Genomic DNA, 121,534 nt, shown 5'->3' with positions numbered 1-121,534 from the left:
AATGCACTACTTGGAAGGGGGAAGGAGAAATTGCACAAGGTGAGTTTGATAACATTTTACATTTTAAGATAATTTAATCTGCTAATTGTTTTACTCAGTCATCTACTGGTGTAGATTGAGATCTATTACATCAGAGGTACATTACTTGGGGTTTGTAACTACGGTGACGTGATACCAAGATCCCGTCAAATCTCGCTCTCGCATAAGCGTTCCAACTCAGAAAAAAATGTGAATGCACATGCCCGAGGTAACTAGGATACTGGGATGTCCAGGTTGATCAAAATAGCTGCCCACGATAGGACGGATTACGAGAACTATATTTTCTGTACATTTTCGATGTATTTCATTTTTCACTACGATAGTGACAAGAAAAGTTTATTTTTTCATTACAAACCTTGAACATTGATATGTGTCAGGTCAGAAGGTCGTCGCCTCAGTCTCGCTATCTACGAGAAGAGACTTGAATGGGATCTTGACATGATGTCACCATACAGTACTATGCGAGTTGCAAACCCCAAGTAATGTACCTCTGATTACATTTATTTCTGAAAACATTTGCTTCAATAGAGGTATGAATAAATTATCTCACTGGTAATTGTCAAGATACACATATTTTTAAAAAAAATTTTACCACTAGAAACAGAAATATCTAATTACACTATTTTGACATTATTTAGGAAAACAGAATATAATATTCATATTTTACTTTAAGTGCCTGGAACGCTGTCTAGGGTCTATGCTGAAATGAACTGAGAAAAATACTGCAATCAATATGTCAACCATATACTAGTATATCATCTGAGTCTCCAAGGAAAATAAAGTGACAACTTATAATAAGCAAACACATTGCAAGTTAATGTCATACAACATTAGATTTACTGGCAAAGTAGAGACTGTTTTGAAATGCATGAAAACAGCATGATATCAAGTGCTTGAGTACGTTCCAATACTTGTACCTGTGATGACATCATATATTTATAAGTATAATCAATCATGCACACGTCTGTTTCAATACCAATTTGTTTAAATGTGTTTTGTTATTTTTAACAGGATTCATTCAATATACTGTATTAGTTCTATCAGAAGTGCATCTCCAATACAGATGCAAATTTACCAAAAATTGCATTTATTGTAGGATCAAACATTCAATTTATAAAACTTATAAATATAAATAGTCTTATACCAATATCAAGGTTTAGTGTTCTTCCAAGAATAGTGTGGAAGTACCACCACAGTGTTTTGTTTTACGGTCGCACTGTTCATCAGCCTTCAGTTATTATTCTGACTGCCACTGTGGTTAATTTCCTGTAGTGCCATTCAAATTAATAAATTGCTGAAAACTGAAAAACTTGTGTAGTTGTATCACTCTTGATGCAAGGTATTAATTATATGTATTGTGTAACTGAGTGTTTTAATGTTAATCATCACAATTTCATTAATTTTATATGCAAATAATATGCAAATTTATGTATATTTTTACTACACAGTGGTTTAAATTCTTAGGGAGAACACTAAGGTACCACCATAGACAGTCTAACAAAGGGTTAGAGGGTCTATGGTTTCACATACAACTATTGAATAACTTTGTATACACACATGGACTTACGTTATCTACATACAGTGTATGCAAATAATATGCAAATTTATGTATATTTTTACTGCATCGTAGTTTAAATTCCTAGGGAGGGCACTAAGGTTTCACATAAAACTATTGAATAATTTTGTATGCACACATGCACTTATGTTATCTACATATGCAAATAATATGCAAATTTTATGTATATTTTTACTGCACAGTGGTTTAAATTCCTAGGAAGAACACTAAGGTTGAATCTCAGAATCTTATAGCTGCGACAAATTTACTAGGGTTCTTAAAACAATCATAGAGTCACCGTGAATGACAGTAATTGAGTCCAATGCATTTTAATGTTGGAGTGCATTAGTGTGTATTTTTCATAGAAAGGAAAGTTTAATTACAATACCAGTACAAGACCTAAAATAGCCCTATTCTTCAAGATTTTTGACATGATAATACGGTGATTGTAGTAAATAGAAAATATTTTTTCAGATTTACTATATATCCCAAGCTTTGAAAATTACATTCTGATGTACAATGTATATGTGAAATGTTTCCCATTTCTGTTCTTAATTGTCACACTTGTACTGACAGTACCATATATGGGGGAATTTAACTATAGTATGAGACATGTAGAAAGCAGGTCCTGAAATCAGAAAATTTATTTTATAATTTTATGTGTGTGTATCATTGGATTTCAAATCAATGTTAATTCATTGATGTGCAAAGAACCCACTTAAAGTTAACTGAATGATGTACAAAGGAATATTTTTTTTTTCAAACAACCTATTTTTAAATTACTGACTTGTATTACCTTATATTAAACTGGGAATTAAACAACTTATTTTTAATCATAACTGTTAGAAACTGATAATCCAGTGATCTTATGTATATGCAATCATAGTGTAATACACTAATCAATATACCGGTAAGCCCTGGCCCTGACCATCCCTAACCTTCCCCACCTTATATGGAGACAAAAAAATAAAATAATTGCTATTAAATATTATGCCCCACAAAAATGCTGTGTCACCTTGTTATTGCCATCCTACCCTATTCCTACACTATTCTCCCCAGGTTTTTTACCCACCCCCTTCTCTGAACATTGTTATCCTGAGAGTAGCTCCATAGTTGCCTTACATACACAGAGGTGGGGGTGTCAGTGTTTCCATTGACTTGTGCATAACGATACAGTCTGAGACACACAATGTACATGTTACCGTACATGTACTGGATACAACCAATTTGGCACAACAAAGTTATTGCTCTTTTCATGTACAAAACACCCTGAGGGTTCAGTATATTCAGACTATCGGGTAACATGTAAATTGAATGTTTTCCTAGCCTTATCACAGGTATCATTGAACAGCTGTAACTCAACTACTTACGTTGAGCTGTTCTCTTGTTGATGCCTTTGATAAAATTGCCACAAAGCATCATCTTGCTGGTGAGAACAGTGTTCTTCCCAGGATACTTAAACTATTTGACAGTATCACCCAGGGTTTGCGCTAGTGTCTCGGCAAGACGAGTCCCATTTAAAAAATTTTAAGAAATTGAAATTTGACCCTGGATCAATTTATTAGACATTGGACCCCAGCTTGCCTGAAAAACTGGGTCCCTCTTCAATAATTGGAGTCCGGGAAGCAAAATATGGGGTTAATGCAATCCCTGATATTCACCACAGTGCTCTGACCATAGTCATTATCTTGCCTGCCACGTGTCATTTCCACTGTACCACTGACTTTTTAAATCAAATAGCTGAGTTGCTGAAAACTTAAAACATGAGTCTATTTGTGATGCTCTATAACAGTTTTGTAAGTCAATAATTTTGTGCATTGTGTTACTGAGTGGGTTACTGTAAAGTGACTAATTTTCACTGGGTTTAAATTTCACTGATTTATCATTTCAGGCATATTCAGTGGGTTTTGAATTCACGGTTTTATAATTTAGATAATGTGTTCTATACTAAATATTACATATTCACTGGGTTTTAATTTAGCGCATTTTCCAGTCAGCGAAATAAGCAAATTTAAAACCCAGTGAATAATTAACCCCTTTACAGTATTCATCACAATCCCAGTTTGAAACAAGTCATTGTCAATGACACGTCCCCGTTCCGTTCATATTTGAGTGACATATACATTCAAAGCAGATCATGACCGAAATGCACCTGCAGATGTACAACACATTGTGCTAAATCTGAACAAAATCCATCAATGCATGACTGAGATCCGGTTCTGGAATTGTGAAAATACGTGATTTTGATGCATTTTCGGCCTTAAAATGGCCATCATTCCACTATTGTTAAGCAGATCATGAAACAAATGCACATATCTATTTGTGACATGATGTACCATGTGTGTGTGAAGTTTGAACTTGAACAATCCAGACATGTCTTGGATACGGATCCAGAACTGAATTCTTTAACAAAATGGCCGCCAGTCGGCCATTTCGAACTTGATCCGAAAAAAAAAAGACGTGCATCAAGGTCCTATTATGTTTAATGTATGTACCAAATTTGAACAAAATCCATCCATGCATAACTGAGATACGGGTCCGGAATGGTGAAAATGTGCGATTTCAATGCATTTTCGGCCTTAAAGCGGCCCCCATTTGGCTATCGTTAATGAGATCATGAAACAAATGCACATACATATTTGTGACATGATGTACCTTGTGTGTGTGAAGTTTGAACTTGATCAATCCAGACATGTCTCGGATACGGATCCAGAACTGAATTCTTTAAAACAAAATGGCCGCCAGTCGGCCATTTCGAACTTGATCCGAAAAAAAAAAATGACGTGCATCAAGGTCCTATTATGTTTAATGTATGTACCAAATTTGAATAAAATCCGTCCATGCATAACTGAGATCCGGGTCTGGAATGGTGAAAATGTGCGATTTCAATGCATTTTCGGCCTTAAAGCGGCCGCCATTTGGCTATCGTTAATGAGATCATGAAACAAATGCACATACATATTTGTGACATGATGTACCTTGTGTGTGTGAAGTTTGAACTCGATCAATCCAAACATGTCTCAGATACGGATCCAGAACTGAATTCTTTAAAACAAAATGGCCGCCAGTCGGCCATTTCGAACCCGATCCAAAAAAAAAATGACGTGCATCAAGGTCCTATTATGTTTAATGTATGTACCAAATTTGAACGAAATCCGTCCATGCATAACTGAGATCCGGATCCGGAATGGTGAAAATGTGCGATTTTGATGCATTTTCGGCCTTAAAATGGCCGCTATTCGGCTATCGTTAATCAGATCATGAAAAAAATGCATGTGCATATGTCCCATATAATGTGTGATGTATGAGTGAAGTTTGAACTTAATCGGTCCATGCATGTTCGAGATACAGGTGATCACGGACGCACGGATGCACGGACGCACGGAAGCACACAGGGCAAAACATAAGTCCCCGTTTTCGGACTGCGTCCGAACGGGGACTAATAATTATGTAAATAATATGCAAATTAGTACGTACATTTTTACTGCCACAGTGGTGTCAATTTCTGGGGAGAACACTGTAAGACTGCTACTTTCTCTTTAAATGTCTCATACAATGAACCGTTTTCTTTGCTAAATATTTTTGTGATTTGATGACTTCTCAAGCATAAAATTTGTTTATCTAGGATCACCAGGTATGAGTATGAGAACGAGTACAACACCTACTGTACTTTATAAGTCTGAAGAAACTTTTTGAACTTGTAATTTTGTTTTCTCCTCAAACACATGAAGTAATTAAAACAATAGGGAATCTTGATGATTTCTTGAAATTGTTTTGTTTATAGTTGCTTGTATCACAAGAGAACGTAGAAGCATTATACATGTATGTGAGAACAGGTTCGGTCTTGCATGTATAATTTTCAGAAAACGTCATAATATACTACGTTTTATACTTTTTACCTTTTTTTGATGTGTATAGAAACCATACAATTTCTTAAAAATTCAGTTTATGACCACAATTACAGGAGAGAAGTATTTTATATAATAATTCAAAAAATGTCCACTGTGCATACAAATTTAAAATGCATGGGACAGTCCCCGTATATAGTTATCAAATTTAAGATATATAGTTTTGTTTATAGTAATATAGCTGGAACCCGTTATGTCTAATGTATGTACCAAGTTTGAACGAAATCCATCCATAAATGCCAGAAATGCTTGATATTTGATGATTTTTTAGCACAAAAATTACCACTATTCGGCCATCTTGAATCAGATCGTAAAACAAAATGATGTGCATCAAGGTCCTATAATGTCCAACGAATACAAGGTTTGAACAAAATCTATCTGTAAACTGCCGGGAAATGCTTGATTATGATGATTTTTTAGCAGAAAATGGCCGCCATTCGGCTATCTTAATTCAGATCGTGAAACAAATTAACGTGCATATCATGTATGATGTATGTGTGAAGTTTGATTGTGATTGGTCCAGGCATTTCTAAGATACAGGTTCGGACGTACGTATGCACGCATGGACACACGGAGGTCAAAACATAAGTCCTGTTTTCAGACTGCGTCCGAACAGGGACTAACAATGTTTTGGTGAAATCTGTATACCAGTACATCTTAAAGAACTAGATTTACTCTATTAAAAGCACATCTCTAATAGAAGTATGTCTAAATTATAATATGAGGTTATTACAAGGATACCTCAAAGTATAAACGAAGACAGTACAGATGGAGTATCGACTGACGCGCAAGGATACACCATGGAAATGCCGAAATCCAAAACGTTTAGAATAGAATCAGCAAACTTCTATGTGTTGGGTCCGGTCAAACTCTGGTGGCAGCCATGTTTGTTTTTATTATTAAAGGACGTTTACGTGCTCAATAATTCCATATTTGGAATTCGCATTTCCTAATACGATAGGATGAAAATACCCTGTAAAATACCGCAAAATTACGGCACGCTGTAACTTATGGCGTTACGATGACAGATGTATAATAATATGAATTATATGGACTATAGATACACCTCTAATATGTACATTTTCAACATATGTGCTTTTGAGCAAATACAGTAGAAAGATGTGATAAAAATGGCTTAATTCCTATTCACATACAATGTATTTCTATCTACTACATGTATGTGCGAGCTGCTGTGGAATGCCCGTCCAGGAGCCGGTGAAAACAGCTGAGGTAATCCTGAACAACCAATTTTATAAATCTTGCACATGTAGGGATAGCTATCATACGCTGTTCAGGAATGTCCTGACAACTAGCCCAAAGTACCATTTCCTGAAAGTTTTTGGCTGGATTCCCTCTCCGAGAATAACTGTAATGTACATTTTGTAAGTCATGTCCAAACTACTGGGGAAGACCTTGAAAAGACTCGGGGAAGATCCGGGAAGGACCCAAAGTTGGTTGCATTAATAAAAGCTGTAGAAACCAGGATGTTAGATTCAAAACTTAATAACATAGTTAAGTTTCTATAGACATCAGTCTGTTTTACTTGACTGTCATATTATTGATACAAAGCAGACAAAGGTCATTTAGTTGGATACTAATCTCAGATGTGTTGCTATACACCATATGTTACTAATAAAAACAACTTCTCACATATATTAAAATACAAACAATAGGCCCTACTGTCTTCAAATATAAGTGATTCTCTAATGGTATTTTTTAATTTCATGAAGTGAGCCAAATTATAATGAACCCTGCAAGCCAGTAAAAAATTTGACAATTTCAATGGAGACAATGACTTACTTGAAATTTAGACCTGGTGAAAACCTAATATAATTAAGTCATTATTTAACATGAACAATGAACACTCAATAAGATGGGATGGGAACGGACTAGATTAGCAGTCACTTGACGGCTATTTTCCGATCCTATTCTCACTTTTGTTCTTGCATTGTATTTAGTTTGTTTTTTTTGATTCTATTATTGTATTGGTTATAATAAGGAGAATAAACTTAAACCTTGATAATACCGGTAATTTCATATCAGTAGAAAGTACCAGAATACATGTTTGGCCCAGTGATGTAGATTGTCTTTATGAGCAAAAAATGGAAATGATCCCAATAAAACTGAAAAGCACTAAAAAACAAGCCATGCATGGCACAGTCCCCATTAGTTATCAAATTTAAGATATATAGTTTTGTTTACAGTAACATAGTTGGAACATAAAGACGTCAGACAGGGTTTGCCCTAGTGTCTCCGCAAGACGAGTCCCACTTACAAAATTTTAAGAAATAGAAATTTATCCTGGATAACCTTATTAGACATTGGACCCCAGCTTGCCTGAAAAACTGGGTCCCTCTTCAATAATATGAGTCAGGGAAGCAAAATATGGGGTTAACGCAATCCCTGTCAGAGATATGAATACAGAAGCTGATGCTTGATTATAATGATTTTTTTTTACATTAAAATAACTGACATTCATGCAGACATCTTGTATCTGACCATCAAACACGTACTCTAGAACAGCATTAAGCACCCAAATCACCCTGCTAAAAGTACACCTTACCTGACTAGCACCCTAAACACCCTGCTAAAAGTACACCTTACCTGACTAGCACCCTAAACACCCTGCTATGAGTACACCTTACCTGACTAGCACCCGTATCACCCTGCTAAAAGTACACCTTACCGGACTAGCACCCAAATCACCCTGCTAAAAGTGCACCTTACCTGACACCCTAAACACCCTGCTAAGAGTACACCTTACCTGACTAACACCCAAATCACCCTGCTAAGAGTACACCTTACCTGACTAGCACCCTTATCACTCTGCTAAAAGTACACCTTACCTGACACCCTAAACACCCTGCTAAGAGTACACCTTACCTGACTAGCACCCTGATCACCCTGCTAAAAGTACACCTTACCTGACTAGCACCCAAATCACCCTGCTAAAAGTACACCTTACCTGACTAGCACCCTAAACACCCTGCTAAGAGTACACCTTACCTGACTAGCACCCTTATCACTCTACTAAAGTACACCTTACCTGACTAGCACCCTGATCACCCTGCTAATACACCTTACCTGACTAGCACCCATATCACCCTGCTAAAAGTACACCTTACCTGACTAGCACCCAAATCACCCTGCTAAAAGTACACCTTACCTGACTAGCACCCTAAACACCCTGCTAAGAGTACATCTTACCTGACTAGCACCCAAATCACCCTGCTAAAAGTACACCTTACCTGATTAGCACCCTGATCACCCTGCTAAGAGTACACCTTACCTGACTAGCACCCTAAACACCCTGCTAAGAGTACACTTTACCTGACTAGCACCCTTATCACTCTACTAAAGTACACCTTACCTGACTAGCACCCAAATCACCCTGCTGAAAGTACACCTTACCTGACTAGCACCCTGATCACCCTGCTAAAGTACACCTTACCTGACTAGCACTCTTATCACCCTACTAAAGTACACCTTACCTGACTAGCACTCTTATCACCCTACTAAAGTACACCTTACCTGACTAGCACCCTAAACACCCTGCTAAGAATACACCTTACCTGACTAGCACCCTAAACACCCTGCTAAGAGTACACCTTACCTGACTAGCACCCTGATCACCCTGCTAAGAGTACACCTTACCTGACTAACACCCAAATCACCCTGCTAAGAGTACACCTTACCTGATTAGCACCCTGATCACCCTGCTAAGAGTACACCTTACCTGACTAACACCCAAATCACCCTGCTAAGAGTACACCTTACCTGACTAGCACCCGTATCACCCTGCTAAGAGTATACTGTAAAACATGTCTTTTTCGCGAGTTTAGCAAGAGAACTAATTTGCTAATTTAAGATGTCGCTAATGACTTAATTATAAATTCAAAATGGCGGCCAAATAACGTTTTTTTTTTCCAGACACACACTTTGTAAACAACACAGAAAATGTAATAATCTGGAGCGCTTCCTTATTACACTTGACAGTTTTTCTTTGTTTTTATGGCGGTGTTAATTGCGCATTTGTTTTGGCAGGCGACAGGAAATCAACAATGACAAGAGAGATTCGCTAAATCAACATTACACTATTACGTCATTTTACCATAATTCGCTAAAATAGTATGTCGCTCCTTCAACATCCCTAATCACTCTGCTAAGAGTGCACCTTACCTGACTAGCACCCCAATCACCCTGCTAAGAGTGCACCTTACCTGACTAGCACCCCAATCACCCTGCTAAGAGTACACCCTGTCAACTTAACAGACTAGGCCAACCCTTTTTTTATGTGAATAGCAGTCTGACAATAAACTACACATAACAATAGGCTTTGTAAAACATAGTGGGTCCTTCAGAGTAGAGGACAAGATTCTCAAATAAACAAATAGTTAATTTTAATGTCACTCCGTATTTGGTTAACATCTCAGTTAACAAGGAACAAATATTACATATTATATCAGATCTGTAAATTTCATTAGAAAAAGTGAAAAGTGAATGAATGGACACCAATAGTCAAATAAAATAAGGCTATACATATACCTACAATTGAATTAGAACCATTAAACAAACATATGTATCGATCATGAAAGACTGAAAATCACTCAGAGTTTGCTGCACACAGCCACGGAATAAGTGTAGCCTGGCAAAGAACATGCCAAGGAATGCGGAGAAAGTATAGAATATATGTTCAAATTAATGGAATGTGTGTATGTATGCTGAGGCAATCACTGTACAAGGCTTAAATAAATACAGGTATCAATACTATCAAGTATAACATTATTTACCTTGTTCACAGCTACAACGACTTCTTTTGATGTATCTAGATATTATTAAATATCTATACGCTAATTGTATTCATAATTGCGGAATATAACAGTAAAGATTGTAAACTGTCAATTAATGCATAACGTAATAATGATAATCCACAGGCATGTGCAGAGTCCTCTTGAAATCCTTGGAAATCCGCTACTTTACGTCAGTTATATTCCAAGGTGATAGCGCGTTGATCAATACCACGAAGATTCAATTTATGCTACACAGTTATAGCTATATATATATATAGGTCATTAGGAATTTCTTTTTAAAATTCATCTAGCGACAAGGTGAAAGCATGCACAGCACTGTGCCATGCAGTACGTTCTGTTGTAGAAGCCTTGAACCGAATGAATTACAGGGGAATCACTGGCATTGACAGTTATGCTATAGAAAATAAGCAACCGACCTGAATATACAGATTACAACCTAAGCAACAACAGCTGGCCTGATGCCAATTAAGGTAGAAAGACACCTAACGGGGCAACACAGAAATGGTTGCTTGGATTCCCAGATTGCTAGTATCTTGCAAACCTTGATCACATAGACATGGCTTGGTGTGTGGACTATAAGATACTGGTTATGCATGGTAATGAATGTACAAGGTTTGATTGACAGTCTGTATTACAATTAGATGGGTTCACTATGGTGAATCTGTGAATGTACGGATAATGTGTCACCTTATACAGCTGTGCACTGCACTGGCTGACATATAGTCAACCAATTTCGTGCAGACGTGTTCACAACTATTTGATATTTTGTCATTATAGTTAAGTTTTCAAAGAATAAATAATACATAAAATTTAGATATAAAACTGATTTAAAGCTGGAGACACATTTATTATTTTATAACACACTAGTAATAAACAAAGGAAAAAGAATATTTTTATAATACAGCAACAACCAGATGAAAATATGCATCGTGAGCAAAAGATACGAATGGTTGACCCTTTTACTTTTTTGCCTGCCAACACTTTGGCACAACATTTTCTTACTTTTGTTAATTTTTTTGCTAATTTTGGAGCAAATGGGCATAATTTCTTTCAGTCTACAGGTCTTCGTCAAAATTTTAATTTGGGAAAAGCTGACAAAGGCGCTCAGAGGGTTGAGAAAGACGGAGCAAAGTAGGACTTATTTCATGAACTTGTTAGCGCTGAGTGCTACATTATTATATTTACTTGTATGAATAATCACTATGGAAACAGGAGATAAACAATTTGTTGAGGTAGCTAACCTTGGGAAGTATAACAGTATATCAGAGGAAATTTATTTTTATTACGTTTAATGAGTTTGCCTCAGGATAAGCAGATACATGGTGTAGTCAACTACTTTCTAATTATAGTACATCCCTTTGCACAGTAGAATATACTTGAATAGACCTTTACACCCCTCCCTATCTACTATAACTTCAAAATGGAATATTCCCATTTAACTAAATGCAAAGGACAGCATCTGTGCTGGTTGAACTATATTCAAGCGGGGAAGGGGGTTACAAATGCTTGAATCAAATTTTACACATACCTCCCTACCCATATTTTCTAAATGGAATATTCCAATATAGATACACACAAAGGGCAACATCTGTGTTGGCTGAACTATACACTTAGGGAGAGGGGGGTTACAAATTCAAGTACTGCTATTGTGTGATTATCAAGGGTAAATGTATTTATTGTGTTCAGTCACTAGCGAGTAATTACAGACAATTTGTCCACACCTCCGCTATTGAAAACCAGTCTAATAAAACATAAAGACCATAAAACTATACATAGTCATTGTTCAACTGCATGTCCAACCTCAGCAGCAAGGCCAATAATATATTAATAAAATATCACGTCATTTTTAATTCATAAAAGAGTACAAGGGTGTTGACAAAGCAATTTATTAGAATGTGCAGACTATAAAAACAGATTTGTGTTTATTCTAAACAGAATGTGGTGCTTAGATACACCAGGTTGTGAACTCCTGACCTGCGTGCGGTGAGCGAGGTAAGCATCACACCATGCTAAGAATTTCAAATGCATGTGTATTTCATTCACTTGTGCAGTCAACCTGAAAAACAATTACCAAACCTCATATTGATTGTAAAGCTCATCGATGACATTTATATAAAAGATGAAGTGATAAAGGTAAGCATTACCATGACAACCTATGCAAATAAATATCATAAGTACACAGGCAGGTACAATCTACCATTATCTTTGTTTCAGAGCTCACTTTATAACATTTATGCATTTTGGCAATTTTTTAGTCCATACATGTATAACATAAAATACTGACAAAATGAGTAAACACAAGGTAATATAAGTCAGGTTAATACTTATTCCACAGCGCATAGACAGGTTTAAATTACATTCCAATAAATCTTCTATCTATCTATCTACATTCAATAATATATCCTAACAACATTCACTTGGTGTGTGTTCATTTTGTATTACAAAGGTTAGTTTGGCTCACAATTACAGGGAATGCAAAATGGCAAAATGCAGCTTATTGAATCCAAATTAAATTTCAGGATTAATTGAAAAAACATGCACAAATAGTGGCAGTTACTGTAAACCGTTTAATATATCGCTGGCAGGAATTTATGACATTTGTATTAACAAAATGCTGCAAAAGTCATTGACCTGCAAATGTATTTTTGAATCCTAATTTTTTTTTATTTAATTTGCTCTGTGTTTTACCTTTCACAAGTCATTTTTTGTTTTCTTGTTTGTTTTTTGTGCATTGTAGCCATTTTTATCCAAACCAATGCATGTTAAGTGATTAAATAAATAAATAAATAAATGTGGGACAGCAAAGAAATATTCCCAATTTTCATCAAGATTAAAGCGATTTACTGCATACAACCTGGATTGGGCGATTCTATTATCGGCATAGGGGACGTCAAGTGCATCTGTCATCGTAGCAAATTTATAAAACTGTATATTTTCTTTTGTGTTTTGTACTGTCTCCACTTAAGAACCCTCCCAGTCAAAATTGAGAGTGTGCTGGTCAAGCACATAACAAAACAGTCTTTTTGATTAATGACGAAGAAAAACCTTTCAAAGTTAGGTGTGGCTGATTTGGTGAACGGTACATTGGGTGTTCCCTTTCAATCTACCCATAGAGATATTATAAATGATCTGTTTAGCTAGGAGCAATGAAGGGAGGAAACCATCGAGTGGAATAACAAGAAAATGTTTTACGAAACGTAAAACCTACTTCCTTTTTACTACCCATATTAAAACAGTTCTTTTTTTTTTATTGAAATTTGCAGCAGACTTGTTCACAATATAAAATCTTACTATGCTTGGACGAGCCCAGCCCTTATTAAATCAACAATAAACACCTCTATGGTATGGTTCTCTAGCGAAGGGAAGGTTTATTCTTATCATTGTCAACAGCGTGGAATAGATTTTCACAATAAATCAGAAAAAAAATTACATTGTGAAAATATTTTCTATATGTACATGTGTATATATATATATATAATTAAATTACCCCGAGACTGAGACAAAGAGTGCAAGTAGGTATAGTCATATTATGTATTCCCTGGGGTATATAAGACTATATTACAATGACAGCAAAAGAGCGAACTGTAGTTGCTACTATAACCCTCAGAGCAGCACATGTTTTGACATTCAAAGTATTAGCTCTACCCCAGCTGACAACTACATCACTACCATATAAGGAAGTGGTCCCTCAACATGAATAAGGTATCTCTTCTTCTCATCCTTCTCCATGAAGATCTGTTCTATTCATCATTGTTGTTTCGCTAGCTGCTAAGACAGACATCGTTTATTGACAGCATGAAGCAAGTTCAGAAAATTGCATGCGTATACTCCAGGTAAAATCCATAGTTTATTTGTTCTTGGGTACTAGGAAGATGAAAATGGATTATTTGTTCCAAGAATAGAACTGACATTCATAGTTTTACTTACTTTTAATGTTTCTATACTGGGAGGTTCTTTCCTTAATGATCAAGTATGCGTAATTATAAACTTAAAATTTTTTTTCTGTCTGACAAGCACAATAAATAACATACTAAGTAATGTACAGCGTAGATTGGACACCTAATTTATTATTTCAATCCTTTGAAAAACATATTCTTTCTCGCCAAAATTTTAGAGCCACATTTAGCACATTTTTATAGATTCTATAGATTATATTTAGCACAAGTGAACACAATTTACTGTTGGCTACAGGTAACATTTTGTGAAAGGAGACAAAAGTTGGCTTCAGCCTTCAAAGGTTAAAAAACTGACAGCAATAATGGATTGGAAATATCTGTATGTTAATGTGACAGACACAATGTACAGTATAACACAAACTCATTGATGTCATGTACAGTACCGGTACATGGATTCACAGAGTATGAATATGGATATATATATATATATTGTACATTACACATAAATCTAGTTTTGAGGGACAGAGAGGTGTGTGGGGAAAGGAGGGTTCTGCCAAAACTGTGTTTTTAAAATGTGCCTTTAATAATAACCAAAAGATTCCATCTACTATACAATTGTGAAATTAATTTAAATCAGCAAATGCTAAACAGCTTTGATGTTGAAAAGAAAAAAAAAGAATTATAAAAAATGTCGTGACTCAAACAAATCTGAGTATGTTACAGCAGTTGAACATTTTACTGGGGTAAATAGTGAATGCTTTTGGATTTAAAGAATTCAACAAGAAAAATTTGTTGGAATGGCATACATAGCTGAACAAACGTAGCCATAAAATTAACAATTGAACTGTCCATGAGTTCTGCCTCAAGGACTGGAGAGATATGTTACAAAGCACAATAGAACTGTAGTTTAAACCATACTTGCCGATAAGCCTCCTCAACAGGGTCAACATTTGATATTAGGAGGTCATCATAAAATGGAATAAATTAAATTTGCACCAGCTTGTAAAAGTTTCATATATACATATATATTTGATAGACATAGAAAATGCATAAACTAAAGACATTACTATTTACACCAATAATGGTAAGTTTTCAGAATGTGTATAGACTAATAATTTTTTTCACTGAGACAAACGATGAAATCTACTGTAGAACATGATAAAATACGACCAATTCTCATTGCACTATCAGAAAAATGTATAAACTAAAGACATTACTATTTACGCCAATAAGATTTCAGAATGTGTATAGACTTCTGTTTTTATATGCTAATCCTTTTTTCCATTGAGACAAATGATGAAATATACTATAGACCATGTTAAATTATTACCAATTCTCATTACACTATTGGCAGTACCAGGACATAGGTCAAGTAAAAGACTTTGCTTAATAAGCTCCATCTCATGAGGTAATGAAAATGTAGAGCAGATACTGTAAACGAATTAATTAATCACTGGGTTTTAATTTTGCTTATTTCGCTGACTGGAAAATGTACTAAATTTAAACCCAGTGAATACGTAAAATTTAGCATAGAACACATTATCTAAATGACAAAATCGTGAATTCAAAACCCACTGAATATGCCTGAATGGGTAAATCAGTGAAAATTAGTCATTTTACAGTAAATTAACCAAAAATACATACCAGGTAAAAACTAATATTCCACACCACAACAGCCAAACAATGCATATTTTGAAGACAACTGTTCATATTTTTGATTATATATCGGATTGTGAATATAATCAATTATACATTACATATACTGTACATGATAGCAATATTGATATTATTCATCATAAATATATACTGTGGAATACTTTATTTTTGCTTGGAATTAATTTTTCGCTATGATTCAGTGAAAATATAAAATCCATTGAATATACCTTTTCTTCCTATATTTTACATTCAACTCGACAAAAATCGGTGAAAATAAATTCCATACAAAACACTCAAAAAGTATATTCAGCGAAAATTAATTTCAGATAAAATAAAGTATTTTACAGTACTGTATTACTGATAAAGCTGAAACCGTCAATTCTGCATTATCGTTGTAAGCGTGCCAATTTAATTCAAACCTACAAAGTTATCCATGAACATGATCATATTAACCAGAATACCATTGTTTCGTTTCTCTAGATAAGGTAACATTTGTTCTGTCATGTCATAAAACTACACAAGGTGACAGTCTGAAACTGCAGATAGATAAAGCTATCATTCAAAGAGCTACATTCCTTACAGTCAGAGTTGTTAATGATTGGAAACACTTGAGTCAGGAAACTGTATCTGCTATTAGCATTAATAAGGTTCAAAGTTTGTCTCAAACGCGACTGGGCTGCAGACACAAACAATAACATGTATTATTATGACTTTTCCTATTAACTGTTACAAATAGCACCTTCTTGTACCACTATTTGCAAAAAACAAATTATTACTTGAGCAGCTTTTCATGTGACGTACTGGATAATCTGTGCCTGTCACAACACTCAACATTATTGTCTGGATATTATTATTATTACCTATGATATTTTAGACCGGGTTAAAATCATTTTTTAGTTCTCATCTCTGCTTGTTTGGTCTACAAATGTTTTTTCAATTAGGTAACAATTAAAACAAAATTACATTTGGCCACATCATATCTTCAGCAAAAATAGCCAAAATTAATTCCAAGCGAAAATAAAGTATTGTTCAGTATCTTGAAAAAACCTGTCAACAAATAAGCTGCTCTCTGATTGGTGTGACTGTTAGGTGTTAGAGTTAGGTAGCAATCAGGCAGTCTTTTAAATATAGCTTTGCATTACATTTTGCTTATTTCTATTGAATCAAACGTCTGTATCATATCGGTCATCACCAATTGCAATAATCCACATTGCAAATATTCTCTCATTTCATAAACAAATTCAGCACTTGTTTGTGTTGATTGCATTCACTGCATCTCCCAAATAAGCCCACATACTGTAAAACATGTCTTTTTAGCTATTTTAGCTAATTTTGCTAATTTAACAGAAAGTATATTCTCACAGTGAGATAGTCGACACTTTACTTAAATTAAGATTCTGTTAATTCGTGCCAGGAATCAAGTCCGCTAAAATTGCATGTAGCTATTTCAACGTGTTTTACAGTATGCATTATGTTAATCTATAAATTACCTGTTGCTTAGTTAACTGCTATGCTTGAAATTTTTTATCTCTAATGATATGCTAATTTAGTTAAAATGCTATGTGAATCTAATTATAATTATATGCTGATTTATTTACAATTCAGACACCCTGTCATAACACTGCCAGGCATCATGTCAATTATTAAACTAAGTTCTCATAATACATGATATTAATACAGATCAAACAGTGAAATAAATAAATCTGATGACTTTCATCAACGTGACAATCTAGAATCATGAATGCAAATAATATTTCATGGTTTCAATGTTTTTTAATGTAGAAAGATTCCTCAAACAAATTGAAATCCTCAGTAATGGAGACTTACGCCCTCTACAGTTCATTTGTACCATGCTATTGTTTAGCAAAATACATGCTAAAATAACTTCTCTGGGTTTTTATAAATTTTTTATTCTAGATGTATTTAATGTCCAATAACTTTATTATTATACATTTTTACTGTAAATTTATAAAACTGTTATCTTGTAAGAACGTTACACTTCATTTAAAAGAAGATCCATTGGCTACCAAAGCCATTTGGTAATACCTATTATCCTTGAATCTTTGTGAGTTTCCTTAAGTCATTGACCAATTTACTTCCATGCATTTCTAAACACATTTTGGTCTAGCTATTTTCAACCATCATTTGACATTTATAAAACATCTATAAATATTTCATATGAAACAATTCACATGGCTTTTCACATTTTTTTTGCAAAATATAGTTTTTAGCATGAACAGGAATGTAGAACGATTTCAACTAATGTAATTTGTTGCTGTCTCTAATCCTGAAATGTTAATGCTGTGGTGTGTTCTTTTCCTTATTTTACATTTTTGAGATGAAATTGTTTCTTTTCAACCATATTTAGGTGAAAAAAAAAGAAATATACACCATTCAATCTTCCCTGCACCACAAACAACTCCTTTTTTTTTTTAAATAACAATACAAAAAGCAGCCACTGAACAAGTTATGCAAGTTTCTCTATTCACCATGTCTACAAATCCAACTCCTGGCACAACTTATTTTCTGTCATTGACACCAATCAATGATAAATCCCTGATAATCAATGACAAACATTATGTTGTGTAGTATCCATTCACACCATGACTGATTTGTTGATCAGCATGCACCAACAGATAAAGTTTATTCTCAATTGTATACCTTTGTAACTAATATTGTAATATTGTAAGTGAAAATCTTGCTTTAACAGTCATGTTACTACATGACAGACTGTAATATGAGAATAACAAATACAACTCTGATTTTAAAAGCTAATATACAACCAGCTTGGTTAAATTGAATGAGTTTTTCATACATGTATATACAGTTGTATATATACATATCTAAGATCACAAATAAAAAAAAAACTTTGTGATCTGACACACAATGTAATTGCTGAGAAAGCTGTGTAATATGTCACTGTTCCTAAGACAACCATCATTTTTTCCCCTAAATTACTCAACAGAGACACACAGAATGGAAAACACTGTGGGATTCAACTATTTTTTGGCTATTTCCATGCAGTGTTCTCTCCAAAGCGTTTTAGCGTAGCGGGGCCGCTACTCCATTGTTTATGCCGCTACTCTGAGAGATTGCCCGCTACTCTGTGGCATTTCCTGTTACTCTTTGTTTTAGCTTGTAAATACACGTGCGAATCTGTGAGTCAGCGTCATCAGCGTCCGGTACTGTGAGCCAAATCAGGTGTGAATGGAAACATGTCAGTAATTACGCAAAGACAATGGACTAATACAGCTTCGTACTTCGACAATAAACACTTTCGCCCTATTTAATTGTGGTAATAGCGAGTATTTTCTCAGTAGCATATTCGGCTGGAAGAAGCAACGATGTCAAACAGCAGAAATATTACGTCGTGGTTCCGCGTAGAACGCCCTGCTGGGCCCCTGGTCGCGAGCGATAAACCCACCAGCAACGCGGTCACCAGTACCCCTGTCGGCAGTGGTACAAGATGATGTTACAACGAAAGGTGCAAAAAAATAAACTCTGGATTTGATGCACAATGGACAACAAAATATACGTGGCTGAAAGAAACATCCGATGGCAAAGGTAAAAAAAGTATTTATTTGTAGCGTTTTACTTGGAAGCGTATTTTGACCTAGTTTAGTAAACTTTTGTATGGCTTCATTTTTTGCCGATCGTCGAAACATTTTTTGGAAACGACTTTCTTTCTGGAAGTTCAAAAATTGTTGGCTACGATTTATCAAAATAACTAATACTAGTATTGTGTTTTGAAATAGTTGGGTAAATTTTATCGTGGCAATTTTTTAGTTTAGCGACTTTTCAAAATGGTGGCAATTTGTTTATTTTCGTGTTGATCGTGACGATATTTTTTAAATACAAGTATTGATTCGCTCCCATTTCTTATCTTTTAGGAATGCTGTGTCACATATGTGGAAAATTCAACTTAAAAACATTCAGAAATAGTTCTTTGGTATGGAATTCTATGCCATGTATAAATATTACGAAATATGCTATCGATAAACACGCACACTCGGAGATGCACAAGAAGGCCATGTCATTAGAAGTGGGAAGCAAAGAAAATCACGGCATTCTCAAAAGCTGCAGATCACTGGGCTTCCATGAAAGTCCGAAGAATCAACATTACATAGAAATCACACAGCAGCAGATTCATTTAATCTTGTACATAAATTTGTTAAAAAATAAAGACACAATTTCATCCATGCAAGCCTGTCATTATTGTTTTCTTTATCTCCAGACATATGCTAATGATATGTAAATTATATGCAAATTAGCCGCCACTCTGATACATTTTTCTGGGGAGAACACTGCCATGCTTAATAAAATGATATACACATTTGATGTAAAAGTAAGATTCTAACAGCAGCGAATAATATTAATAACATACATATAGTTTATTTATATAAAACTATATGGCAGAGTGTGATCAGAGCACAATAAAGAAACAACTACGGATAAAAAGAAACAGCACTGAAAATGAATGCGGGAAGCCATAGAGGGCGCATTAACATTCCGGGTAACATTTCCGCTCAACCACCGATAGTTGAAATTATTTTGTCATATTCACTTTTAATCCACTATTATCAGTATTTAAAGTTTCCATTTACGTTGAATTAAACGCGTGATACATTTCTACTTGTATCACAAATCGCGATGCAAAAATACGTTTGTACACGCAAATGTATAATTATTCAGGAATGTCAGTCCCGTTACTGAGTCATTTAACGGTTCGTTGCAGATGATAACGAATTACGTAAACAAAAAAAATTGTTATACCGTACACAGCATCAGTTAGCTTTTAATACATATTTAGTAAAATATCTCAAAGCTTACTTTTAGTATTAGTTGCAAACGTAGCTATATCCTAGTGACTTTAAATACCGCAACGATCACCTCTCGAAGCGACTCTCTCCACCGAGCGTCCCCTCACGACCAATGTAAACAATGAACAGAAAAGCCGTTCAGACATTACTTACTGGTTCGTTAATGCCTTCTATAGCCTGCAAACTTAGGGAATAACCGACAGATTGTGCATCTTGCGTTTCCTCATTTCTTTCCCCAGGTAAAGGTAGTGAACTATTTCGGTTTAGGAACTGCACCCACTGCTTGGAACTGTCAGCCATCTTGATTTGTTGCCACCTCGGTGAACTACGAAAAATACCGAAAATATCCGATGTACTTTAGACCTGTTGCCCGCTAGAAGTTTGCACTTCGTCACCAAACTACCATGTATATTTTTTGATTCCTCTTCATCAACCGAAAGGTTTCGTCCAAAGCTATTCGGATTGATTACGTAATAGATAACCGTTGAGCTGTTTTTATTGTAGGAGGAAAGCTATAACAAACGAACATCTTCGGGACTTACTACGGCTGCTTTTATTGGTATCGTGTTTTGAAGTTGGATGACTAAAATGACAAGATGAGTAACCCTTCGCCAACCCCAGAACGGGCGATATATGGATTTGTCCTGTATTTGGGATCTATATTAGGATTTGGTAAGTTTTTCTAGCAGTTGGGTGTAGGTGCAAATCTTCGTTCTTATGGGTCGACCATTTGCAATCATGGGGGGTAAGATATTTCAAACAAATTTGCAAGCTGGACACAAACTTGCTGGAGAAATAGAAAAAAAATGCATACAAAGTGCTGCAAAGAAAAAATGTTGGCACACTCTAGAAAAATATAAATGTACAGGTGAGGCAGAAAAACAAACAATTGTATCTAGCTGTCACACATTTCCAGCCACCAGCCCCCATGATTTCAAATGGTTAATTACATGAAAAAAGGAGAGAATAGATCAGGAAAAAATGGTGCGATGTGATAAAGGAACAGAATTATCTGAAACAAAGTGTACTTATTACCAAAGTCTGGGCTGAGCGATATGTATCATTTTGGTGGTCGCAGAAGGAGTTTACATAAGAAACTATGACAAAAAAAAATAGTTCTGTATTACCATTACATTGCAATTTCCATTTATTCTATTGGACCATGCTGCTAATGTGGTACTGAATAATACTAAAAAGAAATAAAAATTGTGCGAGCTAGGTCTCTTCAGACATTTTGGATTGCAATTATTAATTCCTGATTCCTGAACAGAAAATCTAGTCTCACTCAGGGCACATATATGAGTATTTATAATACATCGAGTACAGAAAACAATATAATTTGCGATTTTGTCAAAAGCAAATCGTATCAGCGCTTGATAGAACGTTCAAATTTTCTCTTATATATCATATTCAAATACATGTAAATAGCGTTTGCACTGCACTATTATATAACATTTGTACTGCGCAACACATTTGTGTTGCCACTTCGGGCTTTAATCTCTCATTAAATTATTATTACTAGCAAGAAAATCATGTATATAGTAATAAGGTTATTACAAGAATACCAAAAAATTTGCACTTAGGCAGTACGGAATCACATTGACATCCACAAAGTACTTTGCAGTATACTTGTGATAATCTCATAATGTCATCTACTGCAAAGGGGTTAATCATTCACTGGGTTTTATTAATTTAGGTTATTTTCGCTGACTGGAAAATGCGCTAAATTAAAACCCAGTGAATATGTAAAATTTAGCATAGAACACATTATCTAAATGATAAAACTATGAATTTAAAACCCACTGAATATGCCTGAAATGGTAAATCAGCAAAATTTAAACCCAGTGAATATTTGTCATTTTACAGTATTCATACAACACTGGTTTCAGGCTTTGTACAGGCAGGATAGTACAATTGTATTTATACAGGTTCTCTTGTGGCAATTGCTCAACAATGTAACTAAGGCCAGACTTTTATTATCCCTTATTTCGCGAACCCGCGGAATGAACAGGAGATATGAAATAAAAATAAAATTTTATTTCAGCGTAATTTCTCGCGCCTGCCGACTTGCAAAAAAATGCTAAAAAAATATTATTTTTATCTTCATTTTTTTACCGCCCGCCGCATAACAAATCTAAATTGCATTTTCGTGGGAGTATTATGATCAAAGTACCGAAGTCTCACACAGATGAGAAACAAGGTTATACATGGAATAAAATTTTATTTCATTTCTTCTCTCCGATCAATGATCTCACCTACAATTCTTTGAGAATCACACAAATATATTGGAAAAAAAGAATTAATTTTATTTTTTTCCGCCCTCCTCAAAAAAATTGCCTTATAAAAACTCAAGAAACAAGGAATAAAAAAAGACTGGCCTAATATGCATATGAAAAAATTGTTATTTGATATATTAATCTAAGCATTGTGGCAACTGAGAACACACCGTGATCATCATGGCTAAATTCTGATTATAGTCGTATAGTTCTAAGTTAGTAGTGTTTTTTTTTTTTCACTCATCTCTCGTTTCTCATCAGTTCTGTTTGTTATCTGGGCTTACATTCCAAGTACATGGCTACATTCTTTAGGACTGACTTATTTACCACAGAAGTGAGTATTACTTATATATTGTATGCAGTTGATGAAAAATTCATTTTCAAGCTATTTGTGTATTACTGGTATGAGTGTTTGGAGTCAATGCAAAACTACTTACAAGGTTGTGTGTGATTGGCTATTCAACTTTAACCAATCAGAGAGCAGCTTGTTTGTTGACAGGTTTTCTCAATGTATCAAATTGTGCCTTGTATTGGTGTGTTTACTTATTTGGTACCCCAAAATTGAAGCTAATGAATGCTTGTAAACCTTCAATAAAGATTGACTGTTTTAAAGTAAAAAAAAAAAATGGTAAATTTCAAGCAATATATTGGCATGGTCAGATGTGCAAGTTCTTCCCAAAATGATCGTGACGATTCAGGCACAGACACAGTTTGAACATCATGACCGAAAATCTTAACGTTGTTATTTTTATTTAACTCCACCTGAACAATGTATCGGTAATGTTAGAAAATCTGCACTCTAAAATGTAAATTTTTGTGCGTCCAATAGATCGCGTGTTATATTTCCGGTAGGACGAATACCTACAACTGCAAGATCGAAACAAATGAAATTGTACTGATAAATGATTCGGGCGTAAAATGGGCACTGCAGATAACGTTATAAGGAGAAGGTCCATCCCAATATTTCCTGGTGTTCTTGATGGCTTTAGTCCACTGATGTCGTAAATTTGAATTATTTGGGAAGGCATAAAGAATTGCGTTATTGTTGTGTGTGTTGCTACACCCCCAACAACGCAGCGTTTCCCCATGATAACGATCATTGTAGCTCGTTGTATATGCTGGTTTACTAAACGCGTGCGTATGAAAAATGGTAAACAATTCTGTCTGCTAGCTATCTCCTGCTTTATGGTCTCGTTGGTGGCGCCATTTCGGCAACACTCGTAATGCCGAAAAAACTTGAAGGTGACGGGAGAGGGGGGCATGGCCCGATTTTGGAATATCACTGAATGTTTACCCAATTTATATACCCTTGATTTTTTTTTCATAATGTTGTTTATAAATAAATTTTGCACACAAAAAAAGTCAATTGGCCCAATTCAGTTACATTTTAAGCAGTGTTTGAAAGAAATATGCTGCAAACCATTAAATTTTCGCAATTTTTGGATTTTATTGTATTTGTGAAGACAAATTTGACACACTTTGTATCTTAGGACACCAGAAAAATTCTAAACAAAATTTCACTGACTCATGAACATGTTTTTCATGAAATTAAAATGATTTACAGTACCAGTATATATATTAGGAAATATAAAACTTTTGTTTTGTTACCTATATCATCAATTTTGTTTTCATAATATGATTCAACTTATATTGCAGATATTGGGCATTGGCAGCCCCTACGTATTTATGCATGTCAATTGTGTTCTTTTATATAATTTATGTTGGCTATACCTTCACTATTACACTACCTCTAGATTCCCTTAATACAATTACAGGTAAGGACTCATGATTTACTTTTGTTATAGACCACACTCTAGTAAGGTGTTATGTAATTGCTTGACAAGGCAGAAGGCTGAATGCGCAGTCAATTTAAGATGTGATACACTGAGAATCAAAATTTATATTGATTGCAATTACAAATTTGTAAATATTTGGGGTTTATATGCCATTAGAGATGTGCTTCTAATACGGTATCTGAATTTAAATAGATTATTTGATTTGTAGGAAAAGAATTTGCAGAAATTTGATAAAAGTGGTATGGATTAGTTTGCTATTTTTTTAATGTACCATATTTGCTCCATTAGAAGCGCATCTAAATTTTAAAAGGCGGGTTTAGTCTCATAGCGCGTTTGAATTACATGTAAACAAACATGTTGTGTACATCGCTACTAGTTTCATATCAAACATGAGGTGGCGTGACAACCGCTACCCGATAAAATGTATACGGTATATGGAATGCTGATGTATAACTAGACAATCAGTAAGTCTTCGTACATTTTTTTTTCAGATGACCATGCTTGTCCTGTGAACACTAAAAATTTGCCATCTGGTGCAATTCCACCAATAGGAGACCTGTCAATTTGTGAAGTGAATCAAAGGCTTTATTTATAACCACACTGTACTGTGTTTACTCCTGGACATGCATCTTACAACATTGGAGCTATGACGTCCATCAGACTGTATTTACAACTCTATACAGTACTGTGGTTATTCCTGGACATGCATCTTACAACATTGAACACCAGTCAATTTGTAAAGTGGATCAGACTGTATTTACAAGTTTACACTATACTGTGGTTACTCCTGGACATGCATCTTACAACATTGGAGCTATGACGTCAATCAGACTGTATTTATAAGTCTACACTATACTGTGTTTACTCCTGGACATGCATCTTACAACATTGAAGCCATGACGTTAATCAGACTGTATTTACAAGTTTACACTATACTGTGTTTACTCCTGGACATGCATCTTACAATATTGAAGCAATGACGTCAATCAGACTGTATTTACAAGTCTATACAGTACTGTGGTTACTCCTGGACATGCATCTTACAATATTGAAGCCATGACGTCAATCAGACTGTATTTATTCCTGGACATGCATCTTACAACATTGAACACCAGTCAATTTGTAAAGTGGATCAGACTGTATTTACAAGTTTACACTATACTGTGTTTACTCCTGGACATGCATCTTACAACATTGAAGCCATGACGTCAATCAGACTGTATTTAGAAGTTTACACTATACTGTGTTTACTCCTGGACATGCATCTTACAATATTGAAGCCATGACGTCAATCAGACTGTATTTATTCCTGGACATGCATCTTACAACATTGAACACCAGTCAATTTGTAAAGTGAATCAGACTGTATTTACAAGTCTACACTGTACTGTGTTACTTCTGATCATACATATTCAACATTGAAGACATGTCAATCAGACTGTTTTATAATTGCTGAGGTTACACCAAAGGGATGCGCACAAAATATAAATAAAATAGTTTAATACCAAAGCATTCAGTACCGCATTTGTTCTATTGAAACACAAGTTGCATTTTAATATTGTATGCTGAATTAAAATACGACTTATTTTGATCACACATGCACTACTGTAAAATCTGTATTAGAAGCTGTGGCTTCTATTAAAATGGTACAATGCAACAGAGGGAATGCGGCATCTGCACATATGAAAAATGGTAAACTTTTGGTTCTCAATTGTTCAAAAAAAATGAGTGCGACTTTTATTAGGGATGCAGCTTCTAATACAGATTTTACGGTACTAACAGAGCATATTGAAATGCTCTTAGTCTGGTTGTAAATGGCACCAGTTTTAGTAATGGAACATCTCGTATAGGAGTACCATGCTGTAGAATGTTCATTCGAACACAAATCATAAATTTGGTGTTACCACGAAAAGTGTGTTACATTATTAAATGGCGGTGGTGGATGCTCATGTTTGATTTGAGTGTAACATGCACTAAATATAAAATGACTTCTTGATTAGCAGTATACCAAAATATTGCAAAGACAGACTATAAAACTTACACTTTCTCGAGTTTTTATTATTGCTTTCATACAATGGTTCTAATCAACAATCAATACATGTCCATGCTTAGTGCATACAGATATAAAGACAAGTCTTCAGGAGTAACAGATTAAAACACAAACATCAATGATCTTAAAAAAAAATACAGCATATAAAGCATCTATGTATAGTAGCATTATAACACTGCCTTACAGGAAGATCACTTTGACACAAGGGACTTCATACTGCTACACTGTCAAGGACTTTATTTGGGAATTTCAGCTAGGATTGGAGTAAACTTCACTAAAGTAAATGTTGGATCATCTGCTTCTACATGTAGATTGATTTGGAGGCATGCTTATTGTAGTTTTATACATCTGGCATTTTATTTTAAAATTCCAAACGAAGCAAACATACTTCGACTCTAGTATCACCATCCACAAGATTAACAAATTCAGTTATTTCCCCCCACATTAGGTTTAAAACCCCCAAATGCCCACTGTAAAAGCTGAAGTCCATCCAATGCAGCAAATTGGTAGCAGAATTTGGTGCAATTAAAAAGAGGAGAAGTCAAGTTATTTTATACACACTAATAATTTCATCATTACATTCAATATCATACAATACATTGATCTTTTCACAATCGAGTACAGTGAATATATTTCAAATACTACCTATGCACTGAAAAACAAAAATAGGACTGCAGTGAACAATCTCCTTTATACAGACAATCTAACCAAGCATGCATCGGAATATATGTGAAACTAGTATTTTCACAATTGGTTTTCATCACAGAAGTTAAAGCAGAGAGGAAGCCATCTGCGCATGCGCAAGTATTGAGTCGCAAGCTTCGACAACAATGGACGCTAAAAATGCAAAGGTTTAAGGGTTTGTTTGCATGCGCAGATGACGACAACTCAGTTTTAAATTGTACAAGAATATTACAAAACCTATTATTGAATGGTGTTCTGGGTGGTCAGCCTCAATTTTTTTTGAGTGCACAAGATAATTGTTTATTATGCACTCCAGTGTTTCCAGAACAGATGTATTAATAAGCAGAAAATAGGTCTGAAGATATATTAGATAAAATGGAATTTAGAAATTGCATTAACTATTAATTCTGCGTCCTGGATCACTAATATTAGAGAGGAACCTTCATATGAGGAGTCCCTATTTGAGATAAAATTGTGAATTTTATCACTGTGACTTGCTTAAAAATGCAACGCCTGGAGAAATGAAAGAAAGGTTGGATAGCCGCTGCATTCAGGGTCAGGGGTTCACACCATGATAATCTTACAATATTGGTTACATACTTTATATGTAGAATAGAAATGACCAACACAAGTTGGCAGTTAGATTTTATACTGGACTCTGTACTGAGGGATTACTACAAAGGTGGATAAACAACAAGGTAGACAAACTTACATGAATCTGAACAAAAGTACCTTTAAAATAACATCTCACACCAGAAATAGAAAATTAGGATTTTTCTAACCACATGTGAAAAATGGTTCTTGATGAGCCACAAGTTGTTTTTCATCCCATATGTGAAACATGCTGGATACAAAATATAGCAACATCTTTGTGGACATTTGTGTGCTATGGTACATTGTATTTTGGCAATGTATCATGAATTCACAGGGATCTCCTTGTCCTTGTTCTTATCCACCTTGACATAAATAGGTGATTTTCCGTACAATTGCGAGATCTCGCGAGATGCATGAAAGACGCGCGTCGAACGTCTGCCGCAAAAATCGAACGATTTGATTTTGAACTCGAATTTCCTTATTTCGTAGCTCACACCGACCGGCCGATCTTCGCCAGAGGAATATTGCTTCCGAATACCCTCACTTAATCGAAATTGCCTATCATCAAATGTGGACACAGCACATTATTAAGCATGGAAATGTCCCCGAAATACTTTTGCGTTTGTCGAATCCCACGTGATGTTTGACGCGACTACAACGCTATGACCTTTGTTTGTCCTGTTTTTACGTTCAATTTCACGCATAACGCGTGATTCTCGCAGTGTACGGAAAATGGTCTATTAATAGCACGGAAGTATCTTCTTCAGCATCTTGTTTCATATAGACCACTCTTGCCAATGTACCGCACCCACTTGATAACATCATGGTCACTATAATTCAGCTTGGGTTCAAATACTTTCAAATAACGTACTTTCAGACCGGATGGAGCAAACGGCACCTGCGACGAAGTGTGACGAAAAAAAACATGAGAGTAGAATTCCACATATAGCTTAATTGTATGCTCAGAACAGGTGAATATTGATCAATTTATGGGAATAATTATTCCCATATGAAAGTATCTTCCACCAAAACATATGGGATTGACTGAATGCATCTCTGACCATCATGATTTGATTGGAGGCATCAAGGAGTCAGATTAGCAAATCATAACAGTTATAACAATGCTGATCAGTGAAGTCAAAGTACAAATACACGAAGAAATTCATTTTTATTTCATTGGGACCTTTGAGTAATTGAAACACACGACTTGATAGCAATGGGAATGTTTTCAAGGATTAATGACAGGATAACTGTTTCAGTTTTTCCAAGCTTTCCTAGCCCCATAAATAAAGGATGTCCTATGTTGGCGTGGCCAGCCGCGCAGAAGACAAATTGCACCAAATATTGAAGTGATTTGATTGGTGAAAAAAAACATATTAGATCACGCATACCAATAATAAGGAGGTTTCAAAATACACAAAAATTCAACAGAATTGTCCACGGTTTAGCATGAAAATTATCCAAAAAAGGTTTGCAAAGATTGACCATACACTTTGTTAAACACCAATCAGTTCCTGCCCAAAGTATAAGTGAATCCAGGGAATTTATCCATCAAAATGACACAGACGTATTTTTTTTTTTATTACTCACCTCAAAATTCATGGATATTGGCGGGCGAGCCCATTTTTTCTTCTCTGACGTAGGGAGTAATTCAATCTCAGCACTGATTTGTGATTCTTTCATTCCACCAATACGTTTCATCTTCCACACTATGGCGTTCTCACTGGCCTTGTACTTGGCTTTACCTTTCATACAAATAACTTGCACACCACTTGTATTCAAAGGAGTGGGAATACGCACCTAGTGAGGGAAAACGTACATCAAATGACATTTTTCAGATCAAGTATGTTAACAGGACATCACATGGCACTAAAATATTAAACACTCCTGTGCATGAAGTATGGAGAGTACAAAGTGAACAAGCTCCCAACCACAAACATATTCCTGTGTTATCTAATGTCAGTGATCACTTTCCATAAATCCTATGACATACCTCAATCTTTTGGGCTAACACTGAGGGCTTGAAATTGAATTTTAATACAACTATGACATACCTCAATCTTTTGGGCCAACACTGAGGGCTTGAAATTGAATTTTAATACAACTATGACATACCTCAATCTTTTGGGCCAACACTGAGGGCTTGAAATTGAATTTCAACACAACTATGACATACCTCAATCTTTTGGGCCAACACTGAGGGCTTGAAATTGAATTTCAACACAACTATGACATACCTCAATCTTTTGGGCTAACACTGAAGGCTTGAAGTTGGATTTCAACACAACCTTTACTTCCATCTTAGTTCTGCCAACTTCTCGTACCAATGGAATAACTCTGAATGGTAAGCTGATATCCTTTGTTGTACGATACCTGAATCAATAAATGTACTACATTAGAACTGTACAAATATAACATCAGTTGTAAGCAGGGCCTGCCCTAAAGTCAACATATTGCTTGCCATAAGATTATTACAATAGAAAATGTTGTTTAGTTTAATGTGCATGCTGCTGTAACATGTAGTTCACTGGTTTTCTTTTTCATTTTTTAGAAGAAAATAAACTGAATTACAGGGGTATCTCTGGTTTTTTTCTAGAAAAAAACTGCAATAGGGAGCACTGCAATTCAGTGGCGGCACCAAGTGGGGGAGATAGGGTTCTCTCTACCAGGGTGTGGAGTTTTTGATAATTCTAAGTTAAAATAGAGCATGGATCTGCTCCCCAGGGTAAGGGGGCGCATGGCCATGGCATGAGGGCGCTTGTTTAAAAAAATCCCTGGCATCTTGTTGACGGGGGTGTCTGGTTTGTATAGTTTTAGCATTTATAGGTATTGGAATGGAGGGTTTGGTTCAGACAAGTTTTATTGTATCTCAAAGTCCAACAAGTGATTTACAACTCTTACCTCATGAGTTCAAACTCCCCATCTGGGGGAATAAAACTAATGCTGCGATCCGTTTCAAATTTACTCAACTTCACACATTGATGGAAAGTGCAATCATCAATTGCAATGGCAGTTTTTCCGCTACTGTAAGAAGAGAACCATTTAAAATTGGGTATTATTAATGACTATACAAACCTACAAATCCTCTACCATTAACCCTTATGTCCGAGATAAGGGTTAAACCCACCTCATTCATAGTCTTATCCAAATGCAAACAAATTGACTTTTCGTAATTAAGAAGTTTGCAAACAAATGTGTTGAACTAATGTGTAATACAAAAACTGTCAAACGATAACAACATAGGTATGGGTTTTAACATGGCATTGCCAGTAACCACCATCACAGAAGGCATGCTTTTTATTTTGTAAAAGCTTAAATAGTTTTTAATTTTTTAAGATTGAAAAAAACAAAAGTATACAATATCACATTTTAATTTAAAACTTAGGATCAGAGCTATTAAATGCCACAGTATTGACATGAATACTTACGATTTTGTTTCATCAGCTTTTCCCTGCTTATCTAAAGTAATTTTATCATTCATACCAAATTTACATTCTGGCATACCACTTAGATAGCTTTTCATGACAACCCTTCCTGCCACATGGGCACTCAGTACTTGTCCTATTAAAAGTAGTATTAAATTATGATAACATTACACATAATGTTAGGATTTATCTACTATTCCTGTCACATGGGCACTTATTACTAGTCCTGTTATAGCGATATACTGTGGAATACTTTATTTTCGCTGGATTTAATTTTCGCTGAAAAGGCTTTTTGGGAGTTTTGTATGGAATTTATTTTCACTGATTTTTGATGAGTTTAATGTGAAATATAGGAAAAAAAGTATATTCGCTGGCATCACGGAATCATCCCTTCAGCAAAAATAGCGAAAATAAATTCCAAGCGAAAATAAAGTATTCTACAGTATTACAAGTGATAGAATATATCTAATCAAACTATTGTCTCACTGGCATTTACGATATAGAATGTTCAATATGATTATTATACTCACTCACATGTATTGCTAATAGCCATGAGACTGTGCATTGAATATTAACACTTAAAAAAAAAAAAGCGAAAAAAACAAAAAAAATTACCTTGTGGTGACATCAATAAATTGACAGATTCTAGGACATCTAAAAATAATTCATTTCTCCTGTATTTTATTCCTTCTCGTCTCCATCCAATTTGTCCGGTTACTTGGCTCGTTATTTGGGATTGTTCTTCCTTTGTCTATCAAAAAAAAAATAATAATGAAGTTTAATCATTGTCTGGCAATTGATAAAGCAACTGAATATAGAAATAGATACACCTTAGCCAATTCCACATGAAAATTCAAGATGTCACAACAATCAGGTCTAAAAGGCCTTGGAGAGAGCACTGCAAGAGAAATGTGTTTTCTAATTTTCTTTGGCTTGGAGAATGTTATTTCAGCTTATTATATTAAGTATATTAAAGTTCTTAAAGAGCGACAGTGGTCGCGCCGCGTCCTGTTCGATATGGGACTCATAGCGACGTATACAGCGCGTGTAAAATACATTGTTTATTTACATAAAATTCGAACACCGCTGTGCAACGACCACCGCCCTTTAACGTTTCTAATCTAAAAAGATTAACAGTAATCCAGACAATAGCTTTTAGATGCTAAATCCAGTGAAAACAAGAATCAAAATATCACGTTTATTTCAAAATGGAAACATGATATCTGAATATGCCCTGATATCCTTAAAGATAGTCTCCAAATTCTCTACACAATTTCAAACTAAACAAAACTAAAGTTCTGAAACTGCTGATGCCATGTCAAACACAAGTGCATGGAAAAATTGAATCAAGGGTCACTTCAACTGTGTTGGGAAATGCATCCCAGAATGCTCGTTGTTTGATTTTTGGTCGATTTTTTAAACTCCGAAGCTCATGGCCATAAGCCTAAAACAAAATCCACTACATTGACAGCAATTCTCTGTTGTATAAATTCTATTGGCTGTGTTCTGGAAACATTCGTAATTTAGAAGTGCATACTAACCACTGATTTGATACCCTGTTGTGTGATATAAGTTTTCAATATTCCAGTGTCTGTGTTTTGGGGGTATCCATAATCTAGAATTTCTGAAACAAAGAAAGAATGGATATGATAAAATATCACAAAGTATATCAGTTATCTGAATGATGTCCGTAAAAATGACAAACACTGATCAAGATGACACACATTTATGGTGACAAACTTCTCTGCAAGCCACCAAAAATACACAGCATGCATCTATTTTTACAGTATTTTTATTTTGTGTTCATATATTGTGGAGGGGGGGGGGGGGCAACAACATACAAGCAGGTCCAACAACTCCTTTAATTTTGTTTGGGGGAGGGGGCAACAACATACAAGCAGGTCCAACAACTCCTTTAATTTTGTTTGGGGGAGGGGGCAACAACATACAAGCAGGTCCAACAACTCCTTTAATTTTGTTTGGGGGAGGAGGCAACAACATACAAGCAGGTCCAACAACTCCTTTAATTTTGTTTGGGGGAGGGGGCAACAACATACAAGCAGATCCATCAACTCCTTTAATTTTGTTTGGGGGAGGGGGCAACAACATTCAAGCAGGTCCAACAACTCCTTTAATTTGCAGGCTCTGAAGACCAACTCTTTGACATTAGTGGCAAACACTGTGTACAATTTGCTGGTTGCTTTAAGGTAGCGAGATAGTTTTTTGGCATGGAAAATGTAAACATCTATAATCGGAGTAAATTTTACAAGAACCTATACAATCTATATATGTTTGGAAAGCCCTTGACTTGTACTTTTCTATTATTAATATTTTGTGAACACTGTTTGTTTTAGCGTCACGTGATTCTGAAAATCGGCGCGGCTGATAATTAACTAACGTGAATACATTTTTAAATGTCAGCTCTACGGTCATGCATGCGGCCAAAAACTTTACACTGTTTTGAAGCAAAGGTCATGAAGTTTAAATCCGTATTTCTATTTTTTAAATTAACTTTTTTTTTCCTCTCCGAAAATGGAAAATTTCAAGCACGTTTTTTGGTGTTGAAGTTAGTGTATACCGGTGGTTTGCGCGAGGTTTGTGAAAATACGCAATAGAATTTCACAAAAATGTAAATACGGATACGAAGCCAACATATTCGAGAGTACGGAAAGCCAAACGGCGACATCGTAGCGCTACTCACTGAAACGCCATTTCAAATTAGGTCAACGGCAATTGCCAGAAATCGAACACCGAGAAATCGGCACTTTCATGATTTTAAACTTCAATCAAGGTTAACTCCCGTTTTAGCAGCAACAATTATATAGGTTGACAGTAAATAAATTACCTTGAAGGTTGTTTTCAGAAAAAATCATGATTCGACATTTATGTCTGTGAAAAAACTGTATTTTTACCGTTTTCTTTCACGCTATGGAGTTTTGACACGGTCTGTGCTGATAACGAACGGTGACATCATTCATTACAGCTGGGATTATGCAAAGTGGGCGGTTCTGTTTGCAGGTAGCAAACAACACAAATACTACACTGGGCTGTTGAAGTGTTTGTCAACATAGCGTATTTATGTTTGGGCCGTTTTATTTGCAAACTTATTTTCTTGAGTATTCCACAAGTTTCAAAGTCTTTTAGAGACACAAGAACACTTTCCGACAATAATTATCAGACTCCCGCGAGCAAACTTGCGCAGATTACAGTAGAATAAGAAAATGGAATGACGGCTGTGGGGTAAGTTTTTTTATGTGTGGAATTGGAAGAAATGCAGAGTAAATTTTCAACACGAAAATATTGTAAATCATCATCCGACGAGACCGTTTTTGTTGGACTTGTTATTTTCGGGAGGGACCTTTTGTAGTGTTCGTGCAAGTTTAGTTTTCATTTTACCTGAATAAGCCTAAAGCGATTTTCAGACAAATTCGAAGGAAACTCTGCCCCTCCTTACCAAAGTGTTCGTCTTACAGCACATTTACATGCACTCTTTTTGCAGGTACGTCGGACTTTGGTTTGATTTTATTTTAAGATAGTAACAACCACCATCAGCTAAATTCAAGTCCATTATGTTCGAAAATAATTGTGCTGCATCAAGTTTTAAACTTGCCACTTTATCGTGAAGATTCTGGCGATCTCGGCAAAGGAAGCTACCGTAGTGTGGCTCCCCAACAGCAAGTATATTGCGGATAAATCTTTTTTTCTCATGATGATAACAGTGATCAATCACTGTCAACAGACTGTAATATTTGTTTCAATTGACGACTCTTTCAACGTAATTCGACCAATGAAAATGCAGTGTTCTAAAATATTGACAGACACTAAACAACCCCACGTGGTTTCTTGTTACGGCTATGACGGGGCTTCAAAGTGTCTTTTTGTCGTCTTTTTTTGCTTTAACCGGACTTTTCTGGTCTGTTTATAATTCACACTTACGCATTGAATACGTCGTACTATCTTGGGAAACATCCTTTACCATTGTGAGTACCGCCGTTGAGGAAACGAAAACTGCTGTGAATGACGGTGGAGTCAATGAAAGTAAATTACTGAACAGCAAACTTCAAGAGGTGTTAGCTGGGGAAGCTAACTGTGGAGAAGAAGATGGCGAATTTGACTTTTTAGACGAAGACAGTTTGAAGGTGAAGATATCACAGATGCCCTTCAAGTATTTGTGAATGACGCTGACGAATCCGACGATGGGGGCTTTTAGTTTTACAGCCAAAACAAAGTCAGCTTGGACTTTCAGTTGCGAGACGTGACCCCAAAAACAACGCAGCGAGTGATACATTTCGAAGACAAAAATACAAAACAATCGCAATCAAAGACGCCGCCCATGCGCGTTAGAAATAAATAGAACACGCTGTTTCACTGGCTTCTTTCACTCACGCAATATAATTATGCTATTTCCAAACGCTTATATTGGTCACTGTAAAAGTGGATATATTCAAACCAGCCATCAAATTAAAAATTCGGATCTCGTTGAATGTCAATCAACACGGAACTCGGTAAGGGTCAAGGCCCCCTGATCTGATCCTAAAAAGCATATAATGTATCAAACAGAAATAAAAAAAAATAAAAAATCTCCAACTGTGACATTGTACTTTTATTTTGACAACAGATTTATTAAAATAACATTTAGAACATAAATTTGTCTTCCCAAAATATTTAAAAAAAAATCTTAAAAAATACCAAACTGCCGTTAAACGGCCCGGGCGAATTTATGGCAAAATCCGGTAACATGTGATACACTCATGTACTATTTTGTTTATACAAAATTTGTTGTGTTTCGAAAGTGTTTTTTGTTTTTGTTTTTGCTGTACAGCTTCCTCCTCTTGAAACGAAGCAGTGCACACATCTTATCAGCTGTGTGTAAACTACAAACAGATATCTTATCAGTTGTTTGTAAATAGCTTAGCCCCAGTTCAGTTATGTTTGTTATCCATGAATATTAATGAGAAGCACTCGTGGGGTGTACACTGGATAAACAAAAAACTTGGGTATTTGTTTGCCCACAAGGAAAAAACCAGTTTACTTGTACACAGTGTTCTCCCCACATAGAACAAAGCATGGCGGCACCGCCATGCTTGGCGACCCGGCCATCACGCTTGGGCTCGGACTGCCATGCTTACAACTTCACCGCCATGCTAATAGGATGCATTGTTTACGTCCATTTGACCCGCTCACACGTAGCACTGCATAAATTATCACCGTCTACGCCACGGCGGTTTGAACTTGCCGGGACAAATTAAGCAGTCACATTGTTAAACACGTGTGAAGTACAGATGCTGTCAATGGGGAACAAATTGTCACTCAAGTTGCAAACACCGAGATGCTATATGACAAAACATGTAAAGGAAAAAAAGGTGATGCCGCCCGGCTAAAACGTACAATCACCGCTAGCACAGCACAGAAACGGAAGTGTGTAGAAACACGGAAACGGCGTGAGGCTGGTTTTGATGAGTCGTGGAAAGACATTTCCCTGGTTAAGGTCAATTGTTCAGGTAAGATTTCGTAATTTTAGAAATAAAATGCCAGTGTGTGTATGTTTTGCCGATCGTAAGAACACCGAACATGGTAGGCCTACACCGATTTCAATCAACATCTTAGACACGAGGCTGGTATAGACACGACATGAAAAAAAAACATCACTCGTTACTGTCAACTTTTTTTAGATTATTTATGGATATCTTCATAGATTAATGGGTACGCGTATGTTATAATTTGTCCAAGCAAAAAAAAATCGAATTTTGTAATCTTCCGGTCACATGTTGACCTGTGTAGGTATTTCCAAGATGGCGGCCTGTCAACGTCTTGCGAACGACAGCTGCTATCATCACGCGCTATGATCGATGGAATCCCGATTTGTATACATAATTCTATCGTTACGTTTTAATTTTAATTGAATAGTGACCTCATGTTTTTTTTCCTCGAAATTCCCTTGTCTCCTTGTCGTTGACCTGACAAAACCAACATGTAAACAACATGTTTTGCAGACGAAATGCTATCCATACGGCACTGGGTTCCCGATTGTGGCACAATTCAATCGTTATGTTTACATTTATTTGAACCTCAATCCTTATTGTTGTTTTTTTTATTATATATCATTTTTTCCCACTAGGAATGTTGTGCAGTTAATGCTCAAAGCACAACATGATTGCAAAGAGTGGATGTTCTTTATGGAATAAAGTCCCGTGCAAGTCTATGACGATCGAGTTTAACTACAGTAAGGCAGCCAATGTTTGGAGCACAACAAAGTCAGAAGGATTAGTTTAGACTAAGTTTTATGGAACAGTTCACATTAAATGACGATCTTGTCAAATTATGGTATATTATGTAAAGTATTATGTAATTTAAATAAAGTCTCTCATACATTTTAATACTGTCTTGTATGTTTGTTTTTGTGAGAGTGAATCCTGAAAAATATGCAAATCAGTATGCAAATTAGCATGCAAATTAGACTGCCATGCTTGCCTCTGAGCCTGGGGAGAACACTGGTACAAGATATTATTTTTTCAATAAAATAAATACACTAATGTATGTTCAAAAAAAAATGTGAAAAGTGCCCAAAAAACTATTCCGCTACCTTAATGCGTTTCAAATTAGTGTTCTTCTTGACGAGAACCTGCTGAGAACAAGACAGCCACAAGACTTGTAGGTCAAAGGAACAATGGTTGTGATGACGAGAGAGGATTGAACATGGTTTGAAGAGAAAATGTAATCATGGTATTCGGGACAGTGATGACAGGACAAAATACAAGTGACTCTCTCCCTCGATCATTTTTGTTTTTTTCAAACAGTTCATTTTTTATATTACAATTGTTGTAGCTGTCTATTTTCGGGGGTGGACATCCAGGGATTTTCACCGCATGGCATATATCACAGTGAAAACAAAGGCCGAAAACTCTCAGAAAACGGTACTTTGGGATTGTTGTTGAGACTCCTCTGAACAGTGTAACAAGATTAGCCCTAAGTGTGTAACATGTATAAATTTGATTGTTTAGGATTACTTCAAAGTTGAGTTACTGTTGTTTTCTCAAATATTCACCAGCTGTTCGCTCAAGATTCCGCAACGTGCACGTCTTAGCAACGTGGATCGTCTTGTGACATAGCTCCGCCCCCGAGGATACTGCAGCAAATAAATGTACTTACCATCAAGTAGTTCATAGATAAGAACAAAATTATTTTTAATGTTGTCTTCATTTATTTTGCCAAAGTAGGACTGCATCACATCAACCATCTTGATGAGAAATTCAAAGACCATTGTTGCATTGACATTCTGTTTCGTGACACACGCTAACCAGATGTTGGAACGTTTGATGTGGAAGAAGCTGGTGCGAGCTATATTGGTGACAGGTGATCGTACTTGTTGACGTGCATGGATAATATTGACTCTGAATGCATCAACTGCATTTCGCCTAAAAAAAAGTGGGAATAACAAAAGTGTCACATTGTTAGATATTACGAACTTACTAGAACTGACGTTATGAATGCAGGACAGCACAAGAAAGATGTACTTTTCAGTGATTTGTTTTGAATCCCCAAAAAGTGATTGAAAAAACCTACAAGAATTTATTTCAACAACCGTTTACAAATACGCCTGTGAGTTTTTTAGTTTTCATTTACTTTATCTGTTTGCCCAAATTGAACACCCTTATGAATAATTTATTAAATAACACATGCTTTGTGAGATCATTTGAACTAAACACAATATAGATAAATTATGATGTGTACTGTTGTACTCAGGCTCTACCCTTTGAGTGCAGTTGAAGTTACCAGTAGCAATTTTAAAACACAATAACACTAGAAACTGTTCTCAAGATGCGATACATTTGTCATATATATCAAGGTGAACAAACTAAACTTAAAATCAATAATATTGATCCTGAGTAATACACCTTTCTATTAAGGTAGAATGCTGCTCGTGAGTTTTCATATACCGTAAAAACCCTCAAATAAGAGCCACTTTGTAACACTTTCATTTCTGGGTGGTGCTTATTTGAGGTAACATGTTGACAACTTTGTAGCCAGTGGCTCTTAAACCAGGGTCATCAAACTTGTTCATTGTGAAATAGGGAAGGGGATAGGCAAACACACACACAACCAAAATAGACAAGTAATTATTAATGATGTATCATTGCAATTAATTTATTCTGTAAAAATACTGTTATGGGAATAACAAATGTCAAATAAATACGACGATTCGACGTTTCATCGATAATGTGTAGCAATGCCTGAAGTCGGATTTGGTAGCACTTTCAGTGTCTGACCCTACACTCGAATCACTTGTACCTCCGTTGTACAATTGTTTACCAAGTTTGGTACGGCAAACTTTTTTCTTGAAAACTGGGAATAACTTGGGTGGCTGTGGCTGGCGTTGTGGTTGATTTGGTGACGATATAAAATAGTTTCGGATAGAATTGATCTGACCAGCAGCGACAGGAGAAGACATACTTGCAAAGCAAGCATGGAACGAATGAAGAAAATGATGCCCAATCACTTGTATTTATGGCAAAAACAATAAATAAAAACACGTTTTTCTATAGATTTTTACAGCTTGGGTACTTGGGCATTGTTTTAATTGCGCTAGACGTCTGACAGTACAGCTTTGGTTTATATTTCCTGTTTCATAATCAAGCCAGCTTATAATGATATGTTAATGATATTCACGTACTTCACAGTCCACGCAAACGGGGTCAAACTATAGCCCCACCCCTATATAACCAAATACGAAACGATACCGAGAAAGTAACAATTACATGTATTAAAAATAATTTCCTGTGACCAATCGGAGAGACGAAATCATTCACGAAAGCCCAGGCCTGTTACAAGGCATTTTCTGATTGGTACAAGTTCAGATTATTTTCAATTCTCACAAATAGCTAATTTAAATATTTGGGTCAGCGGGTCACGTAGACTTCACTTTGCTGTAAGACAAGTTGATCGCGCAAGTTTGTGGAACTAATCCATTCGACTTCAATTTTGATTATTTTCGGCAAGAGAGTCCTCTCCAAACTAATGCCAGTTATTTTGTTACTTCCCTGAAGATTTTGTCTCGAATCACCCCAAAACGAACGTCTCAAATGAAATGCAAAAAATAACCCAAAATCACGATCAGCGAGAGTGGGCTGCGTAATCATTACATTCTCACAGTCGGAGCATTACAGCTCCCTGGTCGGAGCTACGTCACGATCCCTCAAACGTTGCCAGGACCGGATTAACACCTCTGTTTTCCCCCACGCTAAGGAAAAAATCTTTTGTTTTCTGCTGACTTCCTGTTCCGGTCCGTCTGTGAGAATGTATTTTCGATACCTCCGATTTTCCGATAAAGGCGTTCTAAAATCGTGACGTTCTTTACTTGGTTATAAAGACAACATTGACAATGAATATCCATGGAGCTAGCTCCATGGAATATCTCAACGTGATCCTTCGGTGTTTCGGCAAAAAACATACTAGTAGTTACTATGAATAGTTTGTGAATTGGTCGATTGTGTGTCAGAAATATAAAATGGACAAGTTGACAGTCACATTCACGCTCTCAGTTCATTTCTTTCGTCTATCATTCTTCCGTTCTCAATTACACAGGACATCAGGCAAGTTATGGGGATAATCTTTATTTGTCTCACACCTTCTATGGGGCAATAAACAATGCAGGGTGGAAGTGAGGCACGACAAGCTCGGTGTCTGCCTGATTGTAAACAACCTGGCGGCTGGCGCTTATTTCAGGGTTCTTATTGACAAAACCACTCAACTCTTGGTGGCTCTTAATGGAGGGTCAAATGTAACAAATTTTCACTGAGTGGCTCTTAATTGAGGGTGGCACTTATTTGCGGGTTTTTACGGTATGCACATATTTTAGCACATACAACAGTAGCAATATTTTGTGTCAAAATAAGCATCTATAATTATTAGTTTTAGTATTAGTCAACAGAATGGGAACTTTTTGGGGGAAAACAGTAAAATAACATCCATAAAATGTCATTTTAGCAGCAGTTTACACACATATCCTCAATAAAAATCGACCAAAACTATTGTCATTTTTTAAATAATCTAGACATCAAAAAATACCTTGTAAGTCACTATTCCTTTTTTTTTAACCACATATCACCAAGAAAAATTTTGAGATATATGGAGTTAACACATTTCCTCCCCATAGCCATTGGTCTTTTGAACTACTGTATTTTGTCTAGTAGAAGTGCATGTCCAATAAAAAGCACAACATAGACAATTAGACTACATGTACATAGTCTTCTTAAGTTCTAATAGTGCAAATATTTGATAACTATCTCTCAAATTATTTATTGCTGGACAACACTAATAAGAATACAATGTTCTTCAGGCCTCTGAAGCGACACTGTACTGTGACGCTTGGACACTCGGCCGTGATGCTTGCCCTTTGTCCGTGACGCTTAGTCACTCGCCTGTGATGCTTATTGCTTTGTTTACAAGTGTCAGTCTCGTCTTGCACGTATTTAAAACAATAACATGTATTGATCGAAAGGTAATCCCGCTTTTGTTAGCCATACAAAGACAGTGATAAAACCGGAAGTCTGCAAGAAGTTGCGAAGTCTTTCAAGGGTGCAGAGCCTCCAAATCCAAAAAAAATACTAGAGTAGCAATAATTTGCCCATTGCACACAACGGCAACAATGTGACAAAACAAGTCACGGCGAACGTCAGAAAGATCAACTCTGATTTGCTGCACTCCAATTTTTTTATCACTTAATCGCCGGTGACATTAATCACCCCAAAATTTAAAAAAAAAACAAGTGAAATTAAGTCGCATTGGAAAGAAAAGTGTGAATAACTCAACAGCAGACGAGACAGGTTAAGAAAAAACGAATACCCCATTCATAGGGTGCCTTAGTACCGAAGAACGCCGCTCTAAGGCGACATAATGCATGTTGCAATATTGTGACCGATGCATGCTGGGTTACAGGGGGTTCGGATCGAGGTAACAAAGATGGTGGCTTAGAGTGCATGTTTTTCCGCGATGTTTAAAAACAACATCTCGTTGGAGATTTTGATGTAATGCATGTGATAATCGTCAATGAATCGTTTTAATAAACATTTTGTGTATTTCACACCAAAAAGTCAGATACCGATGATCGCAATAGCAGCGGTGAATACCCGTTCAACGCAATGCCGTCAGCTTACAATGTTACAGTGATCGTAGCATTACTCACAAGTTATATTGCAATGAAAAATCGTCGACTATTAGTGCCGAAATGCCATTGTAGAATTTTATTCTAATTATTAATTTCAACATATTTTGATATCTCGCCGACTTTGTAAATTTGACCAAAAAATGTTTTCCTCAACGTTTATATGAACCAACAGTGACATGGGCACTAAAACTTGTACACAATGATGAACCCACAGGGACCAGTTACATCCATGGATAACATTATATTCACTGACTGGCTATAACACAAGTCTTTCATTTTTTTTTTCATTTTTATGCTGTTCTATTTCAAACTTTATTTGACTTGATACAAAAACATAAAATACAATGCAGTAAAATGATATAAAATTTATCAGATATAACAATATCTTGTCTTTAATTAATTGTAGATTGACAATGTCTGTTGGGAAAAACTGATTATTATGCAAATAAAAGTACCGGGGGTATGCTTATTAAATGCATTGTTATGCAAATTTACCGTGATGCTTGACATGAAGTTTGGGGAGAACACTGGAATATGGAGAGCTTTTACAATTTTGATACATTTTTACTAGTTCACCACATACATGTACATCCAATTTCAGTGAATATCGACCAATTTGTAAACTCACCCAATATCATCTCTGTACACCCTTGATATAAGGACTTCACCTTTGTGATTGTATATAAACAACCCTCCAATCATGGTGACTGTTAATTTGTATTGAAATTATAATGATACAATCATCTACCTGTGAAAATAAAAGGATCACCAGTTATTTATGAAGCCTGGTGTGTCAAATTAAATGTGACAATATTAAAATGGCAAATTTATCTTGTACGCTATGGTGCTTCTATCCTGTGATACAGTTCATTGGATATTTTCCAATAGCCTATCCAGCCAGTTTTCTCACTGGATGAAACAATAATTGCTAATTTACATAACAATGCAACATGTGGATCATCTGCATTGTATTTATTGTTCTGCTTTTCTGTTATCTGCAATTAGGATGCTAATGTTATAAGAAGGTCGCAATTGAAAACTGATTAAACCGATATAAATATTATAGTATATATATTATTTACACAACACCAGGGTTCTCCCCAGGGCTTTTTAGCGCCGAGGTCCGCGGCGCTATACCTATGAATCTCGGCGCTTCACTTGGGACCTCGGCGCTATGTGTTCCCACCTTGGCACTTGATTTCATATTTGACATGCCAATATCAGATGTGAAAAAGCTTTGTTCGCCACGCCGGTCGGCCCCGACCGTCACTCAAAATTAGTGACCACTACGGAAATGCTTCCGACGAGGACTATTGTCTGATTGTTGGTATAATTACGTACCGACCGACACGCATCCTGCCAGTCGTGGATTATAATTTATAAACAATACACCTAGTCGCACGATACGTAGCAGCTAGTCAAATTTGTGGAATTAGCACCTCTTTGTTTGTAAGTAAATACTTTCTGCGATAGACACAGTCTTTAGATTGAAAGCTAAAATTATTTCAAAATCAATTCCACCTCGATATACCAATCAGAGTTCACGATCAGTTCACGCTACTCAAGAAAAAAACAACGTGTTTATTGCGTGATTTGGTAAAATACATTTGAACTGTTATCATTGCGAATCATGTAAAAACTCTTCTTTCAAGACCTAATTTACCTTTTAAAAATTGCAAATAATCTCTTTCGAAAGCTGTCATGCAGTTTTCAATTGAAATCGATGCCAACACATCGTGCTACGACATCGCTTTACTTCCGCAATGTAATTTTTATGATCACTACCATTCGGAAAACTTCGGGTTCTACCGGCATTACCATGCGGCATTTTGATTGGTTAATGGAATTCTTGATCCATCGGGTCAAAGGACACATGCTAATGTTTCACAAACATCATGGCGGGTCTGTTTTTTTTTACAGAAGCGATCAAGTGATCAAAAACAATCGCTCCCGATAAAAATAAGTCGGATTTTACTTACATTTCATATCAAAAAAAAAAAGATGTAAAATTTGTTGAGGAATTATTGCTATAACTGGTGTATAACATGGCCAAGTAAGTTATGTCACGTCGTAACTTTGATGATCGTTTTGAAGCTTTATTTGTTCGCTCATTACTGTAATTGTAAACGTTTTAGAAGTTGATGGTACGAATAATAAATTACAACAATACGTCAATTAATTACGTGATCGATTTTTTGAAGGAGAATGTTTTGGAGTGAATAAAATTATGAGATTCGTGAACATAAATCTGGCTTAACGTCTTGAATGCGTTTCCTTCAACGTTTTACAAAACAATTAAATTGCAACAATAATGTATTTGTGTTTGTTTTTAGTCTGTAGCATTTGTATTTCGAGAATGTTTCAAACTCTTCTAAATTGTGAAACATAATGTGTTGATTCCATTAAAAAAAATATTTGCCCTGTGACTGAGCTCACTAATATTCATAATTGTAAATAAGTTCTGTTAATCAATAAAGGAAAGATATGTAAATGATATGCAAATTATTATGCAAATTAGCCCCGGCGCTATGCATTTTTTCTGGGGAGAACCCTGAACACTGCCTGACTACACTGAACTACAAAAAAATTATGAACAGTTTTCATGATAAAATAAGTGGTAGTTGGTAATAAAAGTACTCGATAATTATTCGATATAATCAGACGTTTTGGGCAATGGCCCTTCATCAATAGCATCCTTGAGTTTTGTTTTCAACCAATTTTATCAACGAATCACTAAGAACATGATAATAGATTATCAAATAACTGATTGAAATATGGTACATTATTACGTTCCCAGCCCTGACAAGAAATTATGGGAATTGATAATCATTTAATAAATTTAATTTAACAATCATCGGAGATTACGTATGCCGTATCAATAGATACAGCAGTGATTAAGAATGAAAAATTGCATATGGTTATAGATTTGAATAGCCAAACTGAACTACTTCTGTGACCCTCGCTAAATTATACCATATTCTTTTGATTTTTTGCTTACTAGGATTCTGTCATTTAGAATTATATGTACCGGTACTTATTTTCATTTATTGTAAAATACATTATTTTAGCTGGAATTTATTTTCGCTGAACAGACTTTTGGGTGTTTTGTATGAAATTTATTTTCACTGATTTTTAACTGAGTTAGATGTAAAATATAGGAAAAAAGGTATATTCGTGGATATTATTTTCACTAAATCATTCCTCCAGTGAAAATTAGTTCCAAGCGAAAATAAAGTATTTTACAGTATGTAATTGTTGAAATCAAACATGTACACTTATTGTACCATCGTTAATGGATTGAGTCGTTATTTTTATATCACAATAACCACACTTACATACATCTTGACACAAATTTATAATTTGCCAGCTTGAATGACATTGAAAATTTAGCAGGAATATCTAGAAAGACGTATAATTTCAATCGTAATGTATGTTGAAGGCGACAAATGAATTGGTACAGTCTGCATCATGAGTGTACTAGTAAATGTAGTACTAGTTCACTTAAGATATTTAAGTAGGTTCCACCCACTTTTGGACTACAATTGTGGGGTATAAAGAAAGCAAAATACTTTAAAAAAAATCATTTCATAATCCGGGCTCGTTAATTAATATCCAATCAATTATGAAACAACAAGGATAACGGCAGACAATCTCCCGAGGGGGGTCCAAAGACCCGGTCAAAGAGCGTCCCCACTGGTGCCCCCATTCAACGTCGAGTACCACGCCTGCCACCGGCCGGAAATAGGTCTAAAACGTAAAAAATCAACCGCTTTTAAAAATAACCGTGCAATAGTATCGGTGACCGTTATTTACATTCTACGAATTACAAATTACGTGAAGACGGGATCCCGTAAAAGGTAATAAAATAAAATAATCAAGAATCAGTGCGCTCGACAACGCCTCACTTACCTAACATGGCGGCCATTGTATCTTCTTCTTGCGACAAGAATGATGGGATAAAGTCATGTGATGAATAGCTCCCTCTCTGTCTAACGTGTTTTTCTCCGTAAAAAAATAAATAGTTACAACCGTAGGATGGCGCTATAATTTCTATCGGAATAGGCACCTTGACTTGGACAATGCTTACTGCTGAACTCACGCACTGTGCCCTGTCTTTACGAAAAAGAACCTAATGAAATTTTGCACTTCTGAGATGTTATTGCGCAATGCACTGTGGGAGATAAATGCCAGACTTAATTACAATGTATTTTAAACGTTTTAACAACAGTAGGATTCTTATCAATAATAATAAACGACTTTTCCATCACACAGTTTCACGTTTTTTGGATAAAATAATGCTAACTAATAAGTTTTTGTCACATATCACGGAAGTAAGACAGGAAATGGAGATGTCGGGGATTGAACCCGAGGCCTCTCACATGCGAAGCGAGCGCTCTACCACTGAGCTACATCCCCATAGCCATAAAGTTAATTAATCGTTGGAAACTTCTATTTACATAAAATCTATCACTCAAATTTTTGAATATTAAAAATATTTATTTGAATATGATTTACAGGAAACATTGTAGACGATGAGATTTATAGAAAATCAGTTTATTATTCCCAGGGGTTAACGTCGAGACAACGCCAAATCGTTCAAATTTTTGAAGAGATTTGGATCCGGTTGTCACGAATTCATGACTTCAAGTTGTGAGGCGTTTTGGAAAGATTCTTCCCCATTGCCTGGTAACCTACCCAAATGAATGTGGACGAAAGGCATGCAATTGCCTTTAAAGCAATGATCAATCGATTATATTTTGTGAGAGATATGATTTTATTGTAAATTGGTGTTTAACTAATACAAATAACGTTTTATTTTTAATGGTTCCACCAGTTTAACAAAGTGAAGTGTGTAGCGCCCTCTGCCGACACCTACACTGGAATTTAACATCGTGAAAGTTCTGACCCGAAGTGATACGCAGTGTCATATTTCTACCGATTTTGTGAGCACGTTGTCTCGGATGTAAAATAGTCAGACACTAAGTGAGAGGCGCGCAGTATGTTGTTCAAACGCATGCTGAATAAAAAGTGATTTAGTATTACGAGGCAGCCAGTAATATTCCAAATTTCGTACAGCATCGATTTATATACTAGAGTTACGAGAAGTAAATTAATTAATTAATTAATTAATTAATTATTATATAAATATGGTTGCCTAGTTAGCATGATAGTTTGGTATGAGTTAACAACTTCGACGGTTTAATGCGGTGAAACAAATGCATGCTTACATTATAAGCACCCCGCCAAGTTTGATATACGTATTTGATCTGCCAGTGGTCTTCTTCTATTTCGAGCGTAATAAATATGGAATATCAGTTGGTGGTATAATGAAAAATGCCATTGTAGTGAATGTGATGTTTATCTTAGAGCATGTCTTGGGTCAGTATGACATTGATTCGTTCGCCGTGTTAACAGGTTTCTTATGACAATTAATATTTGTGTCAAGGGGCTAAGGGTCACGTAGGCAATTCTTTATTTTGAAAACAGCGTCTTGCAAGGAATGTAAAACTTGTATTTATAACTTTCTTTTTATTTCATATAATATTAGTTCAGGCAGCTTTGTGTTTGTGATTGGAATGCTGGCGAAAACCAGCTAGTTTTGCAATGGCGGACTGATTTGATGCGACATTTAGAAGGGGCAGCCAGTTGGGAAAACTTTTCTAATATTGGCAATACCAATGTAGTTCAGTGGGCTTATTTTTGTAATGCTGCAACGACGACGATGATGTTTGATTAGTTGATTTTAAAAACTAGACAAAAATCACACTTTTTTTTAAAGAGTCTCATATCGAACAGGACGCGACGACCACCGCCCTTTAATTTTGTAAAATTGTAGGTATTTAACTATTGTTTATATGTGTAAAATAGCTATATTTTCACGTATATACATTGTTGGTTATCGAAGATTAATTGTGGTATGGGACAACATGAATTCGCTGTACGTGGTTTCTCTGGTGTGTAACGTGATACCAATACGCAATGATATTTAATAAAGTACGGCCTTGACCAAATTAGTTACGCTGTCACGCCAGTCAACCTGCTCCCCGCAACGCATACATTTAAATTGGTAGCACGTTACAGAATATAAAGTAAACGTGTTTCTGTAAACCACTAAACTAGTGTACTGGGTGACTGCGCACACGATACGACTCGCATTGGAGTAACCCGATGGGCTACTATGCGGTTGCGCCACTTTCTAGGCCATGATGTCATCAACATGATAGTACGGTGTTATTTAAGACCGTTCAAAGCTTATGTGTAGGCTTGTGTACATATAGCCATCAATCATGGCAACTGCAGGTACTCGACAAGCCTTGATATGCAAGGGTTACACATAGGTGTGTCAGTACACCTGTAATTTTCAAGACGTGAACCTGAGAAAGCCATTGCAGTCTCGCCGACGTACCTTCACTGGATACAGCCATGCAAAACGACGGCTTTGAGAAGGACGCCCAGCTCCTGAATATCAGGAAAGTCGATCCAGAGTCCGGTGATCCGATAAAGGATAACCCTGATGAAATCCGCGTAATCTCGGACGAAAATGCAGGGATTATGTACGTCGAAAGAGAGCAACAGCCTAAGCACGGATGCACGGCGTGCCTTACTGTGCTGATGGTCATAGTTCTAAGTTCCGGGCTTCTTGCTGGTGCTTTTTGTAACTATTTTCTAAACAACGTCCCAGAGACGACAGCTGCACCGCCATGTCCTACCATTGCAGCCGACAGCATGATTATTAACGCCAAGAGTAGAATAAAAGAAGGAACTGATAAAAACATTTGTCTCACTAAGCAATGTGTCAAAACTGGCGGGCGTATGTTGGAATACATGGACGAAAGCGTCGATCCGTGCGTCGATTTTTACCAATACTCATGTGGAAACTGGCTACGCAATAATCCAATACCTGCTGATAAGTCCCGGTACGGAGTCCTCGATTTTATACAGGAAAGTAACTCGAATCTTTTGAAATCAATCATGGAATCCTCACCCGAAACAGTCCCGAGCGAAGCCGAGCGAAAGAGCCTCCAAATGTACGCAGAATGCATGGACATTGATGCGAGAGACTCCCTCGGAGTACAGCCGGTTATAGACATGTTAAGTTCAATGGGGGGCTGGAACTCCCTTGGCGATATCGATGTACATGTATTGTCAACTATATTAAAAGAATATAATGTTAAACCTTTCTTTAATGTGATGGTTGGTATCGATGACTTCGACTCCACTCGCAGCAGTATCATGGTGGGTATATTATTAAATATTTTGTCAACAACAACAACAACAACAACAACAACAATAATAATAATAATAATAATAATAATAATAATAATAATAATAATAATAATAATAATAATAATAATAATAATAATAATAATAATAATAATAATAATAATAATAATAAATTATTGCATTATAATAAACGAAAACAACATCTGGTCCTATTATTGGCTAGAAAACAGGATTCTTTTATTTTAATCGTGCTCAAAGCGAAATTGTTGAATGATGTTGGGGGGTGACTTGATAGAACATTGCATTTTTGTCTATTTGGGTCACCGTAGTTTTCAAAGGCAGCGAATCGATGTATTATATGTAGCTGTAGAAACTAACCAAACACCCATATTTGGTACCAGGCTGTACGTCATTGGCTCACTTCATTATTATGCACGAATTACGCGGGGTAACTTTTCAAATCAAGTAAAGGGAAATCTCATTTTGTTCTAAGTTACTTTGAAGCTGCACCGTGACAGTCGTCGCGTTTGCATATTAGGTGAAATTGTATTAATTTGCATATTAGTTGACGCTAGTAGTAATTTGCATATTAGTTGACATTATAGTAATTTGAATATTAGTTGACATTGTAGTAATTTGCATATTAGTTGAGCTTGTAGTAATTTGTATATTAGTTGACATTGTAGTAATTTGCATATTGGCTGACATAGTAGTAATTTGCATATTAGTTGACGTTGTAGTAATTGCATTTTAGTTGACGTTGTAGTAATTTGCATATTAGAAGAGATAGTAGTGATTTGCATATTAGCTGACATTGTAGTAATTTTCATATTAGTTGACGTTGTAGTAATTTGCATATTAGTTGACACTGTAGTAATTTGCATATTAGTTGACATTGTAGTAATTTACATATTAGTTGACATTGTAGTGATTTGCATAATAGTTGACATTGTAGTAATTTGCATATTAGTTGACATTGTAGTAATTTGCATATTAGTTAACTTTGTAGTAATTTGCATATTAGCTGACGTAGTAGTAATTTACATATTAGCTGATATTGTAGTAATTTGCATATTAGTTGACGTTGTAGTAATTTGCATATTAGCTGACGCTGTAGTAATTTGCATATTAGCTGACGCTGTAGTAGTTTGCATATTAGAAGAGCTTGTAGTAGTTTGCATATTAGCTGATATTGTAGTTATTTTGCATATTAGAAGAAATAGTAGTAATTTGCATATTAGCTGATATTGTAGTAATTTGCATATAAGCTGACAGTGTAGTAATTTGCATATTAGCTGACAGTGTAGTAATTTGCATATTAGCTGACAGTGTAGTAATTTGCATATTAGCTGACATTGTAGTAATTTGCATATTTACCGATATTGCATTCATTAGAATATAATTTCCACATATGGAGAATAGAGGGGATATTGTCTAAACAAAGAAAAGGCAGTAAAAGTGAATGTCAATTAGATGTTAATTTTAATACCTTTTTTTCAAATGAGGGTGAGTTTTATTGTGCACATTAAAATAAAGCATGTTGCTATACAGATAAACATTGGATTGGCAGTTAAAGTTGGCAGTCCACAGTCCACCAGACATTTTACTGACATGTCATAAACGTGTAAAGAGTTAACGAGTTTCACTGCCAGTACATGTACAAACTAGCTATGTCAAGTAGTTTTACAGTCAATGTTTGATCTGGGCTTTCAAAATCCATGACTTTTATTGTGTGAGATAAAACACACGCGCGGATTTCTTTCATTTGCCACGGTAAAACACACACACACGCGCGGATTTCTTGATTATTTCATGGGTCGCGACAAACACACACACACGTGGATTTCTTGATTTTTTTCATGGGTCGCGGCAAAACACACACAAATTGCCTTGATATGTGTCACACGCATTTCCTTCGTGTGCCGCGGCAAAATACACATGCGGGTTGCTTTCATTGGTGGTGGTAAAACACATAAATTCCGCTCCAATGAAATGTCGTTCGATATAGCATGTTGTTAGGCGCATATGAATATTAAGATTCATTTTAAACGTTATTTTGACACGCGCAGAATATATTTTTTTAATAATTAAGTAATAAACTACGTAAATGCGCATGCGCTCTGATTTATTAGTATGTACCATCAACTGATTATATAACTCACTATTCCATTAAAGGAATATGCAGTATATAATATTGTGTGTGCATTTTATTTTACGGTTTAGCCCGACCCAATCCTCAACTTGAATTATGTCGAATAGAAATATTCTTTATCGAAGTGCAGTTCGTATGACAGGCATACATTACGGTTGTTTTCAGGGTTATATTCCTGGTCATCAGAATATATTCTACACAAATTTATCTTCTAAATGTGCATGTTATTATAGTTGCCAACATCGTTAGCGTATTATTGAATGATAATTATATTATGTGTCGTCATTTAAACAGGTGCATTTAATATTACATGTATATGTCTCTTACTTTCTATTCACTTCATTTGAATAAAATAATGGGGTCACCGGAGAAGAGTCCGAAATGTCATGAAAAAATGTGAAAATATGCATTTTTACACTAGTTTTTATCATGAGTTTCTTTATATCTAAGACAGTTGCAGACACGGTGCAGACACGGTGAATCGCGTTGGTGAACGATAAAATAAAACGAGTTCTACCATGTATGAATGAATAAAAGTTTAACGTTCAACGAGTTCCAAAAAAAAAATACTGTAAATGTATGAATTGCTTTGCTCTAAAGCGGGGGAGTCGTCACCTGCGCATGCGTCATAGCTTGTCATTGTTTACAAACAAGCGTCTACCCATGAGCCTTTGCGTTTTAGCGTGTGTTGTTATTGTCGCTTGGGACTCAATTTCCGCGCGTGCGCGGTGACGACCCTCCCGCTTTAATGGTTTCTTTCAATTCAACTTTTGTAGTGGCAACAATTCACTTGCCATGTGCTTGTATTTTTAAAATGTTGTATTATATAAAGAGAGTCGGTGTTATTTTTCAAGTTGGCCGGTAGGCTGTAAGAACAAAGAAAAATAGTGTAATCATACGGCGGGTCCTTGCAGCCGCTGTCCGTTCTCGGAGTCAATGCAAAGCTACATACAAGAATGTGCCTGATTGGCTACCAAACCAAAACGTATAACAGTCAGACCAATCAGAGAGCAGCTTGTCTGTTGCCAGTTTTTTTCGATACATCAAATTCTGCCTTGTATATTTTCTTTATCTCAACTGTTTTTGTCTTACAAACACACTAAATGTGCAAAGCTTATACAAATGTCCCCTAAAGTTCAATCATCATAGTATTTTCTCGGTGTGTACTTGCAATACCTACGTGGCAGGAATTTATGATGCTACTGTCTGAATCTAATGTTTATATGAGATTGTTACTTTCATTATGAGCATTTGACTATGCCCAACTCAAAAATGAAAAACATCATTAAAGTTATTAAAACACATTTTTGTTTTAAGGGGCGGTGGTCGTCGCGCAGCGCGTCTCAGGATTTCGTGTAAACAAACAATGTCTTTTACATGCGTACGTCGTTATGAGTCCTGTATCGATCCGGGCGCGGCGCGACGACCACCGCCCTTGGAATTATGACAAAATCTCATGTTCATTGTACATTTATATTATGTTCACTAGAATTGTTGAATAAACAATACGCTTTACAGTAAGTTATTTAGGTCAGTTCAGTTTCGATGATCGTAATAATTTCGTGAACTGGATATAACATTGAGTAGATGTATCCATAGCAACGACACGAAAGTCGGATTTAAAGTCTATAAATTATGAACCAAAGTATGTGAACATAGCGTAACCCAGTAAAATCATCGCTATCTCGCTTTTCAAATATTAATTCAAAAATCAGAATGTTACTTTTGATGCCCTGTGAACATTTTATTTATTTATTAAAACATATTTTAAGGTCTACAATTTAAAATAACATGCAACGATTTGATCGAGTTAAAATAACTAAAGATTTTTTTCGTGCTCGTTCTGTCAGAGTTCTTGTTGCCACCACAAACCACTGTAATCTACAGGATAACGACATTCTTATATATTTTTAATTGAATACATTTCTGATCATAAGACCATTTTTCGCTCTTTGATATATGTCTAGTCGCTAGTGCAAGAGTATTTATTTATTTATTTATTTATTTATTTATTTATTTATTTATTTTTACAGATTGATCAACCAATGAATGTTCTTCCTGACCCAAGCTACTACCTCCGAAATGAATCCCATGATGAAGTGAGTACTTTAGCTTCGTCAAGTTTTATCTACATATATTTCGCAAAAAAAAACTATCAAAAAAATTATTTAATTCTATGACTTCTGTAGATTATTGTTGGATACAAGGCGTACATCAATATAATTCTGACTGAGCTCGGACTTCAGGAACCAACTTTATCGGACATTGCCTCAGAAATATGGGACTTTGAAGTGGCGTTAGCTAAGGTGAGTTTAGTCTGCAGTACCTATCCGTTCAATGAGTGGGTTAGTACGGAAGGGTAATACGATATTCAACTTTCATGCGTCAATTATTTAGTTGCTTTGTTAGTCAGTTTCACTACAGACCCTTCTATGAGGTATTAGTCGTCGCTTCTTCCAATAATTGTTGGATTTTTATATTCTGTGCCAATTTAAGATATTTATAGAGTGTACAGGAGATGCAGGAGGTACAGTGAACAAGCATTGCAGTTCAAAGTAACAATGCGCGCATTGAACACGTGAATTGTTTGAAAAATGAAAACCCGACTTCGTTTCTGCGAATCGTACTGTTGATTCATACCAGTCGAAGTGTATGTATTTAGTGATAGCAATGTATAGTGTATGTACACTAGTCTGTCGTCGCGATTTCGAACTGATGTGGGTGTTATCAAGGTTACGGTTATATCGTCATTTATTAACCAAGAAGGCTGTTACCTTCGGATAATACGTATGATGTGGTCTACCGAAAGTCCTTGTGCCTGTTATTGTGCGCTGTAAACAAGATTTAAAACATACTAGTAATATTACCCCGTCAAGACAAATAAACAATTTTAAATGTACAATAAAAACAAATTGTAAATCAGTGACAGTAGTGGTAAATGCACAGTGACGCCGATGGTTATATATGACCGACCGTGCTTTGTAGGCTGTTTCACCGTGACCCACAACCACCTTGCCTAACCCTCACCGAGTACACACGCAGCTGAATACCTTAAACCGGAGGTATCGTATATCCCATTTTATTGCTACATTGTATAAGGCACTGACCTACACTGCCTCTACACGCGTATTAATTTAATATAATTTATATTCACTACGTGACCTCATCACTGTCAAATTCCAGTATATATCCGCCAGTATTAAAAGAACCACACAATACATTGTCACGTTGAAACAACGTATGATTTTACCATACACAATCAGGTTTGCGAGGTAGTTGGGGAAAAGTAAAACAATGCGTTACGAAGAGTAGTTGTTCACTAGTTTAAAGCGCGGTGGTCGTCGCACAGCGCATTTTCGAATTTCATGTAAATAAACAATGTATTTTACATGCGTTGTATACGTCGCTATGAGTCCCATATCGAACAGGACGCGGCACGGCGACAACAACCCTTTAACTTTAACCCTTTATCGTTGGCACATTTTTGTATCGTGTCAGTTTACACCAGCATATAGGTATTTACTATTAGCTAATACTTCTCAGACATTGTAACATCTAAAGTTTAAAGGTCACAAAATGTTGCATTTTCAAAACGTGACATTTTTAATGGTAACAGTAAATCATTCAAAAGTGTGTGATGATTCACAGACATGCAAGTCAGTTATATTTTCAAGGAGAAAGTTGGATGTGTTGTCAAGAAAACATGCGCAAAATAATCCAAAAAGCGGTTACGAGTCTATGTAAACACATTATTCTATGGATAACTTATACTGATAATCAAAATTCTCCACTTTTTGTGACGTCATATGTAGTCCTCATAACAATACATATATTTTTTAGCATAGGTCATCGACGAAAATTTGGAGATAGATGGAGAGTTTCTGCCATAGGAACACATTTTAAACTACTTAAAACACGCATTTTTGATATTTTTTTATTTGAGGTTTTTTTCGTGGAAAATTTAGTTCGGTGACCATGTACCTTTTTTCAGAGTTTTGAAGATTACAGTAACCCAAATCATCCTGCTGAATTTCGTTTGTTTAGTGGTAGAGAACTACCTTAAACGTGTCATCAGATTTCCTGAATATTTACAATATGGATTTATTTTAAGCCGTGAAAAAAACCCATATAAAAATTAGGGTCACCGAACTACTTTTTTGCATAGAGAAGTAATTTCAAAAATTTAAATTTTTACATTTTTTCTGCAAAAAATGTTTCGTTCTGGGTACAATAAAAAAAAAACAAAAGAAAAAAAAAACATATGCCAAAAGAAACACATTTTAATCAAAACACAGAGGGCGCTGGTCATGAAGGCGACTATTGTAGATATTTGGGTGATGTCTCCATTCTCTCCACAGATTTTTACTCCAGATGCTGAAAGAAGGGACATTCTTAAAATGTACAACAAAGTTACCATCTCTGAACTACAGGGCATCGCACCTGAGGCAAGTATTAGTCAGCATGGCGATTTCAATTCACCCTTCTTTATAAGTCGCGCCCTCAAGTGGCACAGTGATTATGTGACGGAGGGGTCGTCACATGTGCACGCGAGTCCTTGTCCTTGACAATAACAATGCACGTTAAAAAACAAAGGTTCACGGATAAATGCTTGTTTGTAAACAACGAATGGTCGTTTGCTCCCAGCATACTTCATACACACACCTCTGCCGCACATGGATTTTCATTAAAATACCAGCAAAAATGGCGTCGGTTCCAATTGGCGGTTTTCTTTTGCACTCGACACTAAATATTTGCACTACCTAAAACCGTTTGGAGATTGCATTTCTTTGTCACGGTGATAAAATAAGTTGTCCCTTTCATTTGAATGCCGCGTGCGCCAGCCTCTACTGCTCAACGACTGCGGCATTTTAAGTAAATTAATGATGTGGTGATTTTATTGTGATTCTAGTTCGATTGGCTGTCGATACTAAAAACAGTTGCGTCTCCAACAGAAGTCGATGACACAGAAGAAGTGATCATCTATGCAACTGATTACCTACAGCGCTTGTCCAGTCTCGTTGAGAACACGGATCCCAGGTATGACTGCTGAAACAACACATTTTTTAACTGAATACTGTTTTTTTTTGTGTGATTTTGTTGGTGTTTTGTTTTCAAAAATGTTAATCCGAATTATCTTAGGCAATGGGAAATGGTGAATTTTGAATAACATTGACAACAAAATTACAGATAAAAAATGTGAAAACGATTCAACAAACAAGTATTGGCATTCAGAGGGTTATTAATCTGTACATCCAAGTTTATATAAATTACTTTGAAAGTGTATTCTGTTTTAGTTAGCGCTAATTCCGATCATGATTTCAACCATGTAAATGAACTCAGGCTAGTACTAGTATAAGGAAGGATTGTGTGATGAGTGTGTTCGCTTGGTAAAATGTATAGTGCGTGTTTTTGGTCAATTTTCATAATGGGTGGACACTAATGGAGTCATTATGATAAGAATTAATATATTATTATTAATCATTTACAAAGTAACAAATACATATGTAACAGACTTGAAGACGATCCGGACGGAGTTACTAAAACAGCTGTTATTTGCGCGATGACAACTAGAACATTTTGAATATAATGCTTTTTATTTTTTTCTCCTAAGAATCGCACACAACTACATGATGTGGCGTGTTGCGTCATCATATCTTGTGTATACGTCATCCAAAATGCACGACGCGTACAATCAGATAAGTAATACGGTAACCGGGGCGACGGCGGCGGAAGAAACATGGAAAACGTGTTACGGTATAGTTAGTACGTATCTGGATACAGCTGTTGGTGCAATGTACGTCAGAGAAGCGTTCGATGTTCAAAGCAAAGACAAGGTAATAATTCAACAAATTTCTGTCTCGTGATGGTGCATTGTGGGTAACTTCTGCCTATGACCGAGGTAAAAGCGGAAGGAGACGTTACATTCCACCTATTTAGGGCATTAATGTCGAACACTGTTATACATCATAACACATACGTCATATCCGGTAAGAGTCATGGTATCCGACTAAATACGTAGTAGTGTACTATCCCTGGTACTATCTGTACATAAACTATTCTGATATGTATTTCATGCATATCCAGCTCGGTGTGATGCATTCTGGGATATAATGGTGGACGGTTAGTTCACCTAGGACCCGGGATCTAGGAACACTTCGACATCGTGTAATCGATATATATGAACACTTATTAGGTTAAATAGTATTAATTGATAAATTCATATCATATTTTCAGGTTTCCGAAATGGTTACTAGTATAAAAACAGCATTCAAGAGTAATTTGCTTGAAGCCGTAGATTGGATGAGCGATGAAACGAAGCACGCTGCTATTGAAAAGGTGAGAGATATCGACATTGCCCTCACTGACATGAAAAGAATTGTCGACTAGCCACATAATGTATATTCAGAATGTGCATTCTGTGCAGTTTACATTTTGTTCAAACGGTTCAAGTAACCATATTCAGTATTTGTTCATACTAAGTTTGTGTCACAGCGACGACGTGTAATCAAACTCCAAACAGTGGTGGCACTTTCACTACGGTTCTTGGCTGGTTCCCGCCGTTCCCGCCTCTAGCGCGTACACTCGCAAAGGACGCAGGGAACCAGCGAAACTACGGTTCATGACGCGCCCTCAGTCGGTCGCGATGAATGTGAAGATCATAAAAACGCAGAATCGAATAATGATAAACATAATTAAGGAATTGTTCGAATGAAGTAATAATCTCAAACCGAAAATCAATTATATTAATTGGAATTCCAACATTTTACGATTTTTAAAATTGTGTTACAGGTCAACGCGATGGGTGAGAAAGTGGCGTACCCTGAGTACCTTCTCGACCCGGAAGAACTAGACAGCCGGTACGAGGAGGTAAGTTATCTACGTGTATAACTCTACCATTCGTTATAGGTTAGTGGAAAATACACTGTTCATTCAAATGATGTTCACAAACACATGTTTCTCTTGTTTATTTGCAGTTTGAGGTTGTTTCCGCCAGTTTCGTAAAAAGTATGGTAAATTGTGCAAGTTTTAGCGTGAAAGTTAACATGAAACATCTTCACAGACCTGTTGATTTAACAGAGTGAGTATACCGGAAGTGTTACCCGCGGGGTCACGTGGTCGATGTGACGTCAGCGAATGTATGACCGAGTACAAACGACACATGATAATGCTGCCATAAAGCGGGCGGAGCAGAAGAGGTTGTTTTGACACCAGCTTCACATTATGCCAAATGTTACGGCGGGGAAGTCGTCAGATGGCCACAGCGTGTCATTGTTTACAAACAAGCGTCTACCCATGAACCTTTGCGTTTTTAGCGTGTGTTATTATCGTCGCTTAGGACTCAATTCCCGCGCGTGCGCAGGTGACGACCATCCCGCTTTAAGATTGAAGTCTGTCGTGACGTCCAGAAAAATGAACAATAGTTTACTGAAGTGAACTTTTCGACATTTATTAAATTATCGTTAAGAGGCCGAGCCGCTGAATCTACCGACTCACGAACGAGACCCTCCCCTGTATTTCCACCATTGTAAACATCATTGCGCATGCTCAGTGAGGTGGTGAACAGAGAAACTATTATATTTCTAACAAGGCATTCGTAGAGTTAGTCTCGTTTCGAAGCTTCTTTATTATGCACCGACACGGTGACACCATCTTGGCAAACAACTGAATCGCATTGTGGAGAATAATATGGGTCCAAAAGGTGATTGACCCTCGCGTGAACCGTTATGTTTTTGAGATATTGAGAAAATATTTTGTCCAAAGTACGCAATGACGGTTTCCTGAAAAACACTCAGTCGCCCACTGCCACCCTTCTACAAAACATAATATCATGCCGTAAAGGTGTATTTATTTATTTGCAGATGGCCTGTTGCACCACAAGTACTTAACGCATTCTATGTTAGCACAATGAACGAAATGGGTGAGTCTTATGCGGCACGAAAACTATGTAGCATTCCACTGGCTATACTTAAACAACCTCCACTAACGCCTATCGACGACACCAGAGAGTAATATCTCATAAACAATAGATGTTGGATAATGAAGTGGCGTAACAGAGAAATAGCCTGTTTATTTCTCATTGGTATCTTTGTTTTCTAATACCAACTCTGTTTCTTTTCATATGTTCAGTTATCCTCGCAGGTATTTTACAACCAACCCTGTTCGACAGTGAATCATTATGGTGAGCAAATCACGCCCTCATAGTTAACTTATCAAGTGGATTTGAGAGCGAGAATAAACTTGCACATTTCTACAGATGTTGTACATTTCACAATTAGAATCTCCTCACCAAATTGAAGCGCGTGTGGGTAAGATTCGCGTTGAGCCTAAAAAACAACAACAGGCAATAGAAAAAGACTATTTTATGGAACGTAGAACGTAGACGACTATTTCGTAGAACTTGAAAATGGTGGTGCAAAAAAACAAACAAACAAACTAAAGATTCTTTTCACCAAAAAAAATACCGTGTGTTTTACAATGTTCTGTGAATTAAAGCAACCTTGAAAAAAATCTTTCTCATAATATATATGTATATAGCTTATTAGAAGCTTAACTATCACGTCCAATAATTGGAGTGCATGGGATAACCGTTGTGCATTTCATTTCATTTTCATCAAAGACTCACAACAATCACGTATCGAATCAATAAGGTCAAAAAGTTGAAACTACTCTCCTATTCATCACAGGATGTTTAGATCGCTACTCATCTAATTATACAGATAAAACGTAAAACCGGGGATTCAGATCATTGCACACGGTGTTCTTCTTATCAATTTTTACTGCAACTGGATTCCTCAAGTCGAGCACTTCCGCAAATTCATTCACCGTACATAGTAGTCTTGTCATGCATTGAAATACCATTTATTATTTTCACATTTTTTCTCAATTATGTATTACATTATAAAACAGGGCTCTCAACTACGGTGGAATTGGTTACGTCATCGCTCATGAACTCATCCATGGATTTGACACACGAGGTACGTCACGTGACACTTTAAAGCCGGGGAGTCGTCACCTACGCATGCGTCAGATGGCCATAGCGTGACATTGTTTACAAACAAGCGTCTTTCCATGAGCCTTTGCGTTCTTAGCGCGTGTTGTTATCATCGCTTGGGCGTTGACGCTGCAGGTCTGCGTCCTTTCTACAGCGCTTCTTGTGACGACACAACGATCGCTTTGGACTAAATTTCCCGCGCGTGCGTAGGTGATGACCCTCCCACTTTAATGGAACAGAATAGATAATGACACGTCCTGTTATTTTAATTATAAATAGATTGACATAGACATAGGTGTTGAGTGGAACTTTCGGATGTTGAAAATGTATTACAAAATGTTGTGTAAAAAAATGTCTCTAAAAGTATTGTGTTATGGTCTCGTAACATCCGGGTTTTTAACGATGAACTAATTTTGTATTAAAGGGCGGTGGTCGTCGCACCGCGCCCTGTTCGATATGGGACTCTTAGCGACGTATACAACGCGTGTATAATACATTGTTTATTTACATGAAACACCGACCACCACCGCGCTTTAAACGTGACTAAACTCAGAATCGTTTTATAAAGTGGAACTTTGACCTAACCAAGTCATTGAAATTCGTGTTTCCGTTATCCATAATTTGTGCATGTTGACAATACTACTTTCTCTATTCAGGGAGACTTTACAACAAACATGGTACTATCGCCCCCTGGTGGTCGGAAGAATCAAGTACCAGATTTGAGCAACGTGCCCAATGTGTGATCAATCTTTACGACGGTTATGAAGTTGAGGGAACCAATACACATGTAAGTATAACCCGGATGTTCAGGTGTATTCCGGTTCTACTGGCATATCCCGGATGTGATAATGTAATAATGGTAACTAGATTGAATGAACTGAACAATTTGATATATTCTCGACAAATGGCACAATCAGTATGCGTCGGATTTTACAAAAACTTAACTTTTTTTCAAATAAAAATATTGTTTGTTGTTTCTTGATGTGCATGGCCGCATGTATTTTTCTCATTTAATAAGAAAAAGAAGACCATTCATCGTTTGTTATTGTGGACTTGGTGTGGAAATAGGAGTGATATGAGTGGTTTATCACCATTGTTATTCTATTTGTGTATATGTATTTTTGTTTTTGCAGGTGAATGGTAACTTGACCTTGGCGGAGAATATTGCTGACCTTGGAGCCATTAGACAATCATATAACGTGAGTTCATCACTCGAGCAAGAAAAATATCACGTAAACTAACATCGGCCGTCATTAGCAATGTGAATCTATCTTATATTCGGTGGGAATATTGGAAAGATTGCTGCATCTTTTTGGTATTTTATATATTAGTAGTATTTATAGAGATTGATTCTTTACGATGCTAAAATATATATATCCAGACATGTGTGTTCATTATTGCTTTCGCAGGCCTATAAAAGTTGGACGTCCATGCACGGCGAAGAACAGCTACTACCGGGATTGGGAATGTCGAACGAACAAGTTTTCTTCCTTGCCTTTGCCCAAGTGAGTCATTAAACGTCGCGCCCTCTGGCGACAACTTGAAAGCGCTTGTGTAACGTAAAACGAGATAATTGGGCGAAAAGTTTTAAATCGATAACTGTCTTTGTCGTCGTTGGTCATTAAAAATACAGTAAATCTTTCAAAAACATTATTTTTTTTAATCGACGAACTACTGCAGACCAACACATTATCGATGTTGTGAACAACCTTCGGGTCATCTATGCACGTCACAGAAGCGATTGTCGCGAGAGGGCGTCACTTATAGGATAGGTGTATACATTGCAGCAATGTACCGCCAAAGGCAATCACGCCAAGTGTAAAATATTTCACGAACATGTTTACGCTCCGGTATTGCTATTTTGTCTAAGTACATTTATATCAAGAGAATCGTGAAATAAATACTAATAATATGTTATGTTTGTGTGCATTTAGTCAAAATAAACTACCTCTGGCGGGACTCGAACCCGCAATCTTCGGTTCACTTCAAGGTAGGAGACCGACGCCTTATCCATTAGGCCACAGGGGCTGTTACTCCTTCTCTGTTAAATCAAATATAGTCTCGGGTAAAATCAAAGCATGCATTTGTTTATTCGATGAATCAAAACCTTCAAAGCGGGGGAGTCGTCGCCTGAACATGCGTCAGGTGGCCATAGCGTGTCATTGTTTACAAACAAGCGTCTACCCATGAGCCTTTGTATTTTTAGCGCGTGTTTTTATCGTCGCTTGGGACTGTCACTCAATTCCCTTGCGTGCGCAGGTGACGACCCTCCCGCTTTAAGTACATTTTATCACAGTCCCGGAGAGAGGGACTGTGATTTGATTTATAATACCCTAGCGTTATAGTAAGGGGTAAAATATAATAGTCGGTGTCTTTATGGTATTTAAATTTAAATAGTGTGAGTTATTCAATCAATCGGTAAAACTATTTTTTCTCGTTAGTATGTCTTGTTTATTAACACAATAATTAGCTAAAATTGTTCATCTTTTTATTCATGAAATTACGCGTGTGAGTTGGTGGCCAGCACAAGGCCCGTACTCGTCATAAACAAATATGGTGGGTAGGTATTATTTGTTTGTTAATCGTATCCACTTTAATTCTCCCGTAGAACTGGTGTACAAACCGTCGATTAGAAAGCTCTCGTTTGCAGCTATTGACAGACAGCCATGCGCCCGAACCGTTCAGGTAGGTTTAAACATAGTCCCTCTATAGACTTCTATAGAGGGACTGTGGTTTAAATGACGTACGTGCGAGGAAGGCTAAAAGTTGGATTCTCAACTCCACAAAAACTAGGAGCCAAATGTGCATTAAATCATTCGCAATTCATATAATCTGTCCAAAACAGAATGACGTGGGACACGTGCTCGGGCTAAAATACTAGTAGCTAAGAAAGGTCTTTTTTCGCACATCTTTAGTGGCACTTTGTCGCCACTGGGCGCAATATATTTGTACACGTATAAGGTTCCGAGGTTCCTCTTAAAAACCTTCATTCCATGTCTATGCATCTCTTCAATACTATATAACTTTATTTATTTCAGAGTGATTGGTACACTTAGCCAATTTAAAGAGTTTTCAGACGCCTTCTCCTGTCCGATTGGATCACCCATGAATGAGAAAGACAAATGCCAAATATGGTAATGATATGAACCAATTATCGTTTTTGAAAATCTCTATATATGAAATGTGCTAAATTATCACCGTCATGTAATTTCCGTTTCCTTGATTAGCTTATATGATGCTGAGATGAACCATATATTGTGATAGATTGAACCAAATTATCGTTTCTGACGTTTTTCTGTCTTTCTTTTAATCCTTGTCATATTTTTCATGTTCAATGATCTCAGTTTTTTTGTTAGTGAAAGTTTGGGATTTTATAATCAGGATTTTAGACAATACGACTTGCTGTGTACGTGCCTGTAGTTTTGAACTTTGTGGCTGTAACTTTTAAATTAGCATCACATAACAATGGCGAAACCCAGTAGTTTTTTTTTAACTCAAGCTTGTGCAACACACCCAATCAGTGTCAATTTATTTTCTGTGCACTTTGTAAAAGAATATATGATGTGACATTATTGTCCTAGTACGTCATCGAATCTACCATTTTGTTCAACCTTCAAGACCCTGGTGTTGATGGTCACAAACATGAACACAAATTAGTTTTTTTTTTTTTTTTTTGGTTTTTGATATTCAATTATTATTGGTATATCATTTTTTTCTGGAATTTTGAAGACAACGATATGAATTGCAATTTTCAATAACATAAAAATTAAATTACCAAATTGAATGCAGGATATCGTAAATTTATATTTGTTAATCAACACCAAAAGTGATTGACCAATGAAAATTCAACATTGATATAATGTTAATCATGATTGGCTACATAATTTCTACACATTTGTGATTGGTTAGAAGGTTGGTGCACATAGATGAATATATACCTCCTATAGCATAGTCATTAAAATCAAAATAAATCAAAACTATACATTCAGTATTCTTCATTCTGGAAAGATCAACTAAATAAATCAAGCAGTAAAAATAGGGAGGGAAATAAGCTAAGAACATACAAGCTATTCGATTTTGTGTTTGAAGATTATTTAGCCAACATCATTGATTTCAATCTATGGAAAATGTTATCAAGATTTCGACTAGTAAGTGATCACACTCTAGAAATAGAATTAGGTCGCCGAAAAAATCCAAAAATCCAACTTGAGGATAGAAAGTGTAAGAAATGTAATAATGATGTGATAAGGGATGAGATGCATTTTATTCTGGAATGTGCATGTTTTAAAATTGAAAGACAATCTTTATTTCTAGAGTGTAACATCACTAATAAAATCGCAGGCAAGCAAAATGGAGATGTTTTTTTTAAATAATGAAGCATGACCTTTCCCTCTCCAAATTTTTGAAAAATACAATATTCAATGGAAATACTTAATTATGTAAATATACATCCATGAGAGAACCAATGTCTTTTCTATGCAATGTCAGTTTTAGTATTTTATACTTTATTTTTTTCTATTTTGTCATATTAATGTTTTACTTTTATTTAGTTAGTTTTATCATTTTAGTCTTTTGTCATTGTTATTTTTACCATACTAAACCCCCTGATGGTTTTGGTTGTGTAATAAACATTTGAAAAATTTAGTTGTGTATTTAATATTTGTATGACATGTCAATAAATAATAATAAAATACGATGTTAAATTTTAAATTAATGTGCATCGGGTTCTGTTATTATATTTAAATACAATGTAGGTAGAGACTTATAATTCTAGTGTCCGCACATTCTTTATGACTATTCTAATCATAGCACAGAGGAAGCGCTACTCACAGGGATATTTATCAACCGTGACCAATTAGGTGCGCAGTGTCTTACTGATTAATTTACGATGTACGTCGGCGGCTGCGGTATGGATGGGGGTGAGCTAACAGAGACAGGAAAGTTAAAGTGTAAGTCAAGGCGCTACTTATTTGTGGGTTTTTTACTTACTAATAAATATACTGATTTAAATTAAAATTTGAGTGTTAAAATTTGTCATTCTTACACATGCGTCTACGGCCAGAGGTATTATCAATAGGCATGGAAATAATTATTGGTAGTATTTATATACTGGGTACTTCAAAAGAAGATGTCGATAACGAGTTATTTTTGCTTAATGTGACCTTACTTTGTATTTGAACGGCGATGATCTAAAAAGACAAACGACTACTCATATACGAACACTGATTTGTCATTCAAACTGATATTTATTTATACGATTTTTTTTTATTCAAAATAACTAATTGTATTGAAATAAACAACAGATTGCACATGCAATAACCTGTCGTGTGTATCGGCACTAGGATGGTAGCTACCGGGCCAGAAATGAACATGGTTGTGAGTCACTACGGCATGGAATGGCGTCGGCTGTAATCTGCAAGATTAAAAAATACAACGAAAATCACTACTACAATTGGAATGAAGAAATAACCGTTCCATACGCCCTAAGGAAGTTTTGCTTTGAAACTATTTCTTTGCTCAGACGTGTCGGGAAAATGAAAACGGAAACTAAACAAATCGGCAAATTATCAACTGGGTAGTTACAGCACGGTTGCTAGGAGCCTGACATGGAGATGTGAGTAGGATAAACGATTTGGAGCACCGCGGAGGGCGCAACTCACGCGACCTCGTCAGGCTAGGTTACTAGAAGAACGGTTAGAAAACTCAATTTATCCATTGACTTTGCGTGACCAACCAATATGACGTCATCGCTATATATATATCTCCGTACGTTTTCCATGTGTGTTCACTAAATTGAACATCACCGACTTCTGTACGAATGTTGTGTGATACTCGAGGTTTCATTGTTCTCGTAAAAAAGAAAATACCGGTAGTTTGTTTTGTTGACAGATTTGCCGCCTGTGAACCGAAATTGACCATGGAATTTTGTACCCCAAAAAACACTGTCTGTGAATGTTCTAAAATATCAGTATTCGTTACTACGTTAATGTTTGGGTATTTTAGTGTGGAACTGTGATTATCATAACTAATTTCAATCGTAACTTCAGAAAATAATGCTTTTTTGTTGAGATTAGCGACGTCAGCCATTTTGTCTGCGTTTGTCATAATACTTATTTATTTATTTATTTATTTATTAACACACAACATCCCCCGGAGGGGATGAAAAGGGTTACAAATCAGATATTAGTAAAAGAAAAATAACCACATAAAAAGTAAGGGAACAAAAAGGTATAAAAAAAAGATAATAATTTGAATACAAGGAATGTATTACTGGCTTAGTTTATGTAGGTGCTGCTGTCTTGTATTAAAACAGTTTTTTTAAATATTGCGCTAAAGGAATAGACATTTTCTCGTCACTTAGTAATGATATGAATTTATTTTCATTACTAAATTTGTCAAAATTTGGTATACGTTTATTAGCTACAATGTAAAGTTTTAATCTTATTTCATTGTAATGAGGACAATTTGTGACAAAATGTTGTTCATCTTCAACATGGTCATTGTCGCACATATTGCAGACTCTGTCTTTAAAATCCAATCCTGTATGCCGGCCTGTTTCAATTTTCAGACAGTGGTTGCCAAGTCTAAATTTTGTTAAGGATTTGCGAAGTTCACTGTTTTTCATAATTGTTAAGTAGTTTTCTTGTTCTATTTTGGTTTTAAAAAGTTTGTAGGTTCTTAGTTTATTTTTAGAATTTGATTTTTTCCTATTGTCATTATTTATTTCATTTTTCCACTCAGTTGTAAACTCTTCTTTTAATTTCTCATCAATTGTTTTTAATTTTGATAATGAGATAATATTTGTTTCATTTAAAAGATAAGAATGGTTAATATTTTTTTAATATCAGATCAAGTTTTTTACTAGTAGTTCGGGTAAATTGCTGAAATCGGAAGGAATTATATTTTAGTAAAACGCATTGTTAAATTAGTAGTCCAGTAACCGCGGTTACAGTACCCAACACTCAGCAGAAACAAAGGCCCGCCCTCAGTGGCGGTGTATTTACTTTCGATAAACTAACCTCCATGACTTGCATGTTTATTGTGGTAGTCACGTGGTCGAACTGCCATGAGCTCCGTGGACTCTTCACTGGTATAGTCAGGTACCAGGGAACTCATCGTTGTTAGAAACACTTTCATTTCCTGTGGTACCTGAAAACAAACTCTAGCGTATTTTTATGCCAGTATTCCAGTTTTATTCTAGCGTATTTTTATTAACAGTGAGTTCAATACGGATTGTTTTCAAAGTTTGGGTTTAGCAAGAAGGTTACCTCCACGGATTTAAAGCGGGGGAGTCGTCATCTGCGCATGCGTCAGATGGCCATAGCGTGTATTTGTTTACAAACAAGCGTCTAGCCAAGAGCCTTTGCGTTTTTTAGCGTGTGTTGTTGTCGTCGCTTGGAACTCAATTCCTGCGCGCGCGCAGGTGACGACCCTTCCGCTTTAAGTTCGAAATCCGCGATAGTCACGTGCTCGTCACGTGAATACTCACCTCTCCTGTCAGTTTACGACAAGGTCTTCGTCCGTGTGCTTTTGGTCTATCTTTTGTTGGATGTTTCAGAGTCTGGTGGGTATAGTTGTCACAGCTTTCACATTTGGAATCCGGCGTACCACCACGTATGTCCTATAACGAACATGATCAAGTTCAGTCTCATGATCTTAATGAAAATGTACTCCAACAATTAGTTTTTGAATTATGAATTATTTATAAATTATGTATATATTCTGACCAATTTTCAATTCATAGTAATCAGCGAATAAAGCTCAACGAAAATCTGCTTGAAAAAAATCATTTTTTTTCAATGGAAGTAGAAATGTGTGCACCACAACGTTTATATTGCTCATTTGCATTTTGTAGTGCTCCGTCTTTCGAATGTTCACGAGATAGCTTTTTTGCTTTTGTTTTCGAAAATAAAAAAAATCGTCAAAAATGGCTAAATACGTACGAAAAAATACAGTGTTAACAAAATGAAGGATTATTTCATAGTTTTGCCTTTTTATTTTTATTTTTGTATTTTAAAAACAATATGACCTGAAACAAGTCTGCGTCTGTTCATCCTCGTTCGCAAAAGATTATATAGTTAACATACCTCACTTAGGCTGGTGGTATGATTTGTACATGTAGACGTGGAGGGGGTGTACCCACCTAGGTTAGTTTTCTTTATACCATATAGTTCATAATCGCACGTTGCAAACACCTGTCGAACAGAATATTTTGGTTTCGAAGCGTGAATGCGCATGCGCGCGGATTTGTCTGTACATATATGCAATTGCAAACGCAAGCACACTAACGTTTTCATTAATTTGTCTAACAATGTGTTTAGGTGCCATAACAGTGTTTAATTGTTGATACATCTCATTACCATACTACCGGGACGCATTTGCAAATGCCCAAAATTATAGCCACATTACAAATACAAGGAATACGATATCCAAACGTACTGTACCTACCTCGTGTTTACCCACAATACTGCGCACATTGCCGTGACTTCCGGTTGCATGTCCCGAGTCCGGCCTCTTTGGAGAGTGTATTCCAACACGCAGCCTCTTCAGGCTAGCCGTACACTCTAGTGACTAAGAACAAGAAATCACAATAACACAGTTATTAGTTCTGAAATTAGTTTAACCACACGTCATTTTCGTCCGCTTATAGTCCGCCATTGAGGAGGTGTGTTTAGCAGATGTGACGTTGCAGGTATATTCAATCACAGTCCCTCAGCATTGTGATTCAATTATGGAAACAATAATCTCTATTCTATAAAGTAGAATATTCACAGGATTTCAATTGAAATTAGCACACTTCAAGTTATCTAGCAGCGAAAATAATACTTTAGGCTAGCTAATAATGTAGTCATATACAATACTAACAACTTTCTAAAATTGTTTTTGTTTTGAATTTTATTGCTCGGGCAGAGTTTACAGCAGGGGGAGTTGCATGACACGATTGGCTGGAAAAAAAATCACATCATTTACATAAATTAATATTCACGACAATGAGAAACTCGTCTTATCAGTAAAATTGCGCAAAAATGCTTTCCAACACACCACATGGAAATTCTAAATTGACTGATTCTATCATGTTTTTTGAGACATGTTTTTGATTAGATTCCAGCAAACTGTTGAAAGTAACCATACGTTTATTCGTCAACGTGATCATACTGTAGAAAGTTACAGAATTCATGGAAAATGCAATATTTCACTCCAACTATTGCTGAAAATTGCGCATAATGTTTTCAATAACTTTTACCAGTGACAAGTAATTAGTTTGCAGAAATCACCCTGTGTGTGTTTGCGCAGTTTGAAAATGGAACAATTCTGAACGCATTGAAACATGCGTAGAACTCGGGACTGAGGTAGAATACACCTGCAAAGTAGTAGTGCTAAAATGGTTCAGTTGTCGGTTGAATTGTTTCACAATAGACAATTTTCTGGACTGTATATTTCTATATAATGTTTTTTAAATTTCGTTGTGAATTATTCTGTAAAGAAATTTTATTTATTCGTAAAATGGACGTTGTTGCTTCGACGAGGGCTTACGGACGACTGACTTCGAAACATTCCATTTAAATTAGACGGCGCCCTCTCGTGCCAATCCTCCTCGTTTACAATAAATAGTACTCAGCATGCTGAACTCTGAAACGCTGAAATTTGATATGTGAAACATTGAACTCTGACCTGGTGACGTGGCGTAAATATTTTTTTTAAATTCTGCATTCGCTCAGAAATCGGTTTTGGTCGAGATTCGCAACTACGAACAGGTGTTGTGTCCAAGTCCTAAGAAAAGAAAACAAGTGAAGTAATAATGGGAAATAATCGACCTTAGCAGTTGTTCATATTGGATATAACAGGGAATCTGATTTGTCTGCCAAGCAACAAGCATGTCCCTCAACAAAAGGCACTGGGGTGCTCTAAGCTTGTTCGTTTTTTTGTCACACATAAATAAAATTCGGTCATATCAACTCGCGCAACAAATTTGTTAGACTGTCGTCAGTCGGTCGTACCTAATATTAATATGTTATTATTAATAAATATTGTGTATAAACGTAATAGGCGTGAATAAATTGCGAACGCCGGGACATGAGTATGGAGTGCCGTTGGCCCGTTAGGCACGACCGACTTCTCAGGACTAAAATCCCTCGCGTGAAATGTTTCGCGTTTCCCATCAAACGTCTACGCCGTTCGAATGTCTAGGAAACTCAATTACATTAGGCCCGAGGACTGTCAACAGTCTACAAATTTAGTAGACTGGCCCAGACTTGGCAATGTTATTGTTTTATATTATAATTATTTTTAAGAACGAATTAGTATAATCTCTCACATTGAAATATAAAATTGCCACGGCTGCGCCAGTCTACAAAGTTATGTGTATATATTGGTATACGATCGGAATTACAATAATTGTATCGCAGTGAGCTTAGAAAAGAAAAAAACGATCAGACAGTCATCCTTATATAAAAAAAGTGTGCATATAGCTACAACATACCTCATTGTCCTGTCTTGTTTTAACAGCCTGTGCGTATTGGCTCAAATATGAACGAAACTCCTTGCACGATTTGTCAGGAGATGGTGAGCACTCGTACTTAAAAAAAATATAAAGGCACTTTAACATTCAACTTATCGCGATTTATGAAACAAATGACCCTGTGACTGATCCGTAAATGTCATACATTCTGGTATTTCAAGGGGGTCCTGTCACTCTACTGCAGTAATAATTTTTAATATTATACATCAATTTGGATATTCTTTAACTAATATAATTTTGTTTTTATATAAATGATATAGAAAAGGCTCTTACACAAGGTGTTGAAACTGTAATCTATGTAAACACTTTAAAATTAATGTATCTATTATATGCTGATGACCTCGCATTATTTAGTAAATCTCCCATTGGTCTACAGCGTCTTCTAAATAGATTAGCAAATTACTGTAAAAGATGGAGGTTAACAGTAAATTTGAATAAATCAAAAATTGTTGTTTTTCGTAAATCGGGTAGACTAAAGAAATCTGAAAAGTGGTTTTGGAACGGGAATGAAATTGAAATAGTCTCAAAATATAACTATTTGGGGGTTCTTTTTTCTAGTTCAGGTATCTGGTATCAGGCCCAAAAACACATTGCTGAACAAGCAACGAAAGCCATGCACAGTATTAAAAGTATTCTTTACAAATATGATGGGTTCAAACCAGCTATTGCGTTTCGTGTTTTTGACTGCAAAATTCTCCCAATCCTGCTTTATGGCAGTGCATAATGGGGAACATTTAAATCTTACGATATAGAAACAGTTCATCATAAATTTTGTAAATTTGTTTTAGGGGTACACCCAAAGGCCACAAACTCTGCTGTGAGGGGGGAGTTGGGAAGACATCTAATTAGAACACATGTGAACAAAGAAATAATTCGGTATTGGTTAAAATGTATAGGTGGTGATTCCTCTGTTTTAGTAAAAGAATGTTATGGCTATCAATATGACAGGGTACAAAGGGGATTTAATTGTTGGGCAACATATGTTAAGGATTTGTTATGTAATTTTGGTTTTGCACACGTATGGGAAAGCTAGTATGTGAATAACCCAAATTGTTTTCTGCTACAGTTTAACCAACGGTGTCTAGATATTTCCCAGCAACAGTGGCATGATCAGATTGGTAATAGTTCAAAATTATGCACTTATTCTAAATTTAAAAAATTATTAGCCGGGGAAAAATATCTGGATTATATTACTATAAGTGTTTTTAGAAAATCTCTCGCTTGTTTTAGAATATCTGCTCATGAGCTCATGATTGAAAAGGGTAGGGCATTGGGAATACCACTTGACCAAAGATTGTGTCCTCTTGGTTGTAATCTCATTGAAAACGAGTTCCACTTTCTATTACAATGCCCCAAATTTGAGGAAATTAGAACTCGTTTTATACACAAGTTTTACTATTGCCCAGCGCTTGAATGGAAATTTATTTTGCTACTGCAATCTGAAAATACACATATAATACAAAATCTTGCAAAATACGTATTCTACTCTTTACAAAAACGTCATAGTTTGTTGGAGGGAAATTTAACTGAAATATAAATTTAATTTGGTATTCATAGGTGAAGTATAAAGTTGTAATATTCAGACAAGCAGTAGCAGTGATTATTCTTGTCAAACGATTTATTTATTTGTGTTACATTTAAGTGTGTACATTATGGCCTATGGCCAATGGTACTGAATAAATATATATATATATGTAACTAATATAGTTAAAAGTTAGTAATAATATAGTTAGTTTAACTAATAGTTAAAAGACGGCTACGAGGAAACTGTTTGGAGTCAAAGAATTAGTAAACGTCCGAGGCCCTACGTTTATTAGTTTCCGACAAGTTGTCCTATTTTTAGAAGTAATACTGCGAATTTCACGAGTTTTATGGGTTTTTTTCTGCAGCCCCGTCGCAGGTTGTGTGCTGTCACGGCTTGCATGTGTTTCGTAATTTCTTTTGTATGCAAGGACAATAGACCTAAAGTAATCGCACCTGATTCATGTACGTATCATAGTCAACTACATGTTGCATTCAGCCACAAATCATCTGCTTCGAGTGTCAATGTATCCACGCAGCTCGAATCTAGGTTGTCGCTGCTAAAAAAATGTCCAATAGTGAGAGAAATGCTGTACTCTCCACTTGAATCGTGCGAAACAGCATAATTTTGTAAAACAAGCCTTCCCAGTAAACAGGTATTGTTGAGAACAATGTAACTAGTAGTTGCATCATAGACCTTAGTTTTCTAAGGTCTATGGTTACATGCACACGGATACTGCTTGGAACTAAGAGAAAATACTTATTACCTAGTAAATGCTGAACAAAAAGGTCCATTATCGAAGGTTAACTGACTGTTCGAACAATAGTAGAAACGAGCCAAAAAGTAGTGACTGTAATTGAACGTCAGTGACAACTGCTTACTAGTACATTGTATATTGGGGGGGGGGTTAAGACGTTCTTACTGTAGTGAATTTGTACCCCAAGAATGTACTAGAATTTGTAACTCTTCAAACGCTTCTCGTAGTTCAGTATCAGCATTGACAGATGATATTATTAGCCCGAGCGTAACTAACGGTCGGAATAGGTTGCTGAATATGCGCGTGCAGACATTGTTACCGGCTGTTCAGGGTAAAACACGCACTAGATACTTACTAGTTTGAACCTGTTCATAGTCATTCGGGAAATTACGTCTGGTTTGGTACAAATTTTGTTGCAATCGATGCTATATATTTAAAAAAATGTCCATGATCACTTTTTGAATGACTCAAAAAATTCGAAAGTTCTACGCTTCTTGTTCGCATGAGGGCGTATTTAAGGAAGTTGACCAGAATGCGAAATGTGTTCTCTCATAGATGTAATATTGAATATTCCATGATTGGTCACTTATAGGTTTCCCCTTTGTGTATATAATTCATAGATGATGAACATATTGACATTTACTACTAGATATGATACAGGATATGCAATAATTTGTTGTTGACGAACTAATAAATAAATACGTTAATTTAAACTTCATGACCTTTGCTTCAAAACAGTGTAAAGTTTTTGGCCGCATGCATGACCGTAGAGCTGACATTTAAAAATGTATTCACGTTAGTTAATTATCAGCCGCGCCGATTTTCAGAATCACGTGACGCTAAAACAAACACAGTGTTCACAAAATATTAATAATAGAAAAGTACAAATCAAGGGCTTTCCAAACATATATAGATTGTATAGGTTCTTGTAAAATTTACTCCGATTATAGATGTTTACATTTTCCATGCCAAAAAACTATCTCGCTACCTTAATTATACATTAGTTTATTTAAAATCAGGTGTCATATTACTGCCATGATTCATACAAAATTCTACTAGTATATACTTCTATATTTGTTTTGTTTTTTGTAAAATTTAAGAGCGCAGTCACGACGAGCGCCCGCCACGGAGTAATTTTATTGTCACACAGCTATTCTTTGAATTCCAACCCGCATTTCTACAACGCAAAAGAGAAATTGTTATCATAATGTCTCTAACGGACCATCATATGTAATAATTACATATTAATAGTATGTAAATATTTAGTGTACTGTATTTCGCAATCCCGTCGTGTAGGCACTAGGGTCCCGTATTCGAGGTTCATTCAAGGTCACGACACGAGTTAAACACCAGTATGTTAGAGTATCTAAATCGGTTATTTTTTAATACCGCTAGGGAGTTCTTTACACTTTCTATGAGCTGTCGTGTCAGCTGAGAGCTAAATCCGGAGACCAGATTTCGATTGACGAGTAATTAGATCAGACCGTCATACGACTGCTTGACTGAGAGGTAAGAACAGCTATAATTAGTCGGCGGAAAAGTATCATACCGTAAATTATGTTTCCCTAGTAATTTTAAGTTGTAAATAGTGATCCGTCACGTGATATTGCGATCAAACAAACTGACCACTGTCGCATTACTCCAACCTCGTGATCCCGTAACGTCACACTAACCCGCCGCCAATCAGAGTGATGTATTCAAAATTATTACGTAACGGGGGCGCAATGACATATACTGACCGCACGAGCCTCGCCCTTGTGGGGGGGGGGGGTCATCGTATGCGTGCCCCATTTCTGTGCTAGGTGATAAATTATGTCTGTTTGTGTGTTGACAGTTAACATGTTATAAGAGTATAGCGAGCTGTGGGACAAGTAAACACACTCAACTGTGGAGTGAAAAGTAGTATCAAGTTTGCATACCAATGATCATGCATAAACCCCATTAATTATTCAATGCTTATAATTTCATTTTTTTCACTGATAAGTAACATTTGCTAAATTAAAGGGCGGCATTTGTTGCGCTGCGCATGTGCGACATTTGTGTTGATAAACATTGATTTTCCCATAATCCAATGCGCTCTTCTAATGGAAATCACAAGTATGAGGTTTTACCTGGGTGCGACTTGCACTGATTACCGCCGGTGACTCCTATACCTTCCAATCACCTAAAAATTACCTAATTAAAGCTTGGTAACATCTCATTTTGTACTCGTTGATCTGCGCAACAATAAAAAATCACCATCTTTGTTTATATGAGAACCATGTATCTCGCGCATGCGCAGCGAGATGATTACCGCCCTTTAAATTCACATGAACATGTGAAATAACAATATAACTTATTGTTTGCCTTTCAAGTTCGTGACCTTAAATTAAAATCCAGTGAAATTACTCGAAATAGTGAAATTAAATGTCAGTGAAAATAAATAGTTTCACAGTATTATACATCTAGTCTCTGACAACTAATTGGCAATGCGGATATTTCTTTTGATCTAACAGTGTCTCATGTTTACTTTAATGATAACGTTATAATCTTATAAACATTTGCATGTTTTATTGACTTCAAAAAAGCATTTGACTCAGTAGTTGTGTTCACGTTACACGAAGTACGGGCTAAGATTTAAGCTGATTTAGGCTTATCTAGCATATTTGCATTTTGGCTAGACCCAATTGCGTCCACGCACAGGGAGGGCCAGTCGTTAGCACGGGCTAAGGGGTGCTATTAGTCGGTGACCTTTGGTAAGCCGCTATTTACGAACGAAAAATGGATGACACGCGCGAGGTTCTATTTCTGCTGCCGGCATGTTTCGTTCTAAATTTGAAGCGACGTGCACAGGAACGCGAGAGAAGACGGACCCAACTTATTTGGATGCACATAAACAGTATACAACGGTCGTAACAGAATACAGAGTTTTATTAATGCATGTCGTAGACAGCGAACCAAATTTATTTTGTCTACGATTGGAGCTGCTGTACGCTCTACTACTACAGTGACTCGATTAGTGTGGAAGCGAGCGCGGAGTAATGACTGGTGGAATAGTGTCGTTATACGAACATGGGACAATTTTCACACCCTGGGCTGAGCGTTCGCACATACTTCGTTAGCCCGTGCTAAGGTCTAGACCGCGTCTTAAATTCGGATCAGATTTAACCCGTACTTAGCATTCCTTAGCCCGTGCTAAGCGTTCACGCACGTTTTCTTAGCATGGGCTAAGGAATTTGACCTCTAAGCCCGTGCTAAGGAGCTGTGCGTAAAAATAAGAAATGGCTTAACAAAAACATTTCCAGTAGAAAAAGGCATAAGGCAGGGGGATGGCCTAAGCCCACTCTTATTTAATATATATGTTAATGACATTAAAGAACATATAAACATGGGGGAGAACAACGGCATCTTTGCGAAATAATACATTGCCATGTTTACTATACGCAGATGACTTAATTCTACTATCAGAAAGCAGCTCAGGTTTGCAGAATGCACTAAACGGTCTTCAAATTTACTGCAAAAAATGGAAATTAAGCATTAATATTAATAAATCAAAAACCATGATACATGTATTCAACAAAAGTGGCAAACACATTAAAAACCAAAATTTTCACATAGATGGTGTAGAACTAGAAAGAGTGTCAACATACACTTATCTTGGAATTAAATTGAAAACAAATGGTAAATTTGACTTGGCTCAAGAAGATCTTAAAAATAGAGCTATGAAAGCATGCTTCAAAATGAAACAGTTATTATTCTCAGATACATATATACCAATAAAAACATATCTTAAAATGTTTGATACCATGATAAAACCAATACTTTTATACTGTGCAGAAATCTGGTCAGATAGTATGATTAAACACCAAAAGATGTATATGAATATCATGTCACCAATGGAACAATTGCACATGAAATACTGCAAATACCTACTCAAAGTTAACAGCAAAGCGACCAATGTGTCTTTTAGAATCGGGAAGGTATCCATTAATTACAACAGGGATAAAACAGATTATCAAATACTGGTCTTGAATAAAAAAAAAATGCCTGAAAATTCTCTGGTTTATGTAGCATACAGTCTCGGCTTAGAACTAGACAACTCTGGCACCTACAACTGGGTTTCTGGGTTAAAACTTATACTTAAAGATCTAGATATAGACCATTTGTGGCAGGAAGAAAAAAAGCAAAATGTGAACAATGTAAATATAGATAAAATAATATCAGAAAAGCTAAAAACAAAGTTTGAAAAAATTTTAAACAGATTTTAGACAATGATAACAAAGGGAAAAATCACAAAAATAAATTGTGCACTTACAGAGAACTGAAAACAGACTTTGGCTTTGAAAACTACTTACACCTGGTCAAAAATACTCATCACAGGTCATCAATGACAAAATTGAGGATTAGTGCTCACAGACTACAAATAGAGACTGGGAGATCAAACAACACAGATATATCTGACAGAAAATGTCTATGTTGTGAAAATAACGCCATAGAGGACGAAGAACATTTTCTTTTAACATATGATCTCTACGCGGGAGAAAGAAAAAAACTTTATCAGCTGTTATCACCCCAACACTCAGCAAACAATAAAGAAAAATTAAAATATATTTTAAATAATAAAGATGAGAAAACAATAATACAAATAGCAAAATACATAGAGAACGGTATTAAAACAAGAGAGGAAAAGTTGAAAACATTATAGTCAGCTATCTCAAGATAAGGTCACGTACATGCAATAGTAATCTAAACATTCACCAACACAAATGTGGAAAACAATCCAATTTACTTTACCATTATTTTATTTTTATTTTTTTCTACTTTTATTTGCTAGTTGTTTCCTGTGTATATTTTTATTCTCACTTTAATTGTTTGTTTGTTTTTATTCACATCTGTATTGCATTTTAGTCAAAATCCTAATAGGGATACGAATGCAATAAAGATATTTATTATTATTAACATCTGGGGGAGATTAGGAAATGTCCACGAAGTCACATGATAACGCACAACTTCATGACAAACTGTGGTGTTTCAACAGGAAATTAATGGGAAATGTCAGACCAAAGTTTCATATTTTCGTTACGTTAGTGATTCTCGCGTGCACACAGACATTCGTAAAACAGGATTCCTGATGTGTGTTGTTTCACCATTTGGCAAAATTCGGCAAAACGTGAGCCAACAGCATAGCCGAAACACACGTTCGCTGAGGATTAGGCCGATTGACACCTCTAAAACAATAGCATTGCCAGTCTGTGTATTAGTTGTCTGAGATCTAGTACACTGTCAACTATACTAAGCGCTCTAAGTTATAAGTTTTACTCACTATATAATAACACTACGTGCAATCCCTGCTAGTACGTTAAGTATTTGAACGCAGTACATTTATAATCATAAACACATATCATGCCAAAATATTAACCCCTAATTGCGCTTTTTTTTTCTTTCAAGTGTGCGTACCTGACTTAAAGTCAAGTGCCTCCCAGGGCTTGTGAGGGGTGTGTTATATTTCACCCAGTTCAGTACATTTATTGATGTTATTTACAATAATTTTAAAAATGTTTAAAGAATATACAGGAAACACAAAATGGTGGTTGAAACTGTTCGATCAATCACAAAAATTGTGAATTTGAACTTGTGTGGATTATTGTAATCTCTAATGCATCATCAGGAATCAGTTTTTGTTGTAATGATGGGACAGAACGCAACATACTAAGAATTTACAAGTTGAAAATTATTTAAATGACACTAAAGACTTCAATGTAAGTGATTGCTATCAAAATTCTCTTGGAGAGAAGGAGAACATTTAATTAAAGCTGAAAACAGATTATGCAGAAAATGGGGAAACGTGAAGGTTGGAGGTTGAAGACGAAATTCATTTTGTTTTAAACTGTCCGTACTGCAAAAACTATTATAGGCATGTGAAAAAAATGTACTGGTAAAGTAAAATTCTAAACTTGAACGTTGTGTTTTCAAAAAATCAATTCAATTTACAAATTATTACATAGTTCCGGCATGCTTATAGATATTAATACAGAAAGTAATAAATTAACTATTGATGATAATGCCATTTAGCAGGACTTTTTTTATGATGTTGTGTTAAAAATATCATACTGTATCATCTGATGTTACAGTAGTGTAATAAAATTAATTATTGTGTGACCTTTGACATTTGACCTGAAGGGTTCATACCATGCACAGGGATACAATATTGTGTTTGGAAATAAATACCAGAGAAAGTATTTCAAAGAATTGAATGGTATCATGCGTTAAAAAGCACTTAATAATAAAATCGACATCCAATAATATAATAATGTTATTTATTATTGAAATAAGACAAACTGTGATTACGTTTTCTTCTCTTGTCAGTTTCGAGAAGCTCCCAGCAATCTAGCTCACAGATGAATTGTGTGGCTTGTATCAACAAAACAGCCAGGAAATAATCACTTTTAATTTGGCTTCAATTCAGCACTGACGCTTGTAGCATTGAAAAATAAAAAAAATATGCAGGACAATGTATTCCAATGTATGTTACTGTTTTTTATAACACACATTCACTTGGATTGGAAAATTATAATATTTGGTAATACATGTATCCTAATCTCAATATACCTTTAAGGTCAAAGGTGAAAGCTGCCCCTGGCAAAATGGTAACTATTAAACTTTGAATTTAAAACTATTGGTGTCATGGCATCACGTTATTAAAATGTTTTGAAATTAACATGCATGTATGTTTGGCTCTCATAGATTGTCATTTATTAGTTGCTATGGATACAGATGAGGATGATTCAAGAGATGATTCACCCGTTTTTTGTCGATCACAATCACATCCCGGGGATGATCCATGTCGTCAGGTTGAACGACCACATTTTCTACAGCTTCCCGGAGACAAGAACGCGGCCAAGAAACGGTCGCTGTCACTAGGGCATCGAACTGTGAAGAATGCTCTTGTACGTTCTAAAACACCGAGTGGAGAAACAAAGTCATCAGTGCTGTTACCTAGGAGACGGCGCTGCAAATCTTTGGAGCGACCACATAGATCTTCAGATAATTTTGTGTCACCACATCTTGCCCAATCAGCTCCTACCACATCTGTGATATTGGAGTGGGAAGAGTCTGCCGCTACGCGTAGTGAATCTGAAGATAGCGAAGACGATGAACCACCTAAGAGGACAATGTTTGAACTGATAATGAACAACACGCTTGCATTTGGTATTGAATATTGTTACGCCACAGAAACAGCCTTAGTGACTCCGATATTACTGCGTATCGGTCTACCAGATTCACTTTATAGTTTAACGTGGTTCATAAGTCCAATTTTAGGGTTTATATTCCAGCCTGTGATTGGCTCTACAAGTGACAGGTGCACTTGTAGCTGGGGTCGTCGCCGGCCATTTGTGTTCGCTTTATGTATTGGTGTTATGATAGGATTAACTCTCTTACTGAACGGCAATGATATCGGAAAAGCAATCACTGAACTACAAACTGGTAAGTACACTAATAACGTAGTCATTTAGTGAAAGCATACTATGCTGGATATGATAGGTTGCAACAAAAAAATATACAGGGGCAGCGGTCGTCATGCTGTGTCATGTTCGATATGTGTCACGTAGAAAAAAATACATTGTGAATTTCCACACAAAATCGAATATGTTGCGTGATGACCACTGCTCTTTAAGAGTATGAAAAAAAAACATGGGACAACACATGATGATCATCATACTTAATCTTTTTACCACCAGACTTTCTCGCCCAAATTTTTCTGCGCTTTGTTCTTTTTCTTTTCAATATTTCTGGAAATGAACCCTAATTTTGAAGCCAACAAAGAAAATTTGCATGAATTTTCAGTTTTTACTCGAAAAATTTAGCTATGTTTGTCCCAATCTTCAGAAGGACAGTGCAGAAATATTTTGTGAATTTGTGATGAAAAGATGGAACTGGTGGTGAAAAAAGAAATCTCAGCAGCACAATTATTTTTAATTATTTATTTTTCAATTATTTTATGGGTCTATTTGAGATGCACTTCTAATAGAACAAATACAGTATCGCTAAATTACTCAAATCAGGGTATGTATTTTACTGCTGTGTGTAATATGAGGTTATTAACGAGTAAAGAGAATCCTTGTAATAATTTTATTATTATTATACATCATTTCCTCCCAATGATACATCATCCGAATTCTGAAATCCAAAAAGTTTAGAACAGACTAAGCATACTCCTTTGTGTGGGGACCGGTCAAACCCTGGGGGCAGCCATGTTTGTTTTTTTATTATAAGAGGCCACTTACGTGCGTAATCATTCCATATTTGGAATTCGCGTATTTCACTTGTGTTGTGAGAGGTCAGTAGCATTGCAGAACCTCAAAACTGATCTAAATTTGACTTGAAATATACAGATTTTTTCACCCTACCGTCACTTATCAACTATTGATTATATGTTCCAGTTATTGGTTGTTTTAAAGTATTTAAAAGCAGTCTTTCAAGTAGTCACAAGAATATCTACATTTTGTCTCTGCAATCTTGAATTGGACTTTAAAAAAGCACAAATTTGAATTAATAATATTTTTCTTAATGGTGAATACTATAAACTGTATATTTGCAAATTTTTACAATATCATACAACTTCAAAGGACAGGGTGACAATATCGATTCAATTTTTTTCATTCCAAATTTAAAGATGATATCGTAAAATATCTGCTAAAATCTGCATATTCTCGATGAGCGGACGTGTAGCAGCTCCACCTTTGTATACATGACTGCACATGGTAACCAAGCAACCAGAGAACTAAATTGGTTATTTAACTTGTACAGCAGGTGTCTATGACATTTACAGACACAGTACATCAGATGGTCTTACTGCATTGTAACATCTAAAATAAATCTGTGTAACACATTGTCAATTCACTTCATAGCAAAAGATTTTCAGTGCCACATTACTGATTGTACATCGTCATCTTGCACCTCTCGGCGTCAACTTCACATTCTTGACCTCATCTTGAAAACGTCAGTCCACTTGCTTTGACACTCCTTATATATGTACCTTGGGTTAGGGTTTTATTTTGACAGATATGTTTTGTAATTTTTGGTAAAAAGTGTTATTTTTGACTTCTTCTTGAAAATGGCTATTTTGATTGCTGTGATTTTTTTTATGGAGACACCTTGGGTGGACCTCAGTCAGATTTTTTTTCATTTTGTGACGATAACTTAGTGAATAACTTTCGTGAATGTTTTTGTCATTTTGGGTAAAATATGCTATTTTCAATGTTCAGCCTGCTTGTTTGGCCTATTGTGCATATGTTTTGTAGAAAGTGGTTATAAATAATAACAATTTCTCTATTTTTGGCAACGAGATGATACACAGGATTTATTATATAATCATACTTAATTTGCTTACTTTACAAACGATTATTTTCCTATTTGTGATCTAAAGAATATCTGATAAGATAGGTGGCCCTATTATGGAAGAGGTTTGATGGTATGACGTTTTGAAAGGTTTTGAAGGTGCACAAAGTTGTTGTTTGTGGGTCACTATCGTCTAGGGTAATTTTTTGTGGCGCTTTTGTAAATCTAAAATTCGCAAAGATTTTAAGATGATTAATAATCCATAATGCATAAAAATGAAATTTGAATAGTCTAGAGTGACAGCCAAGTTGACCTTTGGGGGAAGTGTTCATTATTCATTGTTGTAATAGTTCTTGTTTGTTTTCTCCTAATAGAACTCAATTTTCATCATAATTTTAACATAGTTGCATAAACAAGACTATGTATTTCACCTTGCTTCATCACCCATCATGAGAATTGGACAAATCTTGGATGTAACTTCATAATTATTTTTTGAGGCTTATCTACAAGTATCGTCAGAGATTACATAAAATGTTCAATATATACATGTAGACAAAATATTACTGTAAATTCTGCTCCTGAAATGAAATCTTGATAAAAATTGACAATTTTTAACCTTTTTATCAAAATCTAAAAACGAATGTCAAATACTGTCTTGGATGATTCAAAATTATATTGAAATTTAAGGAAAATTTTGTAAAATTTGTAAAAATTTACACGGAAAACTATCTGGCGGTTAAAGACTTCTGGATTCTCTTGAAAGTGTTAGCAACTGAAATTTGAAAAAAAATAATCGAATGGGAAGTTGAAATGATGTGCAATATGTAATTACATGTATTCGGTATTTGCCGCAATACATAGACAATCAAATTTTTCACATTTTAGTCCTCAGATTTGTTGTGAAGCTTTAGTATTAATCTCTTAGTGTAAGTTCAATGTTCGGACAAAGATATGGAAGTTAAATTCATTGTTGTTGATGACCTTGTCAGTTAAGGCATTAACTTTTAATAAATTATTAATTTTTTGGATATTTATCAATTGCCTTTATTTGACTCGTGCATGCTTCACTGGTTTTTGTTTTCAATTTTGTTTATTTTGTCACCAGCTTTTAATTCTTTTCTTTTATTTCAATTTTATTTTTATTTTTCATTTGCTGTTGTCATTTTCTCATCAATTCAGTTCCTGAAGTTGCAGGTATGTAATACACTTAGTTTACATTCACATTAAATTTTCATTTTTTTAATGTTTTTTTTTTTTTTATCAGAATTCCAATTTTGACACAAATGTTTTTATTTCAGCCTGGCGGGTGATGGTTACTGTACCACTCATGCGTCAGATTTAGGTCACAGATGAACAAGATTCTTGCTCACATTAATCACAATGCAATGAGCGCACATCTTGCATAAACAATGTCAAACGTTTCTCAGATCAGAGTGTACAAGAAAAGAGACGTTAGCAAGGTTTATATCAAATTATGAATACGCGCTCCCGAACCATCACTGCGTTCATTTCACCCAGATAAAAACTTGCATGTGTACTCAATAACATTATGAATTGTTAGTAGAAACCAGTAGGCAGAATCAAGGTGTTCATCAACACAAATCTGGCTTGGCGTGTTGACGTGACGACCATCGCCCTTGTATTTTAATATTTCACTTTGTGTCATGGTTGATGACACCACAGTTTTGTAATACAGATTTACTTTAACTTCGCAAGAGAAAAATTTTGATGAATTTTATAAATCACTGAAAATTGCGAAATTTTGTAGAAGTAAAAATTTCACTTTGTCATAAAGACAGCGATTCAGAGCGACTTTCATGAAAATTTTACCTGGCAAATCTTATTCAAATTTAATTTAATTTCAAGTATTATATAAGTAAGGCCATATTAGTAATTTTCTGATCAATTTCTTTTTTTAAATCAATGCACGCAGGTAGCTTAGTATTTCCATTCTGAAATTGTAATCTAATTTGTGATTTTTCTAAATTTAATTTTTTCTAAAATTTTAATGAAAAAACTAAAATATACGCTGATGCACATGGTGACCACAAATACAGAATATTTTTGTCGGGACCTAATTTGATAACTTCTATCAATCGAGCTGGCATGGTTATGAAAATACCATGCTTGGATGCGAATACTTTACAGAGATACTGTGATATTTATATAAAAAAAACAGTAGTACATTTTTAACATTGGCATTCAAAAGACAATTCCAAGGTCAAAGTTGAATAATTAATGACTAGGTAGGGAAAATAAATATCTGACTATTTTGATGTGTTTAGAGTAGTCATTTATCTAGCCTGAGTACTTGACTATTGTTCCACTGGTTACTATCTCTTCATTAATTAATGTATGGAATTTCTGCTAAGTATTTGCTAATTAACTATGTAAATTTTTGCACTTTTATCACTGTGTAAACTATCAGTTGATATAGATAGAGGAAAATACATATTTATATATATATATACTGTAAAATACTATAAAAGGATTAATTATTCACTGGGTTTTAATTTTGCTTATTTCGCTGACTGGAAAATGCGCTAAATTGAAACCCAGTGATTATGTAAAATTTAGCATAGAACACATTATCTAAATGATAAAACCGTGATTTTAAAACCCATTGAATATGCCTGAAATGGCAAATCAGCGAAATTTAAACCCAGTGAAAGTCTTTTGTATGGAATCTATTTTCACTGATCATTGATGAGTTGAATAGGAAAAAAGTATATTCACTCAAAAATAAATTCTGATGGAAAATAAAGTATTTTACAGTAAATTTACTCCATTATAACAAACTAGTCAGCATTGTGGTTACTGACCATGAAAGAAAATTCCAGTGAGAAGGTATTTTTTTAAGCCATGGTATCTATGAATTTTGCACCATGTGATAATATTCAATTTAAATTGATATTGCAGATAATGTTGCCAGCATAGTACTGACCATAGTCGGAGTTGTCATGTTGGATTTCTGCGCAGATTCTTCGGATAGTCCCGCGAGGGCCTATATGATTGATGTGTGTAACTCGGATGACTTAGAGAAAGGATTAAATCTGCATGCAATGCTTGGAGGTATGTACCATTGAGAATTCACTACAAACACTGGTTAATCCAACCGTAACCTTCTGAAATAATTTTTTCCACCAAAATGTAGATGAAACATTTTGCATGATTTTAAAAATTTGTCTACAATTTCTTTATTAATTTTGCACATCACAATACCCACAATGCAGCAGTCTACCTGCACAATTAATTTTGCACATCACAATACCCACAATGCAGCAGTCTACCTGCACAATTAATTTTGCACATCACAATACCCACAATGCAGCAGTCTACCTGCACAGTTAGTTTTGCACATCACAATACCCACAATGCAGTAGAACTTGCACAATTAATTTTGCACATCACAATACCCACAATGCAGCAGTACCTGCACAAATAATTTTGCACATCACATTACCCTCAATGCAGCATTCTACCTGCACATTTAGTTTTGCACATCACAATACCCACAATGCAGCAGTCTACCTGCACAATTAATTTTGCACATCACAATACCCACAATGCAGCAGTCTACCTGCACAGTTAGTTTTGCACATCACAATACCCACAATGCAGTAGAACTTGCACAATTAATTTTGCACATCACAATACCCACAATGCAGCAGTACCTGCACAAATAATTTTGCACATCACATTACCCTCAATGCAGCATTCTACCTGCACATTTAGTTTTGCACATCACAATACCCACAATGCAGCAGTCTACCTGCACAATTAATTTTGCACATCACAATACCCACAATGCAGCAGTACCTGCACAAATAATTTTGCACATCACAATACCCACAATGCAGCAGTCTACCTGCACAATTAATTTTGCACATCACAATACCCACAATGCAGCAGTACCTGCACAATTAGTTTTGCACATCACAATACCCATAATGCAGCAGTCTACCTGCACAATTAGTTTTGCACATCACAATACCCACAATGCAGCAGTCTATCTACATTTTTGGTGACAAACATGTTTTTTCTCAGTATCATGCCCTAGTCCATGAAATATACAAAATTGTCTGCATTTTCAACAAACAATTCAGTGTTTTACAACATTCCAAATTCTGTCAACAAGTTATGAAAATAACATAATACTCTTATATTATCGTACATTTCCAATCAAACACATTTTTCAGCTACTGTATTTTGTAACTATGATGTTTAAACAGATGGGACATATATAAGCATACATTGACCTAAGGCTGAAGGCAGTACGCCCAAATTTGCTTCCAAATTTATCCATAGATTGCAGGGATGGGATGTAGCCCTCTAATGGTATTAATGTACAATAACAATTACTAAGCACAATAATGAATGATTCTACTTTTTCTTCTCCGTGTAATGTCTTTAATATTTCAACACAATATCTCTAGGGGCTACAAAGATACATCAGTATGTGAGTCAGATAGTGCTAGTATTTGAGTCAGATAGTGGTCAGTATTCAAGTCAGATAGTGCTAGTATGTGAGTCAGATAGTGGTCAGTATTCAAGTCAGATAGTGGTCAGTATTCAAGTCAGATAGTAGTCAGTATTCAAGTCAGATCACTACACATTGTGTTTAATCATGTGTGCATAGGCACTTACAAATATGATATTTTTCTTAATTAAGTATTCATTGAACCAATATATCTATAAAAATAAAAAAATTAAAAATATTAAACTAAAAAAAAAGTTAGATCTTTGTGATTTGATGCCAATAAGGGACAACATCAAAAGTTCAATGTAGGATAAAAAACTTAATTCCTTTAGTTTTTTCCCAAACCCCCCTACCCCCCACTGAAACTTAATTGATAAATATTGACCATGGCGTCAGACTACATTCACCATTAAATACAATTTGATAATCGAACAGTAGTATGGCATAGCAGTTGGTTGTCGGGTGGGTGTAAAAAGACTTTACACTCTGACCAAACCATAGAAAAAAATTACAAATACTCCAAGATTTTTTTGACTTCATAAAAAAATAAAATCGTTTTTGTAGGATAGAAACTTTTTGAGGTCAAAACCCCCCACCCCCAAACTAAAGCAAATAAGTTTTTTATCCGACATCAATCTTTTGACGTCGTCCCTAAAATTCCTCTGAAATTGATTTTAGCTGACATTCGTTCTCGCAGATGCACATATAAAAGAGCAAATACAATATTGTCGGCATTTGTAGCAATATTTCAAAGTAAAGCGAATCTCATCTTAAGTGGCTTTGCTTTGTCGTTCCATCCATTTTTAATAACGCTCAGATTTGCATCATTTCACTAAACTATAAATGCTGATAGACATATTAATAAAATATTAATAGTTTATAAATTATTTTAAATAGAAACATGTATTATGTCATGTTAGGAATTGAAATATTAATAAATATTACGCCATTATATTAATTATTCACTTTCGACTCAGTGGATTTATGTATGTTTTCAGGGTGAGTAGATGGCATATAGTTTCAATTAGAATATTGTAGAATACTTTATTTAAGCTGGAATTAATTTTTGCTGAAAAGACTTTTTGGTGTTTTGTATGGAATTTATTTTCACTGATTTTTAATGAGTTGAATGTAAAATATATGAAAAAGGTATATTTGCTGGATTTTATTTTCACTGAATCATTCCTTCAGTGAAAATAGCGAAAATAAATTCTAAGCGTATTAAAGTATTTTACGTACATAGAAAAGTATGTGTAGGACATCGGTTATTGTCATATTTAGTTTTATGAATCCAGTCATGCATGGCAGAGCACAATTTGTGTGTTAAAATGAAAAGTTATCATAAATCAAATACTATAAAGTGACAGCTGTTACTGTTTGGTCATTATTGGCAATATTCTGATGATGATGGTCATTAAAATATTTATAGACGGGATATCCTCTCATTCATAAAGCAATATATGCCATATAATATATAGAATGTAATTATTCACTGGGTTTTTTTTTCTACTTGTTACACTGATAAATAAATGCATTAAATTAAAACATAAATTCAATTATTGAACTTATATTTTGTTTCATAAACTACCGGTAGTGAATATCCCTGCAACATTAAATCTATTAAAGTTTATAGTTACTGTTGTTAGAACTACACATACATGTATTCTGCAGTTCATATATCATACTTCTGTTTTCTGATAGGTCTTTCTCTACGTCACATTTACTTACTGTATAGGGGTTAATTATTCACTGGGTTTTAATTTTGCTTATTTCGCAGAATGGAAAATGCGCTAAATTAAAACCCAGTGAATATGTAAAATTTAGCATAGAACATATTATCTAAATGATAAAACCGTGAATTTAAAACCTACTGAATATGCCTGGAATGGTAAATCAGCGAAATTTAAACCCATTGAAAATTTTCAGTATTATATACACAGTTCAAAACATAAACATAGCTAACAGCCAGGTCTAATGGTCATAAACCTGGCTGAGTTAACAATATATTATTGTCACAAAAAACCCTGAACTGACCAACCACTGCACATACTTTACTAACCTGTAATTTTTGTGTTCAATTGGTTTTAGCATTAGTGTGCATTCTGAGCCAATATGATGCACCACTGACACACAGACATTTGCTGTGAGGCTACTAGTTTTGCCAGTTCACTGATGCAATAGACACTGACGCAATAGACACTGATGCAATAGACACTGATGCAATAGACACTGACGCACTGACGCAATAGACACTGACGCACTGACGCAATAGACACTGACGCACTGACGCAATAGACACTGATGCAATAGACACTGACGCAATAGACACTGATGCAATAGACACTGACGCAATAGACAGACGCACTGACGCAATAGACACTGACGCAATAGACACTGATGCAATAGACACTGACGCAATAGACACTGATGCAATAGACACTGATGCAATAGACACTGATGCAATAGACACTGACGCAATAGACACTGACGCAATAGACACTGAAGCAATAGACACTGACGCAATAGACACTGATGCAATAGACACTGACGCACTGACGCAATAGACACTGACGCAATAGACACTGATGCAATAGACACTGACGCAATAGACACTGACGCACTGACGCAATAGACACTGACGCAATAGACACTGACGCAATAGACACTGACGCAATAGACACTGATGCAATGGACACTGACGCACTGACGCAATAGACACTGACGCACTGACGCAATAGACACTGATGCAATGGACACTGATGCACTGACGCAATAGACACTGACGCACTGACGCAATAGACACTGACGCAATAGACACTGACGCAATAGACACTGACGCACTGACGCAATAGACACTGACGCACTGACGCAATAGACACTGAAGCAATAGACAGACGCAATAGACACTGACGCAATAGACACTGACGCACTGACATAATAGACACTGACGCACCAATGCAATAGACACTGATGCAATAGACACTGACGCAATAGACACTGACGCAATAGACACTGATGCAATAGACACTGATGCACCAATGCAATAGACACTGATGCAATAGACACTGACGCAATAGACAATAATACATTGATATAGTGAGTGAATAAAAACAAATTGAGAAATAAAAAGATGTAACTTTGTATTTATCAAGTTAATATATTATAGAGTACATTTCTTTGTGTACAAAATAAATCAAGTTGTATCCAGACTAAACAAGTCAAACATGTAAACAGTTTTCATTAATATTATAATTTCTAACCATAAATTTGATACAAGAATGTAGTGTTGCATTTAGGATTTTAACTCAATTTTTTTCCAATGAGTTGATATACTGAAAAAAGGAATTTATGGTGCTACACAAATGTTCTGAGTTATGCATTTTGGAACAAAATGGCTGTTCTTAATCTTTTCACCACCAGTTCTCTCTTTTCATCACAAATTCACAAAATAGTCCTGTTTATGGTCTGCACTTTCCTTCAGAAGATTGGAAAAAACAAGGCAATTTTTGAAAATTGATTAAAATTTTGTCTGTTGGCTCCAAAAATAGGGTTCATATTTCCTGAAATATTGAAAAATATAAGAAAAATGTACAGAAAAATTTGGGCGAAAATTATTAAGAAAACTAAAAGTGCTAAGCTATTTTAGATTCAGAAGAGATTTTCTTTATCACTTTCTTCTCACTGAATGCACTATTGTTAAATTATTCATTACACTGCTGTATGTGATCAGAATTAATTCAATAAAAAACACTAGGAAATATGTCAATATCAAACCCAAAACCCTAATTTGTTAAATCAGCAAGCGTCAAAGGCGTTTCAGCGAAGGCCTTCCATCGATACATGCATGATCTGTTAATGATTCTCTGTTTAGTATTGGTGAAAAACCATGCAATGTCGCGTGAGGGCGTTTACAAGCATTAACGGTCCTTAGGCTATCGACCTAAACATAAATGCCTGCGGCATTTCTTGCAAATGACTTTGGCCTTTTCTGATGTAGTATACTAACAAATAAGGCCTGAGAATTGTTAACAGTCTATCTAAACTGAACCTTATGGTAAAATGCAAATCTTTTTAAAATGATCATCACATACATCCTATCTAATTTTTTGAAAACACACACCTAGAGCAAACATTTTTCTCTGACCAATCGGTGTTTGATTCAGATTAAAAATCACTACTTCAGTCCCATTGCTGTTCAGTTTAGACAAGTTTTACTATACAAGGCCCATTGTTGTTCAGTTTAGACAGGTTTTACTATACAAGGCCCATTGTTGTTCAGTTTAGACAGGTTTCACTATACAAGGCCCATTGTTGTTCAGTTTAGACAGGTTTCACTATACAAGGCCCATTGTTGTTCAGTTTAGACAGGTTTTACTATACAAGGCCCATTGTTCAGTTTAGACAGGTTCTACTATACAAGGCCCATTGTTGTTCAGTTTAGACAGGTTTTACTATACAAGGCCCATTGTTGTTCAGTTTAGACAGGTTTCACTATACAAGGCTCATTGTTCAGTTTATACAAGTTTTACTATACAAGGCCCATTATTGTTCAGTTTAGACAGGTTTTACTATACAAAGCCCATTGTTGTTCAGTTTAGACAGGTTTTACTATACAAGGCCCATTGTTGTTCAGTTTAGACAGGTTTCACTATACAAGGCCCATTGTTGTTCAGTTTAGACAAGTTTCACTATACAAGGCCCATTGTTGTTCAGTTTAGACAGGTTTCACTATACAAGGCCCATTGTTGTTCAGTTTAGACAGGTTTCACTATACAAGGCCCATTGTTGTTCAGTTTAGACAGGTTCTACTATACAAGGCCCATTGTTGTTCAGTTTAGACAGGTTTTACAATACAAGGCCCATTGTTGTTCAGTTTAGACAGGTTTCACTATACAAGGCCCATTGTTGTTCAGTTTAGACAGGTTTCACTATACAAGGCCCATTGTTGTTCAGTTTAGACAGGTTTTACTATACAAGGCCCATTGTTCAGTTTAGACAGGTTCTACTATACAAGGCCCATTGTTGTTCAGTTTAGACAGGTTTTACTATACAAGGCCCATTGTTGTTCAGTTTAGACAGGTTTCACTATACAAGGCTCATTGTTGTTCAGTTTAGACAGGTTTTACTATACAAGGCCCATTGTTGTTCAGTTTAGACAGGTTTTACTATACAAGGCTCATTGTTGTTCAGTTTAGACAGGTTTTACTATACAAGGCCCATTGTTGTTCAGTTTAGACAGGTTTTACTATACAAAGCCCATTGTTGTTCAGTTTAGACAGGTTTCACTATACAAGGCCCATTGTTGTTCAGTTTAGACAGGTTCTACTATACAAGGCCCATTGTTGTTCAGTTTAGACAGGTTGTACAATACAAGGCCCATTGTTGTTAGGTTTAGACAGGTTTCACTATACAAGGCCCATTGTTGTTCAGTTTAGACAAGTTTTACTATACAAGGCCCATTGTTGTTCAGTTTAGACAGGTTTTACTATACAAGGCCCATTGTTGGTTCAGTTTAGACAGGTTCTACTATACAAGGCCCATTGTTGTTCAGTTTAGACAGGTTTTACTATACAAGGCCCATTGTTGTTCAGTTTAGACAGGTTCTACTATACAAGGCCCATTATTGTTCAGTTTAGACAGGTTTTACTATACAAGGCTCATTGTTGTTCAGTTTAGACAGGTTTCACTATACAAGGCCCATTGTTGTTCAGTTTAGACAAGTTTTCACTGACAAGCAGATTTCAATTTTCACAGTATCACAGGCCTTATTGGTAGTATATGTATCACCATGGCAATACCCTAATATTTTGACTGTGTTTCATTCTCAGGTCTTGGAGGTGGTATCAGCTACATTATGGCCGGCATCAGCTGGGAAAAAACAAAACTGGGTCAACTTCTTGGAGGTCATTACAGGGTCGTTTTTATATTTAACATAATTGTATGTTTTGTAACATTTTTGCCAACGCTCTTCAGTATCAAGGAAATTCCGCTGAAATCAAGTTCTTCTGCTTTGAAAGCAACAGAAGAGTCCTCACTGCCGACTTCAATTGGACCTAGTTCAACATACGGCAGCATTAATCAGACACCTGAACTTATTGTGGAAGTTAATCATTATGATCGCCGCAATAGTTACCATGGTTACACAGAATCTGAGGAAACACCACTACCTCCAAGGACGTTGTCAGATTCTGATAGTGACGATGACCATTCAAAAAAGCATGTCACTCGGTCAAGAACTCGGACTCGGTCATCGTCAAGTAGGACAGACTCGCCCGAAGTAAAAAGGACACTTGTAAAAATTGATAAAAAAGTTGGTAAGATTGAATCAAACGTTGAAAGCATGGAACATTCAGTGAAAAATATTGAACGTAAAGTTACAGATCTTGAGTCATCGATTAAAAGTTTGCAAGATTTCTCTACATTGCCGCCAGTAAAAGAGACACGAAGGAGCAGTCAACATAGTTCAAATTCCAGTGATGAGCCAACATCTGTATGGCAATTAATGAAGTCCATCATTTTCATGCCTGGGATACTAAGACGTCTTTGTCTTAATCACTTCTTTGGATGGTTTGGCGTTGTTTCATATTTACTATTTTTTACTGACTTTGTAGGCCAGGTTGTTTACAACGGTAAGTTTTATTCTTTTCGTCTTTTTGTTGAATCTGATAGGTTGTGATATTTTCAGCCAGTCTAGGCAGTCTGATAGAGTCTGATAGAGTGTGATAGATTGTGATAATTTCAACCATTTTAGGTAGTCTGATAATATGTGACAGGTTGCAATAATTTCAGCCAGTCTAGGCAGTCTGATAAAGTTTGATAGGTTGTGATAATTTCAGCCAGTCTAGGCAGTCTGAAAAAATGTGATAGGTTGCAATAATTTCAGCCAGTCTAGGCAGTCTGATAAAATGTAATAGGTTGTGATAATTTCAGCCAGTCTAGGCAGTCTGATAAAATATAATAGGTTGTGATAATTTCAATCAGTCTAGGCAGTCTAATAAAATGTGATAGGTTGCAATAATTTCAGCCAGTCTAAGCAGTCTGATAAAATGTAACAGGTTGTGATAATTTCAATCAGTCTAGGAAATCTGATAGATTGTGATAGATTGCGATAATTTCAACTTTCAATTTTGTAGATTGTGACATATTGTAGTATGTTTTCATTTTCACATCAGGCGACCCAAAGGCAGAACTCAACACTACAGCAAGAGACAATTATGATGACGGTGTCAAGATGGGATGTTGGGGAATGTGTATATTTGCATTCTCAGCTGCTATATATGGATGTGAGTATTACTGATGATGTTAGGGGGTTCATTAATTATGTCAATTGGCTTGTTGGGAATGTCCATACGAATGCATTGTGATGATGCTAGGGAGTCATAGCAATATTGCTTCATTCAGCCAGCTATTTTGAATTTATTGTGATTATGCTAGGGAGTCATAGCAATATTGCTTCATTCAGCCAGCCATTTTGAATTTAGTGTGATTATGCTAGGGGGTCATAGCAATATTACTTCATTCGGCCAGCCATTTTGAAATTATTGTGATGATGCTAGGGGGTCATAGCCATATTTCTTCATCCAGTTGGCCATTTTGAATTAGAAAATATTCAAAGAAAATGGAGTCAAAGAAAACAAAATTGCATCAGACAATGTAATTTGTAAAAATACTAATTCAATTGTTTTTATTTTGTTTTTCAGTTTTATTTGAACGTATATTGAACTATGTGAGTATACGTACAGCGTATGTTGGTGGTGAACTCGTATTTGCTGTTGGTATTGGTTTGATGTCAATATTCAACAACAATGTTTACGTCACTTTGTCCATGTGTTCGACAGTAGGGATTATGTTTACAACAATTACGACATTACCGTTTACTATCGTATCAGAATTCCACGATTGCGATAGTGTAAGTATGCCATTCAACATCTCAAATTATGTTGTCATTGCCATGGTTACCTATGTGAGTATACGTACAGTGTATGTTGGTGGTGAACTCAACCCAAAACTCCAATTGAAAATATAACTTGCATAAACTGAAAATGAATTACATTTCTTCATTGATTGTCATCTCTTCAACAATTATCCAGATGAAATGAAGGAAAATATAAAACTCCCTAAAGAAATAGATAATAAACAAAAAACATTTATATATCTGATGAGCAATAGTAACCAAAATATAATTAAACAAGTAGGGAAGTATATTTACACATCTTTTAAAATCAGAAATGAAAATTTATAAACTCATTACTAGGTACGTTCATTTACTTATTATTAACTAACTCAACTTCCTTTTATTAGTCCCCGTTCGGACGAAGTCCGAAAACGGGGACTTATAATTCGGTCTCCGTCCATGTGTCTGTGCGTCCGTGCGTCCGTCCGGAGTCATATCTCAGAATCCCTTGGACCGATTCCGTTCATTCTTTGCATGTGCCTAGTACTTTATGTGGGACATATGCACATGCAGTGGTTTAGCGATTCGATTCAAAATGGCCGACTGGCAGCCATCTTGTTTTTTGAAAATAGTGTATTTTGGACATGCTTTGGCAGTTTTCTTTCAAACTTGGTACATAGATTATACATGTTAGGATACATGTCCATGACGATTTATTTCACAATTGGATCAAAGATGGCTGACTGGCAGCCATCTTGTTTTTTGAAATGTCGTATTTTGGACATGCTTTGTCAGTTTTCTTTCAAATTCAGTACATAGATCATACATGTCAGGATACATGTCCCCGGCCGTCCGTGAGTTCCTGAGTCTGTCCGTCTGTGTGTCCGTCCGTGCGTCAGTCTGTCCAGAGTCATATTTCAGAATCCTGTGGACTAATTCCGTTCATTTTATTTGCATGTGCCTAGTACCTTATGTGGGACATATGCACATGCAGTGGTTTAGCGATTCGATTCAAAATGGCCGACTGGCAGCCATCTTGTTTTTTGAAAATGTTGTATTTTGGACATGCTTTGTCAGTTGTCATTCAAACATGGTACATCGATTATACATGTTAGGATACATGTTCATGACGATTTATTTTGCAATTTGATCAAAGATGGTCAACTGGCAGGCATCTTGTTTTTTTGTTTTTTTTCTGCGGTATCTCTTTATGCGTGCTCTGTCAGTTTTCATTCAAATTCGGCACATACATGTACTTTATACATGTTAGGATGCATGTCCATGACAATTTGTTTCAAAATCTGGTCAAGGATGGCCGATTGACAGCCATCTGACTTTTTAGCTCCGCTGTCGACTTTGTCGAGCGGAGCTTATCATATGAGTGATTGTCCGTCGTCGTCGTCGTTGTCGTCGTCGTCCGTGTCAATGTTTTACTTTTTCGACTTCTTCTTGAAAACTACAAGCCTAAATGCTTTGATACTTGGTGTATATGTACCTTGGGTAGACCTCTCTTAGGTTTGTTTATTTCATGTTGATATCTTTAATTCTCTAATTTTGGTGAATATTTTTGTCATTTTTGGTAAAAACTGATATTTTCGACTTCTTGTTAAAAACCGCAAGTGCAATTGCTTTGATATTACATTTATAGGTACTACATGTGGACCTCTCTCAGATTTGTTAATTTTATAATGATATCTTTAATTCTTTAATTTTGGTGAATATTTTTGTCATTTTTGGTAAAAACTGATATTTTCGACTTCTTGTTAAAAACCGCAAGTCCAATTGCTTTGATACTACATATATAGGTACTACATGTGGACCTCTCTCAGATTTGTTCATTTCGTGATGATATCTTCAATTCTCTAATTTTGGTGAATATTTTTGTCATTTTTGGTAAAAACTGATATTTTCGACTTCTTGTTAAAAACCGCAAGTGCAATTGCTTTGATATTACATATATAGGTACTACATGTGGACCTCTCTCAGTTTTGTTCATTTTGTAATGATATCTTTAATTCTCTAATTTTGGTGAATATTTTTGTCATTTTTGGTAAAAACTGATATTTTCGACTTCTTGTTAAAAACCGCAAGTGCAATTGCTTTGATATTACATATATAGGTACTACATGTGGACCTCTCTCAGATTTGTTCATTTTGTAATGATATCTTTAATTCTCTAATTTTGGTGAATATTTTTGTCATTTTTGGTAAAAACTGATATTTTCGACTTCTTGTTAAAAACCGCAAGTGCAATTGCTTTGATATTACATATATAGGTACTACATGTGGACCTCTCTCAGATTTGTTCATTTTGTAATGATATCTTTAATTCTCTAATTTTGGTGAATATTTTTGTCATTTTTGGTAAAAACTGATATTTTCGACTTCTTGTTAAAAACCGCAAGTGCAAATGCTTTGATATTACATATATAGGTACTACATGTGGACCTCTCTCAGATTTGTTCATTTTGTAATGATATCTTTAATTCTCTAATTTTGGTGAATATTTTTGTAATTTTTTGGTGAAAAGTGATATTTTCGACTTCTTGTTAAAAACCGCAAGTCCAATTGCTTTGATACTACATATATAGGTACTACATGTGGACCTCTCTCAGATTTGTTCATTTTGTAATGATATCTTTAATTCTCTAATTTTGGTGAATATTTTTGTCATTTTTGGTAAAAACTGATATTTTCGACTTCTTGTTAAAAACCGCAAGTGCAAATGCTTTGATATTACATATATAGGTACTACATGTGGACCTCTCTCAGATTTGTTCATTTTGTAATGATATCTTTAATTCTCTAATTTTGGTGAATATTTTTGTCATTTTTTGGTGAAAAGTGATATTTTCGACTTCTTGTTAAAAACCGCAAGTCCAATTGCTTTGATACTACATATATAGGTACTACATGTGGACCTCTCTCAGATTTGTTAGCTCCGCTGTCGACTTTGTCGAGCGGAGCTTATCATATGAGTGATTGTCCGTCGTCGTCCATCGTCGTCGTCGTCGTCCGTCGTCGTCGTCCGTGTCAATGTTTTACTTTTTCGACTTCTTCTTGAAAACTACAAGCCTAAATGCTTTGATACTTGGTGTATATGTACCTTGGGTAGACCTCTCTTAGATTTGTTCATTTCATGTTGATATCTTTAATTCTCTAATTTTGGTGAATATTTTTGTCATTTTTGGTAAAAACTATATTTTCGAGTTCTTGTTAAAAACCGCAGGTGCAATTGCTTTGATATTACATCTATAGGTACTACATGTGGACCTCTCTCAGATTTGTTAATTTTGTAATGATATCTTTAATTCTTTAATTTTGGTGAATATTTTTGTCATTTTTGGTAAAAACTGATATTTTCGACTTCTTGTTAAAAACCGCAAGTCCAATTGCTTTGATACTACATATATAGGTACTACATGTGGACCTCTCTCAGATTTGTTCATTTCGTGATGATATCTTCAATTCTCTAATTTTGGTGAATATTTTTGTCATTTTTGGTAAAAACTGATATTTTCGACTTCTTGTTAAAAACCGCAAGTGCAATTGCTTTGTATTATATATATAGGTACTACATGTGGACCTCTCTCAGATTTGTTCATTTTGTAATGATATCTTTAATTCTCTAATTTTGGTGAATATTTTTGTCATTTTTGGTAAAAACTGATATTTTCGACTTCTTGTTAAAAACCGCAAGTGCAATTGCTTTGATATTACATATATAGGTACTACATGTGGACCTCTCTCAGATTTGTTCATTTTGTAATGATATCTTTAATTCTCTAATTTTGGTGAATATTTTTGTCATTTTTGGTAAAAACTGATATTTTCGACTTCTTGTTAAAAACCGCAAGTGCAAATGCTTTGATATTACATATATAGGTACTACATGTGGACCTCTCTCAGATTTGTTCATTTTGTAATGATATCTTTAATTCTCTAATTTTGGTGAATATTTTTGTCATTTTTGGGTGAAAAGTGATATTTTCGACTTCTTGTTAAAAACCGCAAGTCCAATTGCTTTGATACTACATATATAGGTACTACATGTGGACCTCTCTCAGATTTGTTTATTTCGTGATGATATCTTCAATTCTCTAATTTTGGTGAATATTTTTGTCATTTTTGGTAAAAAGTGATATTTTTGACTTCTTGTTAAAAACCGCAAGTTTGATTGCTTTGATATTACATATATAGGTACTACATGTGGACCTCTCTCAGATTTGTTCATTTTGTGATGATATCTTCAATTCTCTAATTTTGGTGAATATTTTTGTCATTTTTGGTAAAAAGTGATATTTTCGACTTCTTGTTGAAAACTGTAAGTCCGATTGCTTTGATATTACATATATAGGTACTACATGTGGACCTCTCTCAGATTTGTTCGTTTTGTGATGATATCTTCAATTCTCTAATTAATTTATTTTGGTGAATATTTTTGTAATTTTTGGTAAAAAGTGATATTTTCGACTTCTTGTTGAAAACTGTAAGTCCGATTGCTTTGATATTACATATATAGGTACTACATGTGGACCTCTCTCAGATTTGTTCGTTTTGTGATGATATCTTCAATTCTCTAATTAATTTATTTTGGTGAATATTTTTGTAATTTTTGGTAAAAAGTGATATTTTCGACTTCTTGTTGAAAACTGTAAGTCCGATTGCTTTGATATTACATATATAGGTACTACATGTGGACCTCTCTCAGATTTGTTCGTTTTGTGATGATATCTTCAATTCTCTAATTAATTTATTTTGGTGAATATTTTTGTAATTTTTGGTAAAAAGTGATATTTTCGACTTCTTGTTAAAAACTGTAAGTCCGATTGCTTTGATACTATTCATATTGTTCATTTTCTAATGATGTCTTCACTTCTTTAATTGAAATGTGCATTGCTAACAGCGGAGCTATCTCAGCCGATAGGCTGCTTGTTGGCCTTACTATGATATTTCCACAATTTATGTACCATTTTCATTCGTATTTGACACATACATCATACATATCAGTGTGTTTCATAATCAGATCAAAGATGGCCGAATAACGGCTGTTTTTATTTTTGGCCATATTACTACTACACGGAACACGTGTTTTGTTGTAAATAAACAATCTGTTGTATACGCCACGTGGAACTCAAGTTTCAAGGACAGGCTCGCGACAACCCCTCCGCTTTAATATGACGAGCACAATCAGAACTTTCCAAAATTTAACGGGGACTGTGTCATTTTCAATGACTTGTTACTTTATTGCTGTAGACTGATAGAAAGATTGTATTTCTAAGGATGCAATAAAGATTATTATCATCATTATTATTAGTATTTCTCATAATAAATTATTATTATTATTATTATTATTATTATTATTATTATTATTATTATTAAGCTTTCATTCCCTACTTTTTTTGACACAAATTGAATTCACCGACCATACAAAGGAAAAGTAACAAATTATTAACTAATCAAATCTCCAGTTACATAGTAATTATTTCCAGCAGCACCATGTACTCAGATTACTTCAATTACATACTAATTACTTTTAATTATACATAAATTACTTCTGTTACATTACTTCCAATTACATGATATACAAACCAATTACTTCCCATTATATACTGATTACTTTTTCTTTTTTTTCAAGTTACACTATTTACCTACTAATTACTGTAAAATGACTAATTTTCACTGGGTTTAAATTTCACTGATTTAGCATTTCAGGCATATTCAGTGGGTTTTAAATTCACGGTTTTATCATTTAGATAATGTGTTCTATCCTCAATTTAACATATTCACTGTGTTTTAATTTAATGCATTTTCCAGTCAGCGAAATGAGCAAAATTAAAACCCAGTGAATGATTAACCATTTTACAGTACCTCAGATACACAATAGTTACATCTAATGAATACTAATTACTTCAGCTTCATGATTATTATGCATTTAATTTCACATAATGATTGTATTGTTCTCTACTTTGGATTACTTGAACCTCCAATCATTTATATTGCTTTCATTTCAGTATGTCTATGGATCAGACAAAGGTGCCCGTGGATTGGGAACCGATATCTCATCATTAAGTTGTCAAATATTCTTAGCACAGATTCTTGTCTCTGTGCTTCTTGGAACTGTTATCCGTGCCACTGGATCTCATCTGGCCATAGTCTTGTTTGCTTCTGGGGCAGGCTTTCTAGCAGCATTCTGTTCTGCCCTTATTGTGGTGTATGAAGTTCCTGAACCTTCAGATGAGGTAGAACCACTTATACGAAATGATGATGCTGTTGCTTAGATACCCTTAAAAAAAACTATGCTGAAACTACTTACATGTGTTTTACTGAAATATACTAATTTTGAGCATTGATCATGTTATTGTCACATGTTACATACATTGTGTAGTGTACATGTACCTGATTACCCGTAAATTATGGTCGTAAACAAGCATTACAATTCAGTCAAGTAAGGTTATTTGTAACATACTTATAGCTTGCATGTCATTTGCCGTAAATTAAGGTAACATACGTGCATTACAAATAAGTCAAGTAAGGTTACTTGTAACATTACTTACATCGTACATAATTACTGTAATGAACCTGTATTGCACATCAATCAATTATGGTTACATGTAACATTACATATGGCATAAATGATTATGCATAATATTCTGACATATTCCTTCACTGTATGTATGTAATGTTTCTCGTATCTCTAACTGTACCCCTGTAACAGCGGTAAACTACTTTGCTTCTTATCTTATTTGATTATTTTCAGACACTTTAATAGTGCGTTTGGATGTTTTATAGTATCTATGAATAACATAGTTGTATATTCAAAGTAACCAAAAATGAGTATTACGACATGAATTGTCCTTAGTAGTAACCGCTGTCTACATATCACAGGTGATATGCAATGGAACATAATACAACTGCCACTAGAAGTAACCTGTTTCAAAACGATTACAAATAATGTTGGGTAATTGTATCCTTACTTAGAGAAGTGTAATTTCTTTTACAATTTTTTGTTATTGTATCCATTACTTGTAAGCTTTGAAACAGTTTGTTATAATATATCTATATCTATAATTACCGGGGTCTAAAATACATGTCTCAAAAATGACTGATGTGTAAGGCAAAAGTGATAATTTAACCCACAACGTAGTTGCAATACACCTTTTTAGTATTTGATTTAATTAATTTTTGTCTTTTAAAGGCTGTGAAAAGATGAATTTAGAGAAGAATATCCGGCTCAAGGCAAAAAAAAAATTTGTTTTTGATGATGTGTTTTTTTTGTTTTTTTTTTGCCTTTCAAAAAGTATTATTAGCCTAAGAGAAACATAGTGAAATAAATGGTGTAAGAATAGTATCATTTTTGACTCCCGTGTGCGAAGCACAAAAAGGGAGTCTTTGCAGTTAGTGTGTCTGTGTGTGTGTGTGTGTGTGTGTGTGTGTGTGTCCGTCTGTTCCACTGATATCTCAAGAATCATACATCAGTTTTTGATGAAACTTGGTGCATAGATGCTCTGGGCCAATGCGCAGATTTGATTAGGTTTTGGTAAAAATCCATGCATATTAATTACCTAATTTGCATGATAATTAGCTGATTTTTAGCTGTTCCACTGATATCTAAAGAACCACTCATTGGATTTTGATGTAACTTGGCACACAGATGCTCCAAACTAATGCGCAGATTTGATTAGTTTTGGGTAAAAATAAAATCTGTGCAATATTAATTACCTAATTTGCATAATGATTAATCAATTTTCGGCTTTTACACTGATATCTCAAGTAGTAATCATCACATTTCAATAAAACTTGGTACATAGATGTCATAGGACACTGCACAAACCTGATAGTTTTTAGGGTAATATCAGTACATATTAATTACCTAATTTGCATAATTTATTAATTTTCATTTTTTGATATTTCAAGTAGTAATCATCACATTTCAATGACACTTGGTACATAGATGACATAGGACACTGCACAGACCTGATAGTTTTTAGGGTAATATCAGTACATATTAATTACCTAATTTGCATAATTTATTAATTTTCAGCTTTGGATATATCAATTAGTAATCATCATATTTCAATGAGACTTGCTACATAGATCTTCTAGGATTATGCAGACACCTGATTAGTTTTAATTGGATATTAATTACCTAATTTGCATAATGTTCCACTGATATATAAAAAACACAAATTGGATTTTAATGAAACTTTAAAAGAGAACTATGCAGAAACCCAATTAGTTTTTGGTAAATATTTATGCTTATTAATCACCTAATTAACATAATTAATTAACACTGATATCTCAATTACTGATCATCACATTTGAATAAAATTTGGTACATAAATGCTCTAGGACAATAGACAGGTCTGATTAATTTTGGGTTAAAATTTGTTCATATTAATTCTCTAATTAGCATAATAATTCATAATTTTTTTGTTCTGTTCTGTTCATATTAGTTACCTGATTTACATAATTAGTTTTCAGCTTTTCCATCAATATCTCATGTACTAGTAATTAGTCCCCGTTCGGACGAAGTCCGAAAACGGGGACTTATAATTCGGTCTCCGTCCGTCCGTGCGTCCGTGCGTCCGTCCGGAGTCATATCTCAGAATCCCTTGGACCGATTCTGTTCATTCTTTGCATGTGCCTAGTACTTTATGTGGGACATATGCACATGCAGTGGTTTAGCGATTCGATTCAAAATGGCCGACTGGCAGCCATCTTGTTTTTTGAAAATGTTGTATTTTGGACATGCTTTGTCAGTTTTCATTCAAACTTGGTACATAGATTATACATGTTAGGATACATGTCCATGATGATTTATTTCACAATTGGATCAAAGATGGCCGACTGGCAGCCATCTTGTTTTTTGAAAATGTCGTATTTTGGACATGCTTTGTCAGTTTTCATTCAAATTTAGTACATAGATCATACATGTTAGGATACATGTCCCCGACCGTCCGTGAGTTCCTGAGTTTGTCTGTCCGACCATCTGTGTGTCCGTCTGTCCGTGTGTCAGTCTATCCAACGTCATATTTCAGAATCCTGTGGACCGATTCCGTTCATTCTTTGCATGTGCCTAGTACCTTATGTGGGACATATGCACATGCAGTGGTTTAGCGATTCAATTCAAAATGGCCGACTGGCAGCCATCTTGTTTTTTGAAAATGTTGTATTTTGGACATGCTTTGTCAGTTGTCATTCAAACTTGGTACATAGATTATACATGTTAGGATACATGTCCATGACGATTTATTTTGCAATTGGATCAAAGATGGTCGACTGGCAGGCATCTTGTTTTTGTTTTTTTATGCATTATCTTGGACGTGCTCTGTCAGTTTTCATTCAAATTTGGCACATACATGTACTTTATACATGTTAGGATGCATGTCCATAACAATTCGTTTCAAAATCTGGTCAAGGATGGCCGATTGACAGCCATCTGACTTTTTGGCCTTACTACTATATTTCCACAATTTATGTACCATTTTCATTCGTATTTGGCACATACATCATACATATCAGTGTGTTTCATAATCAGATCAAAGATGGCTGAATAACGACTGTTTTTATTTTGGCCATATTACTATGACACGAAACACGTGTTTTGATGTAAATAAACAATCTGTTGTATACGCCACTTGGAACTCAAGTTTCAAGGACATGCTCGCGACAACCCCTCCGCTTTAATATGACGAGCACAAAGAGAACTTAACGGGGACTGTGTCATTTTCAATGACTTGTTTTTAATTAATTTTTAATGTGTCTTCAATACTCTCAGCACACAGGAGTTCTTTCTAAGCTTTCTTTGATTGCAATTAATTTTTAAAAAAAAGTTGTGACACCCATCTTTTAAAGGGCGGTGGTCATCGTGCAGCTCATGACCGAATTTCATGTAAACAATGTATTTTACACATGTTGCGTACATCACTATGAGCCCCATATCGAACATATTTAAACTCGTGCACTTGATGTCCAGGGTAAGTCAACATTAATAATGATAATGATTTGAGATATTTATTGGTGCTCTTTATATCATTGTCACGATGTGGCATTATGTCACATACACATTTGTAATTGTGAGATTTTTTTCTGATCATGTAATGACGTTTTACCTTGAATATACAATGTCTGTATAATGATAGCATATATGAAATTATATATTGAATGTTAAACTATATCAGTTAATTTGTTCCAGTCTTTGTCATGTTGAGTGTGTCTAGACTTCCGCTAACTGTATGTTCGTATGATATCATAATATTGATACCAAGTCATTGTTCACACCATATCATGTCGAGTGTGTCCTGATTCCCACAAACTTTATGCTCGTATGATATCATAATATTGAAACCAAGTCATTGTTCACATCATTTCATGTCAAGTGTGTCCTGACTGTGTGCTCAGTATGATATCATAATATTGAAACTAAGTCATTGTTCACACCATATCATGTCGAGTGTGTCTTGACTCCCACAAACTGTATGCTGTGTATGATATAATATTGAAACTAAGTCATTGTTCACACCATATCATGTCTAGTGTGACCCGACTCCCACAAACTGTGCTCTGTATATCATAATATTGATACCAAGTCATTGTTCACACCATATGTCGAGTGTGACCTGACTCCCACAAACTGTATGCTCTGTATATATCTTAATATTGAAACTAAGTCATTGTTCACACCATATCATGTCGAGTGTGTCCTGACTCCCACAAACTGTGTGCTCTATATTTATCTTAATATTGAAACCAAGTCATTGTTCACACCATATCATGTCGAGTGTGTCTTGACTCCCACAAACTGTATGCTCTGTATGATATCATAATATTGATACCAAGTCATTGTTCACACCATATCATGTCGAGTGTGTCTTGACTCCCACAAACTGTATGCTGTGTATGATATAATATTGAAACTAAGTCATTGTTCACACCATATCATGTCGAGTGTGACCCGACTCCCACAAACTGTGCTCTGTATATCATAATATTGATACCAAGTCATTGTTCACACCATATGTCGAGTGTGACCTGACTCCCACAAACTGTATGCTCTGTATATATCTTAATATTGAAACTAAGTCATTGTTCACACCATATCATGTCGAGTGTGTCCTGACTCCCACAAACTGTGTGCTCTATATTTATCTTAATATTGAAACCAAGTCATTGTTCACACCATATCATGTCGAGTGTGTCTTGACTCCCACAAACTGTATGCTCTGTATGATATCATATGCAGGTATTTAAAATGCCAAAAAATGACCATGCTCACGTAATTCTCACGTACGTGAGTTAGACCGGAAATCGGCCAAACTCACGCGTGCGCGTGAGAATGGGTGTTTTTACGTGTGTTCTCACGTAACACAGTACACTTCAAGGGTTACAAAGATAAATGCGTGAACGTGCGTGAGAATGATTGTTTTTTAGTGCGTTCTCACGTGGAGATCGAAAATGCGTTAGATCCCGATCTCACGTGCGTGAGATTGATTGTTTTTTAGTGCGTTCTCACGTGAAAAAGAAAATTGCGTGAGAACCCTTATAGGGTTTTACGTCCTAATCTCACGTGCGTAACAATGATTGTTTTTAAGTGCGTTCTCACGTAAAGAGAAAATGCGTTAGATCCTTTATAGGTGTTGTGAAAAAGGAAAATGCGTGAGAATGATTGTTTTTTAGTGCGTTCTCACGTGAAAAAGAAAAATGCGTGAGATCCCTTATTTATTTATTTATTTATTAACACACAACATCCCCCGGAGGGGATGAAAAGGGTTACAAATCAGATATTAGTAAAAGAAAAATAACCACATAAAGAGTAAGGGAACAAAAAGGCATAAAAAAAAAAAAAAGATAATAAGTTGAATACAAGGAATGTATTACTGGCTTAGTTTATGTAGGTGCTGCTGTCTTGTATTAAAACAGTTTTTTAAATATTGCGCTAAAGGAATTGACATTTTCTCGTCACTTAGTAATGATATGAATTTATTTTCATTACTAAATTTGTCAAAATTTGGTATACGTTTATTAGCTACAATGTAAAGTTTTGATCTTATTTCATTGTAATGAGGACAATTTGTGACAAAATGTTGTTCATCTTCAACATGGTCATTGTCGCACATATTGCAGACTCTGTCTTTAAAATCCAATCCTGTATGCCGGCCTGTTTCAATTTTCAGACAGTGGTTGCCAAGTCTAAATTTTGTTAAGGATTTGCGAAGTTCACTGTTTTTCATAATTGTTAAGTAGTTTTCTTGTTCTATTTTGGTTTTAAAAAGTTTGTAGGTTCTTAGTTTATTTTTAGAATTTGATTTTTTCCTATTGTCATTATTTATTTCATTTTTCCACTCAGTTGTAAACTCTTCTTTTAATTTCTCATCAATTGTTTTTAATTTTGATAATGAGATAATATTTGTTTCATTTAAAAGATAAGAATGGTTAATATTATTTAATATCAGATCAAGTTTTTTAAACCATTTACTTTTAATAATTTTATTGACATAGTATGCTTCTTGAAGTAGAGTATTTGTGGAATTTGCAATACGATTGGCATATTTTATCATTTGTTTCTTAATAAAAGAGTCAAGAGGTAATTTTCCCAATTCACTATATATTGCCATGATTGGTGTATTTTTTGAGATCCCAAGAATGTACCGATAGTATGTAAGCTGAACATCCTCTACAATTGATTTTGTAGAGCTTTCTTCTCCCCAAATGTCACTCCCATACACAATAACTGGTCTGATAAGTTTATCAAATAGTGACAGTAGTATGGACATGTCCAGATTACCAGATCCAATTTTGGTCTTTAATGAGAATAAGGCTTTTATTCCTTTTCTTTTTAGGTTTTTCATTGCATCTTTAAATTTACCATTTGGACTCATAGTTAAGCCAAGATAATTGAAATCTTTAACTATATTGATTTCTTTTCCTTCATAAAAGAATATTTCCTTGTTAAGGAGTCTGTTACACTTATTGAATATCATTATTTTTGTTTTATCTGTGTTGACAGACAACTGCCATTTTGATGTGTAGGCTGATAGTTTATCCAAACAGTTTTGTAATCCCCTTTTGGATTTTGAAAGAATCACAATATCATCTGCATAAAGAAGGCAATTAATGGGTGTGTTGTGTAACAGTGTAGGGTCACAATGATCATTATCAAAAATATCAGGCAGGTCATTAATAAATAAATTAAACAGACTTGGGCTAAGGTTGCATCCTTGTTTTACTCCGATATTTGAACAAAATGATTCTGTTAAACCATTTCTTGTTTTTACCTTATATTTCACATCACCATACATATCTTTTATAATTTTGTACATATTACCATTTACACCATTTTTCAACAATTTATAAAAAAGACCTTCATGCCAAACACTATCAAAGGCTTTTTTGAGGTCTACAAAGCAGGCATAAATTTTATTTGATGTTTTCAATTTATTTTTATCATTTGCCTGATGGATGATCTCCTTGTCCTGATGGAGGTATTTATTAATAATAGTTTTCAGGATAAACAGATTGTCTGTTGTCCGACAGTCTTTCCTGAATCCAAATTGTTTATTAGAGAGGATATTATTTTTTTCTAGATATGAAACTAGTCTTGTGTTTAAAATACTATTAAATAATTTACCTAAACAACTTGAAATTGCTATTCCCCTGTAATTAGAAGGGTTCAATTTTGATCCAGATTTGTGCAAGGGTACAATAAGACTAGTATTCCAAGAATCGGGGAATTTGCCAGACATGAACACTATGTTAAAAAGTTTTTGTAGTGCGTCTGACAGGTAATAACCACCACATTTAAAAACCTCATTACTGATTTTGTCTTCTGCTGATGACTTATTATTTTTTAATTGGCTAATTGCTTTTTTAATTTCATTTTTTTGAATAGGACCATTCAAAGATTCTGTATTGACTGCGTCCACACTTTTCTCTAAAGTTTCTAGATGTGTTTTCATATTAGAGTGAACAGTGTTGTTTTTATTTAACAGTTTTTTAAAGTAAATTAACCAGTCCCCAGGTGAAATAGGTTCATTATCTGAATGTGTTATACTGTCATTGTTTAAATCATTCAGTATTTTCCAAAATTTAGATGTATCACTTTTTGATTTTTCAAGCTCATTCAGTTTTAACTGTTTTAGGGCATGTTTCTTTTTCCTGACTAAATTTTTGAATTGCTTTTTTGTTTTGAAGTATCTACCACGAATAATCGGGTCTAGTGGATGTTTCTGCAGTAATTTTGAAATATTTTTTAATTCTACGCGAAGCAACCAGCAATCATTATCAAACCATTTTTTCTTTTTTAGTATTGTTTTGTTTTTCTTTTTAAAACACTTTGGAGTGATTTTTTTAACATTTTGGTCTGTGAGAGATAATATGATTTTTTCAAAATCTGAAGAAGCTGTTTCTGAATCATTGTTATATTGTTTTAGGAGAAATTCCGTAATTTCATTTTTTTCACTGTAATGCAGAGAGGCCAAGAATTTATTTTTTGTATCCACATCCCAAATATATTTTGCTGGTAATGGATCCAATTTATTTTTGTTATTATTTTTTTTCAGGGCATTATAGATGATTTGGTTTATGGCTAAAGACAAAGAGATAGGGCAGTGATCCGAAATATTAGATAGCTCATGAACTTTGAAGTATTGTACAGAGTTATAAAAAAGTTTTGAAATAATCCCAAAGTCAATAGCGCTGCAACCATTTGGTGTGTAACATGTATATTTGCCAACAGAGTCTCCAATTGTGCGACCATTGAGTATGATTAAATTACACTCCATGCACATATCGATTAATTTTCTGCCAAATTTATTTACACTAGATTTAGAATTTATATCCATATTTTTCCTTGTTTTGAAATGATCATTAATGTAGTCATTTGGCATTGGTAAATGTTTATTATTATTGTCATTGATTAGATCATCAGTTTTGCCAATTCTGGAATTAAAATCTCCCATTAAAATTACATCACCTTTGGACGAAAAATTAGTGATGTCCTTTTCCAGCAGCTGAAAGATATCATTATCAATCTTTTTATAAATGGGGGAATTTTCAGGTGGTATATAAACACAGGCTATATACAAGTCATTGTTTTTGTTCAATAATTTTTTGTCAATTTTACACCAAATAACTTCATTATTACTGCTATTTACTTCAGTAACATACTGTTTGTATTTGCTTTTGTACAAGACCGCAACACCACCTCTATGAACTTTTGAGCCATTTTTACTAGTTAAATTTCTATCTTTTCTAATTAATTCAAAAGCATCTAAACTACTAAGTAAATTCTCACTACTAATACTGCTATTCAGCCATGTTTCCTGTAGACAAATAAGGTCTAAGGATGATGTAAGGTTATAAAATTCATTATTGGATAGCTTGTTGTAAAGCCCATTAATATTCCAACTGCCAAGCTTGAAAGAAGATATTTGCATGCCATTGGCAGAGTTTCTCTTTTTTACAACCATGACCGACAGCAGAATATAAATTAAACAGGAAAAAACAAAATACAATGGAAATAGAAATAGTAAAAAAGAGTAAAACTAAAAGAACTAAACAAATATGGTAACAAACTGTATTGGTAACTTTGGTAAGCAATTAAAGAAAAAGAAAAATAATTGTGTAATTTTAATAAGTCATTAATATAACTATCCATACAATAGCTTATAGGTTTATTTAACTCACAAACTTTTTTTTTTAATTATTTATCATTAGCTGTGAGTGGAATGGTAATAATTATAATGCATGTTTAAGATTTTGAATTGTGTAATATGTAGGCCACAAATCAATTATAAGTGGTCTGACATTAAAAAGGACAGACTAGAGAATACCTGACCTTAATCCATGGAAAGCTGTCGAATGCACTGTACTTCAAAATGAATTAATAAGGTTCATGAAATTCATAAATTTATTGAACATATCTGGCGTTTCTTCCTCTGCAAACGTTCTTTTAGTCTTGAAGTCGTTTCTTGAGTACTTTCTTGAACCAGAAGACTGAGGGCGCTCTCTATAATGATCTTTCGTGACGCGTCGTTCGTTATCGGAGAATACTTGAAAACTCCGCTTTCTTTGGTGTTTATTCTTGTTATACTCATTGTAGGGACCGGTGGAAGATTGATTAAAGCTGCAGTTTTGCAAAGTATTTCTCTTACGTAAATCCTGCTTGATATCCTTGACGAGCCTTGCGACACCTCTGTTGTTTATATGTACGCCATCATTGTTGTAACAATCACGTGATGAGGAAAGACCGTCATGATTTACAACTATAACATTCTGCTTCTCTGTTTCTATATTACGCAATAAACAATTAAACTTTGCTATTTTATCATTTAGCTCAGAATTATTATGGCGATATAGAGTTTCAGAAAAAACAACTTGAGCATTTGGCATGTTTGTCTTCGTGCTATCGATCAAATCACATACTTCATTGTAGCAGTAATCCGGTGAAAAGCCATTCTTCAAATCATTTGTACCAAGATGGAATACTACAACATCAACTGTAGTTGAACGAATTCCTTTCATTTGAAAGCGAGCTTCTTCTAATGTAGGAATTTTTAGGTGCTCTACTGTAGTACGGGGAAACATTCGACTGGCGGAAATGCGATGTGTGATTGAATCCCCAACCAAGAGTTTGTTTGTTTCTGTGTTATAATTGCGTAAAACACGTTCTCCGGTGTCAACGGGTACTGATGAAGGGATATCGGGTGCTGGTTGTTCTGAAAGCGTCTCGTTAGTAGTGCGTTTGTAGTGAACTCTGGTGTCGGCGTTCACTGATGAAGGGATATCGGGTGCTGGTTGTTCCGAAAGCGTCTCGTTAGTAGTGCGTTTGTAGTGAACTCTGGTGTCGGCGTTCACCGATGAAGGGATGTCGGGTGCTGGTTGTTCTGAAAGCGTCTCGTTAGTAGTGCGTTTGTATTGAACTCTGGTGTCGGCGGGCACCGATGTAGGGATAGTGGGTACTGGTTGTGTTGAATGCGTCTCGTTGGTAGAATCTTTGTCGTCATGTGGCGTCATGCAAACAGTTTTATCACTAGTAAGATCAGATGTTCCATTACTAGAAAAGCTTTGTAGATTATTATCTAGTTGACTATTCTTCTGTACATCAGTGGCCTCGCCTGATTTGCCGAGTAAAGAAGCGTATTTCTGGTTTAATTCATGCAGTTGATTATTAATTGCTTGTATTTCCCGGTTGTGATCTTCTTTTCGCTTTTCCAACTGCAAATCAAACGTGTTTTCCACAACAGAAAGTTTAACTTCAAAATCTGACCTGAGTTTGTTTTCCATTTCTTCCATGCGTTTCTTAAATAAATGTTCCATGTTGTCAACACTGTCTTTAATTTGTGTATTGACTACTGTTTGAGTATTCAATAGCTTAGTGTCGACGACTTCAGGTTTTGCGTCCCGATCTCACGTGCGTGAGAATGATTGTTTTTTAGTGCGTTCTCACGTGAAAATCGAAAATGCGTTAGATATCGATCTCACGTGCATGGAGAGAATGATTGTTTTTAGTGCGTTATCACGTGAAAATCGAAAATGCGTTAGATCCCAATCTCACGTGCGTGAGAATGATTGTTTTTTAGTGCGTTCTCACGTGAAAATCGAAAATGCGTCAGATCCCGATCTCACGTGCGTGAGAATGATTGTTTTTCAGTGCGTTCTCACGTGAAAGAGAAACATTGCGTTAGAGTCCGATCTCACGTGCGTGAGAATAATTGTTTTTTAGTGCGTTCTCACGTGAAAATCGAAAATGCGTTAGATCCCGATCTCACGTGCGTGAGAATGATTGTTTTTTAGTGCGTTCTCACGTGAAAAAGAAACATTGCGTTAGAGTCCGATCTCACGTGCGTGAGAATGATTGTTTTTTAGTGCGTTCTCACGTGAAAATCGAAAATGCGTCAGATCAAAAAACAGCCATTCTCACGCACGTGAGATTGAGACGCAAAACCCTATAAAGGTTCTCACGCAATTTTCTTTTTCACATGAGAACGCACTAAAAAACAATCATTCTCACGCACGTGAGATCGGGATCTAACGCAATGTTTCTTTTTCACGCGAGAACGCACTAAAAAACAACCATTCTCACGCACGTGAGATTGGGACGCAAAACCCTATAAGGGTTCTCACGCATTTTTCTTTTTCACGTGAGAACGCACTAAAAAACAATCATTCTCACGCACGTGAGATCGGGATCTAACGCATTCTCGATTTTCACGTGAGAACGCACTAAAAAACAATCATTCTCACGGACGTGAGATCGGACTCAAAACGCAATGTTTCTTTTCACGTGAGAACGCACTAAAAAACAGCCATTCTCACGCACGTGAGATTGAGACGCAAAGCCCTATAAGGGTTCTCACGCATTTTTCTTTTTCACGTGAGAACGCACTTAAAAACTGTCTTTCTCACGCACGTGAGATCGGACTCTAACGCATTTTCCTTTCCCACGTGAGAACGAACTAAAAAACAACCATTCTCACGCACGTGAGATTGGGACGCAAAACCCTATAAGGGTTCTCACGCACTTTTCTTTTTCACGTGAGAACGCACTAAAAAATAGCCATTCTCACGCACGTGAGAACTGACCGGAAACTGTCAAACTCCTGCACGAAAAAGTAATTACGTGACAATGGCTAATTTCCGGCCCAACTCACGTACGTGAGAAAGACGTGAGAATGGTCAAATTTTGACCTATAAATATTGAAACTAAGTCATTGTTTACACCATATCATGTCGAGTGTGTTCTGACTCCTACAAACGGTGTGCTCTGTATGATATCATAATATTGAAACTAAGTCATTGTTCACACCATATCATGTCGAGTGTGTCCTGACTCCTACAAACGGTGTGCTCTGTATGATATCATAATATTGAAACTAAGTCATTGTTCACACCATATCATGTCGAGTGTGTCCTGACTCCTACAAACTGTATGCTCTGTATGATATCATAATATTGAAACTAAGTCATTGTTCACACCATATCATGCCGAATGTGACCTGACTCCCACAAACTGTATGCTCTGTTTGATATCATAATATTGAAACCAAGTCATTGTTCACATCATATCATGTCGAGTGTGTCCTGACTCCCACAAACTGTATGCTCTGTTTGATATCATAATATTGAAACTAAGTCATTGTTCACACCATATCATGTCGAGTGTGTCCTGACTCCTACAACCTGTGTGCTCTGTATGATATCATAATATTGTAACTAAGTCATTGTTCACACCATATCATGTCGAGTGTGTCCTGACTCCCACAAACTGTGTGCTCTGTATGATATCATAATATTGAAACCAAGTCATTGTTCACACCATATCATGTCGAGTGTGTCTTGACTCCCACAAACTGTATGCTCTACATGATATCATAATATTGAAACCAAGTCATTGTTCACACCTATCATGTCGAGTGTGTCTTGACTCCCACAAACTGTATGCTCTGTTTGATATCATAATATTGAAACCAAGTCATTGTTCACACCATATCATGTCGAGTGTGTCCTGACTCCTACAACCTGTGTGCTCTGTATGATATCATAATATTGAAACTAAGTCATTGTTCACACCATATCATGTCGAGTGTGACCTGACTCCCACAAACTGTGCTCTGTATGATATCATAATATTGATACCAAGTCATTGTTCACACCATATGTCGAGTGTGACCTGACTCCCACAAACTGTGTGCTCAGTATGATATCATAATATTGAAACTAAGTCATTGTTCACACCATATCATGTCGAGTGTGTCCTGACTCCTACAAACTGTATGCTCTGTATGATATCATAATATTGAAACTAAGTCATTGTTCACACCATATCATGCCGAATGTGACCTGACTCCCACAAACTGTATGCTCTGTTTGATATCATAATATTGAAACCAAGTCATTGTTCACATCATATCATGTCGAGTGTGTCCTGACTCCCACAAACTGTATGCTCTGTTTGATATCATAATATTGAAACTAAGTCATTGTTCACACCATATCATGTCGAGTGTGTCCTGACTCCTACAACCTGTGTGCTCTGTATGATATCATAATATTGTAACTAAGTCATTGTTCACACCATATCATGTCGAGTGTGTCCTGACTCCCACAAACTGTGTGCTCTGTATGATATCATAATATTGAAACCAAGTCATTGTTCACACCATATCATGTCGAGTGTGTCTTGACTCCCACAAACTGTATGCTCTACATGATATCATAATATTGAAACCAAGTCATTGTTCACACCTATCATGTCGAGTGTGTCTTGACTCCCACAAACTGTATGCTCTGTTTGATATCATAATATTGAAACCAAGTCATTGTTCACACCATATCATGTCGAGTGTGTCCTGACTCCTACAACCTGTGTGCTCTGTATGATATCATAATATTGAAACTAAGTCATTGTTCACACCATATCATGTCGAGTGTGACCTGACTCCCACAAACTGTGCTCTGTATGATATCATAATATTGATACCAAGTCATTGTTCACACCATATGTCGAGTGTGACCTGACTCCCACAAACTGTGTGCTCAGTATGATATCATAATATTGAAACTAAGTCATTGTTCACACCATATCATGTCGAGTGTGACCTGACTCCCACAAACTATGTGCTCTGTATGATATCATAATATTGATACCAAGTCATTGTTCACACCATATCATGTCGAGTGTGTCTTGACTCCCACAAACTGTATGCTGTGTATGATATAATATTGAAACTAAGTCATTGTTCACACCACACCATATCATGTCGAGTGTGACCTGACTCCCACAAAATGTGCTCTGTATGATATCATAATATTGATACCAAGTCATTGTTCACACCATATGTCGAGTGTGACCTGACTCCCACAAACTGTGTGCTCAGTATGATATCATAATATTGAAACTAAGTCATTGTTCACACCATATCATGTCGAGTGTGACCTGACTCCTACAAACGGTGTGCTCTGTATGATATCATAATATTGAAACTAAGTCATTGTTCACACCATATCATGTCGAGTGTGTCCTGACTCCTACAAACGGTGTGCTCTGTATGATATCATAATATTGAAACTAAGTCATTGTTCACACCATATCATGTCGAGTGTGTCCTGACTCCTACAAACTGTATGCTCTGTATGATATCATAATATTGAAACTAAGTCATTGTTCACACCATATCATGCCGAATGTGACCTGACTCCCACAAACTGTATGCTCTGTTTGATATCATAATATTGAAACCAAGTCATTGTTCACATCATATCATGTCGAGTGTGTCCTGACTCCCACAAACTGTATGCTCTGTTTGATATCATAATATTGAAACTAAGTCATTGTTCACACCATATCATGTCGAGTGTGTCCTGACTCCTACAACCTGTGTGCTCTGTATGATATCATAATATTGTAACTAAGTCATTGTTCACACCATATCATGTCGAGTGTGTCCTGACTCCCACAAACTGTGTGCTCTGTATGATATCATAATATTGAAACCAAGTCATTGTTCACACCATATCATGTCGAGTGTGTCTTGACTCCCACAAACTGTATGCTCTATATGATATCATAATATTGAAACCAAGTCATTGTTCACACCTATCATGTCGAGTGTGTCTTGACTCCCACAAACTGTATGCTCTGTTTGATATCATAATATTGAAACCAAGTCATTGTTCACACCATATCATGTCGAGTGTGTCCTGACTCCTACAACCTGTGTGCTCTGTATGATATCATAATATTGAAACTAAGTCATTGTTCACACCATATCATGTCGAGTGTGACCTGACTCCCACAAACTGTGCTCTGTATGATATCATAATATTGATACCAAGTCATTGTTCACACCATATGTCGAGTGTGACCTGACTCCCACAAACTGTGTGCTCAGTATGATATCATAATATTGAAACTAAGTCATTGTTCACACCATATCATGTCGAGTGTGACCTGACTCCCACAAACTATGTGCTCTGTATGATATCATAATATTGATACCAAGTCATTGTTCACACCATATCATGTCGAGTGTGTCTTGACTCCCACAAACTGTATGCTGTGTATGATATAATATTGAAACTAAGTCATTGTTCACACCACACCATATCATGTCGAGTGTGACCTGACTCCCACAAAAATGTGCTCTGTATGATATCATAATATTGATACCAAGTCATTGTTCACACCATATGTCGAGTGTGACCTGACTCCCACAAACTGTGTGCTCAGTATGATATCATAATATTGAAACTAAGTCATTGTTCACACCATATCATGTCGAGTGTGACCTGACTCCCACAAACTATGTGCTCTGTATGATATCATAATATTGATACCAAGTCATTGTTCACACCATATCATGTCGAGTGTGTCTTGACTCCCACAAACTGTATGCTGTGTATGATATAATATTGAAACTAAGTCATTGTTCACACCATATCATGTCGAGTGTGTCTTGACTCCCACAAACTGTATGCTGTGTATGATATAATATTGATACCAAGTCATTGTTCACACCATATCATGTCGAGTGTGTCTTGACTCCCACAAACTGTGTGCTCTGTATGATATCATAATATTGAAACCAAGTCATTGTTCACACCATATCATGTCGAGTGTGTCTTGACTCCCACAAACTGTGTGCTCTGTATGATATCATAATATTGAAACCAAGTCATTGTTCACACCATATGTCGAGTGTGACCTGACTCCCACAAACTGTGTGCTCTGTATGATATCATAATATTGAAACCAAGTCATTGTTCACACCATATCATGTCGAGTGTGTCTTGACTCCCACAAACTGTGTGCTCTGTATGATATCATAATATTGAAACCAAGTCATTGTTCACACCATATCATGTCGAGTGTGTCCTGACTCCCACAAACTGTATGCTCTGTATGATATCATAATATTGAAACTAAGTCATTGTTCACACCATATGTCGAGTGTGACCTGACTCCCACAAACTGTGTGCTCTGTATGATATCATAATATTGAAACCAAGTCATTGTTCACACCATATCATGTCGAGTGTGTCCTGACTCCTACAACCTGTGTGCTCTGTATGATATCATAATATTGAAACTAAGTCATTGTTCACACCATATCATGTCGAGTGTGACCTGACTCCCACAAACTGTGCTCTGTATGATATCATAATATTGATACCAAGTCATTGTTCACACCATATGTCGAGTGTGACCTGACTCCCACAAACTGTGTGCTCAGTATGATATCATAATATTGAAACTAAGTCATTGTTCACACCATATCATGTCGAGTGTGACCTGACTCCCACAAACTATGTGCTCTGTATGATATCATAATATTGATACCAAGTCATTGTTCACACCATATCATGTCGAGTGTGTCTTGACTCCCACAAACTGTATGCTGTGTATGATATAATATTGAAACTAAGTCATTGTTCACACCACACCATATCATGTCGAGTGTGACCTGACTCCCACAAAAATGTGCTCTGTATGATATCATAATATTGATACCAAGTCATTGTTCACACCATATGTCGAGTGTGACCTGACTCCCACAAACTGTGTGCTCAGTATGATATCATAATATTGAAACTAAGTCATTGTTCACACCATATCATGTCGAGTGTGACCTGACTCCCACAAACTATGTGCTCTGTATGATATCATAATATTGATACCAAGTCATTGTTCACACCATATCATGTCGAGTGTGTCTTGACTCCCACAAACTGTATGCTGTGTATGATATAATATTGAAACTAAGTCATTGTTCACACCATATCATGTCGAGTGTGTCTTGACTCCCACAAACTGTATGCTGTGTATGATATAATATTGATACCAAGTCATTGTTCACACCATATCATGTCGAGTGTGTCTTGACTCCCACAAACTGTGTGCTCTGTATGATATCATAATATTGAAACCAAGTCATTGTTCACACCATATCATGTCGAGTGTGTCTTGACTCCCACAAACTGTGTGCTCTGTATGATATCATAATATTGAAACCAAGTCATTGTTCACACCATATGTCGAGTGTGACCTGACTCCCACAAACTGTGTGCTCTGTATGATATCATAATATTGAAACCAAGTCATTGTTCACACCATATCATGTCGAGTGTGTCTTGACTCCCACAAACTGTGTGCTCTGTATGATATCATAATATTGAAACCAAGTCATTGTTCACACCATATCATGTCGAGTGTGTCCTGACTCCCACAAACTGTATGCTCTGTATGATATCATAATATTGAAACTAAGTCATTGTTCACACCATATGTCGAGTGTGACCTGACTCCCACAAACTGTGTGCTCTGTATGATATCATAATATTGAAACCAAGTCATTGTTCACACCATATCATGTCGAGTGTGTCCTGACTCCCACAAACTGTATGCTCTGTATGATATCATAATATTGAAACCAAGTCATTGTTCACACCATATCATGTCGAGTGTGTCTTGACTCCCACAAACTGTATGCTCTATATGATATCATAATATTGAAACCAAGTCATTGTTCACACCATATGTCGAGTGTGACCTGACTCCCACAAACTGTGTGCTCTGTATGATATCATAATATTGAAACCAAGTCATTGTTCACACCATATCATGTCGAGTGTGTCTTGACTCCCACAAACTGTATGCTCTATATGATATCATAATATTGAAACCAAGTCATTGTTCACACCATATCATGTCGAGTGTGTCCTGACTCCTACAAACTGTGTGCTCTGTATATCATAATATTGAAACCAAGTCATTGTTCACACCATATCATGTCGAGTGTGTCTTGACTCCCACAAACTGTATGCTGTGTATGATATAATATTGATACCAAGTCATTGTTCACACCATATCATGTCGAGTGTGTCTTGACTCCCACAAACTGTATGCTGTGTATGATATAATATTGATACCAAGTCATTGTTCACACCATATCATGTCGAGTGTGACCTGACTCCCACAAACTGTATGCTCTATATGATATCATAATATTGAAACCAAGTCATTGTTCACATCATATCATGTCGAGTGTGTCTTGACTCCCACAAACTGTGTGCTGTGTATGATATAATATTGAAACTAAGTCATTGTTCACACCATATCATGTCGAGTGTGTCTTGACTCCCACAAACTGTATGCTCTATATGATATCATAATATTGATACCAAGTCATTGTTCACACCATATCATGTCGAGTGTGTCTTGACTCCCACAAACTGTATGCTCTATATGATATCATAATATTGAAACCAAGTCCTTGTTCACACCATATCATGTCGAGTGTGTCTTGACTCCCACAAACTGTATGCTCTATATGATATCATAATATTGAAACCAAGTCATTGTTCACATCATATCATGTCGAGTGTGTCCTGACTCCTACAACCTGTGTGCTCTGTATGATATCATAATATTGAAACCAAGTCATTGTTCACACCATATCATGTCGAGTGTGTCTTGACTCCCACAAACTGTATGCTCTATATGATATCATAATATTGAAACCAAGTCATTGTTCACATCATATCATGTCGAGTGTGTCCTGACTCCTACAACCTGTGTGCTCTGTATGATATCATAATATTGAAACCAAGTCATTGTTCACACCATATCATGTCGAGTGTGTCTTGACTCCCACAAACTGTATGCTCTATATGATATCATAATATTGAAACCAAGTCATTGTTCACACCATATGTCGAGTGTGACCTGACTCCCACAAACTGTGTGCTCTGTATGATATCATAATATTGAAACCAAGTCATTGTTCACACCATATCATGTCGAGTGTGTCCTGACTCCCACAAACTGTATGCTCTGTATGATATCATAATATTGAAACCAAGTCATTGTTCACACCATATCATGTCGAGTGTGTCTTGACTCCCACAAACTGTATGCTCTATATGATATCATAAAATTGAAACCAAGTCATTGTTCACACCATATCATGTCGAGTGTGACCTGACTCCCACAAACTGTATG

General features: G+C 35.6%; 4 protein-coding genes, 3 long non-coding RNA genes and 2 other non-coding genes across 10 annotated transcripts; 4 read left to right on the top strand and 5 right to left on the bottom strand.

Annotated features, from left to right (window-relative positions):
• Positions 1-14,075: 14,075 nt before the first annotated feature.
• On the top strand, positions 14,076-26,353 carry LOC102803657 (phosphatidylinositol N-acetylglucosaminyltransferase subunit P-like). 2 transcript variants are annotated; one of them, XM_085490511.1, is made up of 5 exons: positions 14,076-14,146; positions 21,190-21,357; positions 23,223-23,295; positions 24,618-24,736; positions 25,249-26,353. In XM_085490511.1, the coding sequence occupies exons 2-5, from the start codon at positions 21,282-21,284 to the stop codon at positions 25,350-25,352; spliced, it is 372 nt and encodes a 123-aa protein (XP_085346637.1). In that variant the 5' UTR covers positions 14,076-14,146; positions 21,190-21,281; the 3' UTR covers positions 25,353-26,353. The 2 variants fall into 2 exon arrangements, with proteins under 2 accessions (XP_085346637.1, XP_006819888.1); XM_006819825.3 differs by lacking the exon at positions 14,076-14,146 and having other exon boundaries at positions 21,064-21,357.
• Positions 19,385-20,072, top strand: LOC146734019 (uncharacterized). The gene is made up of 2 exons (XR_014931694.1): positions 19,385-19,429; positions 19,756-20,072. It is a non-coding gene; the product is annotated as an uncharacterized LOC146734019 (long non-coding RNA).
• A 441-nt stretch (positions 26,354-26,794) lies between the features above and the next one.
• Positions 26,795-46,623, bottom strand: LOC100370859 (AP-2 complex subunit mu). The gene is made up of 10 exons (XM_085490510.1): positions 46,584-46,623; positions 43,303-43,422; positions 38,660-38,925; positions 33,052-33,134; positions 32,126-32,261; positions 31,514-31,646; positions 30,987-31,109; positions 30,323-30,458; positions 29,676-29,885; positions 26,795-28,983 (listed from the first exon to the last, which is right to left on the bottom strand). The coding sequence occupies exons 2-10, from the start codon at positions 43,374-43,376 to the stop codon at positions 28,849-28,851; spliced, it is 1,296 nt and encodes a 431-aa protein (XP_085346636.1). The 5' UTR covers positions 43,377-43,422; positions 46,584-46,623; the 3' UTR covers positions 26,795-28,848.
• Positions 46,624-47,018: 395 nt separating this feature from the next.
• On the bottom strand, positions 47,019-47,090 carry TRNAA-CGC (transfer RNA alanine (anticodon CGC)). Its single transcript has one exon. It is a non-coding gene; the product is annotated as a tRNA-Ala (tRNA).
• Positions 47,091-49,653: 2,563 nt separating this feature from the next.
• On the top strand, positions 49,654-65,752 carry LOC102804134 (endothelin-converting enzyme 2-like). Its single transcript, XM_085508310.1, has 17 exons — positions 49,654-49,910; positions 54,084-54,149; positions 54,240-54,356; positions 56,409-56,495; positions 56,960-57,087; positions 57,662-57,884; positions 58,285-58,386; positions 58,840-58,917; positions 59,025-59,128; positions 59,910-59,968; positions 60,178-60,229; positions 60,958-61,025; positions 61,699-61,829; positions 62,176-62,241; positions 62,452-62,547; positions 63,651-63,727; positions 64,081-65,752. The coding sequence occupies exons 1-17, from the start codon at positions 49,701-49,703 to the stop codon at positions 64,178-64,180; spliced, it is 1,764 nt and encodes a 587-aa protein (XP_085364436.1). The 5' UTR covers positions 49,654-49,700; the 3' UTR covers positions 64,181-65,752.
• Positions 62,988-63,070, bottom strand: TRNAR-CCU (transfer RNA arginine (anticodon CCU)). Its single transcript is given in 2 exon segments — positions 62,988-63,023; positions 63,034-63,070. It is a non-coding gene; the product is annotated as a tRNA-Arg (tRNA).
• Positions 65,753-66,270: 518 nt separating the features above from the next.
• LOC144357003 (uncharacterized) lies at positions 66,271-68,116 on the bottom strand. Its single transcript, XR_013421611.2, has 2 exons — positions 68,062-68,116; positions 66,271-66,455 (listed from the first exon to the last, which is right to left on the bottom strand). It is a non-coding gene; the product is annotated as an uncharacterized LOC144357003 (long non-coding RNA).
• Positions 68,114-69,510, bottom strand: LOC146734018 (uncharacterized). The gene is made up of 4 exons (XR_014931693.1): positions 69,491-69,510; positions 69,186-69,237; positions 68,532-68,663; positions 68,114-68,191 (listed from the first exon to the last, which is right to left on the bottom strand). It is a non-coding gene; the product is annotated as an uncharacterized LOC146734018 (long non-coding RNA).
• A 5,789-nt stretch (positions 69,511-75,299) lies between these two features.
• LOC100371013 (membrane-associated transporter protein-like) lies at positions 75,300-102,204 on the top strand. The gene is made up of 8 exons (XM_085508308.1): positions 75,300-75,349; positions 80,564-81,304; positions 84,338-84,352; positions 86,078-86,230; positions 93,467-94,267; positions 94,811-94,921; positions 95,339-95,547; positions 101,547-102,204. Exons 2-8 carry the CDS (start codon positions 80,584-80,586, stop codon positions 101,811-101,813), a joined length of 2,277 nt encoding a protein of 758 aa, XP_085364434.1. The 5' UTR covers positions 75,300-75,349; positions 80,564-80,583; the 3' UTR covers positions 101,814-102,204.
• The last annotated feature ends 19,330 nt before the right edge of the window (positions 102,205-121,534 follow it).

Source organism: Saccoglossus kowalevskii, chromosome 15 (genome assembly GCF_978046115.1).
Source record: "Saccoglossus kowalevskii chromosome 15, keSacKowa6.1, whole genome shotgun sequence".
NCBI classification, from domain to species: domain Eukaryota; kingdom Metazoa; phylum Hemichordata; class Enteropneusta; family Harrimaniidae; genus Saccoglossus; species Saccoglossus kowalevskii.
Note: the sequence above shows the minus strand (reverse complement) of the source record. Positions and strands in the feature narration are given on the sequence as shown.

Bases quoted from the DNA above. Each gene is read 5' to 3' on its own strand.
- LOC100370859 (XM_085490510.1), bottom strand. From the start codon at position 43,376: ATGATTGGAGGGTTGTTTATATACAATCACAAAGGTGAAGTCCTTATA. The intron at 33,135-38,659 runs GTAAGTACATTT...TCTTTGTTTCAG, and splicing joins TATCTATGAACTACTTGATG to AAATTCTAGATTATGGATAC. The intron at 28,984-29,675 runs GTGAGTAATAAA...ACTTCGTCGCAG, and splicing joins CAATATCCATGAATTTTGAG to GTGCCGTTTGCTCCATCCGG.
- LOC102803657 (XM_085490511.1), top strand. From the start codon at position 21,282: ATGAGTAACCCTTCGCCAACCCCAGAACGGGCGATATATGGATTTGTC. The intron at 23,296-24,617 runs GTGAGTATTACT...CTTATATTGCAG, and splicing joins CTGACTTATTTACCACAGAA to ATATTGGGCATTGGCAGCCC. The intron at 24,737-25,248 runs GTAAGGACTCAT...TTTTTTTTTCAG, and splicing joins TTCCCTTAATACAATTACAG to ATGACCATGCTTGTCCTGTG.
- LOC100371013 (XM_085508308.1), top strand. From the start codon at position 80,584: ATGGATACAGATGAGGATGATTCAAGAGATGATTCACCCGTTTTTTGT. The intron at 86,231-93,466 runs GTATGTACCATT...TTTCATTCTCAG, and splicing joins TCTGCATGCAATGCTTGGAG to GTCTTGGAGGTGGTATCAGC. The intron at 94,922-95,338 runs GTGAGTATTACT...TTTGTTTTTCAG, and splicing joins CTCAGCTGCTATATATGGAT to TTTTATTTGAACGTATATTG.
- LOC102804134 (XM_085508310.1), top strand. From the start codon at position 49,701: ATGTACGCAGAATGCATGGACATTGATGCGAGAGACTCCCTCGGAGTA. The intron at 49,911-54,083 runs GTGGGTATATTA...TTATTTTTACAG, and splicing joins CCACTCGCAGCAGTATCATG to ATTGATCAACCAATGAATGT. The intron at 56,496-56,959 runs GCAAGTATTAGT...TTGTGATTCTAG, and splicing joins TACAGGGCATCGCACCTGAG to TTCGATTGGCTGTCGATACT.